The sequence below is a fragment of the Gouania willdenowi genome, chromosome 7 (assembly GCF_900634775.1).
Source record: "Gouania willdenowi chromosome 7, fGouWil2.1, whole genome shotgun sequence".
Lineage (NCBI taxonomy): Eukaryota > Metazoa > Chordata > Actinopteri > Blenniiformes > Gobiesocidae > Gouania > Gouania willdenowi.
Window position 1 is genome coordinate 4,771,266 of NC_041050.1, and position 114,769 is coordinate 4,886,034.

Below are 114,769 nucleotides of genomic sequence, written 5' to 3' on the forward strand. Positions count from 1 at the left end.
CATTACCGATTTGTCAAAGTACGTGACCCGGAAGTGAAGCATTACACATTCCAAGATATCTGTAGCTCTGCAACCCTTAGGAGTCTGTAAATGTCCGTGAGGAGGTTCTGTGTCCTACAGCAGCTAACGTTTCGGATGCACAGTTGGAAGCAGCGATCTTGTCATGCCGAACTGCCATTAGCATAAAACGGCCTCCTGTTGTCACCTCACCTCCAATTTCCCAATTTTCCATCTTTGCATCAACAACTGCTGACCTCTCGTGAACCCAGACAATACTGACGTCAGCCCAGTCTGTGGGTGTGTGTGGTGCCCATGGGCTGTCGCTGATTTGAGTGTGACTCAGAATAAACCATATAATACCAGAATTTTGTCCTGGGACAACATTTAACACACACTGGATATTTGGACTCTGGTGTCTGAGGTTTTGGCACCAAGTGTCAGTGTTAGTTTTCCAGCTCTGCAGGTTTGATTGAGTAACTGTTGTGATCGTCCAGTGGAGGAAAACACAAGTGATGTTGATGCTACTGAGGGAAACTGACTCATTGTTCCAGTAAGAGCTGCAATGATGTGAATGGATGGATTAACGCCAAACCCTCAAGAGGTCGAGGAGGAAAAGTGACTTTGATAAATAAATAACCATGAAATAACAGTTTGTGTAACTCGTCGGATTCTGCAGCAGAAATAATTGCTTCCATTTACAAATGAGATGATGTCTGAAAGTGGTGCTAGTAATTCTAATGTCATTTTGTTGGTTTTATTCATTTTGTTCTTGTTTTGTGTGTTTTTGTTGTCCTTTTTTTGTTTTTCTGTCATTCTGTGTGTTTTTGTTGTGTTTTTGTTAGTTTTTCTGTCATTGTGTGTATATTTGTTTTCCTTTTGTGTATTTTTCTGTCATATTGTGTATTTTCAGTGTTTTTTCTGTGTTTTTGGACCCATTATAGAAAATGTCATGTTGTTTTGTGTGTTTTTGTTGTACTTTTGGTTGTTTTTCTTTCATTCTGTGTATTTTTGTTTTCCTTTTGTGAGTTTTTCTGTCATATTGTGTATTTTCTGAGTTCTTTTTGTATATTAGGACACATTTTGCATTTTTTGTTGTCGTTTTGTGTGTTTTTCTGCCATTATATGTATTTTTCTGATACTTTTGTGCGTTTTCAGCCATTGTGCATATTTTGTCATGCCTGGCTTGTTCTCCATGGATTGTATTTCATTCTGTACGTGGTCACATGTGCACAAATGACACATTTTGTCTATTGGTTGTGCATTAAACACATTTTATGTGATATACAAACAGTTGCATTGACATTTATGTATAGGACATCTTTGGGTCAACTGATGAAAAAGACTTGGAGAACACGAGTCTAACCAAAGTCCCCATCGTGAGACAAGTCCATGTAATAATAATGTCCTAACGACACAGCCAGGGCCTGTAATATAAAAAAAAACACACCCTTTGATAACTAACGTCAGTAACATGCCACATCTTTAATATCAGAAGGTCTCCTAACTGTCAATGCTGAATTATTACAAGCACCCCACAACCAAATAATACCGTCAATTAAAATGGTCTCATTATGGTCTCATCCAGCCCTGGTCTGAACCTGAACCTAAAGGTAAACTTAGCCCTAAAAACCAGAAAAACACAGTGAAACAAGTGCACACATGCAAACATTCCCACACAGATCCTGTGGTTCTTCCTGAGTGAAATTCTCGAGCTGCATCCAAAACACTTTCCTTAAAATGAAGCCTGAATACCAGTCATTCTATCTGGATGTGTGAAAATCCCACAGTGTTGCCACAGGAACACCCAGAGCAGGCGATGCAGACATCTTCCTGACCAAAGGTCGTCTGCTGACGTAGACGAGGCCGAGGTCACTGGCGTTTATAGAGAGGGGAGAAACGCTCAGCCAGACGCCCGTTCACACCCACTCATCATGACTGTTACACTGCTGTGTGTGACAGAAGAGGCGGAGACATGTCTGAGCAGCAGCAGATGTGGTAATCATCAGTGGTCACTGAAATCATGTGAAAATGCGACACAAGATGCACAAATCAGATAATAGAGTTAATTTTTCATCGTCAGTTCTTCCTTAAAGCTGATATCCAGAGTTTCTGAGAAATCTATGTTTATGTATCGTTCTTTTGAAATGCGAAAAAAATCCACAACTAGTCTTTTACTATGGTCTACTGTTGGTGGTCATTCATATACATTGATGTATATAAGTCCCTCCTTCGTCCTACAGACCCCTATACAAATAGAAACGATCGCCGAGTGTCCCCAGCCAATAGGCTTTAACTTCCTCTTTTGGAGACTGTCAATCAAAGTGAACGCAGAACTGTGCACGGAAACAAGGCCGTGCGTCACAACAGCAAACAGGTAAATATGATTTTGTCTCTTACCTGACCCATAGATCTATATCAATGTGACCCGATGCGACCTTGTTATGTTCCGCAATGCGCGTGCAGAAAAGTAGAAGCGGGGCTTCTGGTAGATTGCAGAGACAGGGGGAGGAAGTGGAGCTGTTGAGGGCGGGACATCGAGACGTCCTCTCATAAACTCTGAATATCAGCTTTAAGCACAGGTCCAACAACTTGATCCAATATACAGTACTCGTCTACTTGGCTTTATTTTTGACTGTTTGTTGCTATCCGGGTGTCTTTTGAGTACTTAAAGCGTAAAAAGTGGGGGCTTGTCCGGGATCATATGAAGCTGTTCTGGGCACAACAGTCAAATATTGCTGAGAAGATGAGCTTTAGTGTGGACAGTTTTGTTGCTAATCCCTCGTTGGAGCAGCTTGAAATGTGTCGGAAAGACAATTTGATTGAAATTGCTGCACAGTATGGGGTTGAAAAACCTAAAGGAAGTTTAAAAATGTGCATAAAGACACTGGTGTTGGAAAGATGGTGGCTCATTAAGAAACATTACTAAAAACCTCCATAAAGTCATTCATTATTACAACACTGTGTAATAACGCATGTGAACAGGTGGTGAATGATTGTTTGCTGGTTCTGCTCAGAACAAGTCAGTCATCAGTTAAAACGGAACAAAACACTAGTGAAGCTTAAACCTGCTCCTTATGTTTTCCTGTGAAACCACCCACAGTGTCAACAATTATCCAGTCTTTCACATAATAAACACTATCATCAGATTAACTCACAGTCTTTAATGGTAATATTATTACTAATTATACCATGATGGGAGTAAGTAGGGCCTCCGATTTTATGTGATTACAGAAAACAAACAGAAATGAAAATGGAAATGGTTATAATATGTTATGGTTTCATTTATTCAGACAACTTCCACACAGTGGAAGTCAAAGACACATCAAAGCGATCAGCAGGCGCCTCTGAGGAAGACTGACAGTTGACAGTTGAAACATGTCAGGAGGTCAAATTACATTTTCTGAAAAATAAAAAAGTTGTCTAAATCAATGAAACCTTAAAATATTGTTAAAAGAAAAGACAAAATAAACTTACTGGAATTACTACATGAAATTGGCAATATTATTATTATTATTTATTTTAACCAAAATTTATCAGAAATGGCATTAATGGTGATATGACATTGAAAGTACACGGTGGGCAAAGTGACAGTAATGTCAAATCATGCTACAAAACCGTGATATGACAGACTTCACCTCCTAAAATGGAAATAATATATGTATGAACTGTCATCTTGTCCCTGTGCAATGATCAATAACACCATTAAGATATTAATAGTAAATTATTTGCAGAACAATGGTTCCTAACTGGTCTGTTCTCTGGACTAACCATCAACCCTTATTATCAAACCATGGTCCATATCAAGAAAACATAGAAAAAGACTCAATAATTTAACTTTAGGACCAAAACATAATGATGAGATGATAAACCTACAAACCCTTCAGCGTTTCCATGTATGTATCACATGTGTCAGCAACAATCTCAGCTCAAAATATTGACATGTTCAGACGTGTGTGCCCTGGTGAATTCAGGCTCTGTTCCCCATTTATTTACTCAGACTTATTTTTATTAACTGAATCTAGACGTGGATGGTTTTCATGTGTCAACAAATGCAGGAGTATTTTTACTCTACTGTAATCAGTTCTCCACAAACACTGCTGAAGACAAAATAAAGGCCCCGAGTTGCAGACTCAATGTAAGCAGGTGAGGTTTGTTCATCTGCTACGATAACACTTCCAGTGTTTTAGTGGGATTTGTGTTTTGAAACTTGATCTGCAGAAACACAAGCAGCACATTACTGTACGAGTCTATCATGATCCTACGTTTCCATTCATGAGTGATGAAAGGGATGTTGAGATACGCTGGATAAACACGAGGGTTGGTTGGTTTAGAGCAGGGGGGTCCAAACCTGGACGCTCCTTGAGGGTCTTTAATCCGTCAGATTATAGACGTCACACAGCTGTACTGACAGGCTCGTCAGCGGACTTTCTGCAGAGATGCTGTATGACATTTTGGTAGATTAGACAGTGAGAGGAAAGAGTAACTTGACACTGAGGTTGTGGCTTAAAATTAAAAAAAAAAATGCCTTTGTTATGGGCGGGGCCCCTGGAGCAGTTAAGACACGCCCAGTCACTATCTAAGGCTACGTTCACACTGTAAGAAAATGTGACCTAAATCCAATCTTTTTGCCCATTTGCGACTTGTATCCGATCTGTTAAAAACAGTCTGAACAACACAATTCTTGCTTTGTTCAAATCCGATCCAGGTCACTTTCATACATAGTCCTAAATCAGTCTGGACGGCCGAGGCACTTTCTATCCGACTCCTACGTCATCACCATGTAAAATATGCGTCATAATCCTGAGTCCGAGGGGAAGCGAGTGGAAAAACAACAGCCATGGTGGTGGAAAGCATCCAAACAGTCCGTTGTACAAATGTAGCGGCCATCACAGCAAACGGCTAGAGCAATAAACCTGGCTCTCTTGTTTTTCACTAAAGTTATGTCGTGCTGACTTCTGTCGGAAAGAACATTCCTCACACAGTCCTACGCTGGACGCCTCCATATTTACTTCCGTAAACACAGTACGCGCCTGTGGGGTCATGGGTCATCGTTGGGCTACTTCTGCACATGCGGGTCACTTCAGTGTTGCATTCTGTTCATACTCTCAATCCTTCTGCTAATGTGGGTTTGAATCCCACTTTTGACATATACATTTTTTCATTTTAACATAATTAACACGGCAAATTCCACCTTTAAAAATACATTTAGGGTATTTTCTGGGTTAGGATTAGGATTAGGGATAGGGCTAAAATAAAAGGGTTAGCGGGGTAGCTAAAAATAAATATGAGCTAAAATACAACTGATGAACTTTAAGTCACGAAGTGCACCTATCATGTGACCTAAAATGTCCAATGAGGGGTGATGCGTATGCATAAAGTGGCAGTCTATGGATACATTTAACGTATCCATAGCCACGGCCTTACGCCATGGAAGTGTGTCTCTGTGTGCTACTGACTGGCACTGCTAAATGTGCTTTTTATTGTGGTTTCATTCCCCACACACTCACCGCCTCAATATTATTATTATTGTATTTTAATATTATACAAATATTTAATACTTGTAACAGTTGAAATTATCAAATCAGATTATTTACAATTATAACCCCCTAAAAAAAGAAGATCACGAAGAGTTGTTTGTGGTTGAAGTAGCTCGTGAGTCAAAAAAGGTTGGGCACCTCTGATATACAGTAAGTATCAGTACAATATAAGTGAAAAGATAATCTGCTCCTCAAGATCACAAGTACTGCATGTCTCCTATAGTGTGCACATGTCATCATACTTGCTCTGCAGAGAAACTGATTATGAGCTACTTGACCTTCATCATAACAGAACATAAACAACAATGACTGTCCATCTAAATGTCCCCTAAAAAATAAATCAAATTACATTACAGCAGTGATTGCCTGGCATTTAAAAAAGGATCAGAAAGACGTCTAGTGGACAAGCATGGGAAGCCAACATTGGCTTCATTCATTCATCAGATTCTAAAATGCTTAATTAAAAAAAAATTGTTATTAGTAGTGTTCAAGTCTGGTCCTCGAGAGCAACTGTCCTGCATATTTTAGATGTCTCTCTCTCTCTCTCTCTCTCTCTGTCTCTCTCTCTCTCTCTCTCTCTCTGTCTCTCTCTCTCTCTCTCTCTCTCTCTCTCTCTCTGCCTCCAATGTACAATTTAATGATGGCGTCATCATGCAGCTTTGTAGAAAGCATGATAATGAACTACAGATGGATGGATGGGTGAATATATGGATGGATGGATGGATGGATGGATGGATGGATGGGTGAATATATGGATGGATGGATGGGTGAATATATGGATGGATGGATGGATGGATGGGTGAATATATGGATGGATGGATGGATGGATGGGTGAATGTATGGATGGATGGGTGAATATATGGATGGATGGATGGGTGAATATATGGATGGATGGGTGAATGGATGGATGGATGGATGGATGGATGGATGGATGGATGGATGGATGGATGGATGGATGGATGGATGGGTGAATATATGGATAGATGGATGGGTGAATGTATGGTTGGATGGGTGAATATAGGGATGGATGGATGGGTGAATATATGGATGGATGGATGGATGGGTGAATGTATGGATGGATGGTTGAATATAAGGATGGATGGATAGGTGAATGTATGGTTGGATGGGTGAATATATGGATGGATGGATGGGTGAATATATGGATGGATGGATGGATGGGTGAATATATGGATGGATGGTTAGGTGAATCTATGGTTGGATGGATGGGTGAATGTATGGATGGTTGGGTGAATATATGGATGGATGGATGGGTGAATGTATGGATGGATGGGTGAATATATGGATGGATGGATGGATGGATGGATGAATTAATGGTTGGTGGATGGATAATACCAGAGACTATATGAGCTCAGTCACTGTCAGTTAGCACCATCTAATGGTTGTAGCTGGAAACTGTTCATCCATCCATCAGAATCAGAATCAGAATCAGAATCAGAATCAGCTTTATTGACCAGGTACAGTTTAGAACAATACGAGGAATTTGACTAGGTAGTTGCAGTGAGAGGAGACACATCAACACACCGGAGCAGCCATTTGCGGCGCCCACATATTTAGGTGAAAAAAGGGATCAATAACAGGAGGAGAGGAGGGGTGAGGGGAAAAAAAACTGCCAGTTTGAAACTGATTTCCCTAAACAGAGAAAGCAGTGTGAAACCAGGAAAAAAACCGCCTCTGCAAACATAAATGTAAGCATGACACAGTCAAACAACTCGAGACAAGGCATGTAGGAAGGGTTGGGTGGGAGGTTGGCTGGGGGAGGGGGTCAGGTGGGAAGAACAACAGGAGTCCAGCCGTTTGGGGACATGGGCGTGCTGCCAGTCGGCGCTGCAACCACGCCTCCATGCAGCTGCAGATGGGAGGTAGGGAAAGATGGCCGACGAGGCATTTGAAGTTGAAGACCTGTAGCTGCGTTACTGATAACCAGATGACGTGTGGAAAAGTTCAGCATCAACAGTTCCAGGAGGAATGTAGGGAAGGAGCGGGGGGAGGGAGTGGGGGGTAAGAGCCGCCGTCTGCAGAAACTTCCTGGTGATAAGAGTTGAGACAACCTTGGCTTTAGCCTTGGCAGCTGGGGAGCCGAAAGGGAGATAAGCAATGTGATTTGATACAGGCTATGTTAATTTCCAATAGCCTTCTGTCCTGGGTCTCTCTGCTGTAATCCAATGAGTGGCCTAGTTTCCACTTCCAAGCCGGGTCTCGATCCATCCATCCATCTATCCATCCATCCATCCATCCATCCATCCAGAAGACCCTGGGTGAGGGGATCTTTCTATGTGGAGTTTGCTTGTTCTCCTGCTCTTATGGAAGTTTCTGTCAGTGCTCTGGTTTTACTCCCACGTTCCAAAAACATACACGTAGAATGATGGAAGTCTCTGAATATGACAGCAGCAGACCCCCACGAGAGGCCTTTAGAGGAATAAGCAAGATAAATACAGTAAATAAAGGATAATAGACATCTTTGACTAATCATATTGTCTTAAAACAGTGGAAAAACCAGTGAGAATAGAAAACAGCAGAAGAATGAACTGGAGTCACTCAGAGCTGCAGACTATTGGGAAATGAAAGTGAAGTCCAAGCAGAAATTCTTCACTTATGTCTGAGGACGACTCTGATGGTGTCAGTGTGTGGACAGGAAAGTGTTTCACTAGAAAAGCACAACATGCATCTGTCAACCATCTGTGATCACCTCATTCATGGGAACTTTGTCAAGTTTTAGACGATGGGATTTCCCGTCATTGAATTTGTTCCTCTTTTTAGTGCCAGTTGTTGAAATTAACATTATTTCTACACTTTGACACATCTTGGGCAAACACATAATTCACAAAACAGGTAATAAAGGCCAAACATAATGAATCAGTACTTCTCAAAAACAAATACACAGTCGTTAACAAAAGCTGACAGAGGTAATGTTTGGAAAGGCAACTTTAGAAAGTGTTTCCTGAAATGAACAGGCTGTGCTTCTCATTTTAACTCTCAGAAATACGTTTGTTTTCTGCACAACAAGAACTTTTACCACTTTTTCTCCTCACATTTAATCCAAACACATTTTACACTGTAGTGTTTAATAAATGAAATAATGACATGCTCAACCTTTATTAGCTAAGACTATATACTGTATATGTTTGTATTTAATCATTTATTTGATAGAGACAAGTGTGAACAATTAACATTTATGACACTAAACCATTTATTGTGGGGCTAATTTGCAATGCCCGTCCCTATAAGGGCTTTTCAAATGCACATAGAAAATACAAAATACAGAAAATACATTTACAGTAACATTAATTCTGACATTTTTTGGGTTTTTTTTTTGTTAAATGTTGTCTGTAAAAGAAGGTACATGTGTATATACTGTATATGTTTATAAGTATTTATATATTTTGCATTATTTGAAAAAAGGCAACTCTTGCAATCAGCAAGGCCCTAGCATAATAGAATTAAAATAAAGATTTTCATCAGAGACAAGACAAGATTAGTCTCAGAAATGTAGTTGCTACAGCAGCAATAATTATACAGATGGAGGAGGTATAATAGAACATTTAATCTAAAGAAAAAACTATTCAAAAAACACTTCTTATTTAATATACTTATTGAGTTGAAAGATTATACCATGTATGTTTGCCTAGAGTTAAAGTCAAATAAAAACATGTTTATTTTTTCCAACTGGAAACTTTCTTTTTCTTTTTTTCCCTTTTCAAAAACATCGTATCATTATCGTGAACTCTGTGTGTGTGTGTGTGTGTGTGTGTGTGTGTGTGTGTGTGTGTGTGTGTGTGTGTGTGTGTGTGTGTGTGTGTGTGTGTGTGTGTGTGTGTGTGTGTTGAATAAGGGTGTGGTTATCTCCTATAACAGCCGGAGAAGCAGCGGCACACTGCGCGCTCCTTCCCCGCTCTCAGTGCACCATGTCCGGCCTCGCTCCTCCTCCTCCTCCGCAGCAGCAGCTGGTGTTCAACCAGCCGAAGGTAAGCGAACCGCTGCCCGCCTTTAATAACACCCACTGAGGCGATCACCGAGTAAAGCTCCGGATTAACCTTTAATAACACTTACACCGCGTTTTACAGCAAAGACACAAACAGTTGGAAACGTTTCATCTGTTTTCTCAGACAATTGTAGTTTCATTATTAATATTTATTTTGTTTTACACTAAAAACAAATGAAGTGTTTGAACTGCTAGTCAAACACTTGTTTTGATTTGACTATATATATATATATATATATATATATTTAAATACTCACTTTAGCAGCATTCATTGCAATGTTAGTTTATCAAAGAACAAGTAAAGGTGAATTTATATGTTTTATTTTGAAAAGGTGACTATAGGAGCACAAGGTCTGAAGTCTGAGCATCACACTGAGCTTCTCATACATGATGCAGTATAGATGAGATGTCTGAACTTGATCTCATCTCACAGGCAGGTTCTTCCTAGTAATGGTGTCAAACTCGAGGCGCGCAGGCCAAATCCAGCCGCTGGAGGGTTTTTGGTCAAAGTAATAATTCCAGAGAAAACGTGGATGAAAATTCTCATCACTGTAGTGTGTACTTCGGTTCCTCTAAATTGCCACAAATAAATGATTTTATCTGATATAAGAAGCAGAAGCTTGCAATCTTTCTATGCTCATCATTGTATAAAGATTTCTGTATTTTTAAATCACAAATTGTCCGGTGTAACATTTTCTCACAAATAGTCAAATAGAATTGAAAGTATCTATTTGTACGGTTGTCGTACGGACAACCCCTGGTGCTATTGGTACAGTTACCAAAGTACACGTACGTAGTGTCTTAGGGTTAGGGTTAGGTTATAACCCAATACCGCAGCAAGTGTTAGGGTTAGGTTTAGTCTTGTTGAAATTTAAAAACAAGACTTTGACTGTTTTGCCTCAAGGGATTGAAGAAGAAGAGGGGTCCTTATATAACGTTTAAACTTTAAAGAGAAAAAAATAAAAAATAAAGACAACGTAAAGGAACGTCAATACAGCAAAAAAAAATTGACACGGAGCAGAAAATAGGAAAAAGAAAAACAACATTAACATCAAAAGACAAGCAAAAAACACCAAAGAACAGAACAAAAAGCAACCACTGTTGCTTGTTACCATGCCTGCTTTTTTTGCTTGGTTGACATTACATGTAGTGGAATGTTTTCATGTCAGATATTCATGTTTTTTTCTTTTTCTAACATGTATGTAATAGATAAAAAAAAACAAATTCTTTAAAAGTAAACAGTTTGGTTGGTATTATGAAGTGATCCATCTTAGTCTCTGTTGTACAGTATATTTAAAATTAAGCTTTATTGAAGCAATAATATGTTTTATACCAAAATCTTTTGTAGCGCTGATACAGATGAAAAGTCGCCCAAAGGAGAAGAAAGTAAAGCCTCTGATTTTTCTTTAAAAATTTTCTCCAATTTGGTTTCAGAGTTTGACCCATTTCTGTGTCATTTCTGGCTTTCCCTAATTAGACGTCATTATTAATATTAAATATCTAGGTTGTATTGTTATTAAAAAGTTTCTATTTCTATGCATCAGATGTTCCTAAGAATGACGCCAGATTACGGAGCGTGAGATTTGACAAATCATGGAAAAATGCATGCAGCTAGGTGAGGGTTTTGTCTTTGTCATATTTAGCTATTTTCAGTTCAGGAAGTGAAGTCTGTCACTCTGAAATATTGAGAGATTTTGCGCGAGAATTTTTGACGCGTTCAACAACAAGTTTTTGGTGAAAAATGATATTAACTGTGTTTCCATTACAGTTTTTTGCAAAATAAAAGCGATATTTCTGAAGTTTTAACAAAATATAATTGTGCTTTGAACATAATAATTATAAGTATAATGCTAGGAAATGTCTCGGGCTTCTCTTCTGTCGACGCGTACCGCGCCATGTTTTCCCAGAGAGAAGTGGTCATGTGACCAGATACGTCACATCCTGTGACATGTAGTCACGTAAAAAGTGTTTTCATTGTGCTTTTGCGACACTTTTCAATATCAAAACGTGTGATAAAACTCCTCATGAAAGCGTAAAAACGTTTTAGTGATATTTGACTGTTTTTTGAAATTCAGGTGTTTCCATCACCAGTTTTTGTTGTGTTATTTAGAGTTTGCACATTTTCAGCTATTGTCCCAAAACATGCATGTGACGGTATATTGTGTCATTTTGTTTAAAATAAATATGTATTTTAAAATGAAAGAGAATACCGTTTCCCTTTCTGGAAGTGAATTAAAGAGCTGAAAAGCAGCCTCACATCATCCATCCATCATCCATGGAACAGTGAAATGAACGTATTCTGTTCATAACTTTGTATTTCCATTGACGTCCAACCAACATCCTGCCACCGCAGCGACTTCAAATACCGACATCTGATAATTTGATTTATGCTTTTATGCTGAGCAATGACTTTGGCAGGAGTTAACTCATCTCCTCAGTAGCAAAGATGGATGAGGTGTGTATACACCAGTGTGTATTTAAAGATGTAGCAGAGCTGCAAACATTAGCTAACTGCTTTATCTATAAAAGTAAGGATATCATATCATCTGTTCTTTAATAGAACACGCATCAATAAAATGTATGTTTTCTGGGAGTTTGTCATATCTGTCCAATAGCCACATGTACTTTATGTAGCATGGAGATAATAACTGTGTGTTTGTGGTTAATATTGACATTCTCACATCTTCAGATTGAGCTGCACGTGCACCTGGATGGAGCCATCAGAGTGCAAACTATCCTCGATGTGGCCAAGTAAGTCAATCTGTTTGAACATCATTAGAGCAGGAAGTGATTAGCACGTGTAATTGTAATTATACAACAGTTTGTTCCGACCAAGTAATTTTATTGGACAACTGGCATTCCATGAGTGCTGATATAGAGTAACAACATTTATAGACATCATCACTCCGTTGTACAGGCAACGGCGTCATCTTCCTTCCAGTTAGGGACCTCTTTGTTTTAGCGGAGTATAAAATAAATGATACTTTTTACGAATAAAATATGCTTGTAGAACTGTTGGATCAAAGCAATATCACACTCAAGGTTGTGCTGTTGTGCTGAATATCACTGGTGTAATTATTTACAGCCGAACCACAACAGTGGTGATCTTTCAGCTCAACAGGACGACCTGAAGTGTAACATTACCTAATTATCAGGAAGAACATTTATTGATAACGTATTACCATTACTACTACTACTAATAATAATAATACTAATGTAAATTGACTCACAATTTTAATGAATGTATGTTTCTACTTTTTTTCCACTCCTCGTCGGTCAAACATTGCCATTTTGTCTTTTTCTTTCTACCTACATTTTGTTTACTGTGTGTTTATTTGCTGATATTTATTAAATAAATAAACCATCACAACTACAAGTGTTTTTAGGGACATTTAAATGTATTTATAAACATGTAATGTCTTTATTCTATATGCACGATTTTTAAGCACTGTGTAACAAATCGTTACAACACTAAAACACCTTAGTGAATAGAAGCAAGTTAAGGAGTTAAATTAGTCAAATGTGTCGAGAAAACAATGGGATGTTTACATCATCAATCACGTGATTTCATGTTTCTCTTCACATCGTATAAATCGATAAATTAAGATTTTCGTGGGGAGAAACAATATGAGTTCAATTTAACTTTTTGATGCCCTGTTTCGTGTGGTGCTTAAAGCTGATCTCCAAAGTTTCTGAGAAATCTATGTTTATGTATCATTCTTTTGAAATGTGAAAAAATACCTCACTAGTCTTTTACTGTGATCAACTGCCGGTGGTCATTCATATACATTAAAGGGGACATATCATGCTAAATCCACTTTTTTAACCCCTAAATGCATTTTGTTGTATATTTAGAGTGTTTAAAAGTACAGAAAAGTTCAAATTAGTCTCTTCAGGTGCTCCGTTGATATCTTTATATTCTGTTTTGGTCATATTTTTCAATCTGTTTCGATCTTTTGATTCTCTATTACGTTTTTTGAACAATAACGTCACAGTATTTGCAGTGGAACTGCCAAATTAGGACATCGACTCCAGGCCCAACACTTCGAGCAATCCGCCATTTTTATTTCTCGCTTTTATTTTGTAGTCCAAGGTCAAGGATGCCGAAGTTACGAGAGGATAAGTCAAAATGTTGGGTTGTTGGATGTAGTAACCCAACGTATAAAGCTTCTACTAAAAGAGAAAAGAAAAGTCCAGGTACAAAGCTTGTGGATAAATGTCTTTGTGACGACAACAGAATTTATCTCGGAGCTGCTTTTCAAAGGGGGAGGGACTTGCTGCTTTTAAAAGGATTCTGAACGGACATTTCTCATGGACAGGTAATAAACATGTTTTAATCAAAAGTTATGGCACTCTAACAATAAATGTGTAGTTTTTGTAGTTATGTGGTTTTGTTATGTTTTGCAATGCACGTGCACAAACATAGAGGAGTAGCTTCTGGTAGATTGGCAGAGGCAGGGGGAGGAAGTAGAGCTATTGGGGGCGGGACATGGAGACGTTGCTCTCAGAAACTCTGGAGAGGAACTTTAAAGGTCCCATATCATGCTATTTTTCACACATCTCCATTTGTTCTAAGAACCCCAAAAACATAGTATTTGAGGTTTATTTTCCCAAAGTCGCCTGTTTTCCACAGTTTTAGCCTCTGAAAAATCACTTTCTGAGCAACTCTACACAAACAGGCTGATTTGCACCCTACTTATGCATATTCATGAGTGGGCGTGTCTATAGACAGGACATTGACTTCCTCTTCCCCGCACGGTGATTTAGGGCCAGAGGACGGCCCGCCCTCCTCCCACCCACTCCGTGTCCGAGCTCATGCTGCTTTATAAACACGAGACAGAGAGTGTGGGCGGGGCCTTCGCCGGTACATACATAGACTGTAGAACATACATACACAGCACTGCGCGAATGACGCTCACATGCTCACCTTCGTGGGCGTGTCGTGTCTTTACATGTCAGTCACGCCAGAGAGCTTCCTGGAGGCGTGGCTTCTCCAGCTCAGTGCCGTGTCAAATTCGTCATCAAAGTGGGAACGCGTCATCAAATTGGAGCGAGGTGTTTGGGCTCATCCTGCAGTAAGAAAGGAGCAAATCACCCTCTAACTAACGATTGAGGGAATCAATGAAAAAACACTTTGAGCATGTGTTTGAAGCCCTAATAGCACTTTATGATGTTTAAAGCACAGAAAAGTGGATTTAGCGTAACATGGGCCCTTTAAAAGAAAAAAAAAGATCACGTGATTTCAAGATGGTGGAACACAGGCTCTAAAACTGTGTAAAGTAATCCCATTTTTACATGGCGCAAAATAAAGCATTTTATAGATCATCTAATAAGTACATTTCAAAGGTTTTAGGCCACATTTGTAAAAACAGTGGAGGATCCCTTTAACTTGTGCATTGGATAGAGTTTGTGAGAAGCAACAACAAGTGGTTGGAAATGGTGGAATCAGATTGGGAACACATTACTTTAAGATTGAATACTTTAAACTTGTTTTGCAGGATGCACTTTTCTACTTTGTGTGATTTGGTTTTCTCGTCCTCTTCTGCTCAGGCGACGTGGCATCGACCTGCGAGCGCACACCGTTGAGGAGATGACACGGAGGATTGCTCTGGAGGAGCCGGCCACCCTCACTGTGTTCTTGGACAAGTTTAATCAGTACATGCACGTGGTTGCGTAAGTGCTGACTTGGCTGCTTCAGTTTCAGTTACCACTTTTAAAAAGGTTGAAATCACAGATATTTACAGTCAGAGCTTTTAACAATGAGGGCCAGAGTCCAGGAAGACTGTTAGCTCTCAGCCGCGATGCGTTCACATGCATTAGAGGGTGTGTGTGTGCGTGTGTGTGTGCGTGTGTGTGTGCGCTGCAGCTTGTGATTAATGGGTTGAAGACTCAGCAGGATTATGTAACGTAATATTGCACCACAACAGGGGGTGAGGGCTTTATACAGAGGACACACACATGGAGCTACAAACTCAGTGTTCACTCTCTTTCACTCTTGTGTTCATTTATCACAATGAGAACTTTCTAGCAGGCTGTTGTGTTTGAAAAGGCCAGAAACAATGAGAACTCACTGTCATTCTAAACATGTCAGCATGGCTTCATCTAGAGCAGGGGTTCTCAAGCTTTGGGGTCAGATACCTTCAAGAAACTAAGATTTTAGCCCCTTTTTGCTTTTTTTTTTACCCTTTTCTGCAACTACACTAAACTTACCATATTTTAACCTAATTTAATCACATTTTCTTGCCATATTTTTGCTCCTTTACTACATAACTCCCATTCCTGCCACTTCTCCATCAAATTTCAATGTCTTTTCTGCAAATTTCTTCCACTTTCGCGACATTTTCAGCACTTATAAACCCTTTCCATCACTTTTCCCACCTAATGTTGTATATGTTGACCCATTATTGACACTTTAACCTCTTTTCACCATATTTCATTGCCAATATAACCACATTCACGATTTGTCATGCACATTATTTGCCAGTTTAAACTAATTGTTCCTACTTTTTTAATTTTTCTGGCCACTCTAATTTGCAGCTTTTAACCAATTTCTGTGGTTTTTAAAATCCCATTTCACCACCTTTTCCACCATATTTGGTCACTTTTCATTTTTTATTAAAACAATGATTTACATATTTAAAATGACTATATACTATGGCATAAATAGTAATAAACTTCCTGGATCACAGTGGATATTATTCAGATAAAAAAATAAATGTGTTTATCACAGATTCATAGAACCCATAAAAGCAACTCAGTTATAGTAATGTGAGTACTTGTAATCCGTTACTTTCACCTCTGCTAGTACTACTAGCTAGCATTCAATGCTAATAAGGGGGCAGGAAAAGAAAATCAAGGCTTTCCATTGGCTTTCAAGAATATTACAACCAATCAGGGTGCTGGATTTGGTTATAATCTCTGCTATTACTACTTTGTTTACATTTCCTGAAAGCATTTCTGTTTTTTCCGTAATTGTGTTCCTTTTAAAGACCAATGGATGAAGGTGTTTAGGATAAATGAAACAAACAAGGATTGTGTTTTATCACTGCTACACTGTGTAAATGCTTAGTCAGCTAAATTCATAAGCTATTATTGTGATGGATTAGCGTTGGCTTTATCAGTGAGATAAGTATATCAGTGCTAATGAGCGTCGTTACTCACCCTGTGTTTCTGTTTGTGTTTCAGAGGAGACAGAGAAGCCATAAAAAGGATAGCTTATGAGTTTGTGGAGAACGAAGCCAAAGAGGGAGTGATTTACGTGGAGGTCAGATACTGTCCTCATCTGTTAGCTAATAGCGGCGTGGAGCCCATTCCCTGGAACCATGACGAGTGAGTCTTTACTCGTCAAATATCTTTCATGACGCGCTTTCTCAAAATAATAAACTTCTTTTCTTGTATTTTCTGTGGTATTTGTGTTGGCACAGGGGGGACCTGAGCCCAGACGAAGTGGTGCGACTGGTCAACCAAGGCCTGCGCGAGGGCGAGCGCGCCTTCAGTATCAAAGCCAGGTCCATTCTATGCTGCATGCGCCACATGCCAAGTAATGAGATATTATTGAGCAATAATTAGCAGTTATCTAATGAGATATCATTTCATAACAAAATAGCAGCACAGAATAAAAAGAGGCACGTGTAGAAAGCATGTGATTCTAACAGGTGGCAATAAAGAGGAAATTGGATATTTGCATTTTTTTTAATATGTTAGGCAGGGTTTTTCAACCTTGGGGTCGTGACCCCATTGGCCAGGACGGGCAACTTCTATCACAGCGGGGGCCACAAAAATGTCATTGGCTGATCTGAGGGCCACATTATTAGCATTCATGCTAGCATTTAGAATAAAGGCCAATCTGACACAAGAAAGAACAGCGGAGTTTGTCTTTGTTTGTTGTTTGGTTTTGTTGTTTTGTGAATTTTTACTGTTATATGATTATGTAGTCATTTTATGTATTTTCATATCATTTTGGCCATTTCTATTGTCATTTGTGGACAATTTGTTGTAATTGTGTGTGTTTTATGAGTAATTATGTGTGTTTGTTATTTCATGTTTTTTCGTTGTCATTTAGTGTATTTTATATAGTGTCATTTACATTTTTTAAACCTATTTTGTGTGTATTTTTGTAGTTGTTTTGTGAGTCCATTTCATTTTTGTGTATTTTTGTTGTTACTTTGTGTCCTTTCCTTACAATGTTATGCATTTTGCTGTGTTTTGGAGTCATTTTGTGCATTGGGATTAATATTTCTTCCAATTTTAAATGTTTGGGGGATTTGTTATGGGGGCCACACTGAATATGCCTGAGTGCCACCAATTGCTCATATCTGCCATATGGAGTTGCTTGAAATTGAAATGGGGTCACCTTAAATGTCTAGTAATTAATTAATAAAAAAAATGTACTGATTAAAAATACATTTAAAAATATTTAATTGGTATTCTTTTTCAAATTAAAATGCACAATCTTAAGCAACTGCATTCTATACTTTCACTTTCTCAAATATAAATCTAGTTCAAATAAAATTTAAAAGTTTAAAGACAAAAAGAAGAAAAATAAATGAATAAATAAATGAAATACATTATACAGGAGAAAAATGTCTGAGTTGGGACATCTTGTCACTTTGTGCACTAATCCTGGCTACTCTGTGTTTGTTACACAGTATAAGAAATGTGACCAAAAACTAAATTATAGTAAAAAAGGTCTTTGGGGTCACCACAAAATTGTGATATGAAAATGGGGTCACGATCCAAAATAGGTTGGGAACCACTGATGATAAGGTTTCATTTATTCAAGACAACTTTTTTCAGGAAATTGACTTTGATCTCCTGACCAGTTTGATGTGCACCCCCCTCCCCCTCCCCCACATTCTGACGTACCCTGAGGGGTCTGTGCTGTGGTCTCACTAAGCTCGACTACTAAACCAGGCTCAGCTGAAGTCATCGTAAACATCTGATTGCTCCTAGAAAGTGCTGAATCACACTTGTCCTTGGACACCTTATCTGTCACTCCCCAACCCTATCTCCCCCACCCCTATCTCAGCACGCTCCACCCAATGTCACTCTGTTTTTTTTCTCCTTCGCCGAGTTTTGGTTGATGTATTTAAAGCTAAAGTTCTCTGCGACGCCCTAGATGAAATATGAGATATTTATTTTTTAACTGTAAAATCTCACAAACCTGTAGATGTTACGTCCACGTGTGTTTGCTGCAGGTGACAAAAATTATGTTATTCATTTAACATGTTTCATGTATTTAGGGATGTTATTGTTAATTTCATTATTTGTGAGTTTTGTAATAATACTGCTCTGCACTGAGAAAATACTCCAAAATATTACAGTTATTATATTAGTGATTGCGGAGCTTATGTAAATGCAATTAAAACTGATGTTTAAACAGAAAAAAAACAAAAGAACTTGACTCAAATATAAAATTCTATATATTTATGTACAATCTATGTATTAAAAAAACCAATATATTGTATTTCGTTTGTAGTTCATATATTTACATATGTTTGTAAAATTTGGGCACAACTCTGTGATAGCAGTTAGCACAGGGCTAATCTAAATGACAGGTTTGCAGGTTTGTTTAAAAATATATTATTTTGTCAATATGCTAAATAAAATCAATTAGGCGCCAATGTTTTAAAATAGGATAAAATTCAACAGGAGTTATTGCTCGAAAAAATATGTAAAAGGTTGAAATTGCAGCTCAAAAGTTTGTTTTGATTTCTTTTTGAAATTTTCAAAAAAGTTTTGTGCATTGCATTGTGGGATGTGGAGTCCCTTAGACTGATGCATAGACGCATTTTTACTTCATTCTTACTGTGATTTCGAGAGTTTTCCCTGAAACTTGCAGCAGAACAATGATGAATGTTTATTTTGGAGAAGAAACCAGAACAAAAATGTAGTCAAACCAATCACTGTCCTCCTTGTCTGGCAAAGAAATCAGTCTATCCCACAATGCAATATGTGAAACTTCCAAAAATATCAAGAGGAGAGTGTCTACAGTGGACATATAAACACTTTGCTCATATTTCGCTACAGAACGCTTGCTGTGTGTTTGTGTGCGTTTGTGTGTAGCTGTGTTGTAATACGTTCATGTTACGTTCATGTTTTTCCAGGCTGGTCCATGGAGATCGTGGAACTTTGTAAGAAATACCAACACGACGGCGTCGTTGGCATCGACCTGGCAGGAGATGAGTCACTGAACTGTGAAGCCAACCCGGATCACAGGAGGGCCTACGAGGTGAGAGGAGAACCATGTTCGTCAGCGTTTAAAATGTGTCCAAAAGTGGCAAAAACGTGGCAAGAAAAGAGTGAAAAGTGACCAAAATGGGCCAAAAGCTGTCAAGAGTGGCCAAAAAATGGGCAAATAAAGATTAACCAGGTGGTATGTAATGGTAAAGGGCAGCTTAAATGGACCAAATGTGGCAAACAATAGTGAAAAAGGGCAAAGTGGGGAACAAAAAGAGGCAAAATGTAAGAAAAAGAGGAAAGAAGTGGTATTTATTGGGATGAAAAGTGGCCAAAAAAACTAAAGGACAAAAATTGGATAATAGTGTCAAAAAGAACTTGATGGACAAAAAATAGGGAAAAAAATGATATTTATTGGCAAACAGTAGCTAAAGTCTGAAAAAATTTTTGAAAAGGGGCAAAAAGTGGACAAAGGAAGTTGCAATATGGCCAAAGGAAAAAGTTTAAAACAGGTTAAAAAGTTTCCCCTTATTAAGGTTTTCTGAAGGAATAATAATTAAAATTACATGTCAAATAGAACCAAAGTTATGACAAAATATCCAAATTGCAAATATGGATGGCGGCCATCTTGGCCCGGGGCCCCATAGGAAGTAAAAACGACAGAAAACATTCATCAAATTATTTTCCTGTACCTTGATAAAGGTATCACTTTTTATCTCAATCTAATAATAATAATAATACATTTTATTTAAAAGCTCCTTTCAAAACACCCAAGGACACTGTACAATGGAGTCATAGAAGCAATAAAAACAGGAGCAACAGAATAAAAATAATACAAAACAGGTGCAACAGAATAAAACAGAGTACGGCATTGAGATGGTGAGTGTGTGACTCGGTGGTGTAGGACTCTCTGAACAGGTGAGTTTGGATTTGAATAGTGTGAGGGAGTCTATGATGTGGAGGTCCGGGGGGAGAGAGTTTTGGAGCTGGGCAGCAGAGCGGCTGAATGTTCTGCGCACCATGGTGATGAGTTTGACCGGTGGGACAGAGAGCTAGAGAGTGGAGGAGGCAGGAGTGGTGATGTGGAGGAGGTCGGATATGTACGGAGGGGCCAGGTTGTGAAGTACTTTAAATCTAATGAGGAGTATTTTGAAGTTGATTTTTTGGTTTTATGGGAAGCCAGTGAAGTTGTTGTAGAACGGGGGTGATATGGTGAGTGGTTGGGGTCCGTGTGATGATCCGTGCTGCAGAGTTTTGGAGGAGCTGCAGTTTCTGGAGGGATTTGTTGGGGAGGCCGAACAGAAGTGAGTTGCAGTAATCAATCCGGGAGGTGACGAGGCTGTGAACAAGGAAGGCGAGGGTGTGGGGGGTGAGAGAGGGGGCGGAGACGAGAGATCTCATCTAATTGATATTGTTGAGACAGCATGCCAGTCTTCAAAAACTCTGCAATTTCTTTCAAACAATATCACAAAATGTACGTAAATAATGACTCCTATAATGAAGGGTTTTTTCTAGAGCAGATCCAGCTCTGATATCTGTCATTTATTGTTTGTGTGATGCTGGAAAGGAAACAACTGAAAATGACTCACTCACAGTCTTAGAGTGCGTGACTGGTTTAATCTTAAAAATAAAGTTTGGTACAAGTATCTTGACTCTCGATCTTTAAACGCTAAAGTCAAAAACCTTGGTGTTCTGATTGACTCAGATCTTACATTCATCAGTCAGATCAAATCTATCATAAAAACAGCTTCTACCACCTAAAGAACATCTCCAGAGTTAAAGGTTTAATGACTCAGAAAGATTAGGAGAAACTGGTCAATGCTTTTATCTCCAGCAGACTGGACTATTGTAATGGTCTTCATCAAACATCTACAGCTGGTTCAGAACGCTGCAGCTCAGGTCTGAACCAGAACAAAGAGGTCAGAGCACATTAGTTAAGTTTTAAAGTCTTTACACTGGCTCCCAGTCAGCCTCAGAATAGACTTTAAAGTTCTGCTGCTGGTGTATAAATCTGTGAATGGGTTTGGTCCAGAATACATCAGTGAGATGTTAGTCAGGTATGAACCCAGCAGGTCTCTCAGATCTATGGACACAGGTCAGATAGTGGAGCCCAGAGCTCACAGTAAACATGGTGATGCTGCTTTTAGTTGTTATGCTGCAAAGAAGTGGAACAAACTGCAGCAGAGCTGAAGTCAGCATCACATGTGAACATTTTTAAATCAAAGTTAAAAGCACTTTTTTCTTTACTGCGTATGATTGAGAGAGAGATTTTTGGTCATGTTGTTGATGATGTAATGTGTTTGTTGATGATTTTAGTTGATTTTACTGATGATCTTAAATGTGTTTAGCTGTTGAATGTTTTCTGTTGCACTTTTTGATCATGTAAAGCACATTGAGTTGCCTTGTGTATGAAATGCACTATACAAATACACTTGTCTTGTCTTGTCTTGTCTTGTCTCACCTCACCTCACCTCGCCTCGTCTTGCCTTGCCTTGCCTTACATAGGCACGCAGTCAGAAATCCGGTAGAGGCACAAGCAAAGCAGGACTAACTATACTGGGTAAACGAGTGCAACTGGTGACAGCTGGGAGAAGAGGAGAAAATCAGCCTGAAAAGAGAAGGAAGTTAGAAAACAGGAAGTGAGTGTGACATTTGGGCCTGTTTTAACAAAAAGTTTAATCTAGATAAAATTGATCTGGATTTGGTTATCCATTTTTTTATACAGTTTGATCCCGAGTCGGCCACAGATTATAGGTGGGAAAACAAGAAATTTCAACAATAATATTCCCTAATTTGCACTTCCACCTTTAAATGATCAGTAAAGTAAGTACAATATTCAAGCAATAAGTGACAGAAATCTGGTTTTGTGATTAATTTTTATTTAATTTGGGGAAATCTTGTGGAATAATTCGAGTTAAATTGCAGGATTTGGAAAAAAAATTGAGTTATTTCAGTAGTTTTTAAAAAAAAATAACTACCATCATGATAAAACCGTGGGAAAACTGTGAGCACTGGCAAATATTTGTAAAGTTACATTAAATTTGTGTATTTGGAGGGACTGCGAGATCTACAACCGAATTAGTTGGTCATTTACACATTGATTCTTCATGTTTTTTCTGTCAATTTTACGTTCTCCTGCGGGCCAAATTGGATGCCCTAAAGGGCCGGAATTGGGCCCCGGGCCTTGAGTTTGACACTTGTGACGTTATCATCTTACTTTTGAATCCACCTTTCTGATAAAATCAGTTTAATCCAGATTTTTGGATTAAAGTGATCCCAATCCTATTAAAAAGTTGTGAAAAACCCAACCTAAAGGTTAAAGCAGGATCAAAACCATATTTGGATTACCAGTATGCAATCTAATCTGATTACGTAATCCGTTTTTTCTTTTGAAAAACCCATTTTCAAGATTTGATCCAATCTGTTATCCAGAATCGGAGCTGATTAATTTTGAAAAACCGGGCTTTGGTTGTTGCAGTATGGGGACACTTTCATGAAACTCTCTGAAAAATGAAATGTTGGAAGTATTAGCAGAAGAAGTGAGAAGATGAATTCTTGAATCACAGCAAACAGATGTGAATATAAGCAGAAGAAACACGAGGTTAGAAGATCAACCATGATGTTTACGTGCCTGTGAGTTTTTGTTAAAAGCACAGTGTTTGGAAGCATTCATCTTTGTGTTATCTGAAGCCAACACATTCCTTTCAGATTCTCCTCCAATAACAAATGTACTATATAAGAGGGAACAGAACGCTTTTAGCTGCCTTTGTTTCCGTTAGTCAAACTTTATTTTCAGACGAATAATATGAAGTGCAAATATCTTTTCTTCTCCACGATATAAGTCGAGGGCTACAGACACCGCAGAATGTAGAAGACAAAATACCCAAAATGAAGGCGTTGAAAAGAAATATCCTCAAATCAAGGAAACAAACGTAGAGGACTCTGGCCCAACGTCCAAACCCTGGACTACAGAAAGACAAAACGATCATTTCATGTCATTTCAACAAATTTCACTTGGGTCTCAAAAAAAAAACGTTTTGTGATCCAATATGCTCACTGTACATTTTTAGTTTGATCGGGTGAATACTTTTTGAGATATGGCCAACTCAGTGAGGGGGGGTATGCGATGATTTTCACACATCCTTATTTTTCTTCTATTTTCAGCTTCAAAAATTTCAGGAACTACATCACATAGGAAACTGACATTTTGTACATTAATACAGCTCCACCTACTCTCTCAGAATATAGAAAAACATATGCTATACACCCTATCTGGTGGACATGTCAGCCCCTCAAAATTGAAAAAAAGTTTGTCGAAGTTTGGGTCTGGAACATATTTGGGTCTTCGTTAAACATCTTAGCATATGCCTCAGCTCCCTGTAATGTGATCAGCTTAGAGCTATGAACATAGACTGTTCACATCACTAATGATTAGTCACATATATGCATTGGTTCTTGGGTGACAGTCTCATGAAATCTGAAAAAATAAACTATTTTTATTGGCCAATAACTGCATGCGGGAATGTAAGAAAAAATCTGATCTCTGTTTTAATTTGTACTATAAAGATGACTCTTTCTTGGGATATGAAATCATTTTTCTTTATGGGAATTCTTAATTTTTATTTTGGACCCCAAATTAGGGATATTTCACCCCTCGTGAATATTAGAAATCCTTTACATGAGACCATTGTAGCTTGTCTGTGTCTTATAATTATTTATTGTTTATTAGTTTTTCACTGCTGACATAAAAAATATAAAACCATTGTAAAACCATCTGAAACAACAAGCTCACATTGCTTCATTTGTTAAAGTCGAATGTTAATTATTATGGATTTGTGGCCATCTTTAAGGCTGTATTGGTTTATGGTTTATGGTGCTGGCCCTGTGTGTTCTTGGCGTGTTGCTACGTTATCTCTGTTCCACATGACCAAGCTTCCTGTGCCCCGCCCACCACACACTTAATAACGAGATAATACTACAGCGGTGCAAAGGTGGGCTGTAAATGTAGGAAACCGTGTGTGTGCTGCTTGTGTTTTGCTCCTCTCGGCTTCAGCTCACATGTCAGAGGAGTTCAGATTTCCATCAAAGGTCAGCCACGTCAATAATTCATGAGCGGCTTTTATAAGCCAGTGCAGTTTTACAGATGTGTGACAAATTTATTACCAGAAGCACTTTAACAATGAGGATTTTTTTCCACCAGGCATGTAAATAAACAAATACAACTCACGTCAAATGCATGATTATCATTATTTTATTATATAATTATTGACCATTTCATACATAAACACACAAAAAGGAATAAGAAGAATACGATTTATTTTTATGAAGCATTTAAAATAAAGAAAAATAACAAGAAAATGCATTATTAATGATCATTGTCTTCTTAGTTGTGTTTAGTTATTGATCATTTTTAGGGAGGCTTGGACATGCATCTATTTCCACCCTGACCTACTTATTCTGATCAGAATAATTTTATATTTTGTGATGAGTGCCACGAGATGACTTATTGTTGTAATTATCTCTGTATAAATAAAGTTGAAATTAATTCAATTTTTTTTATTTAACTGCAATAAACTATTATTTTTATCGGGGATATTAAGAGAGGAAAAGATGGTTTAATAATTATTCATCTATTTGTTTATTTGATGGGACAATGCACATTAACAAACACAACTTTTTTGGCAGCAATAAATGCAAATATTTTGGATCATAGCAAAAAAATGCGTATTTGCATCTGCATCTTCCCTAATCCTCTTCCGTACCATAGGCAGGTAAATGACAAACTTGACAATAAAACAAAAAATAAAAATAAGATGATAAATCACAATGAAAACAAAGAAGTTAAAAGTCATTGGAGTAGTTGTTATAGTGATGGATTAAATTACAGACACCTTTATTACTTAAACTTTCAATAATTTTATGTCTTTAAATAATCATTGAGTGGAGATTTGTCTGAGTTACTTTGCAAGATGATTTTTAGCGCCTTAATCTAGTGGTTGTCAAACGTTGTGCCGCGGCACACTGGTGTGGCGTGAGGCAAGTCCAGGCATGCCGTGGGATTTTGGGACAACAACCATACATTATTATTTCGTGCTCTTTAAATTCCTTGTTAACGGAATCAAACTGAATCACGGAATCGACCAATGAAAACGGAATCTACTGTTGAACGCAGAAATGAACAGAATCGGCATGAAACAATGTCACTGTGAGGAAAAGGACCGTTTTTTTTAAGGGGAAATGTTATTATTGTAGATATTTTACAGAGATGTGAAATCATGGAATCACATTCTCACTTTTCTGTGAATATAGTGGATTGAGTTTTGCTGTGTGTGTGTGTGTGTTGGTTTTTCTACCCTGGTGGGGTCCACCTCCTGAAGTATCACTCACGCCGTGGGGACCGGGAAAATTCAGGTTTGAACTTTTTCAGTGAGTGTTAGATGTTTCAAGTGATTTGTGTGTTCCCTTAAATTTTTCATAATTTTAGAAGTTAAAATCAGATCTGTATGACCTTCAGAAAGGGTGGATCCCATAAGACACCATTCTGTCATTGGTCCTCACGGTGTGATAAAAACGGGTGTGTGTGTGTGTGTGTGTGTGTGCGCGTGTTGTGGGGCCCATTGAGCAACAAACACTTAGGGTTCCAGTTCAAATAAAAAGCAGATGACTTCATGTAAGCATGCGTCTGAATGATAGATGTCTCTGCTGTGAGCGTATATAAAGCAGATGTTTTGGATGTGTTACAGGAAGCAGAACGATGTGGGATCCACAGGACAGTTCACGCAGGAGAGGTTGGGCCCGCCTCCGTGGTTAAGGAGGTACGACACGCTGCTCTCCAGTAACACAAAGTAACACACACACACTGACTGACAGCTAGAAAATTAATAATGCAATATGAAATGTAACCACTAGGGCTGGGACGATGTGCTTTTGTCCTTAAACGTTTTTAACATGATTCTTGGACGCGGATTTGACTCATATTGCGATTCTGATTTATTAAGTGTTGTTATTCAATAGTAATGAAAACTGTGACTTTAATTTCCCTTTTTTCCTCATCCCAAAAAAAAAAAAAAAAAGTTGAATCATTCACTTCTGGAAACAATGAGTCATAGTTTTTTTTTTTAAAAAAAGCAAAAAACTAGAAATCGTACGTCATTCGCTCTGACATTTATTTCAACTGTACATGAAAATAACACTACACGTTCACCTTTTGAACACATATGCAAACATGGTAAAAAAAAAACAAAACAAAAATAAATTAAAAATGATTTTCAATATCATTACAAAAAATGTGATATAAGATATTACGGAAGTGGATTGGGGACAAATTTTGACGGAGAAATTAATTTTAGGTAAATCAAGAATAATGTCGAGAATAAAGTGTAAATATAACTGTGATAGACTGGCACCCTGTCCAGGGTGTACCCCTGCCTCAAATGAACTCAAACACATTGTTGTGTAAAAGTTGAAGGTTTGCTAATAAAGTACAATCTACAGAAGCTGACTTGGGCCAATTCACCGTATACGACAACAGTCTCCATCCAAACTGACCCTAATCTGTTTCCGTAGCTACTCAACAGCCACAGACGGACTGAATGCTCCACCTATTCTATACTTCACTGGTTTTTCCTTCTGAACAGATTATGTTTTTGGCAATATCGTTTATCTTTTCAAAGTCCTTAAAGTAATTACAACGCCGTGTTCGCATCGTTAAAAAGAAAAAATCTCTTTGTTATTATAACCCAAGTTTAACGCATTCATTGATACACAGCATTCTGTAGACGACCACGATCTGTTGTTTGTTGTCATATGGTGAATTGGTCCTTGTCAGCTTCCATAGATTTAACTTTATTAGCAAACCTTCGATGTTTTCTCACGATATTGTATTTAGAGTTAATTTTCAAAATGTTTACTTTAATCTGTTTATTCTTGATTTACCCAAAATTATTTTCTCCATCAAAATCCTCTTCTGTAAAATATATAAAAATGTGACAATAAATGTCAAATTAGATCAGTACCAAATAAAAATGACTGTATTTTGATGTCCAAGGCATTACTTTTTATTTGGGTAAAAAAAATCAGTCGGTGTTCGTGGTGATGTTACTTATTTCAGTCATGGGTTCCTGATTTTCACCCCAACACGTGTCTGAAGGTCAAAGTGTTTTTCTTCTCCAAAACCCGTTTTTTACTCCAAAGACGTCTAAGATGAAGCCACACAGGGACCCATGATGTCACTCAGACAGGGACGTGTTTGTACTGTGAGTCTCACAGAGAACATGTCAACTTCCCTCCTAGAGGCAGTTTTATGGGTTTGAAGCCACTAAGCTAACCCTGGTTCTGCTGTGGTACTGTATGCATGCACACACACACACACACACACACACACACACACACACACACACTGTGTGTGTATCACAGCTGCTTCGTCTCCAGTATCCTCTCTCTAAGAAAGCATTTCCTCAGACGTCCAAGGTTCCACTTTAGAAATAGCCTCTGGACTTTAACTGACTAATGTGTGTGGGTGTGTGTGTGCGTGTGCGTGTGTGTGTGCGTGGTATTCCAGGCTGTTGAGGTGCTGAAAGCAGAACGTATCGGACACGGCTACAGAACCCTGGAGGACCAGAACCTTTACAGGAAGTTGTTGAAACTAAACATGCACTTTGAGGTGATGCACCACCACAACTTCACACTGTTCCTTATATCACAACACACACACACACACACACACACACATCTATTCTACAGCCAAAGTCCAAAAACACAACCTCAGTCCTGTTATCTAATCTATTAAACGCACTTTGCCCTGTAATTACACACTGATGATGATAATAACAGCTGATTAGAAGCTTTTATTACTTCATTAAAGCAATGTTGTCAGCAACATGTTTGTTGTTTTACAAAGAGAGACACACTGACCCCTACTGGACAGTTTAGTACTACATCATCTGGTAAATGCAATTAACTGTTTTTTATTGTAACAAAATACTCATCTTTAAAAAAAGTATTTAAATGAACCGTGTATTTTAATTTTGTGTTCTTTGTGTTGTTCTGTGTATTTCTATAGTTATTGTTCTTGAAGTCATTTGGTGGGTTTCTCTGTCATTTTGTGTGTTTTAGAATTTATTTTGTGTATTTTTGTTGGGATTCTGTGCGTTTTTGTGACATTTGGTGTGTCTTTGTTAATATTTTGAGTGTTTTTGGAGTTATTATGTGTCTTTATTTCTTGGTTCATATGTCTAGAGTCATTTAGTGTATAGTATTTGTCATTTTTGTGTATTTTTCTTGTTGTTTTGTGTGCTTTTGGAGTCAATGTGTGTATCGATGGTTGCACTGCTTTTAATTCAAACTTCTTGGTACAGATGTGTCCTCTTTCCAGTAAACTGACAGGTGCCTGTCACCCAGATTTCACCAAACATCCCATCATCACGTGAGTCTGTGTTACTGTTTTTATCTGACACATCATGTTATTTAACCTTCATTAATCCATTCATCAACTTTGCTTTGATGATCTTACCAACGGTCACTGACCAAATAAAAGCAGAGGTGCTGCTGATGCAGATTGTTGTCATTTCTATTAAAAGTAGTTTGAGCACGAATGTGATTTCGTTGATATCAACCATATTTAAGCTGTACTTGTCCTCACATTTGGAACACATTTCATCATCACTTTACAAGTGAAGCGTTGTGTACTAATAAGGGGGCGGAAAAAAACAAATGCAGGCTTCCCATTGGTTTAAAAATATTATAACCAATCAGGGAACTGGATTTGGTTCTAATCCCTCCTACTTCCTTTCATTACATCTACTAGTACTACTAGCCTATCATTTGGCTTTACGAGTAGCACTAGTGAGATTGTGAGTGTACTGGTAGAACTATGTTTCTTGTAGTACTAGTGAAGTTTTGCATTTTTACTAGTCACATATTTTAAGTCTATTACTAGGAACACAAAATTGTCTCCTGGTATAAGAAATGTTCCTCACTACTAAACTCTACTTGTGCACTAAAAGCTTTACTCATAAAACAAATGTTTTGTTAACTAGTACTAGTGAAATCAAAATCTCATACACTCTTTTTAGTCTACTAGTAGTACTAGTAAAGATAAATGAATCACTAGTAATACTAGTAGACCTGATAAATATATATTATATATATATATATATTATAAAACCAAATCCAGCTCCCTGATTGGTTGTAATATTTTTGAAAGCCAATGGCACGCCTGAATTGTGCACGAATAAACCTAATTGAGTACTTTTCGTAGAGTGTAACCATGGCTGATATCAATGATATTGAATTCCAAAGGTTCGGGTTCTTCGCTCGCTGATGTGTGTTGTTGTTGTTGTTGTTGTTGTTGCAGGTTTAAAAACGACAAAGCCAACTATTCCCTGAACACAGACGACCCTTTAGTGCTCAACTCAACCCTTCAACACGACTACAGCATCGCTCAGAAGTACATGGGCTTCACAGAGGAGGAGTTCAAACGAGTGGTGAGAATATTACATAATTACGATAGTGATTCACAGGAAAAAGGCCTTCAAAACCCCGACCATAAAGATCCTATAAGAATCGTTTACAATAAATAAATGAATAAATAAATAAATATATATATATTTATTACATGCTGACCGGAGTCTAGAAAGAAAAAAACCCAACCACATTTATTTCTTTATCTGAATAATATTCACTGTTATCCAGGAAGTTTAGTATTATTTGTGACAAAGTACATAATTATGTTAAAGATGTAAATCCTTGTTTTAATCAGAAATAAAATGGGTTAAAAGTGACCAAATATGGTGGAGAAGGTGGTAAAATTGGTCAAAAGTTGCAAATTAGAGTGGCCAAAAACAAACAGAAAAAGTGGCAAAAATGGGTTCGTAGTGTCAATATTGGCTTAAAAGTGGCAGAAAAAGTAGGAACAACTAGTTTAAACTGGCAAATAATGGGCATGACAAATCATGAATGTGGTAATTTTGGCAAAAATAGGTCAACATATGCAACAATAAGTGGGAAAAGCGGAGGAAAGGGTTTATAAGTGCTGAAAAGATCAAAAAAGGTTGAAAAGCACAGTTTTACATAACAACGTAAATATATCGATATCGATGAAATAAGCTGTAAAATATTGGTTAATAAATTATTCCAACTTTGTGCATCACTAATAATAACTAAACACAACTTAAAACAAACACACAATTAAGGCAACACAACATAAACACAATTTTGTCCACATCTGAACAGAATTTAATTCAAATAAAGCTAAAATATGTTCAGGACATAAAAGGTAAACCAACAACTCTGCAGTAATAAAACCATGATAAACAGGACAGTGTGAGGAGGCGTGTCTGTGTACTGATCTGTTACATTTCACCTTCATATTGATCTCTTCTTCTCAGAACATCTGCTCTGCACAGTCGAGTTTCCTGCCTGAGAAAGAAAAGCAAGAGCTGCTGTTGAAACTGTACGAGGCCTACGGGATGATCCAAAGCACTGCCTTTTAAACTCTATTCTCTCTACTCTACATGAAGCTACATTTTACTTTGCCTTACAGTAACAGTTCTTCTCTGCATGTCACCCAACGACTCGTGCATCGATGCATTCGATCCACATCTGGATCTGGGTTTATAGTGACGCACAATGGGGCCGATACACACTGTGTTGGAAAAGCGTAACATGTTGTTTTTCACTGTTTACTGTTTATCTCCATTGTTTGGTGCTGATTTTAAAAAACACAGTGTTACCTTTGAACACACGGTGGCGCCCTACAGTCACACAGACCTACAGTACCACTCACTCCAGTCTTAGCAAAGTGAACAATCCAATGCTTGGTCATGCAGTGTTTTTTAAAGATTATATTTATTTAAAAACATATTGTCGTCCATGTTCATGTATGTATGGCAGTTTTTAATGAAATAACTACAGTGAATAAAAGCATTTCTGCAACATTTTGTGTCGTATCATTAAATTGAGATGTTTAGGGTTTTTATGAATCTAAAGCAAAAAAAAAAAAAAAAAGACTATTAAATCACCTAGTAGAAATAGAATGGATTAGATATAATTAATTAACAACCACTGATCAGCCAAAACATTATGATCACTGAGTGAAACGATCACTGGTTAGTGGTTCAACTGAGAATGTGAACATAAAAACCACAACGTTCAGTGACTGAGTGAATGCATGAAAATAAAAACATTATAGGACACAATTCTCGACCTTTTCAGCCTGTGACCCCCAAAATAAAGGTTCCACAGACAGGGGACCCCCACTGTACCTGAAGGTGGTTGAACACAGTCATGTGGAGACAGGGTCATCTATAAGGGGGGATTTCTGGGGTCACATCAATAAATTCAGCAAAATGATGGTCCATTGTTCTATGAATCTGTGATAACCACATTTATTTATTTATTTGAATAATATCCACTGTTATACAAGAAGTTTACTATTATTTGTGCCACAGTATATAGTCATCTTGAAGATGTAAATTCTTGTTTTAATCAGAAATAAAATGGGTTAAAAGTGACCAAAGATGGTGGAAAATGTGGTGAAATGGGATTTTTAAAAACCACAGAAATTGGTTAAATGTTTCAAATTAGAGTGGACAAAAAATGGACAGAAAAAGTAGTATGAAGGGTTTAAAGTGTCAATATTAGCTTAAAAGTGGCAGAAAAAAAGTATGAACAAACAGGTTTAAACTGGCCGATACTGGGCATGACAAATTTTGAATGTGGTAAATTTGGCAAAAATGAGCAAGAAACATGAAGAGGTTAAAAGTGACAATAATGGGTCAACAAATGTGACATTGGGTTGAAAAAGTGGTGGAAAGGGTTTATAAGTGCCGAACATGTCTTGAAAGTGGAAAGAATATGCAGAAACGACATTGAAATTTGATAGAGAAGCGGCAGAAATGGGAGAAATATCGCAAAAATGCATTAAAAGGGGCAAAAATATCCCAAAAAAAGTGATGAAAATAGGTGAAAATATGCATATTGCAGAAAAAGGGTAAAAAATAAGCTCTTCAATGAGCTCTTAAAGGCATCTGGCGACCCCCCTCTTTGTGTCTCGCGACCCCAAGGTTGAATATGCAGCTTCTAAATTGCTTTTCATTTCTACTAGGAAAGATTACATAGAAAGTTTCAGATGAGCTGTCTTTGTTATTTGGGTTGAGTATTTCTACTTGTTAGTAAAGCTAAAGATATGCACTGTGCTGCTCCCTTATTAGAGACGGAGTTGGAAGGAAGCGTAAACACTGATTTCCTGTGGCCGTCACAGTGTTCACAGGAGCTGCATTCACTCATAATTGTGTGTGCGTGTGTGGGCTGAACACACAGAGCAGGAGCGGTTTTTTTTTTTCAGTACTTCATGAGTATTTTATTACACAAAGAAAATCTGCTATCACAAAGTTATCACTGAACATTTAGCAATAAATACAACAGCCAAGTGGAGACAATGTTTTTTTGGGTTACTCTAAAAAGAAAAAAGACTGAAGTGTGTAACTAAAAAGAAGGAGCACAAACGCACACGTAGAAAGGACATGACGCACAGATGGTTTAGGAACAGTCCATATTAGGCTGGAAATGCCTCCCGTTTATCCCCCGTCCATCCCAGCAGACATGAATCCAAAGTTTGTGTGCTTTCCTTTGCTTTCTGCTCGTGTCGGGAATTTAAATGACTAACAAACGCGTGTTAGAGCAGCCCCTCCATTGTCTCTCCTTCTCTGCTCTGTTACAATCTGATCCCACGGATAAAGGCCAACAGTTGGAGACTGGCAGTGAGTGGAGAAAAGTGTCCTCGTGTCCATGTCTGTGTCCTCTCTCTCCACACCTTCACCACTTCAACCCCTCCGTCCTCCTCACGTCAATCTCTCCATTGTCTCCTGGTGTCCTTGTCTAGGACGGGCCCCCCTGGGCGTCTTGGCTGGTGGAGCCCTCGGCCTCAGGGGCTGGAGAGGCTCCAGCGTCTCCTTCTGCTGACAAACATAAGGAAGAAAATATGTTGGTGTGGGAAAAAAAAGAAATGTGTCAAAGCTAACACAGGAACAGGCTTTCCCTACAGCAAGGAAACAGACTTCCTGCTCACTCTTGGCAACAGATACCACAGCACATCTTCAGTGCTCAGTGGATTCTTTCGTGCAGTTAACGTCAACTACAATAGATTGAGCGAGTGATTTTAATGAAAATGACAAACTTTGAAAGTAAAACTGTTCTAATTTGGTCAATAATCAACATAATAAATGCAACTGTTTCAGAAAAAACCATTCATATGATATGATTCTTCAATATGTTCTGTCATCTGACTTAAACTAAATAAAAACAAATGTGAGTGAAACTAATTAGCAACACTTTCACACTGTTAATTGAATAATAACAGGAATATTGGTACATAATAAAGCTGCTCTTTCCTCCAGTAATGTGGACAGACTGCTGTGCCTCAGCAGCTGAATGTAAAAGAGCAATTATTCAGCAGTTCGCTCATGTTTACACCGAATTTTTTTAAATCGATGAGTTAGATTTTTCTATTTTAATAGACTATCTTTGTTATTGTTTTGAGAATAAATAAGGTTTATGGTGAGTACAGACAGGCGTTTAATGAATCCCAATGGTTAACAAGTGATTCAATGTTTTTCTTTGTGAAAACAAATGCAATTCCATATTTCAACCTAATAAATGCAACTGTTTTGCAAAACACACAATTTCCATGATAGGATTTTTCAGTATTTCTATCACCTTCCATAAACTGAATGTAAACAAATGAGAGTGAACTGAATGAGCATCACTATGCAGAAGCCTGTGTGAAACACTTCCACACTGTCAATAATAACAGGAATATTGGTACATTGTTGTAATTAATAATATAATAATAAAGCTGCTCTTTTCACCCAGTAATGTGGAAAGACTGCTGTGCCTCAGCAGCTGAATGTAAAAGAGCAATTATTCAGCAGTTCTCTCATATTTACACTGGACTGTTTTAATATCTATGTGGTGTGGCTCTATGGACCTGCAGCCTTCAGGTCCATCTCAGCCATGTCTTTGGTGAGTTCACTGGTGCTGGGCGCGCCCTTCCCCTCCCCCGCGATGTCGGGTACTGCGTTCCTGCGGCCTGTGCGATCACAGTTGATGAAGTCCGAGTACGACGTCTCCACGTCCATCATCTGTCCATGACCAGCGTTCTCATAACACCTGTCAGAGGGAGGACAGGTTCAGGAAACCAGAAACAAAACAAACGACAACAACACAGTCACTGTCATCCAACATTCCCAGCGTTGGATGAAATACTGGAGGGCTCCAGTAGGGGTAACAAGGAAGACCAAAGTGCTCCATCTGTGGCGCTAACACGTGACCACTGTCCATTGCATCAGTTTGCTTTGACTGTGAGTGAACCTAAAGAGCAACTATGCAGAAGCCTGAAGTGTGCAACACTCCCACATTGTGAAAAATAACAAGAATATTAGTATGTTGTAACTATTATTAGAATAATAAAACTGCTCTTTCCTCCAGTAATGTGAACGGGCTGCTGTGCCTCAGAGACTGAATGTAAAAGAGCAATTATTCAGCAGTGCTCTCATATTTACACTGGAACCTTTTGAAGTTAGGTGCTTATGTTTTTAATGGACTATCTTGGTTATTGTTTTGAGAATACATAAGATTAACGGTAAGAACAAACTGGCGTTTAGCAAAGCCCAATGGCTCACACATGGTTCACTGTATTTCTTTGTGGAAAAAAAAACGCCAATACATATTTCAACCTAATAAATGCAACTGTTTCACAAAAAACACAATTTCTGTGCAATGACTTTAATCAGTGAACAAATTTACAGAAGTAATTAATCGCCATTAATTAGTCATATTGGCAATTAATTAGTTACATTTTTTTAGCTGATTCACACCTCTAATATATTTAATAGATTAACAACACTGGTAATGATACTATTAAAAAAATAATAATAAAGAGAAAAAACAAAAATGAATGAATGAAATATCAAAAATAAAATAGTAATTTTCAAACAAATAATCCACTGCTCAGTTATTAAATTCTTTGGGAGGTAAATCCTGATTCAGAGGGTTGGCAGCTGACAGGGTGTTATTAAAAGGAAACTAGAGAGGTTAATAATATTGCCACTATTTTTGAACACCCATTAAATGCTCGACTGACGTGTGCTAATTGTCCGTTCCACTTACAGCGGCTCAATCAGTAGCTTGCACAGTCATCTTGCTCTACGGTGTCCACTTATCTGTGTTTCATTGTGAAATAAATGAGGATGACTGGGTGAGAGTATAGTGCTGATCAATATGGAACGCTAGCGTTCACACAAAGAGGAAAGAAATCCAACCCGGTTCCAATTAGCTATTCATCTCTGCTCCTGTTTCCTGTTCTCAGCCAAATAGGTCAAGGCTCCTGCAAAACCACTACAAATATTTACAGAGCTCCAGAACAAAAGGAAATGAATAAGAAAAGGAGACGGAGGCATTGGATTCCTCTGTAAATGTCGTCACTGCTGCAGCGTTATTCCAGATGGAGCTTTACATACGTGTAGCATGACGGACTAGTTCACAGCTACAGACCTGCATCACAGCCGTGTGACAACACGGAACGACTAGGATCCACAGAGGCTGAGAATCTATAACAAACATGAGAGCGAGAGGGAGTCCCTGAGGGGGAGAGCACGCACACACAGGCAGCTGGCAGACATGATGATAGCACACCAATCCAAGAACAGCCGGTTCTCCTCACAAATACTCCTCCTAAAATGGCACGTGCTCATCATGCGAAACAAGAAGCACCATGGATGGATGGGTGGATTTTTTGTGCACGTGTAGACACTGACGGTGCCTCTAAAGCCTTTAAACGTTGAGAAATACCTCAGGAAATGTCACTGAGAATGTCACTAACAGAAGGTTTTCTTTGAGCACTAGAAACCAAATTCTCCTCCACACTTTACATACCTGGATTTGAAAACATGGGAAATTTTCTGGCACCCGTTACGAGACGTCCCACCACCCCAACCAAGCTGCAGTATCCTTTATATTTTAAGACAGGTGTACAAGAATTCTAAAATCGCCATTTGTCAACCACTTACTAAACACTATTAGGTGATAAGAATGTGGTAGGCCGACCTTTGTTGACATTGAAATGCTGTGAACAATCCTACATTATAATACAGCCTAAATGATAAATTAAGGGGTACATGAAGCACATTTTTATTTAATATACTTACAGTTCAGGTCAAGTCAACACATTGCATATTTACTGCTAATTTCACATTGCTTGTCTTTAAGTTAGACATTCACATTTCATTTTCTTTACTTTCATTTCTCATGCTCACTCTTGTGGTTCTCTGGCTTTCACTATTGACTTATTTTACAGATTTGTTGCAGACTTTCAATCCTTTAACAAGTTTTCCCAATTTTCTAAGGTATTTACACAACTTCTTTGTTTTTTTTACATCCAACGATCTGTCTTGTTAGTTGTTTCCGAGTTTGCTCCTGCTGTCAACGCTAATCTAATCTAATCTAATCTAATCTCTAGAGGCTAGTGACAGCGTTCAGTTTCGAGAGGCCGGGGAATGTTTGGATTTATTTATCTTTTAATTACTATTAAAATATAACACAGGATGTTTACGGGATAATACTAATATGGGAACATGGCAGTAAAGAGGAGTAAAATATGATAGTTTCCCAGCCAAAACGGGAGACGTCACCTGACAGATATGACACTGCGTATCAGTAGAGCTGTAAACTGGAGTTGGCCTGTCTGCAAACGGTTTTAAGAAAAAAGTTCTGATATGTGATTATAGAATCTCTTCTGGTCCTGGTCACACTGCCCTAAGCAGGGCAGATACCATCATACACTGATAAAAATTTGCCAAGGCCTCTTCTCAGGGACTCTGTCATTGTTATGCTTAGCACTATCAGCAGCATACAAAACCCTGAGAGCACAGAACAATAGACCGGTCTGCCTCATAAACCCTTTGACCAAATAAATCCTGTTTACCAGTAAAACTACAACTTGACTATGTCTCATTCCATTCAAAACCGTCACAATAAATACAATAAATTAAATCACTCTTGTCGAACTCTTGCCATTTTAGTGAAAAAATGTAAGAGTGACTACCCGGCTATTAGAATCAAATATTTCTATTGGCTGAGAATGGTGGTTTGTGACGTTTTGGGGGTTCTTACATCACTAACCACCACTGTTAGCCCCGCCCCTTCTATAAAGACTAGCACCTGTGGACTCGGCAACCTGTGGTGAGTAAACTGGACCAAGAGAAGAGTGAATAGAGAGCTATAGTGAGTATTGAGTAGCTCGTTAGCAAAACATAGATTGTTCCTTATCGATTTCATGGTATTGGCTGGGCGTGTCTTAACTGCTCCAGAAGCCCCTCCCATAAAGGCATGTTATGAAATTCAAGCTGAGACGCACGTCAGACAAAACCTCAGGGTTTAGTCTCTTTAAAGGTCAGATCATGCTAGTAAATTACCAGTGAGCTCATACTTGCTGGAAAAGACTAAAATTCATACTAATTAAGATTAAACAAACCAGTAAATGTAGATACGGTATGTAACCTTTAAACGTTGAGAAATACCTCAGGAAATGTCACTGAGCTCCTAACAGCAGGTTTTCTCTGAGAGCACTAAAACCAATTCTCCTCCGCACTGCGGCCATTGTGATTCTCTGCAGATTATAATCAAGATAACTGGGCTATGAAGCCCTCAGAGAGACAAACAATCAAGGTTTTCTACCCAACAGTAAATGTACATGACAAACACCTAAGGTCCTAGAGCTTGGTTTAACTATTGATCCCCGTCACACGTGCCGCGATTTCCTATGTTATTCCTAGAACAGTATGTCATACAGGGAGTGAACTACACTTATAAAGGACTTTTATTTTATATTCTTTCAGGCATTTTTGATCCTCGAGTGCAAACAAAACTGAAGCCCTTTTTTGGTGGTGATTCCTAGTAGAGCTGGGCGATATATCAATATTCAAGATATATCGAGTTTTCTAATTTGTCGATATAGAAAATTACAATATTGCCTAATGCCGATATTGATATACATGTTTTTTTCACCACTTATTATGTATCAAAATAGTTGTATTAGGAGTTGCTGCTTTCACTACTTCTCAGAACAGCATGAAAAGCACATTTAGATGGATTTCTGAGTGTGTCCTACTCTTAACCCAGACCTACCTTTAAACAGCGCTTTGAGTGTCCAAAAAAGCGCAACATAAATCCAATGCATTATTATTATTACTATGAATAATAATAATAATAATAATAACAATAATAATAAAAATAATAATAATTAACAAGCCACACTACAGAACTCACTGACACACGCTGTCCCTTAGAGGAGAAAAAGTCAAAAGTGCAGTAGAAGGCTGTCATTAAATGTTGTTCATTACCCTAACCTTAACCCTCATCCCCATATCTAACCCCACTAGATCACACCATCTAACTCAAAAAATGCCAACATAGCTCCAAAGGTGTCATGATTTAGTGAACAACACCTAATAACAGCTTTCATGACACCTTAGTCATGCTAATGACAGACAATGACAGCGTAATGTCAGCCGTATGTATAAAACTTCAAGTAAAGTGTTACCAAATATTTAATTAAAACATTAAGAGTACAAATGGAGTGGACGAGGGGTGGGGGGGGATGCATGATACGAAAACAATTTGGAAATCACTGCCGTCGTCACATTAGCCCTAAAGCACGACGAAGCTAACGCCAGATTTCAAGCTGCTCTGCAAACATCTGAGAAATTGCTCAAGATCTCAACCAAAGAAATTCATATGAAACAATGTCACACTTTGAATGAACTGCTGTTCTCCTCCATAACAAAATCAATCTGAAACAGATTTCTATGATCAAACATCTCCATGTGCAGCATTGTTGTTTGCCTTCTTTCTCCCCATTACTCTGGTTGTTATGGCAGCTTATGGAAACCCCATTTCATTGCCATTTGTTCATCTAATTAGCCAGCTTGCCTGCACATGTGGACACAGTCGTACCATGAGATCATTAACAGGTTACCATGGAGTGACGGTGATGATGGCGGTTGATGAGACGCCCTCTCGTCAGTAAGTGTTTACACTGCTCGCTGCCTCTCAGGTCCCAGCTGTGGTGGAGGCCGTTTGACAAAGCCGCGTTTTGGAAATCACTTTATCTCCGACGCTCTGCGAGCACTCAAAGCAATCTGAGATGATAAACTTGTTTCTGTGGCGCCGCCGTAAGTAGACGAAGCAGCTGAGGTCGGTTTCTGCTCGTCACCTGCGGTCATTTGTTTAATGCAAAGTTGAAAATGCAAATAGGTGAAGATGCGAGTAGCGCGGAGGAGGTTCAATGACCCTCTGAACAAATTTCAGCTCTCCATTATCCAGTCTAAGCCATGAATAATAAAGTGCTATGATCTGAATGCCTTTTTGAAGTTTGTTTTCATGTCATTTAGTAAACTGCAGCTGATTCATCATTTCATTTACTGTAAATAATAAATAATACAGTACAACTCAGCCACACTTGGTGAGTATCAACCTGTCCAGTAAAGAAGGATTAATGACCAACAACCAGTGGGACGGACCAGCACCAGATTGATGGACGAGGTTTTTAGTGCGACAACCTGATTAAGAACAAGAGCACTCAGAGAACGCAAACCTCCACCAAGAGCCACATCTCTTCTTTGAGCAGAGAAAGGCAACTTTTATCACAAAAACGTGATCGTCTGATCCGAGGGCCACATTATCAACATTCATGTCAACAATCTGAACATTATCACAGGAAAGAACAAATTGTTTGTGTGTTTGCATTGTCATTTTGTTGTCTATTTTTTTAGAGTCTTAGTTTTTAGAGTCATTTTCTTGTCATTTGGTATATTTTTTTTGTAATATTGTTGTAGTCTTGTCTGTTTTTCAATGTAATTTTGTGTATTTTTGTTGTTCCTAACTGTAGTGCCAATACACAAACTGCATTTGTTTGTATTTTGTATGTTTTATGGAGTCATTTTGTGAATTATTCTGTATTTTGGTTAGTTTACTTTGGGGGACACTCAAAATTAGACCAAGGGCCGCATGTGGCCCCCGGGGCGCCAGGTGCCCATGTCTGCTTTAAAGGCTTGGAAAAATGTATATTCACATTATTAATCACACAGTAGGTCCAAATGTATGATATTGGACACCCTCATTTTTAAGACAAAATTTGTGATAAAAATGCACATTCTGGATTACATGTGGATGAAACTCTGTTATTCATAAATTAGTTAAATTTGAATAACGATCGATTAATTACAAAACGACATGTGAATCTTTGAAATTTTCCTAATGATGAGATAGGGATATTTCTATTTTTCAAACTGATCCAGAATCAGTATATTGATCTCCACAAATTTAATAAAATATTCCATGGCCTAAGGCAGACATTGGCAACTGGTGGCCCTCAGTCTAATGTTTTGTGGCCCCCAAATCAAATCCCCCAAAATTGTAATTGAAGGAATGAGGAACACAATAACACACAAAATAACTCCCAAAAAAACACAAATCGGCAGCAAAATGCCCAAAGTACACAAAAAAGTCCAAAAACAACAACAACAACCACTTAAACACACAAAATGACTCCAAAAACACACAAAACAACAACACATTACAGAATAGCTCTATAGACACACTAACGGCAAAATACAGAAAACAACAAAAATACAGAAAATGACGCCAAAAAGGCACAAATTGAGAACAAAAGTGCAGAAAATGAGAGAAAAATTACAAGAACACAAAAAAAACCAAAAACACACATGACTCCAAAACCCAAAAAATAGCTAAAAATTGACAAAACATCAAAAAGATAAAACCCTTTTTTCTCCTCGTCTCAATGCTGACATGAATGTTGATCATGTGGCCCTCGGATCAGATACAATCACAGTTTTATGGTCCCTGCTGTAATAGAGTTGCCCATCCCTGGCCTAAAGTCTATCTTTGGCTACATTTTTGTCAAAATCTTTAAGTACTATTGATGTAATCCTGCCTGGTAATTATGTTCACTTTAATAATTGAATTTAATTCTGGGCTAACTCTCCTAAAGTGGCACTTACACTTGTAAGATGTGATATTCCCTGATTGTCCTGAGCAGCGTGAGTGAAACAAGAAGACATAGTCATCAACATCCCCCGCCAGAATGGTTGTCATAACTCACAACCTTTTCGTAAATGTCCTAAATCTAAGAACTTATATGTATACATAAGAAAATATTATCACATTAGAATATAAAATTACTATCTTAAACAGTTTCTAAAAAAAGCTGTCCCCTTTGAAGACACCTCGAACAGAGTAAAGAAAACCGAAACAAGGGCAATAACTCTGGAAAAAATATTTTCCCCCTTCTCATTTTCGAACTCCATCAAGGTATTGATACCCTGAAGCCACCCACCAAACTTGGTTATCCTATCTTAAACAGTTTCTAAGAAAAAAGATACCTCAAACAGAGCCCAAAAAATGGAACAAGGGCAATAACTCCGGTACAAATAATTGCGCGCTTCTCATTTTCGAACTCCATCAAGGCATTGATACCCTGAAGCCACACACCAAATTTGGTTATCCTATCTTAAACAGTTTCTGAGAAAAAATGTCCCCTTTGAAGATACCTCGAACAGAGTAAAGAATAACAGAACAAGGGCAATAACTCTGGAAGAAATGATTGCACGCTTCTCATTCTCGAACTCCATCAAGATATTGATAACATGAAGCCACATACCGAATTTGGTTATCCCATCTTAAATAGATTCTGAGAAAAGCTGTCCCCTTTAACTCGGACAGACGGACGAACGCACGGAGCTCAAACCTATATCCCCCTTCCACACTTCCACACTGTGGCGGGGGATAATAACAGAGGGAACGTAGAGAAAGGTGATACAGCCTGAGATGTAAACAGCCCTCAGAGACTAACATCACAGGTGTGCTTTTTCACTGTAGACGATAACAAGTCAATCCTCAGAGGCTGCACCTCCAGCCTAAGGATGAACTAGGCCTCACTGTCAATTCTTCTTCCCTAAAGTTATTTATAATAAAAGAGCCTAATATATTCTTTGTATAAGAGGAAGTAAAGTAAATGTCCAAGCTGTCCATTGCAGGCCAAAGGTGTTCTGGTCTGTATGAGCAGTGAGCAACAGGGTGAGGTGACGTGTAACCCGAGCTTTAGACATGGAGATATGAGGAACAAAAGCCATTGTGATCACGGATGTAACATGATCCAGCGTTGGAGCTCAGTGAGGCCCATGAGAGCAGAGTCTGCTGCTGCCAGCTCATCCAAACCTCTTAAGCCTTGTGTTGTAAATAGATGCCCTTAGCACTACAGCAACCAGTGCACAGGCTTTTTTTTTCTACTTTCTGAAGCCGACACTCATCGGGAAACTCACGTGGATGAGTGGAAGATAAAAGGCAGCAAATTTATTACATTTTCAAAAGGAACGAGCTTTCAGAGGTGTAAAGAGTGCTGATTTTTCTTACTTAAGTAGAAGTACTGTTACTTGATTGAAAATGTACTCAAGTACAAGTAAGTCAAACATAAAATACTCGAGTAAAAAATAGCTCAATTAAATAGTACTCAAAGTAAAAGTTACTAGTTACAAGTTTATTTTTGGTAATAAATCTTGTCACAGTTCCCAAACATCTCATGTATTAACTTAAAAAGGAAGAGACCACATTTTGCACAATTGGAACTGAATTCATCTATATATAATGTTTGTCAAAATCTACAATTATTTTTAGAATAAAATAACACTAATGAATTCAATTAAAAATAATAAAATCCCCAGGCTTTACGTATAGCTACAATTATCAACTTTAAAACTGAGGAAAAAATCAGCATTCAATGCGCCGTGCATTACGTAGACTAGTCGGCTATGATGTGATGCATTTGATTGTTGTCTTTTCATTTTTTGTAGTTTCAAAATGTCCATTGATCATTTTAAAACAAAAAATAATAATTTACTCAGTAATGATTGGTGTAAAAATGTAATAAATTACTTTACTTCTACTTAAAAAAGTACAAGTAGCCATAAAACCAACTCAATCACAGTAATGTGAGTATTTGTAATCCGTTACTTTTACCTCTGCTAACTTTAACAGTTACTAGTAAGAGATTAAAAACAAAAAACAGCAAGAATGCTCTTTTTTTTTTGCTACAGAAAGCTACAAAGTTCGTCTCCATCTTACATTCCAAAAGTCTGCTAATGTCGTCATCACGTAAACGCTACATGTGGTGTAAAACACGCAACTCAATGCACCACCGCCGAGTAGCATGGAAGGGTCGTTTCAATGTGTATACAGTATGTATATGATAAAATGTATATACAAATGATATAGTTGAAACAATATCATTGTTGTGTTCAGGTTTCTATGTTCAGTGGTTTTGGTTCAGCAGTAGTGACCAAACTGCACTGTGTTCATAAAAAATAGGTCAGTTGTTCATATCACTACTGGAGTGTTCACAATTGTCTTGTTTAATTTCTACATGTAGAAATGTAGAATTCAACCACACCAAAGAGTCAAAGTGCTTGACAGTATCATCTTATTCACCCTTTCACACTCACTTTCACACGCTAAAAAGGGACTGAACTGCCATGCAAGGCACTAGTCGACCAACAGGAGCAACTTAGGGTTTAGCGTCTTGCCCAAGGACACTTGGCGCTACGTTCATACTGCCGTCAAATGTGACCCAATCCATTCTTTTTGCCCATATGCAACCTGTATCCGATCTGTTAAAGACCATCTGAACAACACATTTCCGACCCAGGACACTTTCATACGTGGTCCTAAATCAGATGCCACAGCAGTTTAGGGCGGCCGAGGTGCTTTTTATCTGACTCCTACGTCATCAATATCCAAACACCCAAACATCCAAAGATGTAGCAGCCATCACACTAAAAACAGCTATCTTCTTTTTCACTCTCCTTAAAGTTATGAAGTGCTGATCTCTGTAACGTTCTCAGTGGGACGTACAGTCCTACACCGGATGCCTTTTTTAAAAAAATCAGATTTTTTGGAAAAAATCCAAATTGTGCATTAAGACCTGCAGTGTGAACGTAGTGTTGGGCACATAGACGTATAGCACTAGGATGGAACCCCCAACCTCTGATGAGAAGACCTCTCTACCAACTAAGGTACGGATAATTTGTAAAGGATTGATGTCATAAACATGAATATTACACCTGTATTCTTCAAATGTGCCACCACCATTACTGATTCGCTACTGTTGATTTGCTAGCTTTGCTATGACTACAAATAGAACAATTAATGTCAAATAAAACATGTACATACATATACAGTATACATCAATAAGAGTGAAAAGAAATGGATACATTTTAAAGACTTTTAAATACAATTTATTTAAATCCCACAATTATAATATTGTTTTTACATTCCATTTAGTTTATTTAAATTCAGTTCATGTCAATTTAATCATATTACAGTATTTTTCAATCAAATGTATCAACGTAATTCTCTTACAGTTAATAATGAGTTACAAAGAGGCACTATTTGACTCTTTAAACTAAAAATGCTAAACAGTTCTGACTATTTATCAGTATATTTGGTATTTAGCAAAGTATAATTAAACTTTAACATTAATAGCTTCTTATTATTTCAAGCTCTGGGATAAAAAAGACAGAATTAGAGTACAAGTTATTCGTTCTTACCCAAATGTTCCTATGAGTCGCTCTCACCCAAATTCCTGAAGCCATCGTTCCATCCAACCCGTAGCGTTTCTCACAGAAAGCAACGTAACCTCAGTGAGCCTCAGCGTTTCTGCCCTCGTGCTCGTCGCCTCTCAGCCCCCATCTGTCCGCAGTCCGTTCACATGATGTCAGCAGCTGCCTGCCCGCTCCACACTGAGCCAACTACACTCACAGGGGAGCTGTATTTCCTCCTCATGGATTAGCATTGTTGCTGCTCGCCTGGTCTTCCTCTCATAAATAAATAAAAGCCTTGTCCATTCTACTGCGGTGTACACATTTGCCACCATATCCTTCCTCTGTTTATGGGACTGAAGGATGTGAAGATCCAAATTTCCCCTAGTGGAGGAAATATTGAACTCAGACACTGGAACTGTGCTTGGCAAAGTCAAAAAAATCAAAACAAGTCAAAGGCTGCATCCATATTCCCTCCTATCTCCTTTCCTATCCACTTTTCCTTCATCCCCGGTAGTGTTTAAGAGTCGGTCATGATAAGGAGTGTTCCAATTCTCTAAAAGCTAAGGAAAGGAGGCTCACAGCTTCCTTTATAACCTCCTTTATCCTAGGAAACACTGATGCATCCTTTACCAAAGGAGACCACATAATGCTGACCCACATTTCCTTGCGGTGACAATGTTTAAAGGGACCCACTCCTTCGAGCGTTCACGGAAACTCACGAAGACTGAAAAGGGATGCAGATCATGTAGGTCACCAATGCAATAATATGCTTATGATATGCAAGCCATATTATCAGATTACAACTGACATAAAGCAGAACACTCATTCAAGGAAAAGCTATCAGAAGCTGCGTTTCCATTCCCTTTGAAAATGCGCAAAATCTAAATAGCGCAAAAAAAAAAAAAATGGTAATGGAAACACCTAAATTTAAAAAAAAAATAACTGTCAATTATTGCTCAAAAGTTTATACGCTTTCATGAGGACGTATTTCAGGCGTTTGGATTTTGCAAACAGGACATGATGTACATGGTCACATGACCACTTCTCTCCGAGTAAACATGGCGCGGTACGTGTAAACAGGAGGAGACCGGGACATTTCTTAGCATTATTCTTTAAAATTATTACTGCCACATTAGACATGAAACAACACATGAATACGGAGTGTTATAAGGAGGTTTGGAGTGTCCGTCTTTCTGCAGCGAAGTCTCGCGGAATGAGATTTCACGGGAGTTACAAGGCTGCAGCTCAAAACTACGTTCGATGGAAACACGTTTAAAGCGCAATTTTACTGAGTCGACATTTAGATATGTCGCTTTTATTTTGAGAAAATCTGTAATGGAAACCCAGCTAGAGACATTTTTAGCCACATTATGTTTTATTAAACATATATCATTCACCTAGGAATGCTTTGTGTGGTTGTACATGTGTATGCCTACAACGTTATGTAGGCCTCTATCTTGAATAAATGTAACAATTTCATAAAATCATATTTATCTTAGTTTCACTTCTTCCTCTTTCCCTTTGATTTACATTCAAACCTTGTGATAATTGAGATCATATCAGTTAGAGCTGGGGTGTCAAACTCATTTTAGTTCAGGGGCCAAATACGGACTCGTTTAATCTCAAGTGGGCCTTAGATTATATGAGCAATTTTATCATTCATGTGCCCTAGTTGTCACTTCCATGTATAATAGTATTTACAGTATGCAAAACACATGACAATAGCCAAGCAATAAGTGACAGATATCAGTCCCTGCAGGTTCTTAAGCTCTTTATTTATATTGAGGAACACTGTAGGAAAAATTAAGAGTACTTACAACAATTCAAATCTGAGATTAAAAATGACTGTCATCATGTGATATAAACGTGGGAAAACTGTAACACCTAGGGGGAAATGTGCAGTTTCATTGAATTTGTGTATTTGGAGGTACTGAGATATCTACAACTGAATCAGTTGGTGATTCACACAGTGATTCATGTTTTCGCTGTCATTTTCACTTTGTCCCGCGGGCCCAATTGGGAGCAATAAAGGGCCAAATTTGGCCCTCAGGCCTTGAGTTTTACACACGCGGGTCAGAGGCACAGGGGAAAGTGTTATAAATGCACTATTAGTAGTCCGTTTTTGGAAACTAACCATCACCACCGTTGGATTATTACGTCACTTAGTGGAAGTGCGTCTGATTGTCAAAAACAACGTGATGGCCTTTTCCTAACTCCTTTAGGAAGTCTCCTAACACCCTTCCTTAACCCAATGACATCATCAACGGGGTTAAGGAAAAGTGGATAGGAAAGGAGACTCAAAGAGTTTTCCTGCTCCACTTTTTCACTCTGAGTGTCAGGATTTTAAGTAGGTCGCATCACAAGTCTACGACGTCTTTGTCGAACATGTAGGATCATCACTGATAGCAATGACACTCGATGCCATTTTCAATCTCCATCAGTGAATGCGATCTCTGCCATTCTCACTTAATTGCGGTTCCTAAATGAGTGTGCAGAGCTGCGATGCCTGAAGGCATTATGAATCAGCCGAGGAACAGAAGATAAGAGGCCTGACCAACGCTATTAGCATCAACTCGGCTAGAAAAAGTCTGAGTGAGGAGATAAATAAAACAAAAGAAAAGCCCAGTGAAACCCCCCCTTTTTTTTATTTTTTTTTATTTTTCCTTCCCACAAAAATCCATCGAAATGAAAAATCAATCCAACTCGGACAGATTATCACGGCGGGCACGCAGCTCAGCAGCTTCACCTTGTTACAACTGGGAGCACGCAGGGAATCAATTTCCTTTCAGATACAAAACACGCATACAAATGAATACACTTCATACAGTCCAATTGACTGTATTAACCCTGGCCTTGTTTACTCACAACTTCTTGCACTCGGAATTTTGCACATTTTGGAGCCAATAGTGGAATCTTTAATTACAACAATCTGAAAACAATCAGCCTTTTCACACTCTGGAAGTGCGCATGTGCAACCTGGGGGGGGTTCATAGGTCGAGAGGTATAAAAACGTAAACAAGCTTGTTCACTCTGTTGATATTTTCAAACTAACAGCATTTGTAATGTTATTCCAAAGATATTCAGTGTTTTAATAGTGTTTATATTATTAATATTACACATATTCAGACTCGAGGAGGTGTCCAGGATTTTCCGCTGATGTCACTTACGACCGATCCGAGCACTTTTAAAAATCGATGGGAGCAGCTCAGCAGCAGTAGGAAGCAAGGCAGTCCCCTCGCTTCCACACAGGTGACACTTGGTGCACAAAAACCCCGACTACCTGGTCTCCAGCGGGTGGAATTCAGACTCTAGCCGGGAATGATGCACATATCCGAGCACTTTCGTAAAACCGACGAGGGAAGCAGTATTAAAGCAACCGACCTCCTCTGATTTTTGGGTTTCTTACGTGTATCGGCATCGGCCGATGCGTGCTGCTGCATTCGACGATACGCATTATTTACAGAGAGCAGAAATATTTAATTTACTTGTTCTTGTTCTACATCACCTGTTTTTAATATTTGTTAAATATGTTTTACTTTTACTTGTCGTTCTACCTCACCTTTGTTCATTTCAATAAATGTTCCTTTTATAAAAAATTGAGACTCGTATCAAATGTATTGATATAATTCTCTTACAGTGAATTAATAATGAGTTACAAATCCTGCATTATTTGACCTGTTAAGCTAATAATAGCAAATAATTCTGATTATTTATTTGTATATAGTTTTGTTATGCATAGATCTTCTAATAAGTAAATTTCAAAGAGTTGTGGACAAACTTGTAAAAACAGTGGACGATCCCTTTAACAACAGTTTCTAATTAATGGTGTAAAATGACAGAAAGTTCAATAGATGATAGTAGTGAAAGAAAGTATAAAACTACTTGCATGTTAATAGAAACCCTCATTAAAGGGTTGATTGCTTTCTAAAAAAGAAAAGGAAAAAAAGGAGGTGAAATCTTTTCCTGAGGCAGGAGAAGTGATCAACCCAAAAGACTTCACCTCGTTCCCGCTGGGAATGGGAAGGTGAAGGACACCGAGCGCTACTAAAGCAACACAAGACTCTGTGGTCAGAAAAAAAAAAAAAAAAAAATCGATGGTTAAGTTTATAGAAGGCCTGGGCTGTTAAACACTCAGAAGTGCCTCTTGACTTTGATCCCAGGGTTACTGAGCCCTGAGTGCAGCAGGTGAGCTGCAGCTAAAGAGAAACACCCACCATCTGTCCACCGCTCATCACCACAGGCTTCAGGTGTCAAGGTCAGCAGAGGTCGAGCAGCTACCTTTTAACAAGTCGATATTACTGTAACTCACTGACACTTCACTGTGTGTGTGCAGGTAAAATAAGGAAAGGTTAGGGTGCTTGCAAACATCAAAAGGGACTGTGTGCTCAAGGAATTTATCATCTTCATCATCACAGGGAAAGAGCAGCAAGTGATGCTCCGAGTTCACCATCAAAGATTCAGCAAAGCTAATGTTGTGTTAACGGCGTTAGCCCTGACGCCCTTCAACAAGTTAGAGAATTATTCATTGTGTATTGTGAATTTCAGACTGATTTCACAGATACATTTATACTGTCTTTATTTAAAATCACAACATGACACAAAATACCTCACATCACGCATGTTTTGGGACATTTGCTATGTTTCCGTTACAGTTTTTCGCAAAATAAAAACAATATTTCTAAATGACGACAAAGTATAATTGCGCTTTGAACGTGTTTCCATTGAAGGTTGTTTTAGAGTCTCGTAACTCGTGTATAATGCTAAGTAACGTCTCGGTCTTCTCTTCTGCCCAAACGTACCGCACCATGTTTTCTAGGAGAGAAGTGGTCATGTGACCGGTTACGTCACATCCTGTGACGTGTAATTGCATGAAAAGTGTTTCAATGGCGCTTTTGTCTGGAAAACCTCCTCATGAAAGCGTAAAAACGTTTCAGCGATATTTGAGTGTTTTTTTAAATCAAGGTGTTTCCATCACCAGTTTTTATTGTGTGCGCCATTTAGATCACTGTAGGAGGTCTACAAGCTAAATAAATATAGCAACAAAGGCAATAAAATGGCAACACTGGATAAGTGTGCAGCAGTTTCCATGTTGAAATGTTGCCAAGGCGTCACGTTACTTATGGCGCCATAAAACTACAAAATCGATGCAAGCATGAGATTTAAACACAAAGTGAATGTAAATTCTGATGAATAACAAAAAATTTGAGGTAATATCGTCCATTTTTGTTAATATCCAGTTTGAAACCACAACACAGTAAAACGTGCTTATTTCCACTTCTTTGGAGCCAAATGGCAAAGGAGATCCTCAACAGAGCGCCAATATCTGTCCTAACAGAAATAAACTCACACCAACAGCCACAACAATAGAGGTTTTTAGTTAAAGTCAAAGAAAATGTCACTTCAAGCATTAAAGAAAAGCACAAAGTAAACATCTTAATGGGTTGGTAGCAATAGGTCTATCAATAGCTCCAAGCCGTGCCGATGGAGAACCAACAGTTATTTCACACCAAGCTGAGAAATATGATATCTGAGAAATCCTCATCTGACCCCAGCTTAGTAGGTAGTTAAGGGATCTTCAAAGCGATGCTACCAGGAGAACAGTAATCCTGGTTGGTGGACCCGCTTGGAGTAAAGGTCAGAATCATCTCCAGTGTAGAGTTCTTAATGTAAGGTCTAAGTTCTAGATGAGTACAGTGATACTAGCCTTCATCTCACAAATCTTAAAGCTTAATAGATAAATCCGTAGTGTAGGCCTCATTGATCAATAAATCAAAGATCATGTAAAAGGTTCAAATCCCTGCTTGAAAGTTTCTTTTCATCTCCACAGTTTCTTTGCCAGACAAGCAGGAAAGGGATTCACTAATTGACACCATTTTTGTTCCAGTTTGTTCCTCCCTGGTATTCCCCGTGTATTCACTTCACTCCACGAGACATTCAGTTTCAGCCAGTTTCGGATGTTTCCATGGTAACCCAAAATAAACATCAGTCTATGAAAACACCAGAAATGTGTTGGGAAGTGACTTTGAGGGACAAACACAAGAAATCAGAGTAAGAATGAAGTAAAAACACAGATTCATCTACGGCAGTGTTTCTCACAGGGAGAGAAAGTGAAAAATTAACAAAATTAAAGACATAAAATCATATGGGGTTTCATCATGTTTGTTTCTAGTTGAAAATTATAATCATAATAACAATGATGGAAATGATTTTGACTAGAACATGAACTGAAAACACAAAGTGACACAGTCTCACACCAGGTGGGAGATAACCAGAAATGATAAAAACAGTAGAAATATATTCATTCTTATTTACAATGAGATTCTTTCAAATGTCTGTTATCACTTGTTCATTCCATCATTATGCTCTAGAGTTGTTTTTTTCATAGAATTATGGGCAAAATGTTCAAGTCAGACAAAGGGGGGGATTTGAATCCAGGATTAAGAGAAAGGGGGTACTTCCGTGCTTGAGCCAAAAACATTTCAGAAACACTGGTTCATAGGACTCCACATCCCACAATGCAATGCGCTAAACTTTTCCGAAAATGGTGGCGATGAAAACAAATTTTTGAGTGGCAATTTCAACCTTTTGCATTTTTTAAGCAAATGATCTTCAATATATTCACCTCACCACTTTAATCTCTTATCTTTTCATCACTAACATTTCTTGAGCTTTTAAGCAAATACAGCCTTTTCAAAATGTCCCGTAGAGTAAAATAGACAGAGAAGCACAAACCAAGCAGCCAAAATGCAAATGGAGCACCTCAATAGATCCTGAATGTCCTGAGTTGTCTCCTCTGTTAAACAGAAGGCTGGAACACCTAATAAACGGTGCTGAAGGAACACACAGTCCTCCCTCTAAAGCACAGCCTCCGTTTTATGAAAACAATTCACTTTGCAAAAGCCGCATCAATCAATGCCCAGTGTGGAGGTGCATTATATAACAGGGAGATGCCTGCCTGGGATGCACCATGACAGGCTGTGATAAACTATTGGGGATCGGGTGTCATTGTTTGAAGTTAAGTAAAGGTTGTAAGAGGTATTAAGTGTTCCACCCTGTGTGTTACAGAAACTGATCGATCAATGCTTCATGGTCTGCACAGAGAGATGGCAATAGATCCAGACACTGGAGACGGCGCCTCAAGCATAGCTGACCCCACCTGCAGGGATTCCCCATGTTTACGTGTGCATTAAAAACTTATGTGGCTCAACACAGTCAACTGTAGTAGCATTAACTGAAATGGAATTCAAATGAAGTAAAAAAAAAAACTACTCAAACTAGTATTTTTAAAGCAACAAAGACCATCAGAAGATAGAATATACCGTTATGATATTCCGATGGTGTTAAACTCATCAAGGCTCCACACAAGCTGTGTGGTGACAAATGCAAATGTGTTTGAAGAAACAGATTCTATGATGACTAACCGTCACAAACAAACACAGACACAAACATACGTGGACCACAAAAGAAAGTAGAAGCTTAAGATTCTCGTTGACAGTTTAAGAACCACGTTTCTCTGATGAGGACAATCAAAGCAGAACAGAAATAAAACTACAGCTGAGGTCAAATTTGAATATTACATTGTCCACAAATCATGTATGGGAATGGGCTTCATTGACGGAATGATCTGCCGCTACCTCCAAGGATCTGAAAATAGGAGTCATTTCAACAAATGGTCCATGCACTTCAGTCTGAAAAAATTGTTCTGTGATTATTCAATCGGCACTGAAATTTTTTAGTTTGATCAGATAAATATTTTTTGAAATATGGACAATTTAGTGACAAGGGTATGTATCGATTTTCGGGGGGGGGGGCCTTATTTTTCTTCCAATTTCAGCTTCCAATATCTCAGGAACTATATTATACAGGAAACTGAAATTTGGTATAGTAATACAGCTCCAACTACTCTCTCAGAATATATGAAAACATCTGCTATACATCCTATCTGGTGGACATGACAAGCCCTCAAAATTGGAAAAAAGTTTGTTGGAGTTTTGGGCTCGAACGTGTTAAACAACTTAGCATATGCCTCAGCTCCCTGTAATTTGATCAGCTTTGAGCTATGAACATAGACTGTTCACATCACTAATGATTAGTCACAGATATGTATTGGTTCTTGGGTGGCAGTCTCTCGAAATCAAAAAATTAAAACACTTACTTTTTTCTTGCTATTTTCATTGGCTTATAACTGAATGTGGGAATGTAAGATTTTCAGACACCCACCATTCTGCTACTGACAAAACTTCTGGTTAACTTCAAAATAAGAGCCCTATTTACAAAAGCATTAAAAAACTAATGGAAGACAAGAAGAGATGCTTTAGTTTTGAAAAGCGGATGTTTGATTTTTAGCTTGAAGCTGGTCCCAGGACCATTTTACGTTACGCTTGGGGCGTTTGGTATGACTAGTGTGCCAACCGTGCATACTTGAAAAATACCCAGATGTAGACTATATGGGCTCAATCTTTTCATACTATCTAAAGCAGTGTTTCTCAAATGGGGGGGGGGTACTACAGGGGGTACTTGAGAGAGAGGAAAACTAATAAACAGAAGGATTAAAAATACGGGGATTTTTAAATGTTTGTTTTTTGTCAAAAATGATGTATCACAAAATGAATCATAGCAATGTTGATGAAAATGATCTTGATTAGAACATGAAATGAAAATACAAGGGTCAGTCTTGGTCCCACACCAGGTGGGAGGTGACCAGGAAGCACTAAATACAGTTTTAGTCCATTAATTTACAACGTTTGATTCTTTAAAATGACTGTTAAACACTCATTCATTCAATCATTACGCTCTATAGTTGTTGTTTTTAATAGTATTCTGAGCAAAATGTATGTAAACAAAGGGGGTACTTTGATTCAGAAATAAGAGAACGGGGTACTCAAGAACCACTGATCGAGTGTACACACTACATACTAATTTTCCAACACAGCCCAAAAGGAATCGACCAAGCATAACCTGGATGTTTTTAGCTAAACGCTTAAATCTCACCACAGGTTACTTTTAAATGCAGAGTCACTGAAGCAGTGAGGTGTAATGGATTATTTGGTAAAAATGAATTAAACAAAGACCGTTCATTTATAAAATATTACACTTGAGTCAGACATTTAATCGTGTCCAATCAACGGATCAATTTGTTGCTAAAGCGCTAATTTCCCAACTTTTCTCTGCTTCCCTGTGTCTATGGAGCTTTGTAAGCCTCTGGAACACTGGGCGTGTGTACACAGCAAAGTTTGGTGGGTAACCACAGCTCTGAACTGCAATCTTTCCTCCCACACCTCCCTCTATCCATTCCAATCGTACTGCAAGGTTGCCCATTTCTATTTTCGTCCATAGATTTACCAACAACGCTAAACCTCAACAGGAAGCAGGTGCTTTGTTTGCCCGTCTTGTTTATGCTCCATCTTTTTTGCCAGGCACACGTTGAAGGCTGGAGGAGGATGTTGAAACAAGGACTGGCGAGGGAGGAAGGGGGAGGAGGTAATCTGGAGGGTGACGACGGTGTTGATGGGGAAATGATAAGCGTGAGGATGGGAAGCAGATGGGGGCGCGGAGAGGGCGGAAAAAAGATGATGACGAAAGGGCTGTGAGGGAGGATGGGAGGGTGGGAACGCAGGCTCGAATGTTTGTTGTGCTTTCTAAATACAGAAATAATCCCTCCCAGGCTCCAGTGTTTTCCATTACATTTTGGGAAAATGAGCCACGCAGTCTCCTCTGCTACACTGAAGCACATGTTAATCCACAATTCTGAGCAAAGATGTGATGAGGTTTTCAACTACTCTATCTCTACTCTTACATACATCCATTAAACTACTTTATCCTTTAGGATGACAAATGAGAGCTGAAACTAATCTTCTTCACAAAGGAAAATAATCAGCTCCTCTCACCTGCCTCGCTCCATTTATCACCTATTTGCCAAGTAATTCCACTCGGCTGCATCATCACACTTTTCTCCCACCAGTCCAGGGAGGATGTGGGCGTCTTGTGATTCGATTTGCTTAGTTGACAGGAGGGGTAGTAACGCACATACATAACTCCCTCCCTACCCAACACACAAAGAAGAGCACCTGTAACCACTGCACGTGCCTCACCAGAGGTGAAAGTAACGGATTACAAATACTCACATTACTGTAACTGAGTTGCTTTTATTGGTACTTGTAAAAAAACTGCAATTTTACTTGTACTTCAGTATGTGTTGAATGAAGTAAAGTATTTTGTTACATTTCTACACCCAACCATTACTGTAATGTACGAGATCAAAACAGCGTTGAATGGAGGTTATTTTCTCAGTTTTGGAGTTCATAAATGTAGCTATACTTAAGAGTTTGATAATCGTTTTAATTTGAATTGAATTCATTGGTGTCGTTTTACTCAAAAAAAAAGAATTGTGCATTTTCACAAACATTTTATTTTATACAGAAAATAAATTAAGTTCCAATTGTGCAAGAGTTGATCTCTTCCTTTTTACATACATGAGATGTTTACTGTATGCAAGGGATTTGACCAAAAATAAACATGGGGAAGTCAAAGTAACTACGGTAGTAACGTTTACTCTGAGTAATATTTAATTGCGCTACTTTGCACTTGAACTTGAGTAAAATTTCACTAAAGTAACTTTACTTCTACTTGAGTAGGATATATCTGTACTCTTTACACCTCTGCTCCTCAGGATAAAAAACATTACACGATGCTAGAATCTAAATTTTACAACATAAACATTAGAGACTCAATGACCACTCTATTTTTTTTAACTAACTTAGTGTATTCGATCTTTAGGGGGAAAAAAATGGACTGGAGGTTATGATAACATTTGACTGCTACAGCTGTAAAGGGTGACCTACTTTTATGACATCACCTGCGATCTGAATAATATACGTAGTCGCAGACGTGTCAAACTCATAAATACGGAGCAGTTCATCTTAAGTGGGCTGCAGAATTTAGGCAGGAAAATAATTTAATCATTCATTCCACCTATAAATACATTTTAAAATATGTACGGCCCTGATAATATCAAATCAATAAGTGACATATGTCAGTCCCTGCAGGATCTTCACTTTCAATTTATCTGATTTTGTGACCCATTTTTATGTAATTTGGGGGAAATTTTGTGAATAAATTAAAGAAATAGGCAGAATTTGGGGAAAATTGAGAGTTCTTTTAATAAATTATAGATTAAAAATGACTGCCATCATGTGATATAAGCATGTGGGAAATGTGAGCCCTGCTAATGTCTCACTGAATTTGTGTATTCATTTGGAGATATTTACAACTGAATCAGTTGGTAATTTACACAATAATTCATGGTTTCTCTGAAATTGGATGCACTAAAGGGCTGGATTTGGCCCCGGGCCTTGAGTTTGACATGTGATATAGTGGATTAGAGCCTTGCTAAAGGGTCCTCACACACATCAGAGGTTATGCAAAAGGAGTGTAGACAATGTTTTACAGAATCCTAAATCCTCTCTAGACTGCATTATTCTAGCAGTTAGGAATGTGCGATATTTTATCGTTTATGATTTATCGTCAAAAACATTTGCACCGGTAAGAATATGTCATCCATAAATGATAAACTCCCATGTCGGAACTTAGCGAGGGTCACGGTCCATTTGTCCCTCAATTTAGCCAAGAATACCCCAAAAAATCCTTGTTCCATGGACCAAAACTGCCCCTGTTTGTTGTCAACTTATTTTTCTCTGGAGTGGAACGTAGTTTACGGGAGCTCCCTTCACACACCGCCGTCTGTGGGTGAGGTGATCGTCACGACTACCAGAAGCTACTATGCTGCGATACATCATGAACAGCTACTTGGTTAAAACCAGACAAACCATCCAACAAAGTGAACCAGTCCAAGTTCCTCCATCAGATCCACCCAAAGTTCCACAAACACGGGGACAGAGACGAACCTGTAGCCACGATTATGAACTGGAAACTCCACTAAAGCTAACTATGCTAAGCTAACACACCAACACACAGCTAACGCTAACCACTCCAAATAACGAATAACAGACCAAATAAAAAGAACACGTCTTACTGTCATAAAGCCACAGAGAGCCACTGATCTGTTTATGGTCAGATTTAACACTTGTATGGAAGAATAAAAGCTAAACATGTCACACTTTGTGTGAAATAAATGTTAGCATAAATACTAATTGCACTATTCATTCGTCCCAATTTGTGAAACGCAATATTTTTTAATTCTATTTCACGTGTTCACAGACAAAGCTGATCCCATTAGACTAATGTAACTATTGTTATTACACCTAAATATACTGAATGATTAAATCATCAGCTTGATCTGGTTTAATTATATGAAATCAGAGTTATTTATTAACCATAACTTTATGTAACTCAACTCATTATCAGATAAATTAAACAAGATTTAGCAACAGTAAAAACAGTAATGGAGTTATTTTTGCTTTTCATGTGCTTTTTCTAGAAAATAATTTTATTTCAAATAAGGAAATAAATGAATTACATACAATAACACTAATAGAGTGACCCACACGCATAAATATATTCCATAAAATATCAGCTCATGAACTCTATGAGTCAGCAGTTATTGTAGCCTTTTTAAATGTGTCTAATGTTGATGTATTAACAGGTATTTGTGTTTGTAAAGAACCTGTTTACACTAAGTTGTGAATTTCTTTTATTTATCGTGATTTTTATCGTTATCGTGATAAATACCAGAAATTATTGGGATATATATTTTTTTTTTTTGTCAATATCGCCCATTCCTACTAGCAGCACAATCTCTGACATGAATCTTTGGGATTTAGAAAAGACGTGTCAGCGTTTAAACATCTACATGTAACATCCAATCGAGCTGCTCTCTCACTGGGTACATGTGCAGGATTTATGTGCTCGTAGAATAAACAAGAACCACAAAGAGGGATGTTGACAAAAGCCAGTGTGGGATAAAAATAGACCGTTTACTGGTGAGAAAGTGAACATTGGTCGCAGCAGCTGTAGCGCTGAGATAGGCAACCGTGAGATGATCATTCTGTGTTTCTGACACTTTGTGCAGACAAGCCAAGCTTTCACAAAGCAGTCGTCTAAACCTGTTGCACATGTTTAGTTTGTTTTTAAAATGGGAACATTGTAAGACTAAAGGAACTGGTGTGATTTGGTATTTTGGACAGAAATGCTCTAAACTTTTCATTTATAACTGAGATAACAACCTCATGTGCAGTCAAAACAACAAGTGTGTATTGTTTCATGGATATTGTTCAATGTTTTACGATAAAATAAGATTGGAACGTTCAAGGTGTATCCTGCCAGTTGTGAAAAAATTGGGATTGGCCAAAACTGGAATCGGCAGGTCAGGCTTTTTAAAAATCGGTGATCGACCAGAAATCTGTGCACCTCAAGTATTTAAAGCGATACGCAAATCATCACATTAATGCACTTTACTCAACAAGTGGGTTGTGGACAGCTGGTCAAAAATGAATAAATACCTAATGTCTCTCATGTTTGTCATTTTTATTTATTTTTTTTTTTTGGACAGACATGCTGTGAAATGCATGCTGCACAGGGAAATATATTGATTTATGTTTTAAAAAGATTATATGTGTGTTTTCAAAAGCTAATGTTGAAAAACTACATTTGGTTGGTTGAATTAAAAAAAAAAAAACAACTTGTGGGTCCCAGGGTGAAGCTGAATAATAAAACTCTCTTTGGAGTTAGTTAAATATTCAAATACTTTAAATGAATGATATGTTTCTGGATAATTTATCACAGTGGCTGCAGAAATCAACTGCAAACTCAACAAATCTAAGCAGAGTAATATTAGCATGACTCAGTTCCTGTTGTCCCAACAATTATGATTGAAATTTACACAGAAACGACCAAGTGATGCATTAAGAGCCTTCAACGCACACAGGAAACATCACATAACAGGAAAGTGGATGTCAGTACCATTCTGTCATTGCTGGAGGACAGTTTGGTCCCACTGTCCCAGTTTGGGAAAAGAAAAGTAGGTGATGCCGAAGGCGTTTGGCGTCATATTGATGAAGTGATTTAAAGTCCTTGTGGAGTTACTTTTCTGTTCAAAAGGAATTTCTTCCCAGTCATGTTTGCTTGGGTTACATATACCAAAAAAGGCGATCAACTTATAAATCTACTTACTTCACACACAGCTGGTCCTGCTTTGCATGGACTCTCACCACAAATGCACGTCAGTCTTTCAGAGTTTCCTTCCTCATGCAAAAAAGCAGAAGTGTTGAAATTAAGGAAGTTGTTTCAGAGTTGGTTTTTCAACCATCTTAGATTTCACACTGTTGTTACCTCTCTAATGTCGGATTTGGTGTCACACTGTTCTAAATATTAGGGATGTCCCGATACAACTTATTCACTTCCAATACGATACCGATATTGCAGCCTTGCTTATTGAACAATACCGATGTCGAACCGATACGATATTTTGTCGTGTGGAATGTTAGAAAAGGCTTGATCAAGTGATGTCACTCAAACAGAGAACAATAGTCAGCAACAGTAGGTATGAGGAAAAACTGACCCATTTATTATTAACCAATAGGTTACACACATTTTAACCTTCAACATAATATCTACAGTATTCTACAATTGAATAAATATAATACAATATATATTGGAGATTTTAGATGCAGTCCGATAAAATCTGATATTCGTTTTCTGGCTGATAACGGACTGATATTTGATATCAATATCGGATCGGGACACCCCTACTAAATATCAATATTTAGATAATAAATAGGTCTGAATAGTTCCTCCTCATATCTGGCTCGAAGTTTGTTTTCTCAAAATTCCACAACAGTTTTCGGGGGCTTGTCCAGGATTCTAAATACATCATGTAACGATGCAAGTGCAGCAGTTTCCTTAAATGATCAATGAGATCAGTTGTTCTCAAACTTCTTTATCTCAAGTTCCCCCTTTCTCTTATTTCTGAATCCACGTTCCCCCCTTTGTCCGACTACAAATTTTTCTCAGAATACTGTGAAAAAAACAACTATAGAGTGTAATGATAAGTACAATGAAACAGTATTTAGTGCCTTCTGAATAGATTTATTTCTATACTTTATCATTTCAATTAATCTCCTGCCTGGACTGACCCTTGTAATTTTAGTTCATGTTCATCGCCATTATTATGATCAACATTTTTAATCAAAATTAACAGAAAATGTTAATGCTTTCATTTCATAATTTTGCACTCTATCTCAAGTACCATCACATATCCCTAGGGCTGCACGTACACCCCTAGGGATATGAGGGATTTGAGAAACACTGGACTAGAATAATGAAGTATTTCATTGATAGGGATTGTTGGAGACTAAATTAACATATATATTTATTACATTATGCTAGAATACATATTTTTGATTGTGTTGTAATGTTAAAGTGGAAGTTTGTTTGTTTTTTCCCCTAAAAGTCCACACAATGTTTATTTTATTTTGTTACCCTGTAGGGCAGTGCTCCCCAACCACGGGGCCGGGACCAAGCTGTGGACCATTTGGTCCTGGGACGCAAAGAAAAAAAGACAACAACTTTGCAATAAATGAATGTGCTGGTAATTTTATCTTCTGCTTTTGCTTTCACATCACCTTAACTTCCCTGATTAGACCCAGTGCTAAAGCGAGGCTGGCGGACACATGTACAGAGTGCGGAAGTCGCACAAGCCTCCATGATTTGAGTAAAGAGGCAGGAATGATATATACTGTAAAGAAGGGTTCAAACCACTTTGACGACACAGTGATGGCTAGACGACTGTGTGTCAGGTCTAGTGAAAGATTTTATATTTAAAAGCAATAAGTAACATTTATTTAAGTAATTATAATTGGAACACCTTTATTTAAAACATCACAGAATCCAAAAAAAGTAACAGATAGGTTTAATTACTCACATGAGCAGCCAGAGCTGAATAAACAGGACATTTCTGATTAAAGCCACCAAAAAACTACACAGGTGGTTGTGTATTAAGACAGTTTATATTGTATTATTAATTCATAGGTAATTACCCAACCATGTAATGAATTAGTTCTTCGTACTCAATCAATGGAAAAAACCTGTAATTCATCACTGTCGAGCAGATTTTAATTGTTTTCATCATTTTCTTTTCTTGTTCCCGAGCATGAACTTGTTTCCTCGTCTGGGGATTTTAATAAAAACGTTCTCAAGAAAACATTACAATGAATCAAAGCGACGACGCCGCGAGAACAGCCAAAGTGGATTAAATGAACGCACAAAGCGGCTCACAAGCCTCAGATTTGGTGTCAAATGCTAAATATCATGTTGCTTTTTTGTTTACCCTGAAGGGATTTTCTGTCTCCTCTCTTTAGCACTTCAGTGATTTTCAGCACGTGGCTCAGCCTGGGCCACGCCATCAGAAATCATTAAAGCTCCAGTCCATTTTCCTCTTTGAAACACTCATCAAATCATCTTCCAATGAGCCGTTGAGCCAAAAAGGAACACATATACACGACTTTCCTTCCAAATCAGTGAATGACAAACGTTTCACTAATGACACTTGATTAAAAATCCAAACAGTGTTAATGCGACGCGTCACTGCTAGCTGTGAAATCAATGACGAGAGTGGATCCGTCTATAGAACAATCACCAAACGCACTCAGAACTCAACGTTTACATTACGTCAGCTGAGTGAGTGAGTGAGCAAAGGTTGACGTGATCCAACCTTACAGCTTTTAGACAACATTGCATCCAACCATCCATCCATCTATTGGAGGAGGCAGGGAGCCAGTGCTGACTCATGGAGTGAGACACTTACGTTCTCTCCCTGTTCCAGGCCTCAGCCCTAATGGAAAGGTTTGCATAGCACTCCACCCAAAACTTCAGCTCAGTGGGTTTTTTTTCTTGCAGCTTTTATAATTCAAACTCATCTAGAGACATTGCTAAACTACTTACAGTAGAATTTTCCAAAATCTAGACCATAGGTCGAAGCAGTATGTAAGTGGTTTTCCATGAAATGTCCTATATTTCTAAAATCTTAAACTACTTTAAATTGAATAGGTTTAATCTAAGATGCACCAATCGATCGGCCGGCCAATTGATCTGTGCCGATTTCTTTAATTTTGGGGGATCGGCAATCGACCGATACTTGCATATGAAACCGATGTTTTCCACCACTCTTTTCTGCATCTGCAAAGGTCTTAATCAGCCACTAGCTGTGTTTCCATTACCCTTGGAAATGCCAGAATCTAAATAGCGCAATAAAAATTGTTAATAGAAACACCTGAATTTCGAAAAACACTCAAATATTGTATATAAAGTTTTTACGCTTTCATGAATAGAAATTTCAGATGTTTTAATATTGAAATGTGTCACAAAAGCCCTATGGAAACACTTTTTTCCGCAAATACACGTCACAAAACGTGACGTACCTGGTCACATGACGCAGTACCGGACATTTCTTAGCATTACACTTAAAAATGATTACTGCCACATTAGACAGCAAACAACAAAGGAATAGAGAGTTTTATAAGGAGGTTTGGAGTGTCCATCTTCCCGCAGAGAAGTCTCGCAGGATGATATTTCACGGGAGTTACGAGGCTCCAAAACAACCTTCCATAGAAACATGTTCAAAGTGCAATTATGCTTTGGTGACATTTAGAAATATCGCATTTATTTTCTGAAAATCTGTAATGGAAATCCAGCTAGTGACCACTTCTGCTGTGAGATAACTGACAGGCCCCGCCCACCAGATCGTGCACACGTGCGCATGCATCTGCGACATGGACCACGGTCAACCTAGCATGTCGACAGAGAGCAAAGGATCGTGTCACTCAAAAATAAGTTGTGGTGGGGTCGCAAACAGAAACGTTCAACAAACCTCATTTGCTATTTAAGAAACCACCATACCGCTGAGGTAGCAATCAAGCTAATGCTAAAGCTAGCGGGAGAAAAGAGACAGACTGGACAGCCTCAAGGCAAAGCTAACGCTACAGGCCTAGCCTTCGTGCTAATCTAATGATTAGGTTTAGACGTAAAAAAAATGTTAATAAAGAAGTCATTTATACATTCATATTCTTCAAATGCATTTTTGAAAATATACATAAATGTTTTTTTCTCTACCTAAACATCAGCTCACATGTTGTACGTTTCATCTAAACACAACAATTTGTTTTTTATTTCTTTGCAGGTAATTGTATATAAACTGGTATGTGATTTTGTTTGGATCATTTTAGTTGAAAAGAGTAGTCTACGGTACCGTTACCTTCCCTAATCTTCTGTTCTTTAGTTACTATATGAAGAAATGTCTGTCACACATGACTCAAAGCTATATTTATTCACTTTTTTTTATAGCATACTTACACAGAGTACTTGTGCTGTTAGGGAAGACTTTGTGTAACATTGGTTGTGTTTCTCCTCCAATAACAGAAATGGCTTGAATGAGTATAACCATGGCACGTGCTATAGCTAAAAATAGCTTCTTCATTGTTGATTCATAGCATGTACCTGTGATCCATCTCCACCGACGGGTCCATCATCATTATTAAACTACGGAAATATAATGAACAATTTAATTTGTAGAGCTGCTGTTAGCAAGACAGGACGTTTGAAGGTGCTTGATTGTGAAGCATGCGGATAAAAAGCATTTTGTGGCTTAACTCAATGTGTGTTGCTATGTTTCAAGACAACTCGACTGAAAAGAATATAATATACAATTATATGATAAAATGTATATTTACTAGTACGAATGAGAGGCTGCACATGCAATAAAAAACACTTGAAACGCATGTTTGTGGTGGTCTATGTAAAGCCAATTATTCATAAAATTAATATCAGTGCCCTCCAACTAATATTATGGATTTTATATTAAAATCCACACATTATGAGTCATTCCGACTTTGGGCAGTGATTGCAGCATATAGAGAGAACACACTGTGCGAAAGGTAAAGACAGGTGCTAGTAAGCTATTAAGACATATATGCTCATAATAGGAGGGGGAAAGCAAATTCAGGCTTGCCATTGGCTTTCCAAAATATTACAACCAATCAGGGAGCTGGATTTGGTTATAACCACTTCATGTTCTAGTACTAGAGGTGTCCCGATCCGATATTGATATCGGATATCGGTCCAATATCAGCCAGAAAACGAATATCGGATTTTATCGAACTGCATCTAAAATCACTGATATAAGCTCTCCGATAAAATGTTCCGCTCCAGGACTTCTATCCATAGGTGACTGTGGTTCACACTCCAACAAATTAACCTAACGTTGTTGACTATTGTTCTCTGTTTGAGTAACATCACTTGATCCAGCCTTTTCTAACATTCTACACTACAAAATAAGTAATTAAAGTATGTATGATTTGTGCTGATACCGTATAGGATCAATATCGGTATCGGCCGATACGCAAGGCTGCAATATCGGTATCATATCGGAAGTGAAAAAGTTGTATCTAGTACTACTAGTACTTTTTGTTCGTTTAACTAGTACTACTAGTAGAAGTCTCTTTTTTGTGTGTGTTACTAGTAGTACTAATAAAACTTTGAGTATTTACTACTAGTAACATATTTCAATTCCACTAATACCACTGGTAACACAAAATTTTCAACTAATAGTCGATTTCGCTTTACAACCGTAGTAAGGTTTACTCATGCATTAGTGCACCAAAACACTTTACTAGTATAGATACTGTTTATTATATACTATTAGACAGATTTGGATGATTAGGATGATGACTGTTCCCACTGAATTATACTTCCAAGTTTCTCAAGATTTTGAACCTACAATGACAAAAACCTGAAACACACTGAGGCTAAATATCTCTGAGTGAGAAAGTGTCCAAGTAGAATATCAAAATCTAGTCATTTCATTCCATAAAACTCACGGAAACACATTTCGCAGATCCTCCATTGTGCTACTGAAGAAACTTCCGGTTAACTTCCAAACAAGAGCCCTATTTACAAAAGTATTAAAACTGAATGGAAGACAAGAAGAGATGCTTTTATTTTGAAAAGGGCATGTTCGAGTTTTAGCTTGACGCTAATCCCGATTTTACATTCCGCCCGCAATGCATCATGGGGCTGTTAAGTATGACTAGTGTGCCCACCGTGCATACTTAAAAAATGTCCCTACAGAGTATACATCTGTGTATTTTTTGAATACTTAATCTTTTCATACTAAAGACTTAGAACACACTACATGCTCATTTTGACATCAGACTTAGCATGAGTCATACGTTAGCATGACATTTTGAACACGGCCACAGACTTATCAAGTAAAGAAGATGTGAGTGCAAAAGCGGAAGTGACACTTCTTGGAAATAAAATGAGACATTATTCCCGTATATATGGAGAAAAAAGCAACAAAATAATGAATAATTAACTCTACTGGTTTTTTTCACCACTGCACAGTATATATTTTGGGGCGACCATGGCTCAGTGCTAGAGTGGGTCGTCCAATAACCAAAAGGTTGAGACTTCAAATCCCGCTCTAGCTAAGTCATAGTTGTTGTGTCCTTGGACAAGGCACTTCACCCACATTGCCTAGTATGAATGTAGTGAGTGAGTGAGTGATGGTGGTGGTCCGAGGGGCCGATGGTCCACCATGGCAGCCTCGACTCCGTCAGTCTGCCCCAGGGCAGCTGTGGCAACAATAGTAGCCTACCACCACCAATCAACAAAAAGTAACTATATAAATCCAATGCATTATTATTATATTTGTGTCAGATTTTCCTGGAGTCTGGACCAGTGAAGTCTGTGATCTTCTGTAAAAGGGTCTGTGGGCAGAAGACCGACTGTGAAAATAATGTCAAAGAATCTGAAAAGCAGCACAGCTGAGAAAAGCCGTCTATATTTAGCTGTGGGTTATAATGTCCTTAAGACGGAGGAGCCTTGAATGGATGAGTCAGGTTCCCACAAAAGACCTCCTGACTGGGACTACAAATGACTCCATGTATGCATGTATGAACCCTACTGGTCTGACCTTCAGCCAGGCTACAAGTGGAAAACACAGAAAGAAGCTGTCGGAGGGAAAGAAATATCATCTAATGATGGTCACTTTTAGAAAACAAGAGAGAAAACGACGCAGGAACCAGCCCATCCCGTCCGTGTGTGTGTGTGTGTGTGTGTGTGTGTGTGTGTGTGTGTGTGTGTGTGTGTGTGTGTGTGTGTGTGTGTGTGTGTGTGTGTGTTCAGTGTAGGCTGAGCACAGGTATGTGGGGGCTCAAATGTTCTCAGGGTAATAATCACGTTATTGTTGGAAGCTCTCAGCAGATATGACTTCCATTTACTGGAGGATTTTGAAGAGCAGAGCAGAGATGGAGAGCATTTGGTCATGCAGCAATGCAGATAATCACAAATGCACTTGAATAACCCGATTACACCTGAAACCACACACACGCACACGCACACACACACACACACACACACACACACACACACACACACACACACACACACGGCGCAACACATTAGACGAGACCGAAACGCGCAAAGACCTCCACGCACGTGCCTCCTTTTTCTTTGTGCGGGGGGGGGGGGGGGGGGGGGTCTCCTAGCATCACTGCTCTGCTGAATAATTCCTCTGGCCTTTCTGACAGATAACAGACCATATTTGGTTGGCTGGTGCAAATGGAAGCGACGAGGCGCCAGCAATAGTGTGTGTGTGTGTGTGTGTGTGAGAGAGGAGGAGGGATTAAACCTTAAATTCTTAAGATGGTCCAAGTGTGTCCTTATGAATCCTACAACTATGAAACATTAGCAGCACACATGGTGTAGGGTCTCCGATTCTCTGAAACAGTGTTTGAAATCGCATAATAACGTACTACTCATACTAAGTCAAAATGAGTATGTAATGCGTTCACATTCGATAGTACGAAAAGACTGAGTATGCAAGAAATACTCGGATGTATTTTATATAGGGACATTTTTTAAGTATGCACGATGGGCACACTCGTCATAGGCTGTTTGAAATGTCACACTCTGTACTATATACTACTGTATATACCACCAACTCAATGAGAACAAACTGTCTACTATATACTATTAGTATGATTAGGATGATGACCGTTGCCACTGTAATATACTTCCGAGTTTCCCAAAATGCATTTGGAACCTGCAACGACAAAAACCTGAAGCTCACTAAGGCTAAATATCTCTGTTGATTCACCACCTTTGAAAGTTCTGAAAGTATATTAAGTGAGAAAGTGACCAAGTAGAAAATCATCAACATTTGATCCATAAAATTCACGTAGACACATTTCATTACGACATTTCAGAGCACCCTCCATTGTGCTACTGGGGATGTTTGATTTTTAGCTTGAAGTCGGTCCCAGGACCATTTTACATTCTGCTCGCAATGCATCATGGGGGGTTGAGTAGGAATAGTGTGCCCACTGTGCATACTTTATTTTTATACCATCTAAAGTGAACGCACTACAAACAAACTTTGACGTCAAACTTAGTATGAGTTAGTTTGTGATTTTGAACACAGCCATACTTAAACGTCCCATGATGCATTGCGAGTGGAATTTTTCAAAACAAAAGCACTTCTTCTCGTCTGCCACTAGCTTTTGTAAATAGGGCTTTTGTTTTGAACTTATCTGGGAGTTTTGTCATGTATACGTGAGTTTCATGAATCACATAAGCATATGTTGATATTCTAGCACTTAAAGCGTTCATCTAAAAACATCCAGGTTATGTTTGGTGGATTACTTCTGGGCCGTGTTGGAAATGGCAATAATAACCTACTACTCGTACTAAGTTTGACGTCAAAATTAGTATGTGGTGAGTTCACATTTACATAATATGAAAAGATTGAGTATGTGATTTTTCGCATACTCAATCTACAAATGAGTCCTCATCCCACATTGAGCTTGTTTGTATTCAACTTTCACAGCTAATACAAGATCAAAAATAACATGTTTGTCTTTTAAAACCCGTGAACATTGGATTAACATTGTTGTCTTGACTTGCCCTCGTCACAACATGCCTCCGTTTACAGACTGGTGTGAAAACCGCAGAGGGGCTTGAAACCAGTCGACAGTGAGGAAAACCAGCACAGGCAGGCATGAAGCCAGTGTTTATTCCCACTGGTGTTGCTCATGCACAGTTTCACTGGCGTTTGTCCAGAAAAACTCACGCAAAGTAGGGGGTCCAGTTAAACCAGCAATCCTTCCTCCCTGCAGAACGAAGCCCTTGTTTGTAATGAATGTTTATAGAGAGCAACCTGCCGTCGTCACTGCGCTGTCATCGAGGACGCACGTCTCATTCCAACGTGTGACACAATAAATAAAAACGAGACATTTCACACGACCCCATTTTAATTCTGGGCGACCGCACATTGGGTTACGAACCTAAGCTTGACCAACCCCGGTTTGTAAGGATGGAAGAAGCAATGATGTGTGGGATGAGCATGCGTGGCAGCCCCTTTACCATGCGCGCGCACGCACGCATACGTGCACGCTGTATCATTCATATCGTTGACATTCACGGGATAATTTCACACGCACGCGCACAGGCTGAGCATCTTGAGTGCTCTGTGTGTGTGTGTGTGTGTGTGTGTGTGTGTGTGTGTGTGTGTGTGTGTGTGTGTGTGTGTGTGTGTGTGTGTGTGTGTGTGTGTGTGTCCAGATGCAGATGTGCACGCGGACAGATCGTCTGTTCGCACATTGAGGGGAAAACCCGCCTTGTGGATCAAACGCTGGCTTCGTGACTGCAGCCGTAACACAACAATAAAACACGCACGCACACACACACACACACACACGCTCACACAGCGACACAAAGCAGGGACGGTGCACGTACCTCGGTTCTGCCTCCTCTTCTCCACTTGTTACAATGGCAGCACAGCACCATGGAGGATCTCTGCTTTAACTTTCCAGGCAGTCGGACAAAAAATACGCAGCGCTGCACGTCGCGAATTTATATTAACAATAAACCCAAGAACTTGGAGTGTGAGTTGACGTGTCCCTCTCGGGCTTCCGTCCCTCAACAACAGGGAAACGTTGCGTCTTCAAACAGCTGTTTTTCCAAAATGGAGCGAGAAGTGTCCAAGTCAATGGGAGTGTGTCTGTGGGCTGGGACACACACACACACACACACACACACACACGCACGCGCACGAAACGCCTTTCTAAAGAACAAACGAGCCTCTGCGGCTCCATTTACCAACTTACTTACAGGGACTCACGACTTCTCCTTGTGTCCTCTGCTGGTTTGTGATGGGAATAAAGAATAATGATATAATATGGACAGGAAATGTGAGATAAAGGAAGAAAGCGAAGGAAGTGGAGAAAGTTCAAAATGTTGAATGATATCAGCGACGCCGAAGGAGTGAAAAGAGTGCAGAAGGAAAAAGAAGAGAGAGAATGGTAAAGATCGTAACAGAAGCAAAGCAAACAGTGCAGGAGCAGAGAGGAGAGGGGAAAAAATAACAATGGAGTTCAATCAGAGAAAGGAGGATATGTATGAAATCAGTTGCACAGATCAAGTCAAACAGAAAAGATTAAAATAATCGTGAAAGGGGCAGAGAAATGATTGAATATGAAGGAGCTGTCATGGGAGGACGTAAAAAGCATGTTGGAGTTAGTGAAGGGAAAATGTAGAGTGGTGGGGTATTTACTTTATATTATTATTATTATTATTATTATTATTATTATTATTATTATTATTATTAATCAAGTTAGTCGGTCCTCTTAGTCCCAGTTCACTCATGATCCAGTGGGTGGCGGTAATACAACGTTCAGGATGTTAACCGCTAAAAATACAAAAGAAGAAGAAGAAGAACCGCTAAGAAACAGCGGAGAAAAACAAAAACAAGTTTCTCTGTGAGTCTAATATGGAATATTATTAATAACAAACCTACAGACTGGGTCAGGCCACACTGTAATAGAGCCTTAAAGCTCCAGTGGAAGGTGAGAGAGCAGAAGACGGAGTAGCAGAGACACGGAGAGGCTGGAGCAGAATGCTAACAGGGCTAGCAGAGGAGCTAGCATAGTGGAGCTGTTCACAGCACCGTCACCACTGTCTCTCACCGGTGACCCTGCTGATAACTGGCACAGCAGGGAACAAAGCTTTCGGCGGTATATAGCGTCTTCAGGGGAGAAAGATGAACAAGTAAAGATTGACATTTTACTCCACAGCATCGGCAAGGAGGCACTGGAAGTGTTCAACACACTGACTGTTAGAGCTGAAGGAGATGAACTGACAATGGAGGATGTTTTTCAAGCCTTTAAATATTACTGCAGTGCACAGAAAAATGTTGTCTTTAAACGATATGAATATTGGTCCCATCAGATGACAGCAGGGACATCAGTAAACAGACTCATGACAGAGAAGCAAAGACTGAGTTTGGAATAAGTGAGAATGACATGCTCAGAGATAAATTGTTATTAGTGTCATTATTTGACTTAGAGAAGCAAAATAAATGTTTTCCTTGATTTTTCTCGTTATAGCAATCATTAGCCATACATTCCGCCATTCTTCAGAAACTGTAGACCAACGGAACACTGTTGCCTAGCAACAGCTAACAGGAATCAATGAAAGTGCGTCATATCCTGTCCAAAATGGCGACTCTCCATAGTCGATGCCCAAAGGTAAAAAGTAGTTCTAAAAAGTCATTTTAATGTGTATATATATATATATATATATATATATATATATATATAAAGGTGCACATTGTTTATTGGTGATCCATTAAACACATTTTTTGTTATATACATTTTCACTACAAGTATCCATCCATCCATCCATTTTCAGACCCGCTTGTTCCTGTTTTTCAGGGTCAGGTACCCTTTGTTGGTAATTTTTATGTTTTTTCTGTCATTTTTACTTTCTACTGCAGGCCAGTTTTGATTTGGCCCCCGCGCTTTGAGTCAGAGCATCAAATTCAGTCTGTGGTGATTGTTTAAGAGGCCACAGAAGGAACAACACAGCTGTGTTTGTGTCTGCCTCTTTAACTGGCTTCACTTTGTGCTCCTCTCTGAACCTCAAGCTGTTAAAATCAAGTCCAGACGACTCATTCAAACAGACTGAAGATGAGCTGAGGCTCCACATGGTAGACGTACTGCAACAAAAGCTCGCTTCAGTCTCCACTGTAGGACACAGATCCTCATTGTTTCAATGCATATTTCACAGAAGAATAACATGGTTGATGTAAGGCAGCCAGGGGTGGACTGGGACAGAAATTCAGCTCTGGCATTTTGTGTCCACAACAGCCCACTACATTATCACAGGACACCAGGGTTGGGGCAATTAAATTTTTCAGTTAAAATAACTTTTTCAATTACCCATGTTCAATAACGATTACTGTGACCAGCATTTTTTCCAATTACAATATTTTTTGTATCCACTGGAAGTTAATTACAATTATGTTCTCAATTACTAAAGTTCAAATCTGAGCCTGAATAAATAACCTAATAAAAGTGAATCATCCTTTTGTGTCAGCTTTCTGTTAGCATCTCCTATGATAACGGGTCCTAAATCAGCTGTAAAATACACTAAAAACAAATATCTATCATCTAATTTCTTTCCGATCTATTGGTTAGCTTGTTATGCTTCCTAATCAATGAAAATATAGCTTTTGATATTTTTGGTGTGGGCGTAGATTAAAATTTTTTTGAAATTGTAAAATATGGGAATGCTTGAAATGAAACATATTTTAATAATTGTTAACTACATATGCGCCCAACTGTAACATGGTTCCCCAGTTTTGTGTTAAATCATAATTGACAATTTTTATAAAATTCTCATGGCAATTACAAACACAAAGTAAATTATCTAAATTCAATTACAATTTCGACAGCTACAGATTAGATGTGCAAATATGTACTAAAACCATTATTCAGTCAACACGTGGCTATTTGTGTCTTAATTTTAAATATTAATCCCACAGAAAACCTTAAAAGGGAAATCATTTTTAACCCCTTTTTACCAATTTATTTTGGGCATTTCTCCAGCCACCTTTATCCTATTTTTGCTCATTTTCACAATTTTTCTTTACACTTTCCAGATTTTAGGGATATCTTTTGCCAATAAATTCCCCTTTTTTTCCTATTTTTTGCCCATTTGCAAATAGTTTATGGCACTTTTTTGCCCTTTAACAATTTTTTTGACACTTTTCAAACAAATAAACTCCCCTTTTCCCCAATAAATACCACTCGTTTCCTTATCTAACTACATTTGGCCTCTTTTTCTTCTTCCACCTTTTTACACTATTGTTTGCCACCGAACCAGCGCACTAAGGATGTCATCGGTAAATGAAAGGATTGCATTTATCCATTAATAAAATAGGTGTATCATAATATAAAGTGTTACCAATAATCTTTCTTTCCTAAACGCAACTGTTACATCTGCCCCAACCAGGATCTTTTACCCATTGACGGCTCATTTTCCAAGATAACTGATTGGTCAGGAGGCGGGACTTTATTACTCGCTCAAATCTTATCCACTTCATAACCTGGTCCCGACCAAGTTAGGTGTTCAGCCTAAGTTACCATGGTGATTTAGCCCCTTAAGAAGTTAGCCAGCATTATAGTACAGCACACACTGAATAAATCTCTGAAGTTCCATAGTACAGGCCCTCAGTGTATTATTTACTGGACTAAACAATGCAATTTAACCCTGTATTTGTTTGTTTTGTTTTTTTTTTTTTTTACATGTAAGACCACCGGAAATGTTATTGAAATGAAATACATTAAGTTGTCTCACACAGACATGGGCCACAGGTATCCCTCACCCCCCCCCCCCCCCCCCCCCGCCGCCAAAAAACCTCCAAAAATACAAAATAAGGCCCAAAAACAAATACAATGACATAATGTATACAATGACCACAGAAATAAAAAATAACACAAAAAACTGGAAAAAAGGACAACGAAAGAACACAAATTGAAAACAGAATACACTAAAGGAAAAAAAAACAGTATCACCAAAAATGACAACACAAATACACTAAAGGATGTGACTTTTAGATGATTTGTGAACAATGCTTGAGGCATTTCCGGCTTTTTAATGTAAAATGCTGCATATGCAGTAACTTTTTGTTTGTGAACTTATACTTTTTTTTTTTAAATAATTGCACTTTATATTTGCATTCCCATTCATTAAATTGGTTCGTCAAACACATTTGAGGTTTTCACAGTAAAAAGACCCATTTTTTTCCGACTCGAGTTTGGTGAGTTTTTGTGTGATTTTAAGTCCATTGTATTAATATCGTTTATTTTTCCAAACTCGCCTGTTTTCTAGAGTTTTAGCCTCTGAAAAATCACTTTCTGAGAACTCTACACAAACAGGCTGATTTGCACCCTATTTATGCATATTGATGAGTGGGCGTGTCTATAGACGGGACAATGACTTCCTCCTCCCACCCACTCTGTAGCCGAGCTCATGCTGCTTTATAAACACGAGACAGAGCGTGGGGGCAGGGCGTTCACCTGTACATACATAGCACTGTGCGAAGGACGCTGAAATGCAAATGGGGAGTGTCTGTTTACATGTCAATCATGGCAGAGAGCTTCCTGGAGGCGTGGCTTCTCCAGCTCAGTGCCGTGTCAAATTCGTCATGAAAGTGGGAATGCGTCATCAAATTGGAGCGAGGTGTTTGGGCTCACCCTGCAGTAAGAAAAGAGCAAATCGCCCTCTAACTAACGATTGAGGGAATCAATGAAAAAAAACACTTTGGGGCTGTGTAAGAAGCCCTAATAGCACTTTATGATGTTTAAAGCACAGAAAAGTGGATTTAGCGTAACATGGGCCTTTTAAAGGATGACATGAATGTTGATAATGTGATGCATGGATCAGACAATCATATTTTTGTGGCTCCACTGGTATTATTGTCCACCTCTGCTCTTACATATAACAGCATGTGATGTAACGGGGGAACGCCGCCTACATTGATATATAAGGGAAAAAAAGCACAAGGAGCCTCTTCACTTAAGTTTTTTTTTTTTTTTTTTTTACTGTCTTCACCATCAACATGAAATATTCTGCATTTAAATACAACAGGCAACAATAACAGACATGCTAAAAATATATATTAAATAAAAAAAAACTTCAGGCAACAGCTTGGAGAGAGCCTGCAGTTGAATGCACACATTCCTGCAGTTTGGCAAAATGAATGAATATAAATAATAGACAGAGTGCTAACTGTGTTCTTGTGGTTGATTTAAGACTCTGTGATGAAATAGAACTATAAAGATAGAAAAATATGAAAACATAAGGCTTCAAGCCAGAAACTAATATCAACAAAGGCTTTGAAACAGATGTAGTATCACTTTATAACAGTTTTATCCACTCCAGTATGAGAGGAAGAGAGGAATCACTTTGGTTGAACAAAAAACTAAACCATTAGCAGTGTGAGAACACACACACACACACACACCCCCACGCACACACACACACGCACACACACACACACGCACACACACACACAGGATGTATTGAAATAACGGCTTCCAGATTCCGTCTGGAAGTCATTTCTGCTGAAGGGTGACAAAGTTTTACAAACTTTCCAGATATTTCAACCAGGCAGAACCTCATTAAACAGCAGAATGATCACAGTGAGCAAGCTAACGTTAGCTTTGCTTCTATGTTGGGTATTTATTTTATGATGTCAGGTCAGAAAGTAATTTATCTATGTATTACATGGTCGAAGAATGAATCACACCATGGATTAGGTGGCTTACGACGACAGATAAACAAACAATTGTATTCACAATAGTTCTCTTTATTCTTCTCAATTACGGTCGCATTCGTACACTTAAAAAATGTAATTAATTGTGGAAGTAATCTAAGTAATCAGATTACAGTATTCAGATTGAGTAATGTAAGGGATAATGTTACAAATTAAATTTTTGGGCATGTAATCTGTAACTGATTACATTTTGAAAGTAAGCGCGCACACGCCTTTTTTAATTATTTTTTAAAATGTTAATTATTTTAGCCTTTTGTACATTAGGTTAATTTTATAATTCTTATTTAAAGCTTTATTTTGCACTGTAAACTGTACATATATTGTTTAAAAGTATTGCAATAAAAACAGTTTTTTTTTTTTACCAAACATGATAACGTGGATTATAATCGTGATTATCATTTTGGCCATAATCGTGCTGCCCTATTTGAGAGAAAGAGACTTTATGAAGTAACAAGGATAAATGTTGCGGGGGTTCAGCTGTGCTGCTTGGTGCGTAAAATAAATAACGGTGTTTCCACACTGGCAACGTGCCATTTCAACCTCTACCGTCGTGTTCCAAATGAAACTCAGTCCTTTCTGCGTCAGTAACAGTAGTAGAGCTGTGAACGCACCGCCCTGAAGGTGTCGTCGTCCTGCTCCGCCCCGTACAGCGTGGCCTCCGGTAGCTCCGCCCCCTCCAGAGGGTCTGGCTGACAAAACTCCACAATGAACTCCTCCTCGCAGTCCAGCAGCAGCCGGGACCAGGGACCCATGTCCAAGGGGCCCGCCGTGCCCCCGTACTCCTGTGGCAGGACGGAGCGAGGGATGCTGCGGTGCAGGGAGCGCAGGTCAGAGCCGTGCAGCACATACTGATAGAGCAGAGAAACATGATGATGTCATCCAGCAGCAGATTCATTAGTTAAAGTGGCTCCAAATCAATAGAGATTTATCACCAATGGCTTTAATGATGATTTATTACTCAGAGCCTGGTGCAGGTGCACTTTGTGGGAGCATCATCATCATCATCATCAGTATTAAAGGTGTCCCGATACCGATACCATACCAATATTTCAGCCTTGTGTATTGATCGATTCAACATCAGCATGAATCATACATACTTTTATTACTTGTTTTGTAGTGTGGAATGTTACAAAAGGCTTGATCTAGTCATATTAGTGTCCATCCATGTCACTTGTGTCAAACTCGAGGCCCGGGGGCCAAATCCGGCCCTTCAGCGCATCCGATTGGGTCCGTAGGAGAAAGTAAAAATGAAATAACATGAATCATTGTGTAAATTGCCATATGTTAGAACAAGATCAAGACTATGATTTAAACGATGAGTAGCTTCATTAATAGTTTGAAAAAAGCCAACTGAGTCTATTAGGGACATAAAGGCTGAGCTCAGGCTATCACTATCTTTGTCAACATGGATATTAAAATCTCCTACTATCAGTATTTTATCAGAACTGAGGACTAAGTTTGATATAAACTCAGAGAATTCTGATAGAAATTCAGAATAAGAGCCTGGAGGACGGTAAATTATCGCAAATAAGACTGGCTGGCAGGTTTTTGATTTGGTATGAGATAAATTTAGAACCAGGCTTTCAAAGGAAGTGTAACTGGCCTTTGGTTTAGGATAGATTAGGAGAGAGGAATGATAAATAGCTGCTACACCACCTCCACGGCCTATGTCTCGTGGCATATGAGTATTTAAATGACTGGGAGGAGTGGCTTCATTTAAACTAACATATTCATCTTGATACAGCCATGTTTCAGTTAAACAGAATAAATCAAAGTTATTTTCTGAGATAAGGTCATTTACTAGTAGAGATTTGGATCTCAGTGATCTAATATTTAATAGAGCACATCTAATGGTTTTATGTTTTGGTGTTTCTAGATTTGAGATTTTAATTTTTTTTCAGATTTTTATAATTGATAGCTCTTTTAATTGATTTTATGTTAAAATCATTGTGAAATTTGGGTCGGGGGACAGACACCGTCTCCATAAAATAATATTCATCACCACCACAACAGTTGTCATGGCGATGAACACAGCTATCATAATAGCAATAGGAGGGAAACTGTCCTAAGGCAAGCGCAGAGGGGCGTGGAGGACTCCGCCTCTGTAACATGGTCTCATTCATGAGATGTCATAACAGTGACTGTGCCATGTTTTCTGATAGTAGAGATGCTCCCTCCAAAGTAGGGTGGATTCCATCTCTTCCTATCAGGTTCGGTTTTCCCCAGAAGGATCTCCAATTATCAATGAAGCCCACCTCGTTTTCTGGACACCACCTCGATAGCCAGCGGTTAAATGATGACATGCGGCTATACATGTCATCACTGGTCAGATTTGGTAAGGGACCAGAGAAAATTACGGAGTCCGACATTGTTTTAGCATAAGCACAAACTGATTCAATGTTCACTTTGGTTGCTTCCGACTGACGACGTCGGGAGTCATTAGTGCCGACATGGAGGACTATCCTATCAAACTTACGATTACTCTTTGCCAGCAACTTTAGATTTGATTCTATGTCGCCCGCTCTGGCCCCTGGGATGCACCTCACGATGCCCGCTGACTTCGCTAGCTTCACGTTTCTCACTATGGAGTCGCCAATTATCAGAGTTTGTTCCCCGGTGAGTGTGTTGTCCTCACGGAGGGGGGAGAACCTGTTTGAGACGTGAACATGGTGGTGTCCCGAGCGGTTTTTTGACCTTCGACTATGCTTACCACGGACAGTAACCCAATCATTGCTCGCAGGGGGGGGAGGCTAAGCTAGAGCTAGCACGGTCCACACCGGCTAGGTCCTGCTTGCTAGCTTCGGTTTTGGTATCGGGTGCGGAACCGCTTCTCCAGATTGTTGATCCTCGCCTCCATATCTAACAGTACGCTACACTTTATGCAACTACCATTGTCCCTAAAGGAGGACGAGGAGTAACTAAACATCTGACACACCGGGCAGGAGAGCGGAGGGGAGGAGAGAGAAGCCATAGGTGCTAAATTTAAGCTAAGCTAAGCTAAGGACAAAAGGAAGTTTAAAGGAGATTACACTGCCTATAAGAGGCGAGATTGCTTTTTACTTAACCTTCGTACGTTTAACTGTACGGTAAGCGGTAGAGCGTAAACAGGAAATGATCGATACGTCAGCACGTCACCAGCACGTCACCAGCCTTTTTCCATGTCATTTAAACAAATGGACCACTGTTCAGTCTCAAAAATTTCTGACATTTTTACCAATTGTTCTGTGATTATTCAATATGCACACTGTAAATCTTTAGTTTGATTGGATTAATGCTTTTCGAGATATGGACAATTTAGTGAGGGGGGTATGTCATGTCCTTATTATTCTTCTATTTTCAGCTTCCAATATCTCAGACACTACATCATATATGAAACTGTAATGTTGTACAGTAATACAGCTCCACCTACTCTCTCAGAATATATAAAAACATATGCTATACATCCTATCTGGTGGACATTTCAGACCCTCAAAAATGGAAAGAAGTTTCTCTGGGTTTGGGTCTGGAACATATTTGGGCCTTCAGTGAACTACTCAGCATATGTCTCAGCTCCCTGTAATGTGATCAGCTTAGAGCTATGAACATAGACTGTGTGTCACTAGTGATTAGTCACAGGTGACAGTTTTTACTGTTTTCATTGGTCCATAACTGCATGTGGGAATGTAAGTAAAAATCTGCTCTCTGATCTATATTATAGTATAAATATTACTGGGGGATGAAAATTATAATTAGTGTCTAAAGTTATTGTCTGTAATGCTGCATTTACTGATCTGAAGAATGGAACAAACAGTGGGTTTGATTAAAGCAAAGTTTGGGTTTAAACGCAGTGAATCACAGACTGCAGACCTTGTTAATATTCAGGACAGGATTCAAAGATGATACTTACCCTCTCTGCCATCTTCTCTTTCAGAAAAGGTTTAATAATGGCAAAGATGCCTTTGAATATCCGCGGCTCGTTTATGATGTTGACGGCTTTGATTCTGATGGGAAATCCATCCTGGGAACCAAGAAGAGAGGCTGAATTTGACAGTGAAAGTATCACAGGGTTATAATGTCATTTAAATAATGATATGACAGCAGACAGGTGAGCTGAAAACTACTGAAGCTATTGGACATTTAGTCAGAGAGACACACGAGGTCATCCTTAGTCAGAGACAAAGGATGTTTAATCAAGTAGAGGTTTTTATTTTATGGACCTAGGTTCAAAAATCACATGTTGATGAAAACTATATCAAAAATATATTTATATTTTGGTTGAATGATAAAAAACTAAACTATAATTTTGTCACGTGGGACGAAATTCAAACAGAATTAATACAATCGTGGTTTATACGCATCAGATCGGTCTGTGTATTTAATATCAGGCTGATCAATATGGAAGCTCATTTACACAAGTAAAAAACACAACAAAAAAATACTAGGAAAAGTAAAAAAAAAAAAAAAAAGATACCGAGTCATAATTGTGAGTTACTGAGTTATAATTATCTCATATTATCCCAATTATCATACTACATCATAATTATGACTTACAGTATGCTATATTTATGAGATAGTATCTCATGTATCTCTTATCACTCTCTTATTATCACAATTATCATACTATATCATAATAATGAGTTAGTATATCATACTTATAGCTTAGTATCTTATATTTATGATTTAATAATGTATTATTAGTATTACTATTTTACACTTTACCTTGGTTTTTTTTTACTTCCTTAGATCAACAGGAATTGAATCTTTAAAATCTTTATATGTGTAACAGATTCAGCCGACTAAAACCTTTAACGTCACTTAGTCGACTAAAATTGCTGTCAAAATTAACTGATTGGAACACAACAACGTTAGAGCCCAGTTTGTCTCTTAGACGTGTGAGTCATGACTCAAACATCATTGCATATCTACTGTAGTGCAAACAATAAGAATTCAAAGATATCTGAACATGTACAGTTTGTAGCCTCTGTTACTGACAGATGAAGCAGCAGGTACAAAGATCACAAAGGACTTGGTTTATAGACATAAGGAGGGAAGCCTGCAAATATAATTAGTGTTTGCAATGATGAGGTGGAAAGATGAAACTATTCTAACAGCAAGTTCTAATATTCTCTACTAAAGGCCAACATCTCCATCCATCATGGATGTCTCACCTGGAGGACGCTGACTACTTTCTTGGCCAGGAACGGGCCGGGATTGGACGCCTGTGACATGCCCACCCCGGTGTAGTCGGCCAGTATGACCACACCGTTCACCTGTGTCTCCTCAGGCTGGATCAGCTTCTCCAGCGTTAGATAAAGAGCACGAACGTTGTCAACAAACGGGTAATCGTTTGGTTTCCATTTTCCTGGAAACGGTTAAAGTAATTATCAGCAGTAATTAATTAAGAGAGGGCAGATCATCATGTGATTACTGATGGGGAAACTATGATTACAGGGTCAGTAAGGGCCCAAATTGAGCCCCTTAGCAATTTTGAATCAAAGGTACAAAATGATCATATAACAACCCTTATTACGATTAAATACTGTATTGTCTGTAAGTACAGACACAGTAATTTGGCTCTATGAAAAAATTAATCAACTGTTAAAAGATCAATATGAAAATATTAAACAATAAAAACTTCAAACATCCATCCATCCATTTTCATACCCGCTTATTCCCGTTTAACAGGGTCGCGGGGGTCTGCCGGTGCCAATCTCCGGCTCTCATAGGGCGCTGGGCGGGGGTACACCCTGAACAGGGCGCCAGTCCATCACAGGGCAACACAGACACAGACAACCATTCACTCTCTCATTCACCCCTATGGGCTATTTAGAGACTCCAATCAACCTTACAGTCATGTTTTTGGATTGTGGGAGGAAGCCGGAGTACCCGGAGGAAACCCACGCAGCACGGGGAGAACATGCAAACTCCACACAGAAAGGACCCAAGTCCACCCCAGGGCTTGAACCCAGGACCTTCTTGCTGTGGGGCGGACGTGATTTTATTAGTTCATAAACATGATGAGTCCACCTATTTTACTAGCAAAGGCAAAAAATTGTTTCGTTTTTTGTATTTCTGCCTTCACCAACTAAACATACAACTTCATCAATAGTTAAAGGTCCCATATCATGCTATTTTTCACCATCATCTCCATTTGTTCTAAGAACCTCAAAAACATAGTATTTGAGGTTTATTTTCCCAAACTCGCCTGTTTTCCAGAGTTTTAGCCTCTGAAAAATCACTTTCTGAGCAACTCTACACAAACAGGCTAATTTCTGGCCTGCTTATGCATATTCATGAGTAGGCGTGTCTATAGACGGGACACTGACTTCCTGCTTGCCGCACGGTGACGTAGGGGCAGAGGACGACCCGGCCTCCTCCCACCCACTCCGTAGCTGAGCTCATGCTGCTTTAAAAAACATGAGACAGAGCGTGGGGGCGGGGCGTTCACCGGTACATACATAGACTGTAGAAAATACGTACATAGCACTGCGCGAATGACGCTGACACGCTCACCTTCGTGGGCGTGTCTGTTTACATGTCAATCACGGCAGAGAGCTTCCTGGAGGTGCGGCTTCTCCAGCTCACTGCAGCGTCAAATTCATCACCAAAGTGGGCCTAAATAGCACTTTTATCATGTTTAAAGCACAGAAAAGTTGATTTAGCGTAACATGGGCCCTTTGACTAGAGATCTTAATCAATGATTGACTAGTTAACATGTCAGAGTTTTTGCAGATCACTAGTGAACTAGTTTGTGTTTTTGACATCCTTGAGATCAAGGATACATCAGCTAATAAATACTGACTCAGCTTTCCAAAAACTCTTGACTCATGATGTCAACAACTTCACATTCTGCACCTCTGTAACTCTCCTCTGATTGGTCACATTACATTTGTGTGTGCATGTGCGCAAATTCATCCCCTCGTGCAAAATGTGACCGGTGCCCCCCACCCCCCCATAGAAGATGATGCCCTACGCACAGAGCGTGTTCTGCGTGTAGGAAAGGGCGGCCCTGGGGTCAGTAACCCATTAGTAGCAAATGGATTGGGACTAGTGGGACACCGACCTGGCCTCAGGCAGAGGATGTGTCTGCCGTTGGGGTCCGGTCGGGGCAGGACGGTGAGGAAACCCAGATCCAGGACGTGTTTCACAGTGGACGGCTTCAGGTCCTTGAAGACCTCTGGCCAGGCCTTACGACCAGCGTGGTAGTTGAGCAGCAGCTGGAGGGCGCGGTCGTAGTCAAACTTCCTGGCCCGCAGGAAGCGCAAGAGGAAGGCGTCGTCCAGGCGAGTCCTGAGGTTTGGCTGTTCCTGCAGATGGAGAAAGGAAAATAAAATAACCTTTGTCACAAAGATGATCTGGGATAGAAGACGCAATATTTAAATTAAACACAAAGGATTTTAGCTACTCCAGGGGTGTCAAACTCACTTTAGTTCAGGGGCCAAATATGGAGCTGTTTATCATGAGTGGGCCACAGATTTTAGGCAGGAAAATTAATAATTTAATCATTATTGTGCTCTAGTTTGCACTTCCACAAATAAACAGCACTGATAATATCAAAGCAATGAGTGACAAATCAGTCCCTGCAGGATTCTATATTTTCAATTTATTTGATTTTGTGACCCATTTTTATGTAATTTGAGAAAAATAATGTGGAAAATCTGAGCGTTCTTTCAATAATTTGAGATTAAAAATGAGTGCGATATAATCATGTGATATAAGTATGTGGGAAATGTAAGCCCTGCTAATATTGTGGATTTTCATTGAATGTATGTATTAATTTGGAGATATGTACAACTGAATTAGTTGGTACCATAATTTACACAATGATACATGGATTCTGACTTTTTTGCTTGCTGCTAAAGACCGATTGGATGCTCTAAAGGGCCGGATTTGGCCCCCGGACCCTGAGTTTGACACGTTTGAGCTACACAGTCTGTTGGTTGTGTCTAATTTCTTTTTAATGAATGAGCGGGTGCTTTAAAGTTCAACTCAAACCTTTAGTATCATGTCTCTGAGCGCCTGCACATCCCGCAGACGCCACTCCGGCTTCTCCTGGAGCTCCTCCCGGGCCTTGGCCACCAGTTCAGGACTCAGGGTGCAGAAGTATATGGGTGGAGGGGGTCCAGGAAACCAGCTGTGCTCTGCAGCCGCCGACGGGTCCACCAAAGGACTGTTGAGACTGATGGACTCATGCTGATCAGCCATGGACTGACGGGAGGAGACTGTTGGACGAGGAAGAAAAGGAAAACAATCTGTCTTAAAAAATAACTGTGATTGGGCAAATACAGAAAGATAAGTTTGTCAATGTTATAAGAAATGGTAGGACCCATAATTTTTATGAAGAAATGTGGCTATCAACATAAAACTCAAATGAATGTATAATCATTGCTCTATGAATCAGCTACCACTTATGGTAAATTGGTAATTTCTTATTACTATGTAGAATTGGTACACAAGCTAAACTATATTTGTTTTTGCTTCATGAGAAAGTGGAATTAAGAGTAAAAATGAACAGAAAACCAAGATTCCTTGGTCTAGAGTAGTGGTGTCAATGTCAAACATATTTTACTTCAAGGGCCAAACACGGATAATTCTGATCTCAAGTGGGCCACAAATTTTAGGTGGAAAAACAAGCAAATTCAACATTATTCTGCCTTAGAAATATATGTAAAGTAATGGAAGTTACAGGCAAAATCCAGGCAATATTGATCGTGACCATGTTTTGTTCAATTTGGTAAACATTTGTGGAAAAATTTGAATAAAATTTCACTAATTTCAACTATTTTTAACAATTTGTGATTAACAATGATTACCCTCTGGCAAACATTGTGGATATTCATTGATTGTATGTATTTAAAAGGGGTGAGATATCTACAACTGAATGACTTGGTATTTTTACACAATTCATGTTTTCTGTGATTTTGACTTTATGCTCCGGGCCGAATTTGATGTTCTAAATGGCCGTATTTGGCCCCCAGGCCTTGACTTTGACACGTGGTCTATAGAGTCACATAATCACAAGAACTGCAAGACATGTTTGATTCTGAGGTTTGTGTCATGGGACAAAGCAGCACCAGGATGCACTGTGGAAGGAAGCCAATGCTGGGGTAATGCAATGCTTTGCTTTGGGGAGATTAATGCACACAATTTCAAAGAAGCAAAAATTTAGAAAACACAATAACCATGAACTGTAATTAATATTCCATAGATTTTAAGCCATCCCGGTCTGTGTAATGTACTGAAATGCTGGAGAAACAAACTTACATCAATAGAAGCTGCCATCATCCAGAATTTAAAAGAATTGCTGTTTATTCTAATGTCAGATACCATAGCACACCTCCTAATGGCAGGTAAGGTCCGTGTTTAAAGATGTTAGGGGATGTTTGCGAAACAAAAGGCAGTACCTACACAATGCTTGATAGCTTGCAGCCATAATATGGCTTATTTATGGCTTTTTGTTCATCTAAATGAGCAAAGAAGCCCTAAAACATTGTGGTTGAGCCCCAGCCCCAAGCACCAAGCTGATCATGAGCCGCTGCGACAAAGCTAAAAGTCAGAATAAGGACTTAAAAATGACAGAATAATCTGTCTAAACAACTGTTTGATGCCTGTTTAATTTCCGGGACTTGGTTGAGTTAATTTAACGCTATTAGCAGGTTTATAAGAGCACAAACGCTAAGTGTTACCTTCTTAAAGATTTCATCCTACCTGTCAGGATATCCTTCCTCTGCTGGGACGAGCTACAGCGCTCTCTCTCATTGGTGTAATGATAACATGTGACAACATGACGTACTTCCGTTGTTATGATATTTGACGCTGCCTTCAAATCCGTGGAAAACTCGGCGACTCGGACAAATGCCCGCCGAATTCAAACAAAACGTGTGTCAAAAATAAATTATGGTGAATGTTTAAGATATCAGGGTTAAAACTTTGTTTTATAACTACCACAGAATAATCCAATCCATGCAAATATAATGCATATTATAGCTATTTTAAATGTGGTTTAAAGAAACTGCAAATCGTTGTGATAAACAGATAAATATGGAGATAGATTGTGTATATATTATTCAATCAAAAAAGTACTTTCAATTAAAAAAAAAAAAAAAAAGCTTTCACTTTAATAAAAAAAAATTCAATTAAAGAACGTATCTTTAATAATAAAAAAACAAAAAACAAAAACAAGACAAAACAAAACAAAAAACTTACAAAAAAAAAAAACAAGTGTTCAAATGCAAATAAATATTTGTCAACCAAAAAAATGCATTGGAACACTTTTGTTTTGTTTTTGTTTTTTTTTATTAAAGAGATGTTCTTTTAATTGAAAATGTGTTTTTTCTTCTTATTATAGTGATATTTTTGTGGGAGTTAATAATAAAAACACAAATGTTCTGGCCCGAATACAAAAAATAAAAAAGAAAATTGAAAAAATAAATAAATAAATAAATAAATAATATATATATATATATATATATATATATATATATATATATATATATATATATATATATTACAAAAATTCTTTGAAGATTGTTCTTTCTTTTTTAATTAAAACTTTTGACTGCAACTTTGTTAATTGAATGATAAAGACACAAAACTCCCTCCATCTATCAAGCGATTTTTATTTTTAATTTTTTTGTCATTGTTTTCATTCTAATGAAAACCGAAAACGTATAAATGAGTATAAATAAATCCATAGGGAGGCGCCAAAGCCAAAGTGATGGAGGGACTATGTTAGGCCACGAGACACGCAGATATGCAGCAGTTATTTCTGAGTTTTCTGTTGTAAAACCTTCAGAATAAACTAAACTCAACATTGCATATAGGATTTTGAAGCACAGAAGACGAAATGGCAGATTTCCCCTCCATGTCGCCACTCCTGAAAGAAACAAGGTAATGCCTGTATACACTATCTATATCCTAGGCTAGCTTTTCCTGCTTCTTCTTTCAATTCTGTTTTAAAATTTTTGTAACTAATATCATAATAACTGGTGATAAGCAATGTGTGGTCGGTGGTATTTGGTTTTTGTAGAAAAAAAACCCTCAGGCCTCTACTTGTTAACCAATTAGTGCTAAAACCAGGACCACGTGGACAGCAGGTGATAGTGGTGAACTTCCATATTATGTGACAAGTGACAAAACTTAAAGTTTATGTGATGGAAGCAGGAATATTGATAATTTTACTTAAACTGAGGTGTAAATCCATTAAGATATGAACAATAACAAAAATGTGGAAAAACACCCATATTTCAGGAGGCAAGGCTATAGTAAGGCATATAAATGGAAAATATGGTAATATGTTTTCTGAGATAAGCCCATGTAAAGGCTTAAAAATGGTGAATGTTTTGGGTCAGTTTGACTGGGACTAAATTTAATTGTTTGAATAAAAAATAAAAAATAAATAAACTCTTGGTAAGGTGTTTCTGTTTTTTAAGGATCGATTCCTAGTGCTCAATGGAATGGAAAACAAGTTAATCTGCGACCAAAAAGGCTGGTTGGTGTTAGTCTGGAGGAAAGGCCTTCGTCCAATCCAATAGATCGGGGATGTTAAACTCATTTTAGTTCAGGGGCCAAATATGGAGCAATAGATCTTCAGTGGGCCACAGATTTTAGGCAGGAAAATTAGGAATTTGAACAGTATTGTTTACGCTAGTTTGCACTTCCATGTATTAATAAATTATAAACTATGCATGGTACTGATAGTATCAAAGCAATAAGTGACATATCAGTCCCTGCAGGATCTTCACTTATCATTTTTTTGATTTTGTGACCCATTTTTATGTAATTTGGGGAAATTTTGTGAAATAATTAAAAGAAAATTGCAGGATTTTGGAAAAATTGAGAGTTTTTTTTAACAATTTGAGCGTGGGGAAAACGTGGGCCCTGCTAATATTGTGGAGTTTCATTGAATTTGTGTATTAATTTGCATTTTAGAGATATCTACAACAGAATTTTTTTACTTTCTTGTGCGGGCCAAATTGGATGCTCTAAACGGCCAAATTTGGCCTCCGTGCCTTGAGTTTGACACATGTGCGATAGATTAACTGTAGTTACTGTGAGTTCTGAAGGGAAGAGCATTAAATGATTTAATTAAATTGTCAGAAAAATGATTGCAGGCAACTAATTAGGGATGTAACGATTCACTCAACTCCTGATACGATTCGATTCACGATACTGGGGTTCACGATACGATTCTCTCACAATTTATTTTACAAAATGAGACTGTAGTCAAATGATGACTGAAAAATATTCATTTTTTTTTTTTTTTCGCCAAAAAATACAAAAATAAAACACTATTCTATTTTCTTCAATCTTTCAATGTCAAAATAATCCCTTGATAAACTATGCAAAACAATGCATTTTAATTATAAATAAATCCTGAATGAAATAAATAAAGAAATAGTGCCTGTTCATTTAAATTCTGGCTCTACAGTAAACTATGCAAAACTGTGTAATAGTTCCTTTTCTTTTTTAAAGTGCGACTGAAAATGTATTTTCTGCCTTAACAATTGGACTTTAAAACAAATCCCATATCAAAGAAATAATTTAAATAAACCAACTATGGCTTTCCTCTCTGTGCCCCTCTTACCTTGGATTTCACATGTTCTTCCTTTCTCACTTCTTTCATTTTGTCTTGGGGAAGCCAAAATGCTTCCACACTTCTGATTTAAAACACGGTGGTGTGTCCTGAATTTCAAATTCTAAATAGGTAACGTCCTCTGCTGTTAAAAAAAGTACTGTGATTCAATTTCAGAGTATCGATGTGAATCGTGACACATTTGAATCAATTTTTAACTGCCTCACGATTAATCTTTACACATCCCTACAACACATAAAACCCTAACTCACACATCGTATTACTACATGTAGCTGGTATTTAGGCATTGTTTCTAATGAAAGTGACAAACTAATGTCTTGGTGCCAGAGACCACAGCACACCACAAGTTGTCACCTTGATGGTTTCTGTCCGTTTTGTCAACAAAGGTTGGATCTACGCAATAATAAGCAGATGGTTATGGTTAATGTTTGCCTTTTCTGTATTATCAGATTTTTCAGATCGCGAATACATCATCAGCACACAGTGCTGTGATTTCTCCTTTAGAATGTAAAAATCCATGTTTAAAGCTGCCGTCCTGTCACTCACTTTATTTTTGCTCAATCTTTAATGATTTTATGGCTGTTGTTTATCAGTCTGAGGCTGCCACGTTGGAGTGGAGACTATCAGCTGCCACGTTGGAGCTTATCAAAGTCAGAACACATGTAGTCTTTATTATCCCCTCGCTGCATCTCTTCAAAGTCAAATTAAAAATAAAATGTTCAATTTATTCACTCTTTTTTCACAATAAAAGGACAAACATAGCCTGGCTTTTTGTGAGGCAGTACAGAGTTGAAAGGCACAACCTACTCCACTCAATCCACGAGTCTTCAACAAACATACAAACAAAGAAAAATAACATTTAAAAAAAAACATCATCAGGAATCTTCATCACATTTCTGAGAATTGGCCCTTAGAGGGTCCCACCAGCCATGGATATGTTGGTGAAGCTTCTTAAAACAATCATCTTAACGCCTTGAAATCTGTATTTTCACCCACGTAAATAAACACAAACCAGTTCAAATCTGAACTTATTCAAGTCATTTCGTTTTAGCTTCTTGACTTCAGTTCAGCTCTAAACACGTTATTTAAAAAAAAAAAAAGAAAACCTGTGCAACACTTAATGTATGGCAATGCCAGGCCTGTTGTAACAATCATAAAATATTAACATGTTCACCACATGCCTCACTGTACACATGACATTAAGGTAAGTGATGTTACCAAATAATAAAAACTATATACAACAAAAGTAGGTTTGTTGTTGTTGTTGTTTTAAAGTCAGGCTTTAAGGAAGTTACAAGGCGTTCACTGGCTTTAAGAAGGAACGTGTCTCCATCCACATGACGGTCCTGGAGAGCTGCTGTCCTGTATGTTAGAGTAGGGCTTCTCAATATTGGGTCGCCAGCTTGTTTTCAATGAATTGCAGAGAAAAAGCTCCGGGGGGAAAAAAAACAAAATTACAAAGCGGGGCGACATCTTGTCTAACGTTGAGGTCCTCAGGTTTAGATTTTACAATCCAGTAATAAGAAAGGTTAAATTTACATTATTTTTGTATATTTTTCCACTTTTGATCTCAATTTTTGTTAGTTTGCAGATGAAAACTGGAGTTTTTCTTTTGTTTTCTGGTTGTTTTTGGGCATAAATCCAACAAAATGAGCATTGTCTAGTATAACGGTGTGACTATTCCTTCTTTTCTGTTGCTCTGCTGTGATATTTAGTATTAACTAGTCATTTTATGAATTAGTATTAAAGTCAAACATTGTGGCTCAGTTTGAGTGATGATGATATTTGGTCCTGAAGAACCAGAGCCAGTGTTTTTTTGATGAGCACACCTGATTACTAGTGACGCACCGAAATTCCAGCAACTGAAAATATTATGGCCGAAAAACACTTTTCTCACTGAAATAAGCCGACCGAAACGTAATGTTGTGAAGACGTGAGGAAACGCCGTAAGCTTTTCTGGAAACGGGCCAACTTGTTTGCTGACTCACGTAGCGACTGTATTTAAATACATCTGAGCACCAAAGCCTTTTCTGAGCAGCATTAGAGACGAAGCACATAATAGTTTTTTAGTTTTAATGAGAGAACATATTTAATTTTTTTTAGCAGCTCAGTCAGTTATAGGCCTGTACTTTATTATTTAATGTATGAGTGGGGACAAGCTAAACATTTATTTATTTATTTATTTTTTATATTGTGAATTGTTGGAATGTCAGTGCTAAATAAATATTCCATATTTTTAATTGATTTATTCTTTGAAGGATGAATATTAATTTATACAATTGCAATGTTTTAATTTTAGTGCGTTTAGTACACATTCAAAGCCATAAATACAATGAGACTAATAAAGACTAATAATTTGCATAATCATTTCTTTCCGTGTGTTTCGGCCTTGGTTTTCTCATTTTTGGTTTTTGGGTTTGGCCAAGAATTTTCATTTCGGTGCATCCTTAATATTTCCAGTGGCTGGCTCATCCTCAGGTCTGTTATAGATCTGGATTAGGAGCCAGTCATCAGATTTAATCCTGTTGGAATAGAGAAACATCTGGAACACGTGTCCAACTCAAGGTCGAGATATTTGAATTTGAAGTTATCGTTCTTTAGTCAGATAGAAATGTGTCTGTATGGAGATGCTTTGCTAGGATTGTAAATGCAGTGTTTCTAACACGGCCTCTGTGGGGAAAAATATTGCTGGTTTAAAACGCGCAGGACTTCCTCAGTTCAGGTTTCTCCGTTCTTTAAAGATGCCATCTTCATCCAGCTCTGCAGAACCACTGATATTGTGCTGATCCGGATGGAAGTCAACCAGGACTGCTGCTGGGTTTCATTCAACCAGGGCTTACATTAGCGTACATGAGCTACTTCAGTGTTTCAGTCACGTTAACAACAGCTTTAATGCTGCAGCTATGCGTCCATGAAGGCCTCTGTTTACTGCAGTAAGAAGGACTCATTATATGGATTCTTGCTTGGTGATGGCCGACTGAGGGATGGAGCTGGGGGGCTGCTTGGGAACCGTGGCTATGACCCCCTGTGACAGTTTGTAATGTTCAGAGCCTGAGGCGGTGGGCGGAGACGGGATGGGCGTTTCAGGAGTGGCTGCAGAGTGGAACACAGAGTGACAGCAGTGAGTCATCAGCATGTATTTACACCACGTACTGTATGTACAACACGCTGTCAGGGCAAAATCGTTAGTTATGTTTATTAACATATTTACTCATAGACCTTATTCTTTTAAAGGCTTTAAGTTGAGACTTTTCATTTCTGCTGTCTCATGTTTTCTGCTCTCTTCTCGAGGTCAGCTTCCCAAAACACATCTTATCCCTCAGACACGGAGGCATCACACAGTCACATGCCTACACACACTCACATAGTCACACATACACACCCAATACACATCCATTCATACACACAAACACCATACACGCACACACCTCCAACACTCACGACAATCAGAAGATACCAGAGAACTGGTTGTTTTGACCTAAAGAAGAAACTGTCTCTTTTCACCCTCTTCTTTCACCTCCTCTGCCCTCTTTATCTCCCGGTGGGAGGAGGGAGGGGGACTGAGGGGGAATATGCGTGATGAGTTAGAACTGTGGGCCACTTGATCATCGGACGTCCGCCCGGGGCGGTCACTAATTTTGTCCATCTTTGTACTCCTTTTTACTTAGTTTTATAATAAACCTTTTTTTTATAAAATCATCAATGCCTCGCCTGGACTCCATCACTCAACCAGAGCAATAAATCATGTCTCCAAATGAGGTCAACCGCAAATTTGCCGTGACAACGCGTTTCCAGATGAGGAATAATAAGCACTTTAGGGAAATTTCTCGAGGCATTAAAGGCGCTAAGAAAGAATAACAGAAGTTTCCTTTGACAAAGTAAGTCCGATTAGTTTCTCTGAAGAGCTGAGAGGATTATGATGCTGCTGCCAAAGCCAGTTTGTTCCTATGTATACGAACACAGAGTTCATTTTGATTTGGTTTCATCAAATGTCTTTAAGTGACAATAAATAAATTACGATACATGTGAACAAAAATATAACAATATCTTCATCAATTCATAAAAACAAAATCATAATTTTGTCACATGGGGCAAACATGATGTGATCATGTGGTCTAATGCCAGTGCTTCCCCACCTTTTTTTGGATGGTGACCCCATTTTGATATCAAGAATTTCTGCCAACCCTTAAAGACGTTTTTTCTTGAGCTACTTTTTGTTTGTTGTTATACTGTTTTACAAAAACTACATTTTACTAATATTATCATTATTATTTTTTAGATTTTAATTTAGATTTGACAAAGTGAAAGTATAAAATACAGTTGTTTATGGTTGTGCGTTGTTTTAACTTGAAAAAGAACAATAATTGAACATTTCTAAAATGTATTTCTAGTCAGTAATTCATTGATTTTTATCAGTTACTACTACACATGGGGTTCCGACCCCAAGGTCTTATGCATTGATCACATCAAATCTGTCTGTGTATATTTATTTACAAGCATTAATACCGTCCAATATCAGGTTGATCAATGATAATTAAATTTTTTTTTCCAAATGCATAAACTCATGCTTTATATTTTAGTCGGCTTTACCTGTAACAGATTTAGTCGACTAAAAATTTGATCTCATTCACTTGCTTAAAACTAGATCATAACTCAAATATTCCTGATGACAACATTTTGACTAAAGCTAAGTTGCATTTTAGTCAAAGTATTGTGAGTAGAATTAAAGTTAAATGCCACTTTGTGCAACAAAAATGACCTCTAACCCTCGTATTAGTCACACATTTTACCTTTGGGGTCATTGTGACCCCAGGGATATTTGTTGAGAATTGTTGACCCTGTTTTTTTGGTTTATTTGTTGAATACATAAATTAGCTCTTGGTAACGAAACCTTGACCTGTTCTCTAGCGCCATCATCAGACCAAACTTTTAAATTACAATTAATTTAACTTTAGTAGTTTTAATCCAAATCTTCTTAAATTTACTGACAACATTAATTACCTCAAAACCATAAACCCTATTGGTTGTGGTGATGATATGACCTTTACTGCAGGGCCACCATCAGGTCAAACTTTCAGTTTTAGAGTTGGTGTATCTTGAAACTCAAACTCAAAAGTATCAACTGTGCAAATGCAGGTGTGGTGAGGTCACACATGGGTCACACAGAGAGAGTTAAAACAACTGGAACACCTGCTAAATAGGTGCTAAAGGTGTTCAGCACATTGAAAAAATAACATGATAATTTTTTGCTTAATCAATTGTATCCATCAAATTAGGAAAAGTCATGAAATATGAAGCAAAAAATAAAGTCAATTATTATTTTTTTGAATGATAAACTTTGAATGGGATCAAATTGACCCCAAGGATAACAGGAAGGTTAATTAATAAAAGTTTCATATTTTAGATTAAAAAGCGTCTTTCTTTTCCACTCACAAATTTGACCGTTGTGGAGGGGCGTCGGCATGTTGCTGGTTACGATAACGTTGCCGCTCAGGTGCTCCTGAACCAGGTGAGGATGTAGAGAATGAGGCGCGTGTGGAGCTTCGTTAGCAGAACCTGACGCATCATAAAAAACCCACAGAGGGGATTTAGCTACTCATTTATTTTCCTTAATCAGCTTCAGGGTTTGAAGGAACTCACCTCCAAGAAGCATTTCCTGCAGCAGGTTGTCGATCTTTGCCATCCCGAACAGTTTGACGAACTGGATCTGTTCGATCATCTGCCAGGTGATGCTCTGTAGCGTGGGCAGCAGCAGCAGCAGCTCCCCAAAGCGGCCCCGCGAGTCGTACTGCCTGTCGTTGATGTAGTCCTCTAGGCTGACCTGGACCTGGTATCGCATCCGCTTGATCTTTCCAGGGTCACTCAGACCTTTAGCATCTGCCGGTAAACACAAACTCAGATATTAGCACATAAAGAAGCACCTGATAATGAGCAGCATATCTCCAGCTGAACTTTTCTCTTGTTATTGCAATTAAAAGACTACAGGCGTTATTGTGGGATGATACTGTACCTGGATCAAAGAACACAATGGCTTTCAAACAGGCGTATTCATTGTCATCCATCTGAAGCTCTTGGAAGGGAAGCACCAGTTCATCCAGGATCCTCACCGCTACCCTTCCCACCTCCAGCTCCGGACAGTTCTTGGGAATAATGTGGTCATTTCCTGCACCAGTAAAAGAAGAAAGCAGGCTTTAAAACCACCAACAGAACAGCTTTAAAGTCCTGCTAACATGTCTATACATTCCATACGTTACCTAATAACAGGATGTCTTTATATAACATGGACCTCTTGGCAACTCCAAGCAGAAGATGTTCTCCTGCATGAGCTCTCAGCAGCGCCACCTGGAGGAAGGAAAGCAAATGACACGACTGTTAGCTGAGGTGATGCAGTTGATTTTCTCTTTTTGTCATGTGCGGGTGACAAAGAAGCAACGTAACACTTTAAAAGATTATAGCTCTGACATGCAAACGTTTGATCCAAATAAACAGCAGGAGTCCAGTCTTCCTCAAATCAGACCTTGTTTGGTCCTCACACTGCCACATATAGCTCGTCTTCTTCCCTAATGCTTCCCATTCTTCACTCTAATGGGAATATTATGATATTTCTGTTGCTGTTCAGACTCATGCAACACATACTCTGATGCACGGTGTCCGCATTGGTGTCCATGACATCATCCCTCTCCTTGGCTCACTTTTGATCGATCCTGAATCTTCTGACTCTTTATTCCACATCGTAGGAGGAACTAGGAGTGGTTAATCAGCCCAGTTGCCCGATTACATTCAATTGAGATTATTGATGTCTTATTAGATTTTTCGGTTAATGCTGATTATTGATATTCCATTTAACGTCATTAAGCTGCTGATTTATTTGACTTCTTTTGTCAGTAACACATCACAGCACCTTCAACATTGAATAGAATAATTGGAATATCCAGATTAGGAGGAGTTGGCAGGTTTGTAATAACTGCTTGTTGGAAATGTAAGAATTGTTATCGTCAGTAATCGCAGTATTATATATCTAACAGCTAATTGTTGTTTGATTCTGATTCTGGGATTTTGGGTAAACTTCAAGGAATAATTTGAGGAAAATTTTCCAGATTATGGAAAAATTTAGATTAAAAATGACTGCTGTCATCTGATATAAGAACTGGAAAATTGAGCTCTGCAAATATAGTGGATTTTAATTGAATTTTTGTATTCAAAAATTCAATTGAATTTGGAGGGGCTGACATGTCTATAACTGATAATCCTTCATGTTTTTCTATAATTTTTACTCTCTCACGATAGTTTAGTTTACATGTTTTTACCTGTTCATAAGAAATTAGGAATTTATATTTTTTCCTTCTCACTGGATGCATTCACTGGTCTCTGTGCAGCCATGTGCCCCTGCAGCTCTACACCAGGACTGGTTGATGAGTGACCAGCGTGTCTTTACCTATGTAAACATGTGTCTGTGCCTGTGCACCGGTCTCACCTGGTCATCCAGGGGCAGGTCACAGAAGGCTGGGATGTACTTAGCCCATTCCACCAAAACCAGCAGCTGCTGCTTCATGGACTCACACACGTCTGTGATGGCAGCGATCTTCTTAGTCCTGATGTCACCGTTTAGTATAGGAGCAGGAGACGTAATCTGAGTAATAGAATGTAACTATGAATAATAGAATGTAACTATGAATAATAGAATGTAACTATGAGTAATAGAATGTAACTATGAGTAATAGAATGTAACTATGAATAATAGAATGTAACTATGAATAATAGAATGTAACTATGGGTAATAGAATGTAACTATGAGTCATAGAATGTAACTATGAGTCATAGAATGTAACTATGGGTAATAGAATGTAACTATGAGTAATAGAATGTAACTTTGAGTAATAGAATGTAACTTTGAATAATAGAATGTAACTGAATAATAGAATGTAACTATGAGTCATAGAATGTAACTATGAATAATAGAATGTAACTATGAGTCATAGAATGGAGCTATGAGTAATAGAATGTAACTATGAATAATAGAATGTAACTATGGGTAATATAATGTAACTACGAGTAACTATGAGTAACTATGAATAATAGAATGTAACTATTTTGGTTTTTTTTAATTAATTTATTTATTTATTCAGTTTATTTCAGACATGGTTGCATTCACATAAGTTTTGTTAATAATAGAATGTAATTATGAGGTCAAATGGATGCACGGCCAATTATAATTGTAATCGTGTAATTGGTAATTCATTACAATTATGACGTTATTATAATTGTAATCATAATTGAAAAAAACATGTCGCTGTCGTAATCGTAAATGAATTGTAATTGAGTTCAGATAATGCACTTTGTAATTGTATTTGGCATAACAGACATGGGCAACTGGAGGCCCGGGAGCCACATGCGGCCCTGAGTCTAATTTTGTGAGGCCCCCAAAATATACGCATAAAATGACAGAAAATACACAAATAAAAAATACTAAAGTATACCAAAAATTACAATGTTACAGAAAAATACAGTAAAAGGCAAAAGAAAACAGAAAACTTTTCTGAAAACTACACAAAAAGACAAGAAAAACACAAAAAGATTACTCAGCAAACCCACAGTACTAGAAACAAACAAAATAACAACATAAATTGACTCAAAACAAAAGAAAATGACAACACAAATACACAATATGACTCCAAAAGCATACATTTTACAGGAAAAATACATAAAAGTACAACAGAAATGCACAAAATAACTTATTTCAAAACAACAACAACAACAAACATACACAGAATGACAGAAAAACACACAGATACTCTAAAAACTGTTCTTTTTTGTGTTCATGCTCAGATAACACATACATAGTTAACAATTATTAAAATATGTTTCATATCAAATTCACCTGTCAGTTCTCTTGAGAATCATTTTACCATTTAAAAAATGGAAACCTATGGGTATACGGATAGAAAAAAGGCTCCGACGCCCACACCAAAAATATTAATACCAATATTTTCATTGATAAGGAAGCCTAACAAGGCAACAAAGAGATGAAAAACAAATTGGATGATATTTAATTATTTTTTTTTAAAGTATTTTTCAGCTGATTTAAGACATGGGTCAAAACCAACACGTTATCATAAGAGATGCTAACAGAAAGCTAACACAAGAGTAATGTTACGTTTTATGGGCTTATTTGTTAAAGACTCAGTAATTGTAATTGAACTTAAGTAACTGGGGACGTAGGGGGGAAATTGTATTTGTAATAGGGAAAAATGCTGGTCAAAGTATAATTGAGTTGAGCTACATTAAATGCTAACAGAAAGCTAACACAAGAGATTGGTTACATTTAATGGGGTAATTTATTTCAAAATCAGTAATTGTGATTAATTGTAATTGAACTTTAGTAGCTGAGAACATAATTGTAAATGACTTTCAGGGAAAAAATAATTGTAATTTGAATTGTGATTGTGAAAAAATGCTACAAAATGTAATTGTAATTGAGTTGTAATCAGACATGGATAATTGAAGACGTAATTGTAATTTAATAATGTAATTGTCTCCAACCCTGGTCTCCAGTACCTGTCGGGACAGCACGTCTGCCTGGATGAGTGCGTTGATGGAGGGTAAACTACTGTCCTCGTAGCTCGACCTCCTGGTGCTGATTCTGTCTCTCTCGTTCTGCACAGCTAAAAAAAAAAAAAACAGCAATCTTAACAAATGGGGAAACCAACCCTCCTCCTCCTCCTCCTGGCTTGTCGTCTTTATCAGTATATGGCTATTATTGCTTGGAAGTGTTTGCTCAGCATAAGCCAGTCTGAGACTTCAGCGATTTACCCAGTGAACATTAACAAAGTCGTCCTGTTGCGACACAAAGACGACCAGCACAGATTTACTGATCTGTTTTTTTTTTTTTGTTTTTTTAGCTTTTAAATGCTCTGAGAATTTCCTGCTGTTATAAGAGCAGAAGCTGAAAAATTGCGTCTCCTACCTTCTTTCTTCATGCCAGCTCTGAAGCATTTCTTCAGTCGACAGTATCTGCATTGGTTCCTCTTGTCTTTGTCTACGATACACTGTCTGTTGAACCTGGAAAGGGAACCAATTTAGACTCATATGTCCCTTAAACCAGTGGTTCTTAACCTTGGGGCCAGGATCCCATTTTGGGTCGTGAGACACTAGGAGGAGGTCACCAGATACCTTCAAAGAAACTAAGAATTTGAGCCATTTTTTGCCTATTTTTACCCTTTTTCTGCAACTACACCAAACTTGTCTTATTTGAACCTAATTTCTCGCCATATTTTTGCTCCTTTTAAGGCATTTGTGCTACATTTCTCCAATTTCTGCCACTTTTCTATCAAATTTTGATGCCTTTTCTGAGCATTTTTTTCACTTTCAATACGTTTCTGGCACTTATAAACCCTTTCTACCACTTTTCCCACCTAATGTCACATATGTTGACCCATTATTGTCACTCTTAACCTCTTTTCACAATATTTCGTGCTTATTTTTGTCAATTTAACCACATTCACAATTTGTCACGCCCATTATTTGAAAGTTTCAACTAATTTTTCCTACTATTTAAATGACATTACCCCAATTTCTGTCACTTTTAAGCCAATATTGACACTTTGAACCCATTTTTACTACATTTTCTGTTTGTTTTTGGCCACTCTAATTTGGAACTTTGAACCAATTTACTGTTGTTTTTAAAATCCCATTTCACCACCTTTTCCACCCATTTTATTACTGATTAAAACAAGGATTTACATCTTTAAGATGACTATATGGTACAGATAATACTAAACTTTTTGGAAAGCAGTAGATATTTTTCAGATAAATAAATAAATGTGGTTATCACAGATTCATAGAACAATGGACCATAATTTTTCTGACTTTATCCCCCCTTATAGATGGCCCTGTCTCCACATGACTGTTCTTCAATGTTCATGTCTGTGTTCAACCACCTTCAGGTACAGCGGGGGTCCCTTACAAGGTTGAGAACCACTGCCTTAAACAGTCAAAGCAGCACTCAATAAACAAGAAATGCACATCTTTTCAACATTGATCAACCATTAAAACCTTAGTGCATGTGCCCTAGAGTTTGCTTCCCCACCTGCACGAGTACATGTGGTTTTTGCGAACGCTGCGTCTGAAGAAGCCCTTGCAGCCGTCACAGCTGGAGGCCCCGTAGTGTTTGCCCGTGGCTCGGTCCCCACAGATGGCACACAGGCTGCCCGCTGCCAGGTGGCCGCCGGCGTTCATGGCGCCGCTCTCGCTCGGTGACGAGTCTTCGGTTAGATAGAGGAGAGAGAAAGGCCACATGAGAACTCTAGTTTTCATTAATCCTTGAAAGGCGAGAAAAGCTGCTGTGAAAACAATAATCAGCTCCACTGAGTCTGATTCAACAAAGTCTACTCAGCTTAACTGATGCAGGTTTGATTACCAGCTATAACGTAATCACTGAAGACAGTTCACTTGGTTTTTTAATCCTATTGTCGCCAAATTGTGAAAAGACATTTACGTTGGATGTGTGAGCTTAAAAAAAAGTTGATCCCTTGATCAACTACTGGGGGAAATTAAAGTGTAGAGTGGACAGAAACCAACCAAAGCATCTAAAACTCTTTAAAAACTATTGACATTTATGGGGTTTTTTGGTGCAAAATGGATTTCTTCTGAAATATTTTGCATAAAATTTGATGCAGCATTGATGCACATATGAAAAAACGGCAGTGTGAGGTCTGTAGGAAGAGGCCGAGTACATATCGTGATACTTGGAAAATGTCTGCACATCACTTGATTACATGAAACCATGTCATATGAAATGAAGACAAATGTAGAGAGCAGATAGTTGTGAAAGATGAATCTGGTGACCCCCTGTTTATCCCTCCGTCCTCTTCTGACTGACTTTTAAATCAGTAAAAGTCTCAAAGTTCATCCCCTGAGTTGCACATTTCTGGGACTCACCCGTGCCCAGTGGCAGCACTTGCATGTTCTCGAACTCCAGCGTGGTGTAGGCCGGGTCCAAAGCCTCGCTATAGTCTGCCATGTCCATGTCTGCCAGCAACTTTGGGCAAACAAATCTTCAACTACTTGACAGTGGGGCAAAAGTCTTCTCGTCCAAGAAGCTAACGTGTTCCCCCCTGTCTTTCTCCTCCTCCTCCTTTACCTCCCCACACCTTCGTAGAACCCCCCCTGCCTATTTTTTTGGGGCCTAGCTCCGCCCAGTCAGCGCTCAGCTCTTCAGCCCCAGTCCAGTGTGATGGTAGACCTACTGGTGTCAGAGAGGAGACCAGTGACAGCCAGCACTAAGCTGTACTAACCAGAGAAGAGGTGGAGTGACGGTGGGTCTGGTTGATGGTTAACTCACCCCTCCACTGGTGAATCACTGCCCTGTTTTTTTTTAGAGGAGATAGCTCAACTTTGATATCTGCCACCTCTACGATTCCTCAATGACAGCTATATATCAGGTCAATCAGCCGCTAAAGCAGTTCATTTTATAGCTCAGCACTTTCAGGTGCACGCTCACATCACATGCACAGCAACTGGAACAACTGGGTTATATAAAGGTGGAGACAACAGTGCAGCTTAACCTCAAACTTTCCTCTCAATTCATGAATAGTTTTGGTTTGTTGCATGGGTTCGTTTTCCTTAAAAAGGTCGATTTATCAAAATAATACATCACATATGCAGATATATATGAGTATGTGCTAATATGTCACTGCACATACAGTAACAGTAAGAGCTGCAACTGTTTCTGTTCTCCTGCTGCTAACACATGTTCCCTTGCTTACTATACAGTAGCCATAAAGTCATCATTATCCATGGGAGTCACTTCACACGTCACTAAGTGAACCAGTTTAACATATCTCTTCATGTGTCTGAAAAGCTTCTCTGGGGTCCACAAACTATAGGTTGAGGCTAGAACTGGGCAATATATCACGATTCAAGATATATCAAGTTTTATATTTTGGCGATATAGAAAATTACAATATCGCCTATACCAATATATACAGTATGTTTTATAGCTTACTTTGTATTAAAACTTTAGTTTTAGGAGTCGCTGCTTTTGCTACTTCTCAGAACAGCATGAAAAGCACAGTTAGATTTCTGAGTGATTCTAACCCAGACCTTCCTTTAAACAAGCCACACTACAGAACTCACTCACACGTGCTGTCCCTTATAAGAGAAAAAGCCGAAAGTGGCACATATTGTGCATCAGCAAATTTAACCTGGAATTGTCTTTCTGGTCAGATTTCCATTTCATTAAAATAGCGAGATTCATATCGTCTATTGCCATTTGGAGAAAAAATATGGAGATATGACTTTAGGTTCATATCACCCAGCCTTAGTTGAGGGCCAGAAAATAATGCGTGCCTGTGTTTACATGCACGCTGATGCTGATATTTTAATATGAAAATGTAGGAAGTTTCTACAGTTGCTTTATAAAAGCAGGCTTTCCACACAAATGTGTCGTTAATATGGGAAAAAAACATTTTTAACTGTGTTGGGCTCAGACATAACTAAATTAATACCTGTTGGGCTCAGGTTGTGTTTGGTTACTGCTCCGTTAGGTTCAAGCCAAGCTTGGACGGTCTACACTCTGATTGGGACTACCATTTATATTTTTACAGTAAAAATAGAGTCTGTGGTGAAATATCATTTCAGTCTGATGCTTTAGTACTTATTTACGTGTCATTTAGTTCCGTCGTTATGACGCTATTGACCAGGGACATTATGGTGGACGAGGAAAGGAGGGAACTTTGAAAATGCCACTTTCATCCATTTTACTACAGATCCACGCCTGATTTCAGCTGAACAAGAAAGACTCCTTAAAGCAGGAAGCCTACGCTACCATGACAACATCAGAGTCTTTTAATCTCATCAAACCAGTGTGTTAATGGTGCACTTCCTTGAGTAATCACTACATCACAGTTTATCAAACATGTCGATCACCACAAGTGTGAGTTTAAAGTGCTTTTTAAAGCCTCTGCAACTATAGGGGAGAATTACTAACTTCCATGTTATGCTGTATGTAATAGTAACTGTATTAATCCTGCAAACAAACAACACTTTTTATATATTATATTTATATTTGTAAAATATAGATATATTTAAAGAAAAGTTGTTTAGTTTTTTTTATTCAAAATGCACTTTTTGTTTATTGTATTTCATATCTAGAGATACAATTCTCACATTTACTTTCATTTATTGTTGAGTTTTCAGGTCCTAAATTCTGTAAAAATGTGTTAGCGAGGTATGAACCCAGCAGGTCTCTCATATTTATGGACACAGGTCAGATAGTTTAGTGGAGGTCCTAAAGCCTAGGCATGAGTTATTTTAATATTCATTTAGTCAATTTTTGCAAATATTGACATTTCAAAATATGTTTTTTTCTCTCTTTTTGTTTATTCTGTTTCGAATTTAGAGATATAAATTGCACATTTACTTTATTGTTTTGTTGAGTTTACTTGACTGTACTTAACTGAGTAACTAAATTGTATTATAATAATAATAACTGCCTACATCATATTTGAAGTATTATTTAGTACCCATTCCTGTTAGCTCTTCATAATAATTACCAGTACATTAAAAAAGTGAAATAACGACTTGGTTTTACTGGGGAAATGAGTTAAGCAATGCATAAAACTGTTAACTCTAACTATATTTGCCACAAATGAGATACATCTAAATTCAGATTCATCACACGCGCCTTAGGCCTTTTGGACCAGTTTCACTGTGACTTTTGCAACACTGTGTCCTGAATCCGACTGTTTACCAAAGCAACATAACCGTCTTTTTTCTTCTTTTAACAAATCCAACTGCAAACAGTAGCCTGGTATTTGAGGAGAAAGTGCCAGTACACGACAGGTCAACGATCTGCGGTTCATCCAGAGCTGAGCAGTAAACAGCGCTTAGGCTCAACTTGTTAACCGTACACTGACATTATATGGGACGCTCGTAAAAATGATTTTTCTTTTTTCCTCTTGCAGGCCAACACTTTAACATTCCCGTAGGCTCCTGTGCATGATGGGCTCAGTCATTACAGACAATGCAAACTGATTAAGCTCATCAAAGTGTGATTAAAGCTTTTAAATCAGTTGTTTTTCTAGCTATTGATTAGTTAGCGTTTAAAGGCCTGATTAACACTTCTTTGATCACAAAAAAATGACTCACAGCTTTTCTTTTCCTACAGTGCAGCTCTGAACATGTTGTTTCATCTGTGTGTGTGTGTATGTGTGTGTGTGCAGAGGTCACCAATTACAACATTTGTCCATGTTCGATCTGCTCTTCTGCAATGCCCATATTTGCTCAAGAAGTGTGTACTGATTATTTCAAAGCAGTAAGCTAGGAGAGCGGGGGGGGGGGGGTATAGCTATGAATGAGTCACAAGCAGCAAATCTTATCTCTACCGTCATTAAGGTGCTTTTATCGTTGCTTCCATCTAAAATTTCTGTGAACTCCTCAAGGAACACTCATATATGGGACTGTAAAGCATAATCTATGTGGTTATAGCTTTCTTAATCACAAACTGTTCTCATGACATTCTCCCATAGCTTATCTGCGTTTGGTTTCTTTTTCACGATAGTTGTTGTTTTATTCCTTTATTATAAGGTTTCATCAATGAAATAAAGACAGCGATAAGTATTCAGGAAAAATATGAAACAAAGGTAAAAAAATATATTTTAATTTACAAAAAAATGGACACTTGGCCCTCCCTCAGCATACTCAAAAAAGTGATTGTCTATTTAAATATAGTAAGGGTGTGCATTGGCATGAATCTGACGATACGATTCACAATTTGCATGTCACGATACAATATATCCTGATACTAAGCAATACGATATACATCCTGATATATCGTGATATCGATAATTACAAATGTCACCTTTACAAGTACAAAATGGTGTGAAATACAATGTTTAATTTTTTTTAAGCTTGCAAAAACAAATAAATTATAACTAACTGTAATTCAAGTACAAATATCAAAAACAAGTGGTATGTTTATCAATTATGTTTTTCAAAAAAGTAAAATTTTTGCTTCTATGGCAGATTCTGATTATGTTAAGTTCTTAAATCCTTTAAATAACCACATGCATCTAGAAAAGCGTCCAGTATGTTTTATAAAAAAATAAAGTGCAATTTCCAAGATAAAATGCATGGAAGAGTGAGGTAGTTTAACTTAGTCTGATGTGGTTCACTGACACTAAGGCTCTATGCTACGAATCTAGATAATTGAATCCTGGATTCACCTAACCAAACATTCCCTGTCAGAGAGAAGCTGTCCTACGAAGGTTGATAACAACATGCTAATTTAAGCCAAGTGTTTTCAGCCTGGGTACATGTGCGTTCACATGAAAGGGGTGGAGTTTGCAGCGTCTGACCAATCACTACAATGGAGAAAACTGTCAGAGCGACCATCTTTACAGTGGAGGAACAGTTCATGATCTTAAACAAAAATAATGAATTTACTGTAAATCCATAATGACAGCGAAGAGCAACAGTGTTAGTGCTCCACACCGGGAGGCGGAGCTTTTATACTCGCTCAGCTCTGATCCACTTCGTAACTTGATCCCGAGCAGGTTTGGAGTTGCTTAAGTTTAAAGTTATGAATAATTCAAATCCATAAGTCAGACCAAAAACCACACTGTTGTTACAGAAAAGGCAGGAATGAGCTGCTGACACTGTTAATGTGTAAAAGTGTGAGATTATTTATGATATGAATCCATTGGATGATAAAGACAGCGCTGTAATCACTTTCACTTTATTACAGCACACACGTTTTTCTATTCTAGTAGACCTATTTACACACACACTGGAATGAGAGCACAATGTTCACTGTCTGTAGTATGTTCCTGCTGCTGCGGTCAGCCTCACTATAGCTTATGAATGAATTAATGATTTCACCCGTCCTCGCATATGGATTGAGACACAGGCTTCATCAGCTGACTGTAGATCAATCCATCAGATATAAATCTATATCTTTCCTAAACGGTTCATCCGTAAATGAAAGGATTGCATTTATCCATTAATAATATTTCTTTCCTAAACTTTCCTTGATGAGCGAATGGAGGCAGACATGGTAACAGGTGGCCAAAACTGGCAAGAAAAGAGTGAAAAGTGACTCAAATGGGCCAAAAGCAGTCAAGAGTGACCAAAAAAGTGAAAAAGGGCAAAAATGTGAAACAAACAGATCCAAAATAAAAGAATAAAAGGAAAAAAAGTGGTATTTATTGGGCAAAAGTTAGTTCATTTGGATGAAAAGTGGCCAAAAAAATTAAAGAAAGGACAAAAATTTGATTAAAGTGTCAAAAAGAACTTGTAAAAATTGACAAAAAATAAGGAAAAAAGGCATATTTGGCAAAAAAAAGCTAAACGTCTGAAAAAAGTGTCAGAACTTTTTGAACAATATTGGACAAAGGAAGTTGCAAAATGGCTAAAGGAAGTAGGTAAAAAGGTTCCTCCTTTTAAGGTTTTGTGGAGAAATAATAATTCAAATTAAGACATAAAGAACCACATGTTGAGCATCACTGACATAATAATGGCTTCTTTGTGGCGTCGCTGATAATGTCTACAGAAAATGCCAGAATTGTTGTCCCCGTCCACCCCTGCTCAGGTTAAGATACGAACCATAACAGCTCGTAGCGCCTTATTACAGCTGTTTATTTTGTGTTCATTAATGTAGCGATCAGTGGTTTAATGTTTTATTAAAGAGTTACAAACTGCACGTCTGAAAAGTGAAGGTCCGCATGCAGCTGAGCTGTCTTATAATCAGTCACCCAAACTCGTGCCCCGGGGCTAAAAGTCAAAGGATCGCTGAGACCTGATGTAACACTTGTGTGATTCTCCCCTTTCAAACTTCAAACTCCAGTTTGTGAACAAAGTCCTGTCTATCTTCTGAATAGGAATCTCCGACCACTGACCAAACTCCATTTGTTCCCGCTGCCTATTTGTACTTTCTCCTCCATGACTACCTTTCATTTCCCCCGTAGGCCGAACTCTAAGCTGGGACGCAGGAGCCAGCGGTGGAGCACACACACCATTGTAGTGGTGGTTTGGAGGGAATAATAAGACATGGAACACACACCATCTGGGGACTTATTTTGTGTCTTCGTGAGTCGATAAGAGAGGAAAGAGAAGAGAAGAGAAGACGACAATGTGCTGCGTGCAGCAGGAAAAGAGCAGCAGCAGTAGATGGAGATACTGTAGGTGAGTAGATGTCATGGCAAAGACCGTGTCAACAGATAACTATCTGCAAATAACACGGCTTATGCAAGCCTGTGGGGCCGAGCGGGAGCATTTCCTCTGTCAGCCCACAGAGCAACTCACTCACTATTTATGAGAAATTAAACACTTTTTTCAATTCAAACTACTATATAGCTTCCATTCAGTACTTCTATACAAGTAAAATAGTCTATATTTAAAATGTCCTCATTATTTGTTAGCATAAATGCTATTAAAAGCTCAGTATACATCAGAGGTGAGCAACCTTTACCACAGCGGGGCCACAAAAATATGATTTTCTGATGTGAGGGCCACATTATCAACATTCATGTCAGCGTTTAGAACAATGACCATTCTGAGCATTAATAATACAGGGAAGAACAATAAGTTTGTGTTGTCATTTCATGTAGTTTTTGGTGTAATTTATTGTTTTGTGTAGTTTTTGTGGTCGTTTTGTGTATTTTTCTCCTGTTTTGCACTTTCTGTTGTTGTTTTTGTGTGTTTTTATTGCTTTTGTTTTTAAAGTCATTTTGCGTATTTTCCTCTCCTTTTGTTGTTGTTGTTGTTGTTGTTTTGTATGTTATAAGTCAATTTGTGTACGTTTGTTGTCATTTTGTGACGTTGGAGACATTTTTTTGGTATTTGCTTTTTGTGTTTTTGTTGTCGTTTCTTAATTTTGTAGTTTTTCTTGAATTTTGTGTTGCTTTTTTTGTTTTGTTGCCGTTTTTGTGTTTTTGGTGTCATTTTGTGTATTTATGTTGTCTTGTGTATATAGTAATTTTGTGCATTTACTTTAGGGGCCACTCAAAATTGGATCGAGGGCCGCATGTGGCCCCCGGGCCGCCAGTTGCCTATGTCTGGCATACATCTTTTTGTATCTATAAACTGTAGAATCTCTGCTGTTGAGGATTTTGTTTTTCTTAACTTCTGAATTTATCTTCTTAAAGCTGTAAAAAGAAGATTTTAGCAATTGTTAACCTTTCGTGCAGGTTTTTAAACCTTGGGGTCGTGACCCCATGTTGGGTCACTTAGAATTTAAATGGGGTCCCTCGAAATGTCTTGTAATTGATAAAAAAATACTGATTAAAAATGTATTGTTTACATTAAAAAATAAATAATAAATAGTATTCTTTTTTTAAATAAAACACAACACAATCTCTAATCAAGTGTATTCTATATTTTTACTTTCTCAAATATAGATCTAATTAAAATACAAAGCAGTGTAAAAATCTGACTACTCTGTATTTTTTATATTAAAAAGTAAATCAAGAAAAATAAATGTATTTGGGTCACCAGAAATTTGTGATCCCTTTCATTAAGTCGTTTTTGTAATTTTTCTGGTATGTTAGTGTCTTTTTCTTGTCATTTGGTGAGTTTTTTTTTAATCATTTTCTGTATTTCTAATGTTTTTATTTTCATTTTGTGTATTTTTCTGGAAATTTTGTTTAATTTTGTTTTGTTTTTGTTTTTGTTATTTGTTTTGTCATCTTGTTCATTGCTTGTATTGAACATTTTTCTGGTCCTTCTGGTTTATTTTTCATGTCGTTTTGTGTGTTTTTTTGTTGTTGTATTTTTGAAGTCATGTTTTGCATTTTTTGGTAATATGTTTGTTTTTGTTGTTGCTTTGTGTGTTTTTGGAGTCGTTTGTAGTGTTTCTCTGTGATTTGTGTATTATTTTGTCGTTTTGTGTTTTAGTTTCTTGTGCCTTTTGGAGTGTTTTGGGGGTCCTCTTGTGTACTTTTGTCATTTCCTTGTATCTGTTTTTTTGTGTTACTGTGGTTGTTTTGTGTGTTTTTGGAGTTATTTTGTGTATGTTTCTGTATCTGTAATTTGTGTATTTTTCTTGATGTTTAAAATTCATCCATCCATCCATCTTCAAACCCGCTAATTCCCGTTTATCAGGGTCGGGGGGGTCTGCCGGTGCCAGTTTCCGGCTCTCATTGGGCGCTGGGCGGGGGTACACCCTGGACAGGGCGCCAGTCCATTGCAGGGCGATGATGTTTAAAATGATGCAATAAAAGCAGCAAAAAATGGCAAGAAAAAGTGATGAAAATTGGTTAAAATATGGCAAGTTTGGTGTAGTTGCAGAAAAAAAAGCAAAAATAGGCTCGAAAAAAATATTCTTAGTTTCTCAAAGGCTTCTAGCGACCCGCTTTTTGTATCTCGTGACCGCCAATGGGGTCCTGACCCCAAGTTTGAGAACCCCTGCTTCAGTGGATGAGAAATCTTATTCTCCCTGTGCGTTCAGGTCTCACTCATGTGGTGGTTACTGTTTGATTAGAGGCTTAATGTAGCATCTCACAAAGTTATAACGGGGTTAAAGATTTAGGAAGGGAACATCATAGTGTCTTCGTCTGTTTCCATCCACATACTGCTCTTGTCCTTATTTCAAACACGTGAAGTCAGTTACATGTTAGACTCAAGTAGCCTCTCTGCACTAAATAAGTAAACAATTGCATCAATAAACATGAAGACCTCTGTGCGACGTAAATCAATCACAGCGCGTGATAAGAGCGGCTAATCATTGACGGTGTTTTTAGCTAACAGCTCATTTTCACTGCTTTTCTCTATCGGCTCCGTCAGCAGCCACGTTTCAGCACCTTTATCTCCTTCAGTCCCACAGCCATCAGCAGATATCATATACATCAACATTTAACCTCCACATGTTGGGTTTAGGACACAGAAAAAGAAAAAGGACAACTCTAAACATGATTCAAACCTGATAAATGCCCCCAATAAATGGCTAACGTTAGCTTACACCGTCCGTTAGCTTGTTGACAACATCCGTTATGTATATTCTTCTTTAAATCATATAAAAAATATTCTTTAAGGGGATTTTGTTAAGTTACATTCAAAGCTTAGGAGTTAAAATTGATCCAGCATACCCTAATGCAGTGCTTCCCAAACTTTTCACGGTCCTGTACCCCTTCAGACATTTAGCCTGAAGCCATGTACCCCCTACTCCTGCACACTTAAAAAACATAATAATGTAATGCTGTTTACATTGTAGCCCTACAGTGAATTTTACTTATCCTGTTGAGGAATAATATATAATGATAATAATAATAATAACTAGAATATTTGCATGTCCTGAAGAAAATTAAAATGAGGATGCAGGTGCTGGCCCGCGTCACGCTACATTAGCTTATCATTGGCATTAGCATTACTCTAGCAATAACAATAACCTAGCAATAGCATTGATCTAGCATCAACATTAACATTAGCATAGCAATAGCATTGACCTAGCATCAACTTTAACAATAGCATAGCAATAGCATTAACCTAGCATTAACATTAGCCTAGCATTAATATTGACCTAGTATTACCTTTAACATAGCATTATCATTAGCCTAGCAATAGCATTAGCCTAGCATTAGCATTAACCCAGTATAAACATAGCAAAATAATTAGCCTAGAATTAACATTGACCTAGCATTAGCTTTAACCTTGCATTAGCCTAGCAATAACAATAACCTAGCATTAACGTTAGCCTGTCATTAGCATTAACCTAGCATTAACATTAACTGCTCTATTTATATTCTATTTTCCAATGTTCTCTCTGAGTGAAGCACGCTAACGGAGATAAATCAGGATATAGTTATCTAGATGTGTAGCATAGGGCCTTGGTGCTCTGTTCTTAAACTAGATCATTAATAAATATGCCTAAAAATAACATAACAAGACCTTTAACTTACATGTGTTACATTACTATTTTAGCTTTGGGAAACAAACACATCCCTTCAAATCAATCAAAATAAATTTGAACAAAATTATTCAAAGTTTCTCATTTTAATCTGGAAAAGATGGAGCAGAACATTTTTAAATAGTTTAGAACAAATTTATTACACGCAGCAATGTTAATTCTGACTGCAAATTTAGATTTAGTTTTAGTTGTAATATTTTGATTAAAATGCAACTGAGTTTTAGTCAAATTTAGTCGTCAGGAGTGTTTGATTCATAGTTTTAGTCAATAAAATGACATTAAGATTTTAGACTAAAATATAAAGCAGATGAGTTCATATAACAATATATTATGATTTAGTTTTTGTTCAAATGTATTTTTAATTAATCAGAGTCTAGTTATTGTCACCTAAAAACTTGCAGCAGATTTAACTGCTCAAATTTAAAATACAACTTAAAATAAATATTTCACAGAATAAAAGAAGCAAAGAAATAATAAGAAAATAATTAATGTGTCGAAAAATTGTGCGGTGGAAAAAATGAGGTGCTAGTACTTTTTTATTATATAAAGTACATGCATAAAGCATCCCCTTCAAAGTAAAAGCACATTACCACAAGCCCCAGTGGCCTAATGGATAAGGCACTGGCCTCCTATGCCAGCGATTGTGGGTTCAAGTCCCACCTGGGGTGTATGAAGACATTACTACTCTATTAATGACTCATTGAAATTCAGTTATTTGACAATATTTATTAATATATGTTTGTTAATTGTTAAATTTATAACAATTCAGAACCACCAACGACACTTTATTCTATGAAAATGTCAAAAATTTCCTGTCAGACAAACATTATTTATGAGGCGTAATGTCCATCTGTTACATACAGTACATACATTATTTTTCATTGAAGCATAAAACATAATATTTTAGCAGGTTTTTTTTTTTTACTTTTTTCACAGAAATTATGAGATGAATGTGATTTCTCTCTGACGTCATGACAAAAAAACCAAAAACTTTCAGACTCAGTGATGGAGATACAACATCAAAGCTCTCTGCTTCCATCTAGTGGTCACTCAGCACAGTTTCAGTCCTGGAATACACCCATGTCTCAATGAAGCAACAGTTTCATGTAATAAATGTTGTTTCTCTCAAAAAGACACAATGAGAGAAAAAAAAATATTGTTAATGTTTAAAAACAGAATTTTTTTGTTGATAGATTTGAATGAAGTGAAGGTTCATTTGTTTACTTAGTTGATCTGTTGGGGATAAATTCCTTCAGGCAGTAGCGTTACTAACACCAGCTTTGACATTGTTTGGGATTCTAGTGACGTGATTATAGGCTTTGATTAACTTGTTCTTCACTTTTTCCCACTCATGAACCCTGTGACCTGTTCCCAGCTGACTGTGGTACACACACGCACACACACACACACACACACACACACACCTTCTGTGGACTGTCAGTCCATCACAGACACACACATTTACACCTACAGACAGTCTAGACGCTTTAGATGCTTAAGTCAAACTGATGTCAGGAACGTTTTGTTCTTTTTTTCTGTTTTTCTACACGTCAGAAATGTTTTTGAAGTATTTTATATCAACTTTTAGTATCTAAATACACACAAAATTACCATTTAAATGTGGGTGGAGCCATTTTAGAGATTTCAGGCAATCAGCATTCACGTAAGAATTAGATAGATAGACATATAGATAGATAGACATATAGATAGATAGACATATAGATAGATAGACATATAGATAGACATATAGATAGATAGACATATAGATAGATAGACATATAGATAGATAGACATATAGATAGATAGACATATAGAAAGATAGACATATAGAAAGATAGACATATAGATAGATACATAGATAGATAGATAGATCTATAGATAGATACATAGATAGATAGATAGATAGATCTATAGATAGATACATAGATAGATCTATAGATAGATACATATATATATATAGATATAGATAGATAGATAGATCTATAGACAGATAGATCAATAGATAGATGCATAGATAGATACATAGATAGATCTATAGATAGATATATAGATAGATAGATCTATAGATAGATACATAGATAGATAGATAGATAGATAGATCTATAGATAGATGCATAGATAGATATAGATACATAGATAGATAGATAGATAGATAGATAGATAGATAGATAGATAGATAGATAGATAGATCTATAGCTAGATACATAGATAGATCTATAGATAGATAGATCTATAGATAGATACATATATATATATATATATATATATATATATATATATATATATATATATACAGTATATACTGTATATAGATAGCTAGATCTATAGATAGATACATAGATATATATATATATATACAGTATATATATATATATATATATATATATATACAGTATATAGATATATAGATCTATAGATAGCCCAGATTAAAGATGTGGTTAAATGGTGATATCACTCGTACCATCGACAATATATTTTATAACGTTTCAATATCGCTACATCTCATTGCAAGATACATTGTCCCAGCTTTAGTGATTAATAATAAATTATAATAATAACATATATTTAATTGATCACCGTAGTGAAATTATTCTCCCATTTTCCGCGGGGTGTGGCGGTGGGCTGTCACTGCAGGCTCACCAGAGAGTAGTTGGATCAGGGTTAAGGGTCTTGCTCAACATCTCACAGTGATGGCCTGGGTGAGATTTGAACTGGTGACCCTCCAATTACAAGCCCACTTCCTTAACCACTAGGCCACCACTCCCACTACTGATTATTATTATTATTATTATTATTATTATTATTATTATTATTATTATTATTATTATTATTATTATTATTATTATTATTATTATTATTATTACACCCAGAATGCCTACTTCCATCTCTGCCTCTCATCATACACCTCTCACCACTATGTCGTGTCACTGTCATTACTTGAGTCCACATGTGTCAAACTCAAGGCCCGGGGACCAAATCTGGCCCTTTAGGGCATCCAATTCGGCCCGCAGTAGAAAGTAAAAATTACAAAGAATACATTAATTATCGTGTAAACTACCTCAAATCTCAAATTCATCAACTCTACAATACTTTTAGAGGCTTGCGTTTTTCCTCTGTTTATATCACATGAATGCAGTCATTTTTAATTGAAAATTGTGGCAATAACTCAATGTTTCCACAAATCTTGCCATTTCTCACAAACAATTCTACAAATTACACTAAAATGGAATTGAACTGATATTGAAAACTAGGGCACAATGATGTTAAAATAGTTTGGTTTTTTCACCATCTAAAATCTGTGGCCCACTAGAGATCAAACTGATCCATATTTGCCTCCTGAGGCCTGAACTAAAATGAGTTTGAAACATCTGCTCTTGTCTTTGAATATAATGCCGGAACTTTAGGACCCTTCAAATGTTTTGCTCTCAACTCCTGTCTCTGCAGCTAAACTGTGTGAAGCCCTTTAACACAGTCACTGCCATATTTTTAAAATGTTAGTGAGCTTCTTGGTATTTTCAAAAGTTTGTTGCTTCTGCAAATCTTTGACTGAGCACAAAACAATGCTCTGGTTCAATGTTTCCACCTCGCACGGATCTACAGCTTTATTACTCAAACCCCCAGCATGTGTGAGCGTGTGTGTGTGTCCTCTACCTTCCCCTGGCTCGCTGAAGTGCAGCGTCCCATCCTGGCCGTACATCCCTGAGCACGGACTGTGGCCTGAGCCTCAGTGGCTCTCTGAGGCCTGGCTACTGTTACTGGACAGCGCTGACCACGGTTGGGGCCAGAGGCACACAGGGATAATCCCGCTAATGCCTGTCACAATGAGATTTGATTGGAGACCTGAGCAGCCGGATTAATAGTGTCAAGTGAGCAGCGTGTAATACTTGCTGCTAGTTGGACGTTCTACGACAGAAACTTGACCAACTATAAAACACAGGGTTGAGTCTACGCTATGGGAGGCTAGTAAGATGCTAAAGGGGGGGTTGGGGGGTGTAGGGGGGGCGTCACCATTCAGCCCTGGCAGTGCCATGCATGGTGTCCTGGTCAAGATAGGCAGCAGCACACAAAACAGGTTACAGAGTCATAGAGCAGTGGTTCTCAAAGTTTTCTCCTAATTCTGAATCCAAGAACCCCATTTGTCTGACTCTGACTACAACTATAGAACATAAAGTTGGAACGAATGAGTGATAATACTCATTCATTCCTTCTGAATAGATTTATAGATATAATTTCATCATAATTATGATTATCTCTCTTAAGTACCCCCTGTAGTGCCATTACGTACCCACATTTGAGAATCAATAGATAACATAGATAGATATACAGTATAATCAATAGTACTTTCACAGAATAAGATCTTATGACAGATAAAAACATGCATCTCTGCTAAAGCTGGGATGAACTGGGGAACCTGTACGGGGTGCACCTCGTGTTGTGTCCTGCAGCAGATGATGATCTGCACAAAGTTTGTCTTAAATCCAGAGCGTCAAACTTATTATAGTTCAGGGGCCAAATACAGTTCAGTTTGATGGCTGCAGATGATTGGTCAGAAAAAAATCAATCTGAGCATCAAAAGAACAAAGGTTTTGTCTGTTTTTGTATATTTTTTGTGTATTTGTTTTGTAGTTTTGTGTGTTCTGAGTAACTTTGCTATCATTTTGTGTTTTTGGAGTCATTATTTTTGTCATTTTGTCTATTTACTGGTTATTTTTGTATATTTCTAGTCATCTTGTGTGTTTTTAGAATATTTTTGCTGTCTTTTTGTGTATTTCTTTGTCAATATGTATATGTTTCTGTTAATTTTGTATATTTCTAGTCTTTTGTGTTTTTAGAATTTCTGTATTTTTGTTGTCTTTTCTGTATTTTTTTTGTCAATATTTATATTTTTCTATTAATTTTGTATATTTCTAGTCGTCTTGTATTTTTGTTTGTCCTTTTCTGTAATTTTTTGTAAGGATGTCCCGATACAACTTTTTCACTTCCAATACGATACCGATATTACTGCCTTGAGTATTGTTCGATACCGATATCGTCCCGATACGATATCAGCACAAATCATACATACTTTTATTACTTATTTTGTAGGGTGGAATGTTAGAAAAGGTTTGATCAAGTGATGTTACTCAACAGAGAACAATGGTCAGCAACAGTAGGGATGAGAAAAACTGACCCATTAGTTATTAACCAATTGGTTTCATACATTTGAACATTTATCATAATATCTACAGTATTCTACAATTGAATAAATATAATATTATATATATTGTAGATTTTAGATAAAA

General features: G+C 38.0%; 4 protein-coding genes, 1 long non-coding RNA gene and 1 other non-coding gene across 16 annotated transcripts; 3 read left to right on the forward strand and 3 right to left on the reverse strand.

The window, feature by feature from the left end:
* Positions 1-9,365: 9,365 nt before the first annotated feature.
* Positions 9,366-31,652, forward strand: ada (adenosine deaminase). Its single transcript, XM_028453403.1, has 11 exons — positions 9,366-9,520; positions 12,227-12,288; positions 15,088-15,210; positions 16,723-16,866; positions 16,962-17,077; positions 19,644-19,768; positions 26,460-26,531; positions 28,277-28,378; positions 29,073-29,140; positions 30,071-30,200; positions 31,104-31,652. The coding sequence occupies exons 1-11, from the start codon at positions 9,461-9,463 to the stop codon at positions 31,206-31,208; spliced, it is 1,107 nt and encodes a 368-aa protein (XP_028309204.1). The 5' UTR covers positions 9,366-9,460; the 3' UTR covers positions 31,209-31,652.
* Positions 26,538-27,049, forward strand: LOC114467238 (uncharacterized). Its single transcript, XR_003674501.1, has 2 exons — positions 26,538-26,789; positions 26,856-27,049. It is a non-coding gene; the product is annotated as an uncharacterized LOC114467238 (long non-coding RNA).
* Positions 31,653-33,056: 1,404 nt separating the features above from the next.
* Positions 33,057-69,437, reverse strand: pkig (protein kinase (cAMP-dependent, catalytic) inhibitor gamma). 8 transcript variants are annotated; one of them, XM_028454206.1, is made up of 3 exons: positions 68,467-68,691; positions 34,703-34,884; positions 33,057-33,674 (listed from the first exon to the last, which is right to left on the reverse strand). In XM_028454206.1, exons 2-3 carry the CDS (start codon positions 34,854-34,856, stop codon positions 33,595-33,597), a joined length of 234 nt encoding a protein of 77 aa, XP_028310007.1. In that variant the 5' UTR covers positions 34,857-34,884; positions 68,467-68,691; the 3' UTR covers positions 33,057-33,594. The 8 variants fall into 8 exon arrangements, with proteins under 8 accessions (XP_028310007.1, XP_028310008.1, XP_028310003.1 ...); XM_028454207.1 differs by lacking the exon at positions 68,467-68,691 and adding an exon at positions 59,514-59,566; XM_028454202.1 differs by lacking the exon at positions 68,467-68,691 and adding an exon at positions 55,274-55,385.
* A 5,894-nt stretch (positions 69,438-75,331) lies between these two features.
* Positions 75,332-84,757, reverse strand: ttpal (tocopherol (alpha) transfer protein-like). Of its 3 annotated transcripts, none has more exons than XM_028454197.1 (6): positions 84,703-84,757; positions 82,990-83,216; positions 82,058-82,301; positions 80,163-80,356; positions 78,902-79,012; positions 75,332-75,863 (listed from the first exon to the last, which is right to left on the reverse strand). In XM_028454197.1, exons 2-6 carry the CDS (start codon positions 83,197-83,199, stop codon positions 75,597-75,599), a joined length of 1,026 nt encoding a protein of 341 aa, XP_028309998.1. In that variant the 5' UTR covers positions 83,200-83,216; positions 84,703-84,757; the 3' UTR covers positions 75,332-75,596. The 3 variants fall into 3 exon arrangements, with proteins under 3 accessions (XP_028309998.1, XP_028309999.1, XP_028310000.1); XM_028454198.1 differs by having other exon boundaries at positions 84,681-84,708; XM_028454199.1 differs by lacking the exon at positions 84,703-84,757 and adding an exon at positions 84,259-84,674.
* A 5,614-nt stretch (positions 84,758-90,371) lies between these two features.
* hnf4a (hepatocyte nuclear factor 4, alpha) lies at positions 90,372-99,850 on the reverse strand. 2 transcript variants are annotated; one of them, XM_028454195.1, is made up of 10 exons: positions 99,527-99,847; positions 98,676-98,850; positions 97,554-97,648; positions 97,145-97,251; positions 95,064-95,219; positions 93,844-93,931; positions 93,600-93,752; positions 93,230-93,466; positions 93,023-93,145; positions 90,372-90,682 (listed from the first exon to the last, which is right to left on the reverse strand). In XM_028454195.1, the coding sequence occupies exons 1-10, from the start codon at positions 99,612-99,614 to the stop codon at positions 90,537-90,539; spliced, it is 1,368 nt and encodes a 455-aa protein (XP_028309996.1). In that variant the 5' UTR covers positions 99,615-99,847; the 3' UTR covers positions 90,372-90,536. The 2 variants fall into 2 exon arrangements, with proteins under 2 accessions (XP_028309996.1, XP_028309997.1); XM_028454196.1 differs by lacking the exon at positions 93,023-93,145 and having other exon boundaries at positions 99,527-99,850.
* A 10,232-nt stretch (positions 99,851-110,082) lies between these two features.
* Positions 110,083-110,155, forward strand: trnar-ccu (transfer RNA arginine (anticodon CCU)). Its single transcript has one exon. It is a non-coding gene; the product is annotated as a tRNA-Arg (tRNA).
* Positions 110,156-114,769: the final 4,614 nt, after the last annotated feature.

Bases quoted from the DNA above. Each gene is read 5' to 3' on its own strand.
- ada (XM_028453403.1), top strand. From the start codon at position 9,461: ATGTCCGGCCTCGCTCCTCCTCCTCCTCCGCAGCAGCAGCTGGTGTTC. The intron at 15,211-16,722 runs GTAAGTGCTGAC...TTTGTGTTTCAG, and splicing joins CAGTACATGCACGTGGTTGC to AGGAGACAGAGAAGCCATAA. The intron at 28,379-29,072 runs GTGATGCACCAC...TTCTTGGTACAG, and splicing joins AACTAAACATGCACTTTGAG to ATGTGTCCTCTTTCCAGTAA.
- pkig (XM_028454200.1), bottom strand. From the start codon at position 45,445: ATGGAACGATGGCTTCAGGAATTTGG. The intron at 34,885-45,419 runs GTGAGAGCGACT...TCCCTCTGACAG, and splicing joins CGATGGCTTCAGGAATTTGG to GTGTTATGAGAACGCTGGTC. The intron at 33,675-34,702 runs GTCCATAGAGCC...TATGTTTGTCAG, and splicing joins GATGGACCTGAAGGCTGCAG to CAGAAGGAGACGCTGGAGCC.
- ttpal (XM_028454197.1), bottom strand. From the start codon at position 83,199: ATGGCTGATCAGCATGAGTCCATCAGTCTCAACAGTCCTTTGGTGGAC. The intron at 82,302-82,989 runs GTTTGAGTTGAA...CTCCATCTGCAG, and splicing joins TCAGAGACATGATACTAAAG to GAACAGCCAAACCTCAGGAC. The intron at 80,357-82,057 runs GTCGGTGTCCCA...AACCGTTTCCAG, and splicing joins CATCCTCTGCCTGAGGCCAG to GAAAATGGAAACCAAACGAT.
- hnf4a (XM_028454195.1), bottom strand. From the start codon at position 99,614: ATGGACATGGCAGACTATAGCGAGGCTTTGGACCCGGCCTACACCACG. The intron at 95,220-97,144 runs GTACTGGAGACC...TCTATTACTCAG, and splicing joins CAGACGTGCTGTCCCGACAG to ATTACGTCTCCTGCTCCTAT. The intron at 93,932-95,063 runs GTGAGACCGGTG...TCCTTCCTCCAG, and splicing joins ACCTGCCCCTGGATGACCAG to GTGGCGCTGCTGAGAGCTCA.